Here is a 121,896-nt window from a genome sequence, read left to right on the forward strand (position 1 = left end):
TCGGGTCAACTTTTGATCGACCGTTAGCAAACGCGGCAGCCAGAGCTTCCCCATACTCAAATGTTCATGTAAAACATTGCGTACACGTTCAATTGATATCCTAGTAGCATCAACTATCTCACTTACTGTATCTCGCTTAATATGCGGCCCTCCATCTCCATTTTATTAATTTTTTCAATCATTTCGAGAATCGTGACCTCAAAGGGGCGTCTTGAACATGGTTCGTCAAAAGTACTCGTTTGACCTTTCTTAAATTCAGAAACCTACTGTTTCACTATTGAATATGACGGCGAAGAGCCTTTCAATCCAGCTCTTCTTTAATTTGAATCGTTGAAGTGGTTAGACCTTTTAAATAGAAGTATTTGATGACCACGCTTCTCTGATTTTAACATTTTCACGTAAGCAATCGAGGTGTCTTATTCAATCGCCTCTCAAATGTATACTAACAGAGCCATCGACCTGAAAATTTATATACACGCTAGTGAGATATAGTACTGTAGAATACAAATCAAAAATTATACCTGCTAGCGCAATCTCTAGGTCAAGCCGAAAACTTTTCACCCCGCCCTCGTATTTTATAAATATGTAATTCGTATTTAAATATGATTTCCAAAAAACACGATTTACTAAAAATACCGAGCTAAGCTCGGTCACCCAGGTACTTAAATAATAATAATAATAATAATAAAGACGTTTAATCACCAAGCATAAAAAAACAAATGATTTCTTAAAGTCTAATTTACAGAGATTTTAGAAAAAATACTGGTGAAAATGTCGTAGACTCAGCTTATAGCTGCGTTACAGTCCGCACCTTTACAAATGCTGCCAGCACAGGACATTAGATTTACATTTAAAAACTAAATATAGTAAAATATAAAGCATTAACAAAGTATATGAAAATAATATTAAATAAAAACCAGGATTAATAAATGAAGTATGTTGCCGAAGGTACAAGTAGACAAAATGGCGAGCCACGTCAGACACACTATACGCTTATAATAAAGTCATAGTTACTACAAATCCAGCTCAGTAAGCGTTTCGTACCAAACTGACTGATGAAATTCTATAGTCGTCTAAATATCAATGTACTATATTGATAGATTCACCAATGATTGAAGATTTTGCCAATTTGATTCCAAATTTTTGCAACTCAGGGAGCCATTTCTTGTAAAGATTACGAAATTTCGAGTGAGTTGCAGCAAATCTAATGGGAGGCGGGATGTCGTTCCAACATTTGGAAGCTGCAAAGCGAATACTACCTCTAAATGCTACTAAACACGGCCGAGGCACGAGTTTAAAAAAAGCGTGTCGGTTACCGTAACGTAAGATTTCGTAATTATAACGTCAAATTCCCATTTCAAACACCCAATCAAGACACAAATTTACCTTGTATACTCGGAATATTCAAGAGGACAGTACCTAAGAACCGTACAAATATTTATTACACGCTACTGAAATAAATCCGCGTAAAGACGTAATACATACAATTTTACTTAAATTTAAAACTAAAGTAATGAACGAATATTATGCATTGACACACTTTGCGTATAAACATATAAATTTGATCGTGTATAACCACAATACGTTATTTTGTACTGGGTAGAGTTTTTTGAAGTAAATTTATCAAAAGATTTATTTAAATGTAACATTTTATATATATATATATTCTGTACATTTGTATTTTTAATATTTTACTTAATATCTATTTTTAGATAGCACCAGGCTGACATACATAGCTGCAAATTTATAAACATGCATATAAATAATAAATATATATTACATTCGAACCCAGGGCGGCAATCGGACCCATAGCTGCTCAGGCAGAAGCGGGGCACACTTCGACAACGGACTTGTCAAGTCAAGGTGTTACTTATTATATTTGAAAAATAGTAACTATCATAAGAATGAATTATTTTTGATTAACTAACAAATATTTAGGAATTTAGTCGATATTTTGTTATTTAGCGAAATCATCATCATTCTGTGGGATCACTAAAATATCAGTGAAACAAAACTTCGTCGGAAGAAAAAATCGTTTACAACATCTATAAAAATACATAAAGTTCAACACAGTGCTATTTTTGCAGTGTTTAAATTTTTAACGATTGGAATAATAGAAAATGTTTTATAAATATATAAAACAAAAATTTCATGGATTTTTCTAAGGATAAAAATTTCCAGTCCGTATAGATTTATGTAAATAACATTTATATTCGTAAATCGCGTGACGAGTATTTCAAAAGGAATTTTTTCAAGAGATTTATCAATAACTTAACATACGAATACTTTCACATACAAGTGAAATATTCTTTTACAAAATATCGTCAAATATTTCGATACCTTTGGGTAGAAAGGTCGTATAAACCAAAACCCGACTTTTCAGGAGAGCAGAAAAACGATTTTTTTTTTACATAAAAATTCATACTTTTTTTGTTTTTGAACTTATAAAAAAATGATATATGAGAAAGGTTCTTACAATTCTCGAATGAAAACGGTTAAATCATCAAAACCTATCTATCTTCTATAGTTTCAAAGTTAGCTTGGATTTACGTCTAAGAAAAAATCAATTCTTGGTTAATACACCCCATGAAAATGTACTTAAAAAAAACTATATAGGTCGTATATCCATTTTTGCTAAGCTTATGGTCACATTTACTGTCGTAAAAACCCATAGATGTAGTTTTTTTTTGTATTAAAAACCATTTATAATCATAGATCAATTGAATTCTGACTAATAAACAATCATGTTACTCCCAGAATTAGTAATAACTCAATTATTATTATTCTAATACTCAATAATGGTCGATTCAAATAAAATAAAACTACCTGAAATACGAAATCAACATTTATTAGGTATTATAATACCTTCTAAGCAACATTTACTATTAATTCAATAATGGTACAACATATCTAACAGGTTTAACATTTTTAAATTAAAAAAACAATTATAACAACACACTGAAAAGTGAAATAAAAAAATCTACTTAGCCATAAAAAAAACAAAAAATATTCAAACTTCTTCTAAATTAAAGTAATCAGGCATTTTAATCATTTTATGAATTATGACTTGATAGTTTTTTTTTAATTTTTGTACATAATTAACTGTAATTCAATAAATTATTGTATTAAGCCTTTGTTCTAAGGCTTACTTACTAAGTAATTTATTAAATTACAATTAATAAGAATAATTAAAAAACGATCAAGCACTAAACGTGACCAACTTATGTACTAAAAAGTAACTTATTTATTATATAAATTTGTATTCATAATTAGTTTAAAATAACTTATGAATTGTTACTATAAATTATTTTAATTATTATTATAAAATATTTTAAAATAAATTATGAATTGACAAACACATTTTCAAAAAATAAATTTAGGTGACAAAGAATACAATTATTTAACAGTCTTGTTTTTTTTACTAAATAATAATTATTTTGCTAACGAATGAAATGTGAAATTACGTAAATACGAAAAGTTATTATTCTTTTATAATAATAAATGTATTATTCAATTAGCTCTTCCTCGTCTTCTTCGTCGGTCAGCGTAAGAGAGTCAGCCACATTTCCATGGGGTAAGTTAAAATAATCATGGTGGTACCTTTTTGGTATAATTCCATTATCACATAGACGTTTTAAATCCTTATATTTTACGTCTGATATTTGCAATTTGTTTTTGTAAAGTGCAGTTGGGGACATAGTCATTACCTTTTCATGTGTATCATTGCTTACACCTTGTTCGGGTAGTATCGTACGGCTTTTCGATCTTCCTTTACCTACCTTAAGATTTTTCTTTATTGCCAGATTTTTTAAATAATATTACTTTATCAGGTGACGTCTCTTCTTTCATTGAGTATTTAACGTACATTTCATTTGGACTCTTTTTCTTCAACGTAATGATTCGGATGTTTCGCATTTTCAGTGTTTTAGAAGTTTCATTTGTAAATGTCGCAGCAGTTATTTCATTCTAATTGAGAAAATCAGAATACTCCATTACATTAACATTATAAGGCCTAGGATTTTTTCTTGCAGCCTCAATATATGATGGTTACGTTACGTTAGGGCGTATAAGCCATTTACAATTAACGACTATTTTTGCGCCCTGAGTTAATATAAATTATGGTCATTACATCATAACAAAACTACAAAAAAAAACATTCGGCTTTTACATTGAAAATTTACCTTTTTTTAGAGACTATGATCGAAAATTTCTGGGTCGTATTAACCATTTTTGTGCGAATTTCTGCATTTCGTATATACAGATCGATAGAGAAAAAAATTCTGAGAAAAATGGTATATATAACTCAATTTGGCCAAAATGGTTTATACGACCTTTCTACCCAAAGGTATCGATTTGCAATCTAGTAAATGGAATTTTGTTTCTCATATTTTTAACCAACTTCAAAAAGGAGGAGGTTTCTCAATTCGACCGTATATATATAATGTATGTTCGGGGATAACTTCGTCGTTTATGAACCAATTTTGATAATTCTTTTTTTGTTGGGAAGGAGATATCTTAAGTTTGGTACCATGATAAAGAAACTAGGATCTGATGATGGAATCCCGGAGAAATCGAGCGAATCCCTCGAAAATCCACATAACTTTTGGGTGTACCACTTTGACGATTTTTAATTTAATTGAAAGCCGATGTTTATCATGTGGTCACATTAAAATTTCATCAACATCTGATTACAACTTTTGGAGTAATCTTTGATATATGATAATGCGTATTTACTTGACTAGTTTTTAGTAGTTTCGTCTACCTACGTTGTATCACTTGTCGATGTAATTGAAGTCGGTTTTTTTTTTCGTTTGCCAGCAAACACAATTATTTTATAAATAGCACATATTTAGAAAATCATCATCAAAACAGTTTCCAAAGATTGAAACAATTTCTAAAGATTAAAACAGTTTCCAAAGACTGAAATAGTTTCCAAAGATTGACACATAGCACGATTAAAATTTCGAAACTCCGATATTTCGGCGTTACGCTGGCAACATTAGGAAGCTGCAAAGCGAAAACTACCTCTAAATACGTCTAAACACGGCTGAGGCACAATAAGGTTTGCAATACACGATGACCGATAATTATCGGTGTCAGATGCGTTTAGCCACTTCAGTTTCTGTGCCAAGTATGATGGTTTATTGTGCTTTCTCAGATCAAATACTATAGTATTCAATTTAAGAGCACGTCTATGTTTCTTATTTAGTACATTAAAACTATTAGATCCACAAGGAATATTATTGTAAAAACGCATACAGGAATTTTGTACTTTTTGGATCTTCGCTTCAGTTTCTTTTAAAAGACATGACCCATAAATTCATTCATTTTTTTTTTTCATTCATTACAGCCTATACAGTCCACTGCTGGACATAGGCCTCCACAAGTTTACGCCAAAAATAACGTGAACTCATGTGTTTTGCCCATAGTCACCCATAAATTACATCACAATAATCCAAGTAGGACAGTATTAGTGCGTACACAAGTTTCTTTCTAACAAAAGCACTCAAAAATGGTCTTAACTTATAAAGCATTTTAAGCGAAGCGTAACTATTGGCTATTTTTAGAAATCCTTCAAATTCAACATTAAGATATTATATCGATTTGTCTTTTTGTATCAAAAACTGTGAATTAACGTTTTTGTAGATTCAAAATAAGGTCATGTTTATGAGACTATTTACTAATGGATGCCAGATCTTCATTTAAGTCATTTAGGTTTTTGCTCAAATCTACATTAAAACCTGCATTTAATTTCATTAGGATCTGCGTATCATCTGTATACATATGTATGAAAGAAATATTTAATGCAATTGACCAAGTCTGATGTATAAACAGGATGAAGCTGACCCAAAATGGATCCCTGCACTGCACCTCTATTCACTGGAATCGGGTTCGACCTTACCAACTTACCACAATTATCCCAGCCTAAAGTAGCCTAAGTTACTCCTTATTACATCAACTATCTGCTTGTGAAAGTTCCGTCAAAATCGGTCCAGCCGTTTCATAAATTAGCCGGACACAGAGAGAAACAGACAGACAGACAGACAAAAATTATAAAAAATGTTATATTGGTATATGTGCCGTGTATAAATCCATATTCATTTAGTAAAAAGCAGTTATTTTAATATTACAAGCAGACACTCCAATTTTATTTATTTGTATAGATAAATTCAAGAGTTGTGTTAGATTATATTTAATATAAATTGGATTAAAGATCGTTTTATTTTGATAATGTAACGTTTAGCTAAGGGATAAAGTAAATATAGGAGTTTCTCGTAATATAGAAGGCTTCGTCGGCTATTTAGCAAATAAGTTATAATTGCTATAATCACTAAAGCTTAGATCCTAAGCGTAGAAATAAGGCTGTATATACTTACTTATCTTATTCCTGTAGCTCTTTAGAGTACTCATTGTTTAACATAATGGAAAAATGTGTTAATTTTTGTTTAACTCCAAATTAAACCATAATATTAGCATTGTATATTATTATTAACTTACCAATTATATGTATACTAATATTATAAAGCTGAAAAGTTGGTTTGTTTGTTTACTTGAACGTGACCTCTTCTCAGGAATACAGGTCCAATTTGAAAAGTTATTTCAGTGTTAGATAGCCCATTATCAAGGAAGGCTATATAATATTTTAGGACCCCTTTTCTCTTAAATTAACCTGGGTGAAACCGCGGGCCACATCTAGTGAAGAATATATTTAATAATAGCTTTTTAAGATGCTTCGGTTGTAGACCATCATAAGTTCCAATACTTACATTATTAAATTCAATCAAGAGTGGAGTAACCATACTATACACGCACATGTACCACTGCTAAAATTACACCACTATTAAAATACAAAACACGAGTAAAATTGTGAATATTGGGTAGGAATAAAAGATGACGCTGAAATTTTGAGTCCTAGATATATTCTAACAACAATGACGTCGAAATCATTTATCGGTAATGTCGTTTGAGAGTCTAAGACTTAATGTGACGCTGTCCTACCGGTCGGTCCTTGACTTACCTGTTTAATATGCAAAAAGAACCCTCTTCAATTTTTCAAGTATAATTTACCTATTTATTCCAGTAAATTAATAAGGGCATCTTAAATTCACCGCTAGAGTGACCAAGATTAATAATAATAATAATAATAATAATAATAATACTTTTTTATTTGCAACATCCACACAAATCAATAATACATATCCATTAAGTTAAACATTTAAAATTATACAATAAGGATATTGCAAACCCGGTCTCAAGCTCGGCATATGCTGGCAGAGCTGTCAGCGCCGATCTTCCGCTTGAGCCGTCGGGTGACAACACGGTCGCACCAACACCACATACCATACAGAATCGGAATACAGAAAAAGAAACATGAAAATTAAATGGATATAGTGAAGTATACATGGGACTAATATATTATACGGCAAAGTGAAATGCTCTGGACATTGAAAGGAATTTCGTTCTTATTCCGACACATTAGAGTATAATTCAGCTTTGTTTATATTTGAGTTCTAAAGTAAGTAATAAAAATATTCTTTCAACATAAATAACGCTTGCTAGGTAAAATAAATAATAGGTTATCCATAATCCATTTCACATAGGATAGGTACGGTGACATTTGATATGTTCCAATACACGCTTACTAATTTCAACAAATCGGATAAATATACGTTTTTTTAAAAATCACCAATTAGTTTCCAAAGCAAACAGTAATACTTGATTAGATTGAAATTGTATTTAAATATGCATTTTTACGTTTTAAACAAAATGAAAAAGGTACAGAAAAAAAATAAATAAAAATAAAAATAATAACCTAAAATTACAGGCATGAAACGAAACGTTTAACGATAGGGATTGACACGTAGTAATCGGCTAAAATAAATACCTAATCGTAACGGCCATCTTGTAAATCGCGTCAACTCACTGACTCGAGATATCTCAATCAGTACAAACTACAAAGCAATTTATATACGAGTCCGCCATGTAGTACCGATCGGATCAATCACAATTCAATAAGCCTTGATAATGTACAGTACAACAAAAATCAAATTACACTCACATCGTGCACAAAATTTTCCTGGCTTTGCTGGCAATGTAAAATATATTCTTTCAGTTTTAATTTATATTTGAGAAAACTTTGTGTATTCCTAATTGGTGGGGGTATGTTGTTCCAGCACCTGGAGGCAGCATAGCGGAAGCTGCCCCTGAAAGAGGCTGTCTTGTGCTTTTGTACAACAAGTTGTATGGAACATTGTCGTGATTCACAAGTCCTATGGCTTGACATCCAAGTGAGCTTTTCATACAAATATGACGGCTCCTTACGCCTTAAAAGATCGAAAAGAAGACAAGCTAAGTGAAATTTGCGACGGTGTTTCATTTTTAAAATTGAATGTACATTTAAGTAAGGAGTAACGTGTTCTCTAAAGGGTATATCGAAGCAGAAGCGAGCACAGGCATTCTGGATTCTCTGTACAAGTCTCTGTGTTTTGGCGGTCAAACGAGGTCCATATACAATATCTGTGTAATTCAACTTGGACAATATCAGTGACTCAGTAAGGCGAATACGTAAATCTACTCCCAGGTGATCTCTCACATTGTAAAGAATTTTTAAGCGGTAAAAACAATCTCTCACTAGTCCAATGATGTGATTCTCAAATCTAAGATTACAGTCCATCTGTAAGCCAAGGTTACGTGCTTCCCACACCCTTTCAATAGGTTGACCCATTAATAATATTTTATTTGTATGTTTTAGCCTTGATATTTGAGATTTTGTGCCACAAATCATATATTTGGATTTATTTGGATTTAAAACTAAGCTATTCCTCTTGGACCATAGCACAATCCGATTCAGATCTTCATTTAGTCTATCAATTGCAATGTCAATATCAGATGGTTTGCAAGAGATATATATTTGGGTGTCATCAGCATAAAAATGATATCTACAGTGCATTATATGATCTTTCATGTCTGCTGAGTACAATAAAAATAATATGGGTCCCAAAATAGAGCCCTGCGGCACGCCTTTGGATATTGCCATTCTATCTGAGATGAGCGAGGTACCATCATGCTTAGTTATTTTGACATACTGATAGCGTTCACTGAGATAACTGTGAAACCATTGTATGGCATTACTGTCAAAACCGTAATAACTCAATTTGGACAGGAGGAGATTTATGTTCAAGGAATCGAAAGCCCGTGAGAAGTCAAGCAGTACGAGGAGAGTGCACATCCCCTGATCCTGTGATTGTAAAATATTATCAGTCACATCAAGCAGTGCTGTGACAGTACTGCGACCCCTTCTAAAACCTGACTGGACCTCTGGTAACATATGGTTTTTTTCTAAGTAAACTGTTATTTGCTTCGATACTGACTTTTCAAGTATCTTCGATAGGCATGGCAGAATACTTATTGGCCTCAGATCCTTAAGATCTGTGGGGTTTGAAATTTTCGGGAGCGGTCGCACCACTGCCGTTTTCCAAACATCTGGATAGGTTGAGGTTACAATAGATGCATTCACTATAGAAGTGATGGTTTCCAATGTATCAGGCATCGTTAGCAAAAGCATCTCCAGATTTATTGAGTCACATCCCTCTGCTTTAGATCTCAATGATTTTATAATATTAATAATTTCGCTTACTGTAACCGTCTTCAAATGAAATGTGGCTTCGCTAAATTTATGGAATTCAAAGTAAGTTATATAGGAAAATAGAGTGTAAGGCAAGCCTGGAACATTTATGAAGTGGTTGTTTATTACATTGGGATCGTTGAAGTGGGGGGGCAGATCTATATTTTTTTTAGGTAAAATGCTTGTTTTTATATTTTTCCATAATAATTTAGGGTTGTTAATTTTGTTATTAATATTATGTTTGTAATATGCTGATTTTTCATTAAATAGTGCCTTATTTACTGTAGATTTTAAACATTTATAATATTCTTTTTTACTATCAGATTTTGTTTTATGATATTCTGCAGAGGCTTTATCACGCAGTTTCATCATCAATTTTATGGTATCTGTGATCCACGGATAGGAGTGAGTCTTTATAACAGTGGAGAGTAATGGTGCATGTGTATCAAATAGAGTCAAGACACTGTGATTGAATATGTTAACCATCTCGTTAACATCATCAAGTGTCGAAATCTGACTCCATTGTATAGCTTCTAAGTCTAAGTTAAAGTTATCTGTATCAATGTGTTTTATAGGTCTATAAGTCATAGAATATGGTTTTATTTTCTCAGATTTAATATTAAACTCACATGTCACAAAACAATGACCATACAGTGACCCCACATGCTCCACAAAAATATTTTTAGCTGGTAGATTTGAACAAATAACATCAATCAGAGTCTGTGAAGTTTCAGTAAAATGAGTTGGTGCTGACACCAACTGGCTCAGTCCTAGACATGTTAAAAATGTTGACAGCTTATTTGTTTTTATTTCTTCAGGACTAAGCATATTAATGTTAAAATCACCAACCAAGACCAAATAGTCATGACCGGGGATTGCATTAATGGTGTCTGTGAGAGCGTCTAAAAAAACATCCACATCTAACCAAGGGGGACGATATGCTGTACCTAATGCTATTTTTCTCCCACAAATTGTTAAGGTCAACCACATCTGTTCTACTGCTTTATGTAGTGGGTCTACAGGATGGTCCCAAGTACGCGCATTAATTCCACGTTTAATATAATAACCTACACCACCACCCCGCGAGCGTACCTCTTGTGCTCTGGGTCTATGGCGTAGATAATATCCCGCCACACTTGGGGCACGTCCTTCCTCGCCTACTCTTAGCCATGTTTCATTAATCGCTAAAACGTCTACACAGTGCCGGCTTACTGTAGCTACAAGGTTATCGTGGTTTGTGCCAAGGGAGCCTGCATTAAACAGCCCAACCCTAAGAAGTTTGTTCGCCATTTTTCAATAATATTAATGTAATAATTTTGTATAATATTTGTCTATGTATATAAGTAATAATAGTGTGCATAACTGATGTAAATATGTAGATAAAAACACGGTTATTAAGAAATTGTAAATAAATATAATTAAAATTACTGAAATATAAATATGTAGTATATAAACCTGTAGTATTAATACCAAGAAACTTTAAATAAATATAGCTAAAATTATTGAAATGTAAATATGTTTTATATAATCCGATCAACCCTTCATGCTTTGTAGACAATATTGACAGACACGCAATGGTATATTGATGTAGCGTATAATTAATTAATGGTTTTATACTATGGCTAATAGATGGCGTTAAACTGAATTGACTATATGTATAAGTAATAATAGTGTGAATAAGTGATTTAAATATGCAGATAAAAACACGATTATTGTGAAATTGTAAATAAATATAGCTAGAACCATTGAAATGCAAATATGTGTTATATAATCCGATCGGCACTCCATGCTTAATAGACAGAATTGACAGATACGTAATGATATATTGATATAATGTATAATTAATTAATGATTTTATACTATGGCTAATATACGGCGTTAAATTGATTAATACAACATACATGGGAGAAGCATACAATCTAGCAAACAGTAGCAGCCCCAAAAACCCGAAGCATGTCCGCTTCCGTTCGTATAGAGAAGGCCTGTTTCCCATCGCTTTGTCGCGCAAAAATACGCCCCTTTTTTGTCCACGAGTATCGCCAATGCAGCCTCCGACACTCTTCACGAACTCTGTAGTATAGTTGGCGATTAATGCGCGTCAGCCTCTCGTTGACGTATATACGACGTGGCGATCCGCCAGCGCCCAGGTCGACGCTAGTAAGAGTGCGACGCACCCGGGCCGCACGGAGAAACTCGTCGCGCAGATGTCGGCGCGTCAGGCGTACTACGATGCGACGCGCTCGTCCACTCTCCGCAATCTCTCCACCTTCTAAGGTGCGTTCAAGCACCCCCACGCGCTCGGCAAAAACAATATCAGCTGGCACTAGCGTCACCCCTAGCTTTGATGCTAAAACGGTGACGGTATGGATGACACTTTCACCTTTTACCTCCGGTATGTTGCTTATTTCCAAGTCCATCAGCAGTGCTTCCTGATCTTTGTCATTTAGTTCACTTTTGAGCCGCTCCACTGTCTTTTCCAGTTCAGTAACTTTAGCCGGCGATTCTGACCTCTGTTCCACCGCTTCAAGTCTGCGTTCGATATGATCTACGCGCTCATTAAAATTTGTTAGGGCGTTTCGGAGCTCGGTCATCTCTTTGCGATATTCCCGAAGCTCGGCCATATACTCGGCGAGTTCCCGGCGCATCTCCTGAATGTCGGTAGTAAAGTCGACGGGAGAAGAAGAATTTGGTTCGAGGGCACGCATGGTGACCTCGGTACCGCAAATAGCTCTGACGGGGGTTGTGCTGTTGTCGCCCTTTCTTGTTTTTTTCTTGCACTCTGGGCAGGACCAATCTTTAATAACATGTGTAGCGTCAGAGATTCCAATGCAAGCTTTATGGAATAAACTCGGACATGTACTACAGGTGGCGGCCCCTGCCGACGAGAGGAACTTGCCACACGCTGCACATTTACCCATTGTGTTGGCTTGCTGAATATTAGTAGACCTCGCAGTACACGAATAATCACACAGATGGCAGAAGCAGCAGATACGATGACTCGCCGCTAGATGTCGTAGTCTATTGTATTGATTAGTGTGATTTATTCTAATAACTTAACTTGTAGGTATGCTTTACCGGCACTCTTATACCTTCTTTTTATAACAACCAACAGTAACAATTTATTTGATTTTGATAAAAAACTCACTAGATTGGAGATGTACAGGTTTGCAAACAATCACTGAACTCCCGCTGACTGCGAAACACTTTCTTATAATAAACTTATTACGAAATTAGCCCGTTCTTTATTTATTTTCAAAACTATTGAGCGAACGTATAGTCGTGTTAGAACGTCCGTGACGACACTCACGTCCGTGACGAGATTCGGATCTCAAGTAAATTTCAAATATAACGATAAAACATATATAGCTATTCATTATATTCTATCTATTTAACTATTTGTGTGCTTGGATATTTAATGTGTTTTAAATTTTGATACCGCTCAAATTCAGATTGATAAGTTATTTTTGTTGAGTGGAGCCTGAAATGCAATTATACGTTATATTATTGCCTGTATATACCTTTCGACGTCTCGCTACTGACATCTCTCTATATAGGATAGATTGGATTATAATTCACTTCAATATTTTACTGCATTGTGGCGGACACATTTATGTGTAGAAATGCCTAACTTTTTATTTCATTATCTTATTTGTAATAAATAAAATATATATTTGTAATAAATTATTGTATAATTTGTGGTGGTTTATTTATAAGAACAGTTTATTAGTTATACAGAAACAATATCATTATATAAGCGACATCTCTTCTTTAACAGATTTTTGTAAATATGTACATTGTACATAGTATGTTTTTTGAACAATAAATTAATTGCTTTGACATGTTTTGTTTGTTCTCGAGTAAATTAAAAACTTATAAATGAATATAAAGGAAGGGAACGAACGCTACGGTATAATATTTTAAAACATAAAACGAATGTTCTTTTATATTTCGCGCAAACCCATTTGGACCAGAGTATAGATAGGTGCAGAATATTTGAATTTTTAACGACCTTTTTGTTCCAAAACTAGCTATGGATTATTTTTTCGAATATTTTCGCAATACAATTTGCATGCACAACCAATGTAACAACTTTGTTTTTTGTTTCGTACAATAACAAAATTTAATGGTGCAATAGTTTTATTAACTATCTAATCTAATATAAAAGATACATTTCAGTTCCTACGTCATAAAATACCTATGTCTTTAAAATTCTTGTTACAATTGGTGGAGAATACAATCGAGAAAATGTTAAAAATATTCTGACATACGCATATTTGCTAACATGTAACTTTTTGTAACTAGAGCTTAAAAGCTATTACTAATCTAGAAGCTAAATATACCAATATTAAAAATGAATTTAACAAGAAATACATAACATTTTGCTGTGCTAGTACAAATGTTTAAATGTCCAGTTTGAAAAATCCATAAAAAAATAACATTCTTACCTACAAGAGTCATCGTAGTCATACTAGCAGTCAATCGCATTATGGGACCTCATTAAAACGCCTCAGCGTTGTTGATACGTGACTAATTTGTTTACGACCGTTCGAACAAAGATCCGGAGAACGGCTTAAAAGATTTTTACGTTCAATTACTTTAGACTATAGTGAAAAATTAAAGCCAATGTACGTAATATACGCAGTACATACTATAGTATGTACTACTCAACTATACTCTATACTTTTAGTGTAAACTTGACAGATTTAACCGAAATCTTGTTATTATTATCTCTTATTTTTTTGTGTTGTTTTAATGTTTGTTGCCTATAGATACAAATAAATAAATAAATAAATAAAATGTATATAGTACCAGTAATAGTAGGCAATATTATAAATCCCTATGAGGTTTTACAGCTAAAGTTCTAGTGATGCATCAGTTGCTTTAATAGAAATATTTGAGTATTTATTTCTCTGAGTATCTAGCGTACATTATCCTTCGTCCTGGTCCATCTCTCAGAGAGCACACCTTTGAATCAGTTTGTTAACATAAGCTTATCATTATTTACTCTTGACAGAAATTTTGTATCCGACATCTAACCTGCAATAAAGTAGTTTGGTTTATTAAGCTCTTACTTTTCTATTTTAATAATTCAGTCAATTTGTACGCTTAAGGGCCGCTAGTAGGAAAGTTTTGGGGTAGTTCTGGTTAGTTTCATTGTTAATATCGTGCTATGTATCGATATATGGTATCGTATTTGTTATCTCTGGATTGATATATACGATACAATAAAACTCTAATCTAAGATTAAAAGTTTTAAACAATTTTTAATATCATAATCATTTCTGACATAAAAATAAATCGTACGAATTAAAAGTGTTATCAAAGATTGGGTATGGAGGAGAAAGCTTACTTATATAAAAGTGTATAAATAATATGTTAATAATAAATTAAGGGAGAATAAAAAATCTTTCATTTTTGTCCAATTGTCTTGGAATCTTAATGATTACACGAAAAATTATGTCAAAAGTTCGTGAAATAAATTTCTATCGTAATGGAAGAGAATTCCTATTTCAACATTCGTCCTATAGGGACGATCAAATTAATTGCTTTCCTTTTGAGATAATGATTAAAATTTTTGTAAGTACGAAGGGAAATGGGACTTACGGATAGATATTTACAAATCACTTCACTTTGTCTTTTTTTCTTTCAGCAAGTATTTGAGAGACAAACTTTAACTGTTTTAACATTCATAGGGTAAATTCTTTTGAAAAGAGTTACAAATATTTGGTCCGTATGTTACGCTAAGAAGACATTAAACGACAATCTCCTCATAAAATTTTTTGATTCTCGTATATTATTAAAACTTTCAAAACACAAAAAATATATATGTCATCTATGTAAATATTGTTGATTCAATTTCATATAAATATCGGTTGGTGCATTGATGGTAGTGGCTCTTTATTCTACTAGCGGTTGCTTTCTTTGCTTTCGTTGCTTGCTTTTTTCTTTTTTTGCAATATGTGTGTTGTGATCTAGGCGTATACGTTTGTCTTGGTTCTATCCAGACCTCCGTCACACAATCTGAAACCTACTGGAGGCTGTTAAAAAAAGCTAAGGAATGATAAATTAAAAGAAAACAACGAATTGATTGTGATCACTGCTACAATAGGTTGCGAAAAATGATTAAATTATAAAACTAGAAAAAAAGTATTCTAATGACAAACATACATCTTGCTTTAGCTCCGTTTGTTAGATATTATTCGTCTCCTTATACTCACTAAAGTATTTTACATCTATATAATATTATAAAGTTAAAAGTTTGTTATTTGTTAATTTGTTAGTTTGTTTAAATGCGCTAATGTTAAGTCATTCATTTCCTGAGAAAGACTATGAGCTAAATATATTATTTTCATACTTGTAAAGAGGTGAAACGCGGGGCACAGCCAGTGAATGTATAAAACCAATCATACAATAGTTAACGTTTTAAATTAATTCTCAAGACGATATATCAATGAAATAATATAAAACATAACTAGCTGACCTGGCAAACTTCGTATCGCCTTATTTTTTTTTCTGAAATATAATAATAACATAATATATCAAAATAAAATATAGCCTATCTTTTAAGTTGGATCAAACTGCACACGGTGTGCAAATTTGACTAAAATCGGTTAAGTAGTTTAGGAGTCCATTGAGGACAAACATTGTGACACGAGATTTATATATATTAAGATAAAAATAACAGATTAACGTTAATCATACCCATCGTGAGTTAACGAATGGAACAAAGCAATATGACATCTAAAACAATTAAAGAACTTCCACAATCTTGTTACGCATCCCGTCATGCTGATTTAAATTCTCTCGCGAGAGTGTGTAAATTGGATTACTCTAATTGCGAACCGAGATACTGTCGAATACTTTACCGTTTCAGTCCCGATATTAACGAGGTAGGGCACTGCAGGAAATTTCCTGCCTAGAATATGGAGCAGCTCAACTGGAGTACCATCATCATCATCATTTCCCTAGTGTAACAAGCCGTATACCAAAAATGATCAGAGCATAATCAATCCATCATACGAAACGAACACGTGTCATGTCGCGATTCATCGTCGCATGCATATATTTTCCTACGATGCTCTACGATAAATATTATTTTTTATAAGTATATTATACAAAGAAATTTCATCTCATGTTAAGTGCATGAAGAGTCTAATGTAACGAACTGAGGTAGGGTACAGCAGGAAATATCCTTCTCAAAATATGGAGCAGCCCGACTGGGGTAGTACCTCGACCTTACAGAAGATTACAGCTAAATAATACTGTTTTCATGCAGTGTTGTGTTCCTGTTGGTGAGTAAGATGACCAGAGCTCCTGGGTGAATTGAGGATAGGGTCGGAAACGCGCTTGCGATGCTTTTGATGTTGCAGACGTCTATTAGCTACGGTAATAGCTTACCATCAGATGAGCCGTACGCTTGTTTGCCGACCTAGTAATATAAAAAAATATTTAAAAAATGTGATACTTCTAGGAGAGTATTTCACGAAATTAAGAGAGGAAAAATTCTCGTTCGGTACAACGAGAATTTTTTTATCTGCTCGGCTTTTCCTATATGGTCGGCAACACACTTGCGATGTTTCTGGTATTACAGACGTCTAGAAGCTACGGTAATCGTTTACCATCAGGCGAGCCGTACACGTGTTTGCCGACCTAGTTGTATTAAAAAAAATGTAAACAAAGAAATAATTCCGAACACCTTAACTGCATTATTATTAGTAAAATCGAATCTTGCTGTTACTTTCCTTTTAGTTACATTAATATTTTCCTTTTATATACCACTATGGTGGCACATAATCGTAAAATCTGCCAGATGGTAAGCAATGGATACGTGCAACACCAAGACAGCGATGCCGACTTTAGCTCCGCTGACAATAATATCTTCGAACATTTTTTAACTAAAACTTTTTTACGCCCGCTTGACTTGAGAGTAAGCTGGTGAATGCGCGACTAGAGCATTACGAACGTGTTATCGGGTGAGGTGAACGGAGCAAGAGAGAGAGGTGCGAGCACAAATTTTCTTTCTCTCTTTCTCTCACTGCCAGTTAGGTTCCGTATATCTAAGACACTGTGCAGACCTATTGTGCAGGCCTATTGCTAAGAAGTTTTACTTCAGTCGTGTGGTCTAAAGAACACTTTTTTTATTCGTCTAGTCTTAATGATTATTTTTAGTACATTTCTAATGAGTGTAATAAAATTTCATTGAAACTAAATTATTATTACAAAGGATATAAAATAATATTGAATCGAAGTAATAATGTAACTCAAATAGAAGAAATCTATTTTTGTGTTTATCTTCGAAGAATGTTACATTATTCTCATGAATATTTTTCATTTTCAATTATCAATGTACAACTTTATTTTAACTATCTACCTCAATTTTTTCACAATTTCTCTTTTATAATTATTATCATTCATTATGTATTATTATTACAATCATTTACTCTATTATAATTATTATATTACTGTCTTTTTATTCTTTAATTAATTTTCAAATACAATAACAATCGAATCCTAGAAGATCCTCATTCGAAGATCGAAACAATGGGTTTATTCAATCAACATGGTTCAATCAACATAATTAATGAAGCTATGTGTGTCTTGATATACGAGTATATTCAGCGCGTGTAAGTACGACGTAGTATTTACGAATAGTTTGACGAACCTGAAAGCGATGAAGATTTGTTTTTACCCTTAATTTAAATAACTTAGTATTGTAGTAAAATATTTCATACATGTAATTATTTAATATATAGGTAATCTTAATTAATTGTGTTTGCAAATGAAGAAAAACCGACTTCAATTATATCGACAAATAATACAACGTAGGTAGACGAAAAAATAGTCAAGTAAGTACGCATTATTAAAGATTACTCCAAAAGTTGAAATCAGATCTCGATCAAATTTAAATGTAACCACATGATAAACATCGGCTTTCGATTAAATTAAAAATCATCAAAATCGGAACAGCCAGTAAGTTATGCGGATTTTCAAGAGTTTCCCTCGATTTCTCCGGGATCCCATCATTAGATCCTGGTTTCCTTATCATGGTACCAAACTAGGGATATCTCCTTTCTAACAAAAAACGAATTATCAAAATCGGTTCATAAACGACGGAGTTATCCCCGAACATAATAAAAAAATATATAAATATACGGTCGAATTGAGTAACCTCCTCCTTTTTTGGAAGTCGGTAAAAAAAAATATCACAAATTTTTTTCTCGCTTCAGCATATAATATCCCACTACTGGGCATAGCCTCTTTTCCCATGCAGGAGAAGGATTAGAGCTTAATCCACCACGCTGCTCTAATGCGGGTTAAGGGAAATATTTCCTACTATGAGTAACGATCGCTAGCAGGTGTGCATGATAACATCCGGGATCGACGGCTTAACATGCTCTTCGAGGCACGGTGGGGATACCCACAAAGACTGCACAAATACCCAGACCACGGCGAACACCTGTATGGCTAATACAAATGTTTGTCATGTGCGGGGATCGAACCCGCAACCATCAGCGCAACGGGCACAATCCATGGCTGTAACCGTTGCGCCAACGCGATGTCAAATTTTCTCTATTTAAGAATATTTAAGAATATATAAATGTATACAATACAGTATACTATCTCTATCAGGTATACATGATAACAACCGGGACCAACGGCTTAACGTGCTCTCCGAGGCACGGTGTGTAGACCCACAAAGGTCTACACAAATGACCAGGGCAAACACCTGCACGGCTATTACAAATGTTTGTCATGAGCGGAGATCGAACCCGCAACCGCCAGCGCAACAGCCCCAACCAGCTGTGACTGTTGCGCCAACGCGTTGTCAAGGAAGAAACCTAATAAAATATTATATAACTGGTAATGTTTTTGAATATCATATCAAAAATTGACCCTTCCAGCGGGGATCGAACCTAACCGACCTAATGTGTGACACTAATGCGACACTAATGTGACTCTAATGTGACACTAATGTGACACTAATGTGACACTAATTTGTGGGTAACACAAAAATAAAATCGTACATAGCTGGTAATGGTCTATCTAACAAACAAACTCTTGAACTTTATAATATTAATTCCGACACGCGGGCGATAAACGAACCCACAACCCCTGAAAGCAGAAACACAGCGAATGGGCTGACAACAGTACAGTCAAAATATTATATTAGTCACATTTAGCTAGCCAGACCCTCGTCAGCAATCTTATGTGTTTCATTCGTTTTTTGGTTCAATAATATAAAACGGTCACGCTAAACATACAAATGACTCGAATGAAAATCGTTGCGACTAAACGTCTAAGAAAATACGGCGTTTTCAACAAAGCTCGAATTTTTCGTAAAATATTTTTATGAGAGGGAACAAACGATCTCAATGATAGCCTATAAACGGGTCCGGGACGAAAATATCACGTAAAGTCTGAGTCGAAACAGCTTCGATGTTGGAACGGATTTTAACAAGGATTTTTTGTCCTTGAATAAAGTTTTAGGGCGACTTTCATTAGCGGATGTCGCAAAATATTTGACAAGACAAGAAATGAAAGTATTACAACTTCAAACTAATTTGAAACATATTTCACGCGACTGCTCACACGTGGTGGTTTTTTAGTCAGTACCAGTAAGAATATAGCCACCCCCTCTCTTGGTGGGTGTCGTAACAGGCGACTAAGGGATAACACAGTTCCACTACCACTTTGGAACTTATAAAGCCAACTGATGGTGGGATAGCCATCCAACTGCTGGCTTTGAAATATACAGGCTGAAGACGGACAGCAGCGTCTTCGGTGTGACAAAGCCAGCCCTGCGGTCACCAACCCGCCTGCCCAGCGTGGTGACTATGGGCAAAACACATGAATTTAGTCCATTTTTGGCGCAAACTTCTGGAGGCCTATGTCCAGCCGTGGACTGTATTAGGCTGAAGTGATGAAGTGACGAGGCATCTGACATAACCCTCTGGCGCCCCCGTAGCGGAGGGTATCCATGATGGATTTTCCCCACGTAAAAAAGTCTTTCCCACCTAGAATATTAGAATACAGCTTTAGTTTTCTTACTTTACTCATTTATTTTAACTTTCAGCGTGATAACTATAAGCAACAACTAGCTGTAAGAACTAACGTCTAGATTCGCAATACAAAATTATCAATGTAAAATATTAAATAAAAATTTCCACCATCAAAATGTCATAAGCTGTTATTAACACATCACTCTCGTGTGAGGGAAATAGCGTTTTATGCGTCGATACGTTCAACAATTACAGCGAAAACGACAAAAGTGTAACATAAAATATATTAAATTTCTCATTTCACCTAATAATGGGAGGTCTTGTAAATAATTTCTGTTTTCGTGCAGAAATCTCGACACATTTGCCACTCGGTTTACTTTCTTCACATCAAGAAATTTATTTCTTGTCAAGGCGTGAGGTACAGGCTTTTTGATTCCTTTTTTTATTGACTTAATTTATTGCGTCGTCCCATGATAAAATGTAAGCAAAGACACAAATTATTGTTATTCAATAAAATATTATAATCCGCCAGACCCGGCGAACGTTGTACGGACGTATTTTTCTTATGAATATACATATATGCACATTTATATTTTTTTATACAAACCGTGTCCTGAGAAAAAAGAACGAAAAAAAAGAATTATTCAATTATGTGCAGTCGTTCAGAGGTTATGCGTGTACATTTATTTCAACAGTTATATAGTATTTATATATATATTAGAGATGCCACATATATATATATTATAAATTACATATAAACATATATAAATTAAAATGAATAGGATATAAGATGCAAATCGTAACGATAACGCCAATAGATCTCATCGTTAAATGTAAGTAAATTAATTCAAAGTGATTCAACTTAAGTGCTTAAAGCGTCGTGATCTTCATTGCTAAGCAGTGGGTGCGGCTGTTTATGACCCGGAAGTAAAAAAATATTAAAGCCTAGAAACAGCTTTGGCACAAAAAGTGAATGGATAAGTTATCAAACTATTATCGCCTACTGTTAGATAGTGTTCTCTAATAGCTCACCCCTAATGTTTATCCTTGACTTTAAATTTCAAGCTGCTTCTTCCACGTTGTGCTCACATGTATGCACATATTTTTACTGGTAAAAGTATAATATTATCACTGATTAACAAGGTTTAGGGTAAAGCTTTAGATTAGGTAAAACCGAATTTCGGGACCGTGGGGGGATGGGGGGGAGAGGGTGGGGAACGCTACCCCTGGTACCACTGTCACACCTCGGAACCCCATGGTTATGGAGATATCCATGGTTAAAGTTTTGAGGTTAGAAGAAGAATTTCGAAAGTTAGAGGGAACGCTTGGCTCCGGCGCTGCGGGAAGTGCAGCCCTTCCGCCCTTGCGTGCGAAAGCACGCTCACTCATGCTCCGTTCTCTACGCATTCGTTCGCGCGCTTTCGCACGGCGGGCGAGGGCTGCCCTCCCTCCGCGCCTCCGCGGCACAAAAAAAACACTCTAGGGGTAGGACAGACCAAGACCACGTGGACAGTGGGGTGCTCCGATTCGGTTTTGGGTATTTTTCGAATTTCTAAACCTATATTCTAGCACGCAATGTTACTAATTTTATTAGAATATTATGTCTGACGCGTTATTTTGTTTAAAAATGTCGATTTGTCAGTCGTTAAGCGTCAGTTCGTATCGTTTGTTGATCTTGCAATCGAGATCCTTTTTACGTAAATTTGTTCGAAAATAAAATGTGAAAGTTGGTGAATGGAGCATATGAGTGCACTTCCCGCTGCACCGGAGTTAAGGTGGAGTCAGACACGGAGCTCTAAGGTATTGTAATATCTCTGAATCACGTAAAGTTAACCCTTAAACTTCAAACACGATATCTTCGAAACCACGGGGTTTACGCGAAACGCACACTACGGGGGGCTAAAAAACCCACCCTCCCCACCACCCTTTACCCTCCCACCCCCATTTCACCCCATAAATTGGAGGCCACTTAACTAACAAATGACCAATTCTTCTTCTAACCTCAAAACTTTAACCATCGATATCTCCATAACCATGGGGTTCCGAGGTGTGATAGTGGTACCAGGGGTAGTGTTCCCCACCCTCCCCTCCCCCATCCCCCTACGGTCCCGAAATTCGGTTTTACCTAATCTAGATCTTAGCCAGGTTTAGTTTATATAATTTGTAATCGCAGAGCACAAAGGAAAGAAACTACCTCGGTATCTTCTAAATCAATAATGCGAAAACCTTGAGCTGAAGGTTCTAAAGTTTAGACCTTCGATCGAGTCGAGCTATCATTATCTTTGTATAAATAAAATTCTTGTACAATGTTCATTCTATGTTATATTAAATTAATTCCCAATCTAAATGCATATGAAACAAATTTTAAAATATTCTCCTTTTTGAACTTTTACAGCAGTCGTGTTTTTACTCAAATTTAGTACAAGTTATTTCAAATCCTTATAGGGTAAAAGATAACAATTTTTAGATAAAGCTCAGCAAAGGCTGTATAACCTAACTGGCGTACTTGATTCCACTGTTGCAGTAATTACCTGAATCCTTATTTATAGGGTAGGTGTCTATTTTATACTGTGAAACTTAATTACTTTCTTACGATTATTTTTCTTATTACTAAAGTAGTAAACAAGCTTATGGTCCGCTCATGGTAAACAGTAACCGCAACATGTGGACGCATGCACTTTGCCGACTTAGCTGTCGACATGGCGCGAGTAGGAGTTTCAGCTACCTTACTGTAAAAGTACAACTTTTTAACAAAATTTGTAAGATTGATGTAATTCTCTAGTAGGGCTGCATTGTATTTTTCTTCAGTTTTTTTGAAACAAAATATTTCTTATTGTGCCATACAACATTAATCATAGCAGAAGCATGATATAATGAGTGTTATTTATCCTAATCTAAAATAAAAGAAAAAAGAAGGATGCAGGCTTTGTTATTGTAACTAAAACTTGACATGACTAACACAAAAATTTGACATAAATTTTACAAACATTGCATTTTGAAGACGACAGATTGTCTATCTCTGGTATTTATTTTAATAACTTTAGTTTTATTTTTATTTTGCGTAAAAATAAAATCATTATGCTATAATCTTTAATTCTTAATGAACGCTTTTTGCATAATTATGCACTTTTTATTCTAAATCTATGACTTGTAAGCTACATTTATTTTAATAAATTTTAAAAATTCGTTAATGCGATAACGAGCATTAATTTTTTGCCTTTTGCACAACAAAGAATTCGCTGAAATCCTTTAAATTAGGCCAACGAATCATCCACGGCTTGCCGGCTGCTAGATTACCCATTGTGGGCTAAAAGAGCAGTTTTTCGGGCAGATTTTAATAAGTGCTGCCCGAGTAAGATTTAATTTTGCGCTGTCACTGCCAGCGAATGCGCTCGAAATGAAAATATAAGACCATTTCGCAACAAACACTAGCTTTTAAAGATCACGTTTTGTAACATTGATATTTTTAATTTACACTTTTTGTATTTTTCTCTTAATACTTTTTTTTTTTTGCGTGTTTTTGCGGTTAGTAATGTGGTGACAGCACCATGTCTGTATTTTCAGCGAGTGTTGACGCTGCGGACAGGGGTCAATCTGTGGTAAAAGTTTTCTAGAAGGATTTTGAATCTAAATGTAAATAATAAAATAATATAAAATTAATTTTAAAAATTAAATATTGAAGTTCTTTTAGTTATTTATTCTTTGTAACACCATGATGACAGTTTTACTATATAAGATTCTCGTGTCACCGTGTTAGTTACTATACTTCCGAAATGGCTGGGCCGATTTTTATGAAATTTTGTGTGCATATCGGGTAATCTGAGAATCGTACAACATCTATTTTTCACACCCCTAAGTTACAAGGAGGAGGGGGATTAAGGGGATTAATAACATATATGGCAAAACAGCATTTGCAGAGTCAGCTACTTTTATTTGGTGAGTTTAATTGGCAGTCATTCCTATTGCAACTTCGAGATAAAACAATATTTCAAATGAAATAAGCACAAACTCTAGTCATTTACTAGAAAAAAATATCCAACATTTATTTGATTATATATTACATCAATAAAAGTAAAACTACGTGTATACAAAAATTCAAAATAGTAAGGTTTTATTATGATAAAGTTTATGAAGTCTCGTTCGATCCCGCTGTAGCGAAGAGCGATCGAGCTCAGAAACGACATTAAGGAAATGACACATGTTTTATACCTCGCATATAAAATTGGTACGTCCCAAACAAGTACAGAGCTCGCAATTCACGATATTGATGCAATAAAAATTTTAATACTATTTCAGTCGTAGTCACATTAATTTTAACATGACTATTTTATAAGTATGAGTTTACCTCAGCATATATTATTAATCTTTTTATGTTTGTATTTGTCTAATTAAATTGATTATCATAGAAATAGTTTTTGAAAATAAAATTGTCTTTAACACTACTTGCAGAACCGCTTACATAGAATATAGTTGATAATATTTAATTTAACTGTTTGCGAGATCATCATAAGTAACTAAATTGCCCATATACATACTTTTAGTAATTTGATACTACCATTTTGTTATAAAAAACATCGTTAATATAATTCGTGAGGAACGAAATCCATTCAACTTTAGGTACGAGAAATAATATGTCTTATTTGACATATGAAAGTAAAAGGTAAAATTCATGTAAATTAAATATACTAGAAAATATTGAACAAAATAATTCGAAATCGAAAAAACAGATTGACAGTTATGAGCTTTTTTATGAAAAAGTCAACAAACAATCATGTAGGCAGTTCACCTAATATTAAGGCGAATTTCCACTTTATATATGTATACTTTGTAGAATTATTATATTGTCTTATTATAAAGCCAGAGAAGCAAAACGCGTTCTTAACTTTAAAAAAAACGTAATAGAAAGGGTTAAGAATAAGTTGAGTTATTTACCTCTGCCTTATCTTACGTATTATAACCTCTGTTAGTGTGGTATTACCCTAGTCAATTAACTGTAGGTACATCTATAAAGTATAAACAAGTTAATCACATATCTACACACTAGCAAATCAATTATTTACTTTTAGAGTTTGTCAGTTTGGAAATTAATAACTTTAATAATCAAATTTCATCATCATTTATCTAGACCACACTAGTCTACACACAAAAGCCTATGCTAAAATAAAATAAAAAATTTACACTAAACATTATGATCGCTCTCCCGTACAATGTGAGCTGTAAAAAGTTAGTAGGATATGGAAAACCGATGGCAACACTTCATTCCACCGGTATGGATCGAGCTAAATAAAATGGATTGAGTCTACGCTGGAAATGATCTGTACATAGTTAACCTGAAACTGCTATGGTTTTATATTCGAGCTTTCATAGTAATATTTTTATGTCATTCTAAATGTGACATGGGTTTATATGAAATAGGAATATATATGCGTCTTAAAGGGGGCTTTGTTCTTGTGAATTTATAGGCGTGACAGTAAGAAATTTTTAAGATTAATTATGTAAGACTTATTCAAATGTATACATTATTCAATTTCTGTAGGCGTAACAAAACGTGAAGATGAAGACTTGTAGTTGTATTTAGAGCGTTTGCTCAGACAATTATCTTTAAGTGTTTTGAAAATAACTTACGCCTTTTTAATTTAAGCCTTATGTATAATTCTTTACCAATATTATGAAAAGTATTTCGGATTTTGAAAAGAATTTTGAATTATTCCACTATTTTGGGTTGTATTCAACTATGTTGTTTGAAAGATTGTTTATGGGATAAAAAATTTGTAGTCTTTCGACTGATTGGAAGCTGCTTTTCTATATTCGCAGGGCGCGGGCGTAGGTTATACTCGCACTCTTTACAATACTGTGTAGGTAGTACTTAAAATGATTATAACAAAATTGTAATGCGATCCGATCCAATCTATCGTGTGGCATAGGGAGTAACTCAGAGCAGTGCCTAGGACTTGCGACCCAGGTGTAGGTTTAAGGAGATCTCCTTTGTGATACGTATCAACGCTCACCTTCACTGCTCGAGTTATACGTCCCGCCTAGCCAAATTAATCGTAATATATAACAATTAATTCGTTTGCACAAATTAATTATTGAATGAGTCCAGGTTAAGCTACTAGCAGGATACAACAAGTGTATCGTGCCAAGCCAGAGCCAAGACTGCCTTAGCCGAGGTGACACCTTTCGTTTTATACATGTCAGAACAATTCGAGTAATATAATAAATGAGGGTAGGTGACTATCGAACGATGTGCTAGGTGGCGCGATCGTTGCATCTGTTGTTTAATAATTCCTTTCTAATTGCGTAAGACAGCGCTAATGCCGACAAATTTATATAAACGTAAACAAAACAGTTTGAAGCATCTCATATTAAATAAAATCATAATATTATTTATTACTTAGGAAACACATTTAAATATACAAGCATAAGAGCTATTTTTAAGCAAAATATAGTTTTATTAACTGTCCTGTTTCTTCAAATCTACCTACGAGTATATTAACAAGTATATTTTAATATGATATATAGCACAGTTTTAGAACTTTAGACGCTATAAAAAGTATGTTAACTAAAGAAGATTAAGTATGGTACACATATCGTCATCAATGAAATATGCACTCCACCAGCGTGACTTAATCATAGCTTTAAACACAAACTTCTAACAGGAACTTCGGTTCGTCTAAAGGAAGTTGAAGTTTAGCGTACATCAACAACTGTGTTATAACAACATGCAATGCTGTTGTTATAACACGGTTGTTTGCAAAGTAGTTAATATGAAACCTCTACTCTCTTATAACAAGGTTTTAAATACAAGGATTGTATAATAACATCAAAAATAAAATTTGGTCGATATATACGTAAAAGGCTTAGTACGTATATTATTAGACACAAATTATACTGAATTGACTGATTGACTGACTACCACGCTGGACAGGCGGGTTGGTGACCGCAGGGCTGGCTTTGTCGCACCGAAGACGTTGCTGCCCGTTTTCGGCCTATGTATTTCAAAGCCAGCAGTCGGATGGTTATCTCGCCATCGGTCGGCTTTATAAGTTGTTCCAAGATGGTAGTGGAACTATGTTGTCCCTAAGTCGCCTCTTACAACACCTAGGGGAAGAGAGAGGGTGGCAATATTCTTTACTGTTATTGCCACACAGCTGACTATACTTTTGGGTTACGACATTAAAATTGTAAGCTTTTTTAAAAAATCAAGATAAAATCGTATCATACACACGTATTATAAAAGTTTGGTAAAAACTCTACGCAAATAAATTCATTCTTGGACTTAAAAAAAGACGGGCACCCATTATCCTCGTTCCATAATAAATAAAAAAAGATAAATCATACTTTAAGATTTTAAGCTGCAACTAAAATTAAACCATGTTTTATGGCCAGTTAAGCGAACGTTCAACGTCAATTTATCCTTTGCGGTTTTGTTATTAAATAAATAGACGTATTTATTTATATAATGTATACTTATTAACGTTCTTTCAAATTCCTTACAAGTTCGGTTTCTGATTTGGCCTGACTTGAGTTTTTTGACCACTGCCCTGGTTATTAAGTATATAGCATGATAGTGTTTTTCGTATATTTAGATTTCTAATGGAAGAACGATTATAATTGTTATCGGTAATGAACAAAGAAATAGCTTTTAAAATTTTTGATAATAAGCACAAACAATGTGTGAAAAATGTTCAGTCCGTATTAGAAAATTCCTAAAAGTAATATCTGAAAGTGTGCGGCGTAGCTAAGTTAACTATAAGTTCACGTCAAGTTTATAAAATTGGTTATGTTCGTGTTTCTCACTCTCGATAGCGTTGAGTTTTATTTCTCCCGAGTATCATATTTTTATACGAACTTGGAAGTCAATTTTGATTTGGCGATGAGTCCTCAGAGTGAGATCGAGGTGTTATTGAAGTTGTAATCTTAGCTTCTGTCTAGTAATTTAAATCGGACCGGAGAGAGTTAATCGGAATTTTAAGTCTTTATACATAATATTATATTTTTATTAGATTATCAGCTCAGGCTATTGCAGTCCACTGCTGGACATAGGCTTCCTGAAGTTCGCGTCAGACATCCCGGTTTACTGCAATCCTCATCCAGCCTACACCGGCAATATTACGTAGATCGTAAGTGCAATGGACCGGAGGACGTCCCACACTGCGTTTGCAAAGACGCGGTCTCCACTCCAGGACACGTCTACTCCAACAGCTATCGATCCTGCGACACAGATGACCAGACCATTGCCACTTCAACTTGCTGATTTTGTAGGCTATGTCGGTTGCTTTCGTTCTCTCTCATGAATAGTCTAATTTCTAATCCTATCTTTGAGAGAAACCCCAAGCATAGCCCGTTCCATTGCAAGTTGAGCGACTTTAGACTTGTGGACCAGTCCCTTCGTCAGTGTCTACGTCTCAGCTCCGTATTTTAACACAGGCAGGACGCATTGTTCGAAGACTTTTGTCTTCAATCATTGCGGAATTTTCGAAGTGATGACTCGACGAAGCCTGCAAAACGCCGCCCAGCCCAACCGAATTTCTTCCTCTCTCTTCTTGCTGGCCAGCATTTATCCTAACTCATCCAAAGTCTCCGCAAAGATGACAATATCGTCGGTGAAACGAAGGTGAGAGGTGAATTCACCGTTGACGCTGATGCCTCGTTCTCCCCAATCCAAGGTCTTAAAGACATCCTCCAGCGGAGTAGTAAACAGTTTCGGTGATATTACATCTCCCTGTGTTACTCCACGCCGGAGAGAAATCGGTCTTGTTCTCTGGTCCTGGACATGAACGGTCATCGTCAACGCGTCGTACATACATTTTAGTATCTCGATATATCGTCAGTCCATATGATATCTCTGCGGAGAGTCCAGGACAACCCAGGTCTCGACAGAGTCGAAAGCTTTCTCGCAGTCCACAAATGCCATACACAGCGGTTAATTATATTCTTCTGTATTTTGAATAATCTGCCGAACAGTATGGATGTGGTCTACGGTGCTGTAGCCATTTCGAAACCCAGCCTGCTCCAGTAGTTGAAATTCGTCGAGTCTTCTGGCGAGACGATTCGTAACAACCCTCGAAAACAGCTTATAGACGTGGCTAAGAAGTGAGATCGGTCTGTAATTCTTTAACAGAAACTTATCGCCTCTCTTAAAGAATAGCACCACCACACTCCTGGACCACGCCTTCGGCGTGGTACCTCGGTGGATGATGGTGTTAAATAGTCTTGCCAAGGCTTTCAGGACAGGTCGCCCTGCGGCTTTAAGGAGTTCAGTGGTAACTCAGTCATCCCCCGGGGCCCTCCCGTTTTTAAGCTGCCCGAGCGCTGCACCAATCTCATCCTCTTCGAAGTCCGGGATACACTCCGAATAATGGCGTCATAATGGTGCCCGTGGATCTTCGGTGTCCCAAATCGCAGGCTTGCATGCGTTCGACGGGTACAGCTGTCCATAAAAATTCTCTACCTCTTCTCGGATCTGAGGGCGAGAGCAGACAGTTCTGCCATCCGCTGTTTTGAGCTTCGCAAGAAGACTTCTCCCCAATGGTCTTTAAAAAACTTTGGACCCCCTATTCTGCTCAATCAGAGTAGCAATCTCTCTCGCATTTGAGCAGTGGAGATCACGGCGTACAAGTTTCCGTATCCTCTTGGAAAGAGCCCTCTGTTCTGGCGAAGCAGCCGGCAACTCGCGCCTCTGCCGCATCAGATCCAAGGCTTCGGGAGAAAGTTTGGTCTGCTTCGTTGACTTTATTGGTGGAAAGTGTCTGCGACCCAGTGTACACACCGTCTTCACCACGTTGTCGGTTATCTCGTCCACGTCGCCAGTAGTTTCCAGCGAATCGAATCGGTTTATTACATTCTGGCATTACTTAAATAATGTGATAATATCTATTTATTTAAAAAATATTTAAAATAATAATCAAAATATGTATATATTTGATGTTGAAAATTTTCCAAAATAATATTTGTTACAATTTAAGCTGAGCTATCATTATAACCAATTATTGTTTTTTTTAGCTGTTTTTGTCTAAACACCACCTATTAACTTTAAATATAAATGCCCGTTGACTCCAGTACTGTGGTGACCCTGCTTTCTGCTCATACACATTATATATTACAGAAAATATTATTAATTACTTTATTGAAATCCTAAATGGAAATCTCCCAGAACTATTATTACTGGAACCAGAGGTAAAAACTAGTATGTAGGAACATATAACTGTTACATCATTTAGTACAAATGTTCCAAATTGTTACATGACAGAAATGACAAGTTTAGAATTTTGAATTATGTCGCTTCGTTACAGCCTCGTTCGAGACATGCTCTTTAATTTCATGTACCTCTAATATTGTAACATAATAATCCTGTATGTTTAACACGTAAAATGAAATATGTGTATGTAAAACGTTTGCAGATCATATATATAGGTTTAGTTCACATATAGAAAACGAGAAAAAAATTCTTCCACTATACTGATTGGATTTTTTTTTACTTACAGTAAGCCCGGAAACTATTTTTTTATTTTGTCAGTTATTTTCAAATTTGTCAGTACGACTGTATCTTAATTATCATAATTTGAGTCCATATTACGAATTAGTTCAGTGGGTACTTTTAGTCTCGAGAATCAACACGGTTACCATTGAAAAAGACATGAACGTTAAAGCGTATATATCGACGGGTGCAAAGTAAAAAAAGTTAACTACAATTTTGAGATTTTTTTTTATTGCAGTAACTAACTAAAAACTTTATATTCTATAACATGGCAAAATGAAAAATACAAATATCGCCTCATTTCTTGTACTTTTGTCAAGTAAAAGAAGACAACTACTGCTGTTTTGTAAAATTACACGACGTACATGCGTTCAACTACCGCCTGGCCGCTTTTACGCAGTCCGCGCGTGGGACGCACGTTCATTCCTATTGTGTCATCAGTCAGATGTCATGTGCTTCGCCGGCCGGCAACAATGTTAGTTTGTTTTGGCTTTTTACGTATTATGGTTTGTTGAAAGTGTTATCATAATAATAAACCATTTGAATACATCACAATAGACATGGAAAGACGTTTTTGGAAATTTTTGGAATTGGAAAAGTCATACTTATAAATATATGAAACATCTTTATTAAAGCCAGATTTATTAATTCCTATGTAGAAACGACCAAGTGGTAGTTAACTCAGTTGTCATATTTTTAAGCACAATGTAGAGGCAGACAACTGCAATATCTCGTAAATTAAACATAATTAGAAGAAATGAAATATGCAATTGTTTGTCTTTCTAAAAAATATAGCAGTGATGAAAATTTCAACAAATTTGGTTTGAAATTGATAAAATGGGAGCACTTTTTCCTATTTTGCGCTCTCCTGAAAAGTTGCTGTTTTGTATATAACTCTTTTTACTTTGCACCCGTCGATATATTTTTTTTTTATATACAATGATAGGCTTGCGTTTAACCACTATTTCACCTGATGATAAGTGAAAATGCGGTCTAAGATGGAGCACGCTTACATAGAAGTAACCTATTCACTCGCGACTCTAGATCCCCAGGTTATAATTTTCCGGAAACACAGACGCTGGTAGAGAGTTACATTCTTTGGTCGTACGGATCAAGAATGTACTAGCGAATCGCTTAGTGCGTTTAGGGGGAATGTCAACCATATAAGAGTGGCGTAACGCAGAGCATCTGGTTGTACGATGATGGAAGGGGGAGGGGGGAATCATGTCGTGGAGTTCCTGTGCACACTCTCCGAAGTGTATCCGATAAAAAACCGACAGTTAATTGTATTTAATTAATGCGCAGTCCCATTTCGTTACTCTTATCTTTTATTTGGAAAAGAAATAACTTAAAGACTATCCCAAAAACATTTCAAAATCTATCCGTCCAGCTAGGAAAGGCCCCTTACTTCATAGTAGGTACCTAAAAACATCACAGCCAAGTAACAATGCTCTCAAGAAAATTTGTACGGAAATAGAGTATAGCGATCTTTAAAAAAAAGTACCGCCCTTTATCCTTAAAAGAATATTGAAAAAAAAACGTAATGTTTACACATAACTGAGATATAAATACCGAAATCTTCATTCAAGCGTTTTAAATTTGTCAATATCACAAGCTTTAAAAAGATTGCTCACGCCAGTAATCCGGTTTCCCGAATTGCTAGCGGATACAGAATTACGTTAGATCGAATTTCTGATTTAGACATTTGTTTTAAATTTTTATATTTTTAACCGACTTCCAAAAAAGAAGGAAGTTCTCAATTCGTCTGTATTTTTTATGTATGTTACCTCAGAACTTTTTACTGAGTAAACCGATTTCGGTGAATTTTATTTAAATCGAAAGGTGGTGCGTGTCACTTGGTCCCATTTAAATTTATTTGAGATCTAACAACTACTTTTCGAGTTATATCTAATAATGCGTTTTTACTTGACTATTTTTTCGTCGACCTACGTTGTATTATACCCCATAACTTTTAACTGGATGTACCGATTTTGATGATTTTTAATTTAATCGAAAGCTGATGTGTATCATGTGGTCACATTTAAATTTCAACTTTACAATAAACAACAACTTTAATGTTTAAATACTAATTACAAATTGTTGAGTAATCTTTGATAACGTGGATTTACTTGACTATTTTACGTCTACTCACGTTGTTTCACTTGTCGATGTAATTGAAGTTAGTTTTTTTTTTGTTTGTAAGCAAACACAATTATTTTCTCCGCGATCAGCTGATACTGCGACGTGTGTATGCGTGTATTGTATAAATGTACAGTAATTGTATGTAATTTTGTTTCTTGTGATTATTTCGTAACATTTAGCATATATATAGATATATTATATATATACTAGCTAACCCCCCAAACGTTCTTTTGCCATAATATGTTAGTAACCCCTTAATCCCCCCGTTATAACTTAGGGGTATGAAAAATAAACGTTGGCCGATTTTCAGACCTTCCCGATATGCATACAAAATTTCATAATAATCGGTCCAGCCGTTTCGGAGGAGTATTGTAACTAACATTGTGACACTAGAATTTATATATATATATATATATATATATATATATATATATATATATATATATATATATATATATATATACGTGTGTGTGTGTGTATATCTTAAATTTTATATATTTTATAAATGGAGAAGTATATAAATATTGTGTAGTATAAAAATATAATATATCTATAAATATGTGCCTACAAAGTATATTATTCTCATGTCTCATTCGTCATTCTCATATCTTAAATAATTGTGGTTTAAGATTATCTTTTGATCATTTTACACAAGATAATTAATCAATAATAGTACAGAAACTGTAGTAATATCTGGGTAAGACCGCATGGGTTAACTAGTCTTACCTGCTCTTTCATTCTAATAATGCTAAAGATTACAAAAATGGGTGTAAGTTTATTTATTCTTAATGTACACCGAAATTCAGACACATATAAAGAAAGATACAATACAAGATGTACAAAGGCGATCTTATCGCTAAATAGCGATTTGTTCCAGATAACCTTTGGGTACTGCACACGATACAGTAGCAGCGGTTAGTAGAAGTGTGCACAAATTAAGGAGGAAAAATCAATAATAAATATTTAAAAAATACGATATGATAGACTTACATAATTAATAAAGAAAAAAAAACATATAAATAAGTAAATAATGTACATATGTATACACACACATATACATACATACACACACATAAATATATACATATATGTACACATAAAGTAAACTGCAAATCACGACAGTTATGACTTAATGAGTGACATATAATGCTTTTTAAGGCGTTGCTTGAAGCAAGCTTGCGTTGGAGCTTGTTTCATTGAAAGCGGAAGAGAGTTCCAAAGACGGACAGCATTAACAGTAAATGAATTGGAGTAGAAGGAGGTAGAATGGGGAGGAATTTTCAGAAGCAAATTGGATTCAGATCTAAGGGAGCATTAATGGGAATTGCAAAGAAACGTAAACCGTTCTTTAAGGTAATGGGGCATTAGGATTAAAAAGAACACAGTAGAGTAGAGTAAGTACGTGAGTATTCCTGCGACGGCAAATTGGGAGCCACTTGAGCTTACTGCGAAAATCGGAGACGTGGTCATATTTGCGAAGACCAAATATGAACCTTATCCAGAGATTTTGAAGGCGCTCAACCTTGTTTAGTTGCTCCTCTTTGAGATCCAGAAAACACGTATCTGCATAGTCAAGGATTGGTAAAGGTAGTGATTGTGCCAGTGCATTTTTGGTAGGCAAGGGGCGAAAGTACTGGAGTCGACGAAGTGAAACGACAGCTACAAACAATTTCCGGCTTAGCTCAGTTAATTAAGGTGACCAAGAGAGATGACGATCGAAAGTTACTCCTAGATTTTTCACTTTATCGCTAACATTCAAAACAACTCTGTTGAAGAGTACAGGAGGAAAAAGTAACTAATCAATGCTACTGACTAGTTTTTGACTACCCACGATAATCACTTGAGACTTAGAAGGATTAACTTTTAACCCGTACGCGTTACTCCATTTAAAAATAAGGTCCAAGTCATTATTTAGTTGGAAAATACTCGTGGGTAGATCATCCAGCTTAGAGTGCATACAGGTGATAGAGAGAAGATAAGTTTATAGTTACTGAATTTATAAATAAAGAAAAAAGAAGAGGAGACAACACGCCACCTTGCGGTACGCCAGCAAATACGTTAGCCCAGTCAGAGAAAGTGTCTTGAACTTGCAAACGCTGCCGACGCCCATATTTTGAAACCAGTCAATTACTGGTGGAGATATGTTAAAGGAACTTAACACAGACAACAGTATATCGAAGTCCATAGTATTAGAGGCATTTCTAAAGTCAAGTAAAGCCAGAACCGTAAGTCTTCGATGGTCCATAGCATGTCTGATGTCGTCAGAGATTTTGACAAGTGCTGTTACCGTGCTATGACTCCTCCGGAAGCCGGATTGAAATGGATTTAGAAGATTGTTTAAGGAAAGGAATGATGTTAGCTGTTGGTTAACAAGACGCTCTAGAACCTTGAACTAGAAAGGTAGGATAGATATATAAGTTTGTTTGTACAAATCTAGCAGTTGATATTTTACATTTGTTGAGGAAATGTAATGTAATACAAGTGACAAGTAGGATTGTGGATTTTTATGTTAAAAAAATACCCGTTTATCTTAGGAAGTTTCGGAAAGAACGTCTTGACGTATAAAAGAAGTGGAATAAAATCGATTCCAAGAGAAAGAAAATACATGTACAGTACAACGAATGTTGTACTGGATACACATACTTTTTTTCTTATACAATTTTCATAATACAAAAACGAAAAAAAAACTGACTTCAATTACATCGACAAGTAATACAACGTAGATCGACGAAAAAATAGTCAAGTAACTACGCGTTATCAAGGATTACTTAAAAAAATAGTAATCAGATCTCGATAAAATTTAAATATGACCACATGGTCAACATCTTTTGATTAAATTAAAAATTATCAAAATCGGTACACCCAGTCATAAGCTATGCGGATTTTCGAGAGTTTCCCTCGATTTCTCTCGGATCCCATCATCGAATCCTAGTTTCCATATCATGGTACAAAACTAGGGATATCTCCTTTCCAACAAAAAAAGAATTATCATAATCGGTACATCCAGTAAAAAGTTATGTGGTATAATACAACGTAGGTCGACGAAAAACGTCAAGTAAAAACGCATTATTAGATATAACTCGAAAAGTAGTTGTTAGATCTCAAATAAATTTAAATGGGACCAATTAACACATACTACCTTTCGATTAAAAATTTTTTTGTCGAAATCGGTCCATCCGGTCAAAAGTTCTGATGTAACATACATTAAAAAGAAATACAGTCGAATTGAGAACCTCCTCCTTTTTTGGAAGTCGGTTAAAAACAGCATTAAAAGTAAATAATACGCATACATAAAAACGTTAAATGACTAGGAACATTAGACAACAAAGAAGCTTATTTTAACTTATTTTTTTAATATAAAAAGTCAAAGACAATTGGAACAAACGTTTGCTTTCTAAGCGAAGTCAAGTAAAGAGAGCGAAGTCAAAGTCTTAAAGCGAATGTTTCTTTAATTAGTGCTGAGGGTCGACTTGGATTTTATTTTTAATGAAACTCGACGATTAGCGTATTTCTTTTTACTTCATTGATAATTACATGTTAAAATATATAAAGTTAATCGTTAGATTTTTTCATCAATTCTCGATTTGAATTTAATAAATATGATTATTCTTTTATGATTTTTTTTAATAACATAATCTGTTTTTCTACAGAACTACGCTACATACTAGTTGCTAGGATTATTAAAAATACATACACAATTACAATTAAAACTCTTGTAAAACGCGACAAAAAATAAGGATCTTTTTTTTAATCTGTGAACAAATTTTCCTTGATTGCAAGGCTCAAAAAATGTCACGATTAAATATTAAAATTAAATACATAAGTTACTAATTAATTGTAAGACATTTAAAATGGTACGTAAAATAACCGTTGATTCTTTTGAAAATAAATAACGTTTAAAAAGAAATATGTTTAAAAAAATGATAAGGAAAATAAGAGTCTCTCTAATTAGGAACGTTTCACCGCCCTTCTCGATTCAAAATACCGTAATTGTTGTCGCGGCAGTTAATTTCTTCGCGAATTAAGCTTTGTTCTTTACGATAGGTAAACTAAAGTAGAAAAAAGAAGATTGAAGACTTACGTGCTTTTAAATTGTTATGTTCAGATAAAAGTTCTTTAATTTTTTATAATTATTTTATAATGACAATACTTTAAAAAATTCTAAGAAACTGGAGAAATATTTTATTCCTGAAACAATTCTACAAACCAAAAGAAAAGGTTATGCGTCAGTTGTGCATTCCTTACTTACTCGTAAATTTCATTTCACATTTTTGTGCCCACTGCAGTAATTTTATTAGTCTTAAAATTTGTTGTGAAGGCAGCCGTTGAAAATTTATATGAAGGTCTTCAAAATGTATCGATTGTACATTCGTAATGTTATTATATTCAAAAATGTTTAGAATTCGTAATGTTTTAGGATTTCAGGATTACAGCACTTTTAATAAGACAAGACAATGGCATTAGTACTAGAGAAAACTCTTTGGCAAAATGGGCTCTGGACTTCGGACCCCGAGAACGTTGTAAGTTTACTCTCTGGGCAACTGCTTTATTCTCATCAAGATCACGGTTGATGTTATAGACACCATGTGTTTTTATTCACCACAAGTGTATCTAGAACTCCAACATATTAAAACTAAAGTCCTCATTGAAAAATGTTGAATTTACATTTTTATTCGATTACGCTTATACACGAACCATATTTTCTACTTTCAACTAAAAAAATATTATTTACCTGCAGTTTATCACGTTCAAACATAAAGATACCTTGTTCCTTTATAATAAGAATGAAAATCGCGTTCACATTTTTTTCTATAACCAAAAACGTGTATTAAAAAGCTTGTATTCATACTATACTATTATAGTTTAAATCCAAATTCGCCTTGAATAAAAAGGAAAATTTATTATTCAATGCTTTTATGTAGTTATGACAATGTGCTACATTTTTATTCGTTTTGTTTAGAAAATGTATTTGGTAACACATGTATTATAATCTCCGTAACGCGAAAATTCTCTAATATTGTCTTTGCATTTTCTGTTTTGAAATAAGCTTATTATGAATATAAAAGAATATAAATGTAGAAAACTTAAAAATAAAGTAAAATTACCTTACGGCTTTCGTATATGGTAGACGTAATAATTATTTTTATACCATAGTATTTGTTGCCTGCAACTTGTGTATTCAACCAAAAAAACTTTTAAGCTTTATAATAAATAGTATCTAAGTGTACAGTTTACGTTCACAATTAATAGTAATCAAACTCCTTCAAATAACCTTTATGTAGGTACGAGTATCTACGCACACGTGTGAATAACTTTTTTTTTAAATTTAATACAAAGAAGTTTCAACATCATTTTGTTGTAAGCAGAAAAGATCAAGTGACCCAATATTTCGATTTATTCCTCTTTATTGTCATATTGCAAAGCAGTCGTTAAAGACAAAGTATGAATCAAGGCTTAATTACCTCTTGCTATGAAAACTTTCAAATGTATCTTTAAAAGTTTATTTAACGTGAAAATCTGTGTGGTGCAGTGTACGTCGCGGTTTTAATTTCGTTGAAAGCGTCACGCAGCTCGCTTTATTATATTTTCAAAGCCGCATTTAACTGTTTCCTCGAAATCCTGTTACGTTATACTTTTCTAATAGTGTGCTTTGCTTTTTCGGCTTGTAGAGTATGCGAAGAAATAAATTAAATTAAAAATTAATACCTACATACCGTAGTGGCACCAATGACCGACAAGAACCAATAACCGACACTTTATATTTTGATTCAATAAAATAAGAGTAGGAAAACGATTTCTTAATATAGCAAAACTGTACCATAGATAGCACACTTTTGATTGGCTCCCAGTGACTTTTGAGCGATATCCGTCTTTTTTTTTGAAAATGACGGTGTAACAACTGATTGCGCCTGGAGTACCGGTGAAAATTACAACATTTCTTAGTGAAATCCTTAAGGAAGTGAGTACATTTTTTTTATTAATTATACTAATGTAGTCTAACATATTTGGATTTTATGTTTTTCACGGGTTATTATAAGAACTATACGATCGATTTTTGTTCTAACGAAAGTTTAAGGTTATTTTGATATTAGTATAATGTTGGTGTCGATCACTGGTTTTCATAAACTGACTTTTACCAATAATCGACACGGGTCGATAATAATTTTTTGAAAACATTTTTCATTTGACAAGCGAATATAGTTCTTCTTACTTTGCGTATTTGGTAGATATTTGAAGTAAACTAAACAAAGTCGAGAGACCAGTAATCGACAAGTGTCGATTATTGGGAAACAATGTGTCGATGATTGGTTCTTACAGATGGTTCCGAGAAAAAATTATACTCCCAACCAGTTAGAAAAAACCTTAGAAGCTGTAAAAAAAATGGCGAAAAGATTGCAGTCGCATACCATTTTTGGTGGACACTGACGAAGGGACTGGTCCACAAGTTTAGGGTCGCTCAACGTGCAATGGAACGGGCTATGCTTGGGGTTTCTCTTAAAGATAGGATTAGAAATGAGACTATCCGCGAGAGGACGAAAGTAACCGACGTAGCCTACAGAATTAGCAAGTTGAAGTGGCAGTGGGCTGGTCATTTGTGTCGCAGGACCGATGGCCGTTGGAGTAGACGGGTCCTAGAGTGGAGACCACGTCTTGGCAAACGCAGTGTGGGACGTCCTCCGCTTTCATCTGAGATATTAGCTTGAATTAAAACCCGTGACCGTCTTATGTCGATTAACGTAATGTATGTATTAGTCTCCGTATCGCACGGCAAAGTCTTGGCTGTTAATCTTTATCATTCCGATCCGATCAGCTGATTGACGTTTTAGAATATTACAGTAAATAAGTACAGTACGTTATAATTGTGTTTGCAAGCAAACGAAAAAAAGCCGACTTCAATTATATCGACAAGTAATACAACGTAGGTAGACGAAAAATTAGTCAAGTAAATACGCATTATCAAAGATTACTCAAAAAGTTGCAATCAGATCTCGATGAAATTTAAATGTGACCACATGATAAACATCGGCTTTCGATTAAATTAAAAATCATTAAAATCGGTACACCCAGTAAAAGTTATGCGGATTTTCGAGAGTTTCCCTCGATTTTTCTGGGATCTCATCATCAGATCCTGCTTTCCTTATCATGGCACCAAACTAGGGATATCTCCTTTCATAAACGACGGAGTTATCCCCGAACATACATAAAAAAAAAAAAAAAAAATATATATATATATATATATATATATATATATATATATATATATATATATATATATATACGGTCGAATTGAGTAACCTCCTCCTTTTTTTGAAGTCGGTTAAAAATATGGATATTATACTATGGACAATAAATGAATACTTATTAAACTGTTAATTTAATTTTAACGACCCACTAAGGAGGCCGCGATTTGGCAGATACACATTATAGGTAATAGTCGATAACTGGGAGTCGGTAATTGGTAACTGTCGATTACTGGAGATTCGGTGTCGATGATTGGAGATTTATACACTTTTTCCATTTTTAGGATTTTTTTCTAATCCGGATATAGTTAATAAAAATATTACATCCTATTCTTATATCAAGAATATACCTTACCATACTCAATCGTTACTTTTGGTTTAAAGATGACTAAATGACCTTTAATTTTATAAAGAAGTCGACTATCTCCTTAAAGTGTCGACGATTGGTGCCACTACGTTACTACAAAAGAGCTTTTAAGAGTTTACAAGTCCGATTTCAAAAACTATTTTATAAATCATGACTTTGAACAAGTTTCATTAATGTAAAGTCTCACAGTAGTTTATAAGTCTAAAGAAATTCTAAGGAATTTCTTTAAAATATTTATTAAACTCAATAAGTACTGAAAATCTATACTATTACGTATCCTTTAAAACGAAAAGACAATTTTTATGTATACCTATGCTTAAGGGGTTTATTAAGCTAAAACCATAGAAATCAAGAAAATTACATGAATACCCAGTCAAATATATGGATGAAATTAAGTTTTCCAAGAACACTTTTGGAAAAATATTTTTACCCGCAAAAACTAATGACATTTTCATATACTGTTATATATTTTTTTCTGAGATGAAAAAACATGACAATTCACATATCGTCGGTGATATTGCAATTCCGCGTAACTAACACCTTGGTAATACTGAGATTTCGTGCGTAGAGGCTCTTTAAAGCATGAGGTCAGCTGAGTGCTTCGTCTAATAAAAATGCTTCAAACGAGAAAAGTAAAAAACCGAGGGAGCAACGATCAGCAAAAATATTTCCACAACCGCGTATCTACGTATCATATCACAGGAAGACTGGCTGTTTTGTTTGTTGCTCGTTAATATAAAGGACTTTTTAAAGAAATATTGTACTTCAAAATAAATCCCAGTAATTGAATTGCTATTATTGTAGTTACTCACTGAAAATGCTAATAAATATAAGCCCACATAGTACATATATTACAAAAGCGTGTGTAAAATTTAAATAAAAGTAGTGCGTAATCATGATGTCATAAGTTTTGTTTTTACATTCGTATAGCAAAACGTTAAAAAATCAGGACTAAAATTTAAAATTTAGTCATATTTTTTTTATATCACTACAAACAAGCGTACGGTTCACCTGATGGTAAGAGATTACCGTAGCCTATAGACGCCTGCAACACCAGAAGCATCGCAAGCGCGTTGCCGACCCAATCCTCAATCCTCAAGAAGCTCTGGTTACCTTACTCACCAACAGAAACACAATACTGCTTGAAAACAGTATTATTTAGCTGTGATCTTCTGTAAGGTCGAGGTATCCCAGTCGGGCTGCTCCAGATTTTGAGCAGGAAATTCCTGCTGTGCCCTAACTCATTTAATGAAACAACTTTTTTCGGATTTTATCGCGGTTTATTATTAACTTTTGATTCCCGACGTTTCGGATACTTTACAGCAACCATGGTCACGGGAGGACTGAGGTGTCAGACGTCCCAACGTTACAAAGTTATTCGAAACTACCCGACATACATCAATATCTTATATAGTCCTATCTACGCAGAATGTGCTAATTGAGTCTTTAATCTGTGGTGAATTATGCTTGGTTTTTGATTTTATTATATTAATAATGGAGTCCCAAGCAGGTGGTAATTGCCAGCCATCTTCTCTATTGAAATTTGGATGTTTTTTAATTTCAATAGCCTCACGGATCATCCTTGGTTGGAATCGGTGTTCTTTTGCGAGGATCTGTGGTTTATCGAATCTAATATAATGGCTAGCTGTGTCTAGACTGTGTTCACAGATTGCGGACTTAGTATAGCGACGATGTTTTAAGTCAGCTATATGTTCCTTAACGCGAGTTTTGATCGATCGTTTTGTTTGTCCTATATAAGAGAGACCACAGTCACAATCAAGCTTGTATACTCCTGCATCTTGTAAGGGTATATGACACTTGACAGATGGTAAAAATTGACTTATCGTTTTTGGCGGCTTGAAAAAAGTTTTTATAGAAGCTCGCTTTAAGATGAAGCCAATCTTGTCAGTGACCCCTTTCATAAAAGGTAGCACAGCAGGTACTCGTTCGACGGTGGCTGGTTTCACATGTTCACGAAAAAAGTTGTTTCATTAAATGAGTAAAATTCGCGTAAACATTAGAAAACAATATGTGCCCTAACTCAGTTAAATACATATTAATGTTTATTTATTATTCATATTTAATGTTTAATAAAAAAACTTTAATTAGGTGTTTGTAATAAGTTGTAGTAGTTGTTGTTATAAGTAAGATAGATAAGTTTTATTTCAGTTCAGTTATATAAGAGAAAGGAGGCAAAAGTGAAACAAAGTTATTAAATCGTGACATGGACGAAAAAAGTCTTGGTCAAAAAATCTAATCGAGCAATTTCAACGCTGATTTTTAGTCATTTTTTATTAAATTCTGTAAAAAATACGTGACGTTCTTGTTCAAATTGTTATAGTCCATTTAAGCTCAAAACAATACGAAGAATTGGTAATAGAATCAAAGTTGCAATCGTAAAATTTTTAAATCAAACATGCATCGTTAGCAAGTAAGAAGTCTTTTATTTAACATTAGCTGCCCGGACAGATTTCTTTCTGTCAAAAGTTAATGGTAAAAATTAAATAAATGTAACGTTTTCCGAGTGATTACTTTATTTATATGTCACCAATTTTTTTTTAATTATTTTTTTTTAGCATTAAAACCATCAGTGAGCCTTAAGGCACATATTAAAAAAAATCCGAATTGTTCGAGCCATTCTCGAGTTGTGCGCTTAACAACATTCATTTTTATTTATATAGATTTTAAAGGAAGGTAGAGTAAAACCCTTTTTTTCAACCTTGAGATGAAGATGAGAAGAAGATGCTTATTAAATTACCAGCATCAGATGTTAACAGTTACAAGATTTTGCTAGACTTTTTAATTTTCTAAGTTGTAACAAATAATAATATGTGTATGTATATGTGTTTCTGCAGCTACATTATGATGTCAGAATGAAAAAAATATTAGTAAGATTTATATACTATAGTATCGAATGATACATCAAAAGAACAGGCAAAAATATATATAACAATTGTACAAACTAACATTGTACATCAAAGACGTAAAAGAAAATTTCAATAGCTCTCTGATCTGTAGATCCACTTCACGAGAATTTCTTTCAATTCACCGAAGATTGTCTCAATAAACCTTCAATTCACCTTTGATACAGAAATATAAAATGAAAGTATTGAAGCACGTGCTCGAGTTAGTATTTTTTTAGTTAAATTCAATATGAAGTATAAAACATTCTATTTTAAAAACTAGTTTTTTGTTTATAAATTACAACTAAAATTTTAGTCTGCTTATTTTCTAGCGAAACTTTGAAAGCACTATTTGTAAATTTTTGGGCACAACTTTTCACCTAATATTTTCATTATATAGTATTTTAACGTGACCTACAAACTGGATAATTACCAATTTCCTGCAGGTGATTATGGCACTAATTAACTACATTTACTTCGTTTATGTTGTGAATAGGGCTGTCATTACGATTCTACTAAATATTCTTATTTTATATAAAATTTAGACTATCTCTAAATATTTAATAGTAAAAAAAATCACTGGGCAAAGGCTCCCGCAAAATATGAAGAGTTAAAGTATACTGTCACGAGTAATCTTCCTGAAGCTTTGTAGAGATACCTACCGAAAACATAAATGTAAATTTTGCCCTGAACGGAAATCAAAGACAAAACTAACTTCTCGCACCAGAACGATTATCAAAACAAAATTTAACTATCATTCTAATTATCACATACATGCTATTTACACAAAAAGAAACATATTTTTTAAATATATAAACAAAGTTGACAGCCCTACTAAAAGCTAGTCTTCCGTTGAGATTCCAGACATTGCATTAACACAACATACTGTATTCGTCTATTAAAATTTCTGCTTTTCTCTCCAATTTTAGCGAAACTAATTTCATTTATTTTATTTTAAGCTTCATTTGAAAATTACTTGCGATTACGGTCATTTAAATACTTACTAAAATTATGAATATAATTGTGCCTCGTAGAGCACGTTAAGCTGTCGGTCCTGGTAGTTATCAAGCACCTAATAGCGGTCGTTACTCATAGTAAGGAATTTATCCGCCAACCCCTAGTTAATTAAACATCCAAACAAAATGTATTTATATAATAGGGTAGCCGATGTCTGATATTTTTTTTACTGCGAATATTTAATTTTACGAAGTTTAAACAAGTACTGAAGACATACCTACTGTTGATAACTTTTTAATGAGCAAAAGTTATGTTGTTTTTATTTATAAAAATCATAATGAACTCTTATTATAAATGGAATTGTTATTAGAAAACATTGTTCATTTTGTTTTTAATTGATAAATTCTTAAAGAACCAGTTCAATGTTATTTTCTTTTCTTTAAAGAATCATTATATTATATTGAGTGTAAAACTACAATGTTTATATACATACAACTTCTTATATATGTATATCGCATATGCCGAAAGAGAACGTTTGGAGAGGCATAGTGAAGTAAAAGTGTTGGTAGTGACTACGTAAGTTTAAAAACGTATACTGATTGCTGTCGTCTATAATGCTGAGCAATAGTCTCAATTTATGTTGGAGAAAGATTAGATCTTAATTCGTCAGGCTATTCCACAATACGGTGATGTATTTGTCGATGATGATATGTATTTATCACAGCTAAAGTCTAGATTAGAAAAAAATAAGAATGTATATAAGTTAAATCTGCCTACAAAAAGATGAGAATGAATATTTATTTACAAACAAAAACGCAAAACGTAAATAAGCACTTCGCTCAAAATACAATTCTGTTAACGAATAAATATCGGATTAAACAACATTATATCTGGATTATCTGCGTTTTTCGCGGTATAATCCTCATCGTACTGAAAAAAGGATTTGCTAACCGACTTCCATAAAAGGAGGTGGTTTTCGTTTCGGCTGTATATTTTTTATGTATACTAACCTCAAAACTTTTGACTAGGTAGACCAAATTCGATATTTTTTTTAATCGTAGGGTATGTGTCATGTGGTCCCATATAAATTTAATTGAACTCTGACAAGTACTTTTCGAGCTATATCTAATAATACTTATTAACTTGACTATTTTTCCGTCGACCTTCTATTATACCGCATCACTTTTCACTGGATTTAACGATTTTGATAATTCTTATTTTAATCGAAACCTGATGCTTTTTTTGGTCTCATTTAAATTTAATCGATATCTGATGAGTACTTTTTGAGTAATCTTTGATAACTAACTACTTATACTATTTTTTCGTCTATCTACACTGTATTACTTGTCGGTGTAATTGAAGTAGTTTTTTTTTTTCGTTTGCAAGCAAATAATTATACAATCTTAGTAAGCGTTTATTATAACCTAATATAGAGAAGGAGTGCAGACTGCTAATCCATTAAATGAATTAAAAAAAAACATTACACACATTACCATGTACTTGACACATATATATGCATATACTATTTTGTTTATTATTATAAAAATATAGCCTTTGACAACAGAAACTTAATAATGTTCAAACTTATAATTAATTAATTATGGTCGAATTTCGACCACAGGGTGACTAGTCTGTAGGTAAGGAATAAATGGATAAATGGAAAAAAACACAAGTTAGTATATTCAATTTATTTTAATTCACAATTCCTTAATTTCATCGCCATTATAAAGGCCCCAGACGAAATATCTAGCACAATATGAGGTATATAGATTTTCTTCTATAATATATGTATATCAAGGTAGCGCATTTATTCAAATTAATTTTATTTTATAATTTTAATTATTAAACGAATATTTTATAATTTAATCCCATTTTTCTTAAATAACGGATATCATAAGAAGACAATAAAATATATAAGATTTAAGGACGCGTTGGCGCATTATCATAGAACTAGTTTATGACGGTAGCGGGTTCGATCCCCGCACATGACAAACCTTTTTATTGGCCTTAAAGACGTTTGCCTAGGTCTGGGCATTTTTGCCTGTGTATCGTTTGTGATTCCGGACCCTCGACACAGGAATGAATCCTAGTGGGAGCCGTTGAGTGTGAGGCCTTTATTTATTTATTTACTTATCAATGCATGTTAGAACAAAAACTTCTTACCAAAACTTATTATTAACGCATTATATCAACACAAGCAATACAAATTGTACATATAATTATTTATTTGCTAATACAATGCGAGCATTTTATTATTATTTACCTAAAAATCATTAGTTATAAATGTACCTAATTGATAAATTTTATTTTTTCCTTTTTCATAAAGGTAAACATGGTAAAGGTAACGGAAAGCGTCGAGTCACCTTCCGATTTACACAAGTAATGACCGGTCATGGTTGTTTTGGCGAATACCTGTGTAAAATCGGACGTGAAGCGATGCCAGTTTGCCACCTCTGTGGCGCGGATTAGGATACTGCACAGCACATGCTAGAGTTGTGCCCGGCTTGGTACTCTGAGCGTCAACTCCTGATCCGAGAGAACGGGCAAGATCTTTCGTTGCGAGCTGTTGTGTCAACGATGCTTCAAAAGGAATCAGCGTGGAAAGCCATGATCTCCTTCTGTGAGACTGTCATATTCCAGGAGTCATCTGAGAGAGATCGGGAGAAGACCGATCTATCTCGACGTTGAGGACGAAGGTGTCGTCGCTTATTTGACCCTTCAATGCCCGGGGCATAATAAATTAGGCCTTCCTAAGATTTCCTTTGCGTAAAAAAAAAGGTAACGGTAACGACGCGTTGGGGCAACGGTCACAGCACCGGTTTTTGCCTGTTGCGCTGACGGTTGCGAGCTCGATCCCCACACATGACAAACATTTGTATTGGCCATGCAGATGTTTGCCATGGTCTGGGTGTTTGTGCATTCCTTGTGGGTGTCTCCACCACGCCTCGGAGAGCACGTTAAGTCGTCGGTCTCGGTTGTTGTCATGTACATCTGATAGCGTTGGTTACTCATAGTAGGGAATATGGATATAATGCTAACCCGCATTAGGGCAGTGCATGGTGGATTTCGCTCTGATCCTTCTCCTAAATGGAGGAAGAGGCCTATGCCCAGCAGGGGGATATTATTTATTATAATGATTTTCAAATAAAGAAACTTCAAAAAAATTCTTAGAAATCTCGTGTCAGAAATTTTAATTTTAAATTTTAAAATCAATAAAACAGACTAAGACTACTAATTTATCGGTAAACATAAACCTCACGAAAGCTTTACACAAATTTTGCATAACAGGACAAAAAAGTTGCAAAATAAAATTTATTAAGTTACGTAAAAGCGCACTTGCATGCAGACCATTTTTCGAAATATGATGCAGCAGATTGGTCAGTGATAATGATGTCATAATCAATAATATTTATATAATTTGATGGTCAAAGAAACTGGCCAGTATGCTGTATTAAAAGGAAAACTACCGAGAAAGTCAAAGAAATAAAACACATATTATTTTTGGATAAATTTACTAAACGCACACACAATATTTAAGTGCAACAATATACATAATACATTCATATACCCGTTACGTATTGGCATCGCCATAGCGCTTGTTAAATTATACAAACAAAATATACAACATGTATACATGCATCATGCATCATCGGAATTAGTTTTAAAATACGATTAAAAAAAATACATTAATACGTCGATACTAAGCTTTTACGCAATAAAACGAACTATCACTTGCGCGATTAAGCAAAGCAAGTTTCATAAAATTTGAGTTATACTGTGTAAGCAGGGAGTCACAGTTTTAACCAAAACTAAACGGTGTGTACATTTATTTCTAATAAATCTAAAACCTTAAAACTTATATATAAAAAACTTGTCACTTTACGTGAATCATATAGTAATTGTCAGAAACGATCGGTTTATAGATTAAAAACACAATTCTATGGAGAACACAATTGCATAACTTAAACGTAAGCACCACTGCATGCTAAATACTTCATAGCAACAGAATTGTCGCCAGAATACATGTATAACAGTATATATTATGTAGTAGTTTACCATACCGCACAAATATAAAAAAATACAAGGAAAAGCATTGAAGATAGTTTAAGCTTAATTATAAATTTATAGTTACGTGAATACACTACAAGTTGTAGAAGTGGTGTTCTTAAGGGTATTGATAATGATTAACACACAAATATTACATAAATATATCATGGCTTGAAATGTTATACTTTCGTCTGGTTAAAAAAAGAAATTCTACCTACAATTAAATTTTATATTATTATTGAACAAAATATTCACAAAAATACGTACACTTTCTTATATTTTCAAGATTTAACTCTAGTAACGGATGCATGTTACGAAACAGCTCCATAGTTCACACATTTAGATATTTTGCGTTTGCGTGCGCAAGAATATATCATCATGCACGCAAAAAGTATGATTTGCGCAAACAAATACGAATTTTTCATAGCGCATGAAAATAGACGGCTAAAAGCTGTCTGAAATACGTAAATCAATATTTTACCATACACATAAATTCCCTAATAATGTAAAGAAACAATACGGCTATTAATAACAATTATTTCTTAAGATAAATTTGGTATAATATAATACACTTGATAAATATGAAAATTACATGGATTACATTAAGCTTTAAGAATTATTAGAAAATAAAGATATATTTTAAGGTTATAAATGCGATTACTTACTAAAATGCCAAGTAAAAGACGTGTTACCTATGATGGTTAAGTCAATGAGAATAACTTTTTCTAACTTTCACAATAGTATTAATAAAGATAACAAAGTTGTGTATGTGTATGTTACATGACATTAAAATATGTTTATTAAGCTATTAAATATTTACGCCATACAATATTTTATTCAAAGTTTTTTCATTAAAATAAGTAATACGGTAAACTATAAATTTATTTGCATATAATAAAAAAGTTTGCGTTTAAAATCTATTTAGATGCCGATATATTCAGAATTTCTGAACTTAAGATTTTTCGATGACTACACTTTCGAATTTTACTGGTCACGTAATTCATCACGAAAAGTAGAACATAAAGCAACACAGCTTAACTGTAGCCTAAGCCAGGAAGTCCAGATACAGTTATTGGTTAAAATCTTTGCTAAAGTTTATCTTTAATAAGAAAGTTGGATTAGTGTAGGCCAATTTGGTGTTATATATAAAACATGCATATAATAACTTTTAATATTGAAATTAAATTAGGAAAAAGTTTAATAAATAATTTAAAAATAGCTTTAAATTAATTCAAATTCTTTCTGAATCGCACATGTCATATGTTGCTCGATTCATATTAATTTTTTTTTAGAAAAACAAGAATGCAGCTTTTTCAAGTTTATACTATGAATAATAATTATACGTTAAAATGACTGAGCTAATAAAAACGAGCGACAATTTGTAAAATATTTTAGTTTTCTATCACCTAATTTTATACTTAAATCAAAAAGAATATTATATGTTTTCGATAACCGATTTGCGTTCCTAATATTATAATGATTACGATTAATCAATTATGTATAATAAGAAAAGACTTTCAAGATAATTATCACTTTTTAACATAGTTTTAAAATACAATTAGACCTAAACCTAACCTATTACTGCCATAGATAGTAACATGAACAATTCTAAAAATAGGTGTTAAAATTTTACACAAAAGAATTATAAAAGAAACACATTAATAAAACCTTTTCTAGCATTTTGACAAAGCGTTATTTTTATTTTTATTTCCTGTTATTATCTATGGCACATGGCGTATTACCTATGGCATAGATAATAACAGGAACATACATGGGAAGATCTTTGTCACCAATATTTGAAACGGGCAGTCTTTGGTTAGTTTAGAAATTATCTAACAGTTTTAATCATCAATATCGTTCATATATTCAATATTTATCATCAATATTTTATATATCAAAAAACTCTTAACTATATTGCTTATAATTGTTAATCGAACTTAATACACCAAAACGCTATTGAAAATATTATCATTAAACGGAAACTAAGTATATGTATATATCTCTATTACTTGTTATAACATATCTATGGGTTATTATCACACTTATTACTTTTTTGTTATTTATCTATAAGTTATAAAATAGCGTTCTTTATATTATCAGATCGTTTTTAGCTGTTACTTTCACACACTATCCTTTGAAATGGCTAGCATCTATTAAAAAAATTAAAACAAGTACATTATTACACATAAACAATTTAAATAGTAGTTGATACATTAATAATGTAAAAAATATTAACTGTTTCTTTCATTGTTGTTTCATCTTATTTAAACCCTCTCTTTTTTTATACCCATTTAATCTGTAACTCGAATACGATCGAATTATTTATTTTAATCTTTTAAATTTATTTTCAAATAGAAAACTGTTTTAAAGTATAACGTGAGTAAATTATACGCTTCATGCACGTGTATCGTTTTAAACAATTATTTTAAGATTAAAATATTTACGTCTTAGACACAGATTGAGACATTACTGGCATGTCAAACCAATGCAGTTTTATAATTAAATGCCTTTAAAAACGAAAATGTACCTAAAAAAAACATCAGAATAACGGCCAGACTACTTTCGTTATGTGAAAACAAAATATTAACCATCTCTGTCACACTTGTAAAACCTACACGTACGAAAGATAGATTGATTTCTTAATATTTAATATGCAATATATCGCACACCAACTATAGGAAAACAATATGTAATGGTACGTACCAGCTTTTGTTAATACATTTGTAATATATACATTTAAAATAATAAAAGTAAAACGAAGCAGAGATAAATATGTTATTATAACAAAGTTTTAAGCCACACAAATAATAGTACAAGACATAACAAATCCTACTTCTAACATTTCAAACATTTTTATAAACTTTTCAAATACTTTCGATCACCTACATTTCTACTCGACATTTCAAATTTCTACAAATTCCTATAAACTTCTATAATAATATATTTCAAGTCCACTTGTTTATTATTTAAAATACTCTGAATTGATTTTATCTGTTACCTTACTTATGGGCACGGATCTAGGTTTATTACTGACAAAAATATTAAAGAAGAATTACACGAAAATTTGTGAAATATGTTTTTGAAACTACTATTGTAATTTTTATGAATATAATTTTAATTACTTTGTAGTAATACTCAAGTTATCTTACGCGGTAAGATACTAGTAGTCCTTTATCACTTCAAGATATGTTTGTTCTCCTAGACCCGCGCTCCTCCCATAAACCTAATTAGTAATAAGTGTTAGCCTAAGCATTTACCATTCGTCTTATTGCTATCTCGTCAAACTAGTCTTTGCCTATATTTATGTAACTAGAAAAAACACTAGCCTCTTACTATTTGAAATAAAATTTGAATTACATCTATAATCTACTTACAATTTTTAAAAAAAAAAGATTATTCAATGTTATTTAAATAAACGTTTTACATTGAGTTGAAATTGGTGAAAATTATTACGTAAAACCGTCTAAGGACGACGAGTCGAGTATGCGTTATTTCTGCTTGTATTACGCATGGGGGATCAGAAAGTTCACGCAGCTCAAGCGATGTGTCATTAATGTTACTAGTTTTTATACCAAGCTTTTCATGTTCTTCGTAAACTTTTTAATCTACCCTCAAAACTTGTGATTTTTTTTTTATTTATTTGCACGTGATACTGTGTGCGTCTAGCTGATGTACAAACAATAACAGAATGTGTGTGTCAATATGCTTTTTACTCAAGTACTTTTTTTCTAAATCTATAATTTAATTTAATACCATTATTTTTTAAAACAGTACCTACTAACGCAAATAAATTTACATGTGTATCGCTCATCTCGTCACTGACTCACCGAAAATGCAAATTAAGACGCACACAGCCTCAAGCGCCAATCAGAGCAATGATCTCTATGTATGTTATTACTGTCACATTACGCATACACAGATACTCATAGACCGTACTAGGATTAACTTACGACCAAATTTATTTGATAAAGCGACGACTACATAAAATACAATTCAATTTACGGTGTGATCGATTTTAGCGAGAAATTCGAAAATTTTTATTGTATTAATTACGTGTATTAAGGATAAAACGTTTAAATGTACGTTATATATTTTTTTAATTTTATTATGGCATAAGTTTATGTATTACGGTTTATATAATAAATATCATGTTTGTATAAAATGTGAATTAAATTTAAAGGGCTTGTGAAACTTTTACCTAATTTAAATAACATAGAACTAAAAAGACGTCATATTTTGTTCCTTACCATTTCGTCGTATATTATTAAGTCATATACATACATATTTTAAAGAAAATATCCTTACTCAAATCTTTATAAAAATCCCCTACAGTCAACCTGTAAAACATTCTACCCTAAAATCTAGCTATGAAATTTATCATTCACAATCACATATTCTCCTAATAACGTTTGTTTATAATATGAAATGACAATGCCCCCCCGAACCAAAACAGTAGTATTCGAAGACAAAAAGCTAAAATACTTTCAAGTATTGTTTTTTAAAAAAAGGACCACATATACAAACATGGCATCCCACAATAAAATAGCGGTTCGGTTGACAATAAAAATAATAATAATACATAAGAAAACCATTGTCATTTCATTCATCATTGCCAATAATAATTTATAGATATTTTTTTGCTAGAACCTACAAAACGATTTTGCCATTCTGTATCGCGTCGCCGTTCACTTGCAGCTCATTATTTGTTGGTTTCCTCTTCCGGCGCGTATTATACTTCTTTATTCCACTGCAAATGGGTAATATAAATAGTATTATGCCGGATATGCCGATGAAAACACCAGACAAGTAGAAGGACAGATCGTAAGAATCCGTCATGTCGTAGACCCATCCTGGAACCATACAAAAAATACTAATATAATATTATTTAACCACTTACGTATACAGAGAAACTTAACATATTAAGTATTATAAGTTGGTATTGCTGAGTTGATGAAAGATATAGCATCAGCACAAAGATGTAACAGCAATATTAAGCCTTATGTCTATGAGAACAAACGGCCTTTAAACAGCAATGGGACATTATAAAAAAGGAAAACTCAAAAATTTATACCGTCAACATATAATACAAATTTTACGCAATGACATATTATAATTTCAAGTACCGTAAACAAAATCAAGACAAAAAATAAACTAAAATATCTCTTGGAACAAATGAACATTCCAATTTAAACCTTATAACGTAGGTATATAAGTTTTATTATTTATTAACGTAGGTATAATAAACCATTCTTACCGGCCAATGGTGGTCCAATGAGATTCGCCAATCCCTGCATAAGAAGCAACAACCCATACGCATTTGTGAACTTTTCTAACGTTATCTGTTCAACTAAAATAATGCTTGTTAGCGAATAATTGGCTGCTATGAAACCACCGAATGATCCAGCCGCAGCCGCGAGTCCAGAGTAACTTGTGAGGAGCGGCATCACCAGCGTTACTACACCGCACATTATCATACAGCCCGCGTATACTAGGCTAGGGTTCACGCACTGCCAATCACCTACCCAGCCTAGAAGAATCTGGAAAAAAAACAACATAATACTAAGCAATTTGGCAATAAACACTCGCCACGGGCACAAACACTGGCGGTTTGCGGGTTCAATTTTGCTCAGGATCAAGTATTTTGAGGTTGGATCTCTGTCCTTGTGTGTCTCCCCATCATGCCTCGGATAGCACTTAAGCAGACAGTCCCGGTTGTTATCGTATACACCAAATAGCTTTACTCATATCAGGGAATATAGCCCCCAATTCGCAGTGGACTACGTGGTGAATTAAGCTCCTATCCTACATAATCCTACATAGAATAAGAAGCCTATACAATCGGATGTTACGGTATAAATTGTAAAGCTATTTGGGTTCAATGATGTAAAAAGTGCATGCTAGATATTTTGGCCAAGTTTTGGGTGTGTAAATCTTGTGCGCAAGCAATATAAATAAAAATTAAGATATTATGTCTTTCCGAGAAATAGATAGTAGAGTGTAGAGATTATTCATATAAACAGCAATTTATTATAATAAACACAGTTATATTTACGTAAAAACAATTATTTTCGTATCAACTAACAAACTAACAATTTTATCTAAAGCTAACGTCTAAAACTTAACGTTTATCTTTATTTTAATTGAGGGTCATAAGTCACTGCATTCTATTTATACCCTTAAGTATATTGTTTATTTATTCTATAATTTCATATCAGAGATTAAAGAAATGTTACGATCTAACGAGACTAGTGTCGCGCGTGTAGGTACTACATAAACATCATTGTAGTGCTGTAATCATGAGTCTTACAATTAGATTAAAGTGGGTCAAGCTAGCTAGATAGTCGTATCGACGATAACATTGTTCGTACGAAGTATCGCATACTTAAACGGTTATTTACCGTAAAACTTATTTTCATCCAGAATACAAACGATAATATGAATAATGACAACGCGTTGGCGCAACAGACACAGCACTGGTTTGGGGCTATTGCGCTGGCGGTTGCGGGTTCGATCTCCGCACTTGACTAACATTTTTACTGGCCATACTAATGTCTGCCGTGGTCTGGGTGTTTGCGTAGTCTTTGTGGGTATCCCCACCGTGCCTCGGAGAGCATTTTAAGCCGTCGGTCCAGGTTGTTATCATGTACTGATAGCGATCCGCCAACCCGCATTGGAGCAGCGTGGTGGATAGAGTTCTGATCCTTCTCCTACATGGGGAAAGAGGCCTATACCCAGCAGTGGGATACTACAGGCTGAAGCAACAAATGATAATAATAACAATAATAACTGTTAATGTACACCAATAAGGTGCAATATAACAAAAAAACAAGAGATAAGTACAAAAGGCGGCCTCTTCCAGGCAACCTTTGGGCAGAGGAAATGGTATAAAAGTATGATATAGGTGTATATTTTTCATCTAAATAGATACGATACATTTGGACAAAGAAAATAATGCACAAATTAAAAAAGTTGATGTACGTAAATAGCATATATAAATGGTGTTTACATTTTATTATAAATTCGGCATATTCTTTTATCTTAAAATCTAAAAGCATTTAAAATGATTAATTTTTTATGACAATTATCGTATCGTAATTATCGCAATCGGTTCCTACTTTCATTTGGCAAATAAAAATTTTATTTTCGCTTATCAGCACAACAATAGTTACTGGCAGATAACGCATAATGTAATCCAATCAACAATATAGGGGTTTTTGTGACAGTAATTCAACAGTTTTGTATGGCTTAATATATCTTCCAATTCTAAGACAAGATTAGTATTTAAAGAGAACGTACAAACTCATCAAAATGCAGTACAAATTTAAAAAAAAATATACTAAAACATTTTGAAACAATACCTACATCTACAATATTAATAATATATAAAACTGAAGAGTTTGTTCATTTGTTTGAACGCGCTTATCTCAGGATCTACTAGTTTGAATTGAAAAGATTTTTTTTAGTGTTGAATAAGTCCATTTACTAAGGAAGGCTGTATACATTTTAACATGATTTTTCCTCAAATAACGCGGGTGAAACCGCGGGACAAAGCTAAAATATTAAAATATAAAAGTATTAAAATTAATCCAGCTGTACATATTGTGCACATAATGCAATAAACTACTTTAGGGTTATTTCTAAAGTACTTAAGCTTGTCTCTGAAGTTCTTTAAGCTTATAAGAGCCAGTTGTTGAGTCTCTACATAAATTAATGATGCTAATTACTTATACGCGAATTTTTGATACCTACCTGAACGACCTTACGAAAGTGCCTAAATCACAAAATGTGAAGGTTTTATATTAAAGAGGGCTTATAAACTTTGTCGAAACATACAAAAAAACTATATTCCAACAAAGTGAGTTCTTAACAACGTTGATATTTTCTTTATTGCAATTATTATATAGCAAAAAGTTTTTGACTTCAAACAACTTTAATTTTTTTTAAAGTCAAACCAAGGAAAAATAGTAAGGTATAAATAGTTGTACGTATAACCATAAAAAATAACATTAAAATGCCAATATCGTCGAGAAAAAGAGATTTTTCACAAGATAAACATCACATTTATAAAGTTTTGAGTAATTATTAAAATATGATTATTTACTCACCTCTCCAAACATATTGACAATACCAATGATAGATATCAACATTGAAGCCTGAGACTCATTGAAGCCCATATTGAGTCCATTGTCTGCGATATAGACGTAGGGTACATCGTACCACATATAAAGTAGGAAATTAGACAGAGCGAACACGAGGAAGGCAGGATTGCGAAAATGTGAGAAATCTAGTACATCTACAACCAGATCCCAAAAGTCCCAAAGTCCTGCGTACCATTGCACCTGAAATAAGTACAAATATTTAAATTCTTCTTTAATGCTAATATATTTATGTATAATTCAAACCAGCAGAAAAGTCTAAATCTAGCTGATATTTTTGACCGACTTCAAAAAAGAGGAGGTTACTCAATTCGATCGTGTATATGTGATATATACATTTTTTTAATGTATGTTCGGGGATAACTTCGTCATTTCTGAACCGATCGCTTTGACCGAATATAAAATCATCATATCAAAAATTTCGATCTAGCGGTTACATCATTCCATAGCTTAATTGGCTAAAGCACCGACAGGGTAAGTCGGAGATGCAGGTTCGATCCCCGCTGGAACGGTAGATTTTTGATATGATATTAAAAATTGTTTAGAATCTCCTAATGTGTGGGTAACACAAAAATAAATCATACGATTTTGATAATTTCGTTTTTTTGTTGGAAAGGAGATATCCCAAGTGTGGTACGATAATAAGGAAACCAGGATCTGATGATGGAATCCCAGAGAAATCAAGGGAAACTCGCTAAAATCGTAGTGACGACTAGTCTGTTTGTTAATTTTTTCGTCTACTTACGTTGTATTACTTGTCGATGCAATTGAAGTCGGTTTTTCCGTTAGCGAGCAAACACAATTATTAAATGTTTTATTAAACGTTTATTAACAAAGAAAAAAAATATTATTCTCACCTTCTCTTTAGCAATGGTTGTCATGGAATTCCTAAAAATATTTGGGCACGATGACGCACGAAGCCTATATCGGTTGATGTTAAGCATAGCACCTCTGTAAGTTAAAGAATGTCTATGTATCCTAAGATCTTTTAAGAAAGCTGGCGGTTTTTTCGTCGATCCCGATGCTTGTCGCTTTAACCAAAGAGACATAGCTGCCTTTTCATTAATAGGCGTTCTTGCGCTGTTCGATTCCGGAGCACTTGGTACAGATGTAGGTGACATAGTCCCGGGAGAAACAGTTCCTGGTGACATTAATGCTTTAGGCGGCGATAGCTCATGTAACCGTCCACTGTCACTAAAACTTCTTGAAGGTAACATTACTCCTGGATAATTTTGTGCTAAGAGAGCATAAGCTCTTCCTCTGTTGGACATTAATTCGAATACTTCTAAAGACACGCCTTCGCCTCCCGTCATGAACGTAGGCAAATCTACTAAAGAACTAAATTGAGGTACTACTGATGAAGTAACAGCTTCAATGTCTACTGTATCAGTTACTTTAGTTGAACCGGCTGCACTACTTTTGGTGTCTGAAATACTGTCAACCGATGAGCCAAAACGTTTATTTCGTTTCCTTTCTCTTCTTCTTTTTCTTTCTTTTGCCCTCTCCTCATTCATAGTGGCCGTCCATGGCAAATCTCGGAATAGCAGACCACATACAGCCATGTTTAAGAATAATCCAGCGAGAATTAATGTTGTTCCACGCCACCCATACTCATCTAGTAAAATATACGTTAACGGCGCAAATATAAACGTCCCTATTCCACTTCCACAGACAGAAATTCCGGTGGCAAGGGATCGTTTCTTCTCGAAATAGTAAGCGACGATAACAACTGCCGCCACGTAACACAAACTCAATCCGAATCCGGCCATAATACCGAATGTAAGAAATAGTGTTTCCATGTTATCTACGAAGGCAGATATGATGAATCCTAGAGCCGCCAGAATGGAACCTAATATAGTCATGCGTCTGCAACCATATCTGTCTGTCAGGAAACTGGCAATAGGTCCAGACAGCAACGGCATCGCCATAAATATTCCGGCGATCCAGGCGGTTTTGCCCTTTCCCTCGCCAAAGTACTCCAGAAAATGCGGGAAGAAAACGCCAAAACTGAACGTGATGCCATCTGCGATGAGGTTGACCAAGAACGAGGCAAAAACGACGACCCAACCCCAGCCACCGTCGGGGGGCCGTGCTTCAGTGATCGATACATCTTCATCATCGGAGCTAGAGCTGGAACTGGAGCCGGTGACGGAGACCGGCGCGGGCGGCGACTGCGCGTCGAACTGCACGTGTAGCGGGCGAGCGGGTTTACGCGGCACATCACTGACACTGAGCGGGTCGCGGAGCAAGGGCTCGCTCTCGGGGATAGAGGGGAGCGCGCGCGGCGCAGGCCGCGGAGTCTCTGGGTCGTTTAGGGTCTCCGCGGGAGAGGAGTCAAGGGTTCCGCGGGGTCCTCCTTGGAGCGACCGATGGTTCGCGCGATCCGACGGCGGCGAGAGGCACGCGCGGTCCATGCCGACAACGCTCGGCGAAACTGCGCGCGCAATGAATGCAGCGCGGGGTCACCAGTCCGCCAGGCTTCCATGCGTATACCGCACCGCCGTCGTGCCCTCATGCTGGAAACAAATAACGAACATTTATTTATCACACGAATAACAAAATCAGAATGCCTTATACTAATTAGAGAGCACCACTTTACTACAATCGAACTAACCCATTATAAAGATATCTATCTAGTCGTTAAGAAATCAATCTGCTAAAAACTATTTCAGCAGTATTTACGTAGATATTTTAATAAGTAACTTAAGTTATTACAAAACATTTCCTCGAGTAGGTAAATTAAATCTGAAACCGATACAGAAATACTACACCTGGCTACTACTCTACTCGATAACAGATTGCGGTGGACAAAATAGAATACGATAACGATTACTATAGTCTTTATTGTATTATGTATTAATCATCATCTATTCTTTATACGTTGCAAGCGTGTGATTTCAAAGCAATAATATTAACAACTTTTTTGTTCTCAAGAGACTTTTCAAGAGAGAAGTCTTGTACGTAATAGCAGTAAGATTAGATGACGCCTTATCTTTTTTATCTTTAGAGCCACCGTAACTTCTTCACCCAGGAAACCCAAAAATTTGAAAAGAGTATAAATTTGTCGGACACGGGATTCCGAATATGGTAAATCTTTTACTATATTATTTTATCAAGACAGAAGTTTCCTTATAGTTCAAAGGCTTACAGCTGCTTAACTACAAAAGAGGTCAAAGGATGTGTGATGAACTACATCGGACGCGGCGATTGGCAGACAAAGGTAGACGTCGCGTCGCATCCAATCTTTCGCTAATTTTAAGTCACTTATATACTCGTAGATACGGAGTATTTGTAATTTAAAAGATAAGAACTGTCACGCTATCATCTACACCTAGGGTACTATCAATCTGTGATATTGTATTTATACGAATTACACTATCACCCCCAAACATAATTCTTTATTTCAATTATTATCTAATACTTTTTCTCTTCTACTTCTTAAGTTATTATCAATGTCAAGCAATCTGACAAAGTTGAAGTATAATACCTACTAGCGTAGCGTTAGATAAACCTAGTTACAAATAATAAAACTGCTATGGACAATACATTATAAGTATTATATCAAAGAGACTAAAGCTTTAATAATGTACAGTAAAATGGACGTAAACAATGGAAATGAATTCTTAAGAACGTATTACCTGACAGTTTCTTTAAAAGCTACTAAGCTAAAAGCAATATATACTTTTAGTTATATTTATTTCTGACGCATGCTTGCTAAAGCGGGAACTAAGTAGATGATACTACGAAAGTAGAACAAAGTATAAATATACTACATAATACATTATTTTTCAAATGAATTAATAAATCATTTTGTTTATTTACTATAATTTATATAATAATATCGTAATAGCATATTATAATTTGTAAAAAATCGTCACGTACAAATTCGAAAGCTATTTAGACGGATACAGTATTCATCAGTATTAATTAAAATAGATAAGTTATTTTAAGCATTTCCTGTACATTACAATACTTCCTAACACTGCATTATTTTAACAATTTTTTTTGGAGTTATCCTCGAATGAAAAAAAAATTAAAATATTATTCAATCGCGGGTCTAACATAGATAGATACTAGCCGAACAGATACTACTAGTTAAATATATAGATCAACATACATAATGACTAGATGGTACCCGCGACTTCGTCTGCGCAGGATTAGTAAGTACTTCGAGTAGCTTATTATATTTTCAATATCTATCTTTATACCAAAATTCCTCAAAATTGGTTCTGCGTCATAAGGAACTGCGTGAAAGAGGAACAAACATCCATACATCCATACATACAAACTTTCGCGTTTTTTAATATTAGTAGGATTATGTTGTATATTGGTGCAACAATCACATTCACTTTATTAAGATACTAGCTGTGCCCGCGATTTGATCCGCGTGGATTTCAACAAAATAGCTTTTGTTCAGTTCGCAGTTATAAAAAAAATTCAAATTAAAGTAGCCAAGTTACTCCTTTTACATCGGCTATCTGCCAGTGAGTACCGTCAAAACCGGTCCAGTCGTTTCAAAGATTAACCGGAACAAACAGATAAACAGACAGATAAATTTTTAAAAAATGTCATTTTGGTATATGTACCGTGTAAACATACATATGAATTTAGTAAAAAGCGGTTATTTTAATATGACAAACGTGTTTATGGCGCGTGAGTCATTCTTGCTCGACTAAACCAACATTACGGGGCTTTCTTTGATAAAAAAAAATGCAGCATACGCATTGGATTAAGATTTTGTGAAAGAAATCTGTCTGTCTGTCTGTAATAATTTCCCTAAAAAGAATAAACAATCGTTATCACGGTGTAATAACAACTATGACGCAATAAACACTCCATTCATGTAGAAATATAATTCAGTCAACCACCAATAAATATTTTATTACTCTACAATTTTGCCATACATGGTGAAAATCAAGGCCTTCTCTATCGCTTTCCAATTTCATTTATCCGAAATCTATGTATTTGTTCGTTTAAATAGTTGTAAAAGAACCAATAAGATAACAAAAAATCATAAATTTTATGACTGCATTACCATGTTCAATTACAAAGAGATAACACATATTAAAATAAAACAAACTACTAACACGTAATTATCATATACTAGCCGACCCGTGCCCACTTCGTTGGACGTTAATTACCTATTATTTTTGTGATGCAAATATATAGGTACTAAAGTTATCATCTCGCTCGCATTTCCCCGACTTGATTTACATATAATATTATTTTTAACTGAATTTTTTGTTCAATAAATATAAAATATAACCTATATCACTCCCGAATATTGTAGCTTTCTGTTGGTGAAAGAATTTCCATAATCGGATCAAGCGAAGATTACGCCCATAAAAACATACAAAGTTAGAAACTTTACCTCTTTATAATATTAGTATAGAAAAATATATACAAATAATTTTAAGTACAGATCGCTAATTATAGGTGCAATCGCCGAACACGGATTTGTTACGGGGAGTGTCACTACTTTAACTAGCACATCTTTCGAAACCATTAGTAGATTATAATATTAAACGTTGAGTCGTTTTAGGTAACAGCCGATTGTATACATTTTTGTGTACTTAATGTACCTACGTGTTGGATTCGCTAAATATTACGACAGTTCTTCTTAGGCTTAACATTCAAAAACATGCCGACACCGAAGCCTGTCTGTAAATAATTCTAATACGAATATATTAAACATTCAGAATCGAAGTGGCAATTGAACAACTCTGAAGACGAAACTAGGCTCATATCCAATTGCACCAGAGAACCATTCAAATAGAAAAAACTCTTAGTAAACTGGAAATTTAAAAATTCGTTACCTAATATTATTTTAAAAAGGGGGCAAAAAAGAAATAAGGAACTGGTATTTAAAATTAAATATAGATACAACTTGGCAACATTAAAAGCTGAATTTAAAATGACGCAATTAGCATAATTCGAAACGAGTATTTGCCAAAAATTTGGATAGAATAAATAATTTCTGGATTTACGACAAAAATACACATATGTATGTGAGACTATGAAGAGAGTAATGACGTCATGTCTGTGGCACACGTCCAATTTTCAAGTTTACTATCAATGATTTATCATGTTTGTCTACAATATTTAATTACCGCAGACATAATGGCTGCCAAATTTACGCGAGTTGGATCTTATGAAGATAAAATGTACAATAACAAATCCTTTCTTATTTACCTTATTTCAATATTTATACCTATACTTATTTGAACGGAACTTCTTATTCAATCTTTTTAATATACGACATAAAAGAAGAGTGTTAAGAGTTCGATGGGTATTGTATGTGTTATCTTTCTGTATGTATCTATGCTATAAACATTTTGAGCTGACGAGTCGAATTAATTTCTTTACACAAGATTTTCCTGTCAAGATAATTATTTCGTAGTAGATGTTAAAAAATAGGTGGATGAACCCATTTATTTGTTCAAAGATTCAACTCTTAATAATAATAGAAGAATTAATCTTAATAAGAATAGATAGAAGAAATCAACATTCGCAAGTCTGATTGATACGAAAACAAAACTTAATAGCCTATTAGTACAGGTTTTGTAGCAAAAGAAATACTGGCATTATTTAATACAACTTCGTCTTCAGAAACCTGCAGTTTCAAAAGTTCTTAGAAAATCTCGGTTTCAATTTTAGATAAACCGTGATAATTGTCTGATCGCATAAAAAAAGAACAAGAAATAAAATTTAAATTAGGAATTAGGACTATCCCACGACATATTAAATACGAAATAAATAACTCTTAAAAGTAAAAAAGAAATATGAAAATAAATAACAATATCAGCCCAGTTTTACGCTTAATCGGTTGGGGTCTGTCAATCCCCGACATAACGGCGGCGCCTGGCTCGACATACGAGTACACTACGACAAACACCATATTTTAAAATTTAGTTATATATTATTATTATGTGACAAATACATTTATTCGAGGGATTTCTCTAAAAATAACAACGATAGCTATTTCTTTTTAGTGAAAACTAATCTCTAATGAACACATTTTTCAAGTCATCGTCATTAATTTTAATATGATATAAAAAAGTACCGTTTCCATTTATTTGATAACATAATAAAAAAAAAATTATACTAGCAAATAGCAAAGTATGGGCAAGTGTGCGACCTATAGAGTATAAGTATATAAAATGAAAGCAACATTGTATTGCATCGGACGGTTTATATATATGTTATTGTTTGGTGCTAAAAATGAAGACAAGGTGAACAAAGACTAGATAAATAACGAACAATTCAACTTGACAATAAATTGGTCATCCTCGTACAAACGGACGTAATGAGCCATCCGTCATATCAGACCACGGCTAAATTACGACGAATACCCATCCATTAAATTCACCAATTATTTGAACCTACAATAATGTCAAAAGTAAAATATTGATGCTGTATATTGCCAACTAAATATACCCATTTTGTGAAAAACATATTAATTTGGAAGAACAGTATGGAAGACCTAATCACAGAAACATACCAAAAGTAAAGTTTCTAAATATTAAAAACAATATTAGAGAGAAGAGAATTGCGATAGAAGAATAAATAAAGTAAATAACAATATCGTATATATATATATATACATATACATATATATATATCAAATGTACGTGCATAAATATGAACCGGACTTTCTGAACTACCTATATGGTCACAATCTTGAGTAACGCCGGCGTTAGGCGCGTGTCGTGTCGGGGACGTTGTCTCAATTGCCATTATCCATTTATGCTGTAACAACACCTCGTTACGGCGTGTTAGCTTGTTTATTGGATAGAGTAGGAAATATTCTCAATTATTTGATTATTGTTTCGTGATACAGTTATTTAATAAAAATTGTTTCTTTCGTCAAAAATATTTACCATAAAAAATAGGGATATTAAAAGTAATCAGAAGGCTCAAGTTTATTTTTTACAATTCTCATTATTTGAAATTACAATTAATTAATTAGTTTGTTTTTTTTTTTAATTTATATATTTACAGGGCCAACCGTTTATTTCTTAGAAATTCACAATACTATACATAACATTTGTTTTGAAATAAATTAAATCAATCCTCTGTTAGAATGAAATGGAAAATTGTGCTAAAAAATTTAAAATGAGGTGATAACTTTTGGAAAACACCTTCTGAGTTATGGTTGATAACTAATATCAATGTTATTATTTATTATTATAGTTACGTTGGCATAGTTGTCACAGAAAATTCAATTTTATTTATGGAAACAAAATTGAAAGACCCAGACACTAAAGCGCATTGCCTCTACAGGTACTATTACAGATGAACAAAACAGAATAGAATATGTAAGTATTGGATTTATTTCATTCTTCAACCATAATAATAATAACTAGTGGTCGCCCAGTGGTTGAGATTCGATCGTAATTAATTTAAATTATAAGTTAATTATATTATTAGGGTTATGTTGTCAAAGGCTACTTCTATAATCTATAATAAAAAATAAAAGTGTATATATCATTTCCAATACTCGACTGAGGTCACTCAGTTTACAAAATTTAAAACTTTGCGTCAGCAAAGATGAAAAAAAGAGGAAAAAACAAATAAATTACGGTTTTCGAAAAGCAAATGCATGAGTAAATAGATGTATAAATTTGAATTTGGAATTTTTAACCAAAGAGGAAATATTTGAGATCAAAGTGGCAAGTACGACAAAACGCCAATTTCATATGTAAGGACCTAATATATAGATTATGTATTATTTGTATAAGATAAATCGCATGCAGCAACTTTTATCCGCAAAGAACTAAAGTAACCGCATAAATTTTAAAACCTTCTGGCGGCCAAGGAAGATATCATCCGTGCCAAACGCTATTAAACTTAACTGACACCAGCACATTTTCTAAAAGATATTTCCTGTAAAAACATAAAAGAGGTGGCGAAGAGTCAGCCTTAAAACCTTACGACTCGAAATGTACCGTATTACCAAAAGCTTAAGCTTTAACGAGGAAAGTAACTTTTTGATATTAAAGGAAATGAAACTTTAATACACCGACGATTAGGTATAGGTTCCGACAAGGATTTTAGAATACTTTTGGCATCAAGCCAATAACTGCGAAACGGTGACGCAATTGAGTTACGTAGGCTCATTTTTTTTATTAAGATCTTGAAGATTTTCTTTAATGGTAACATTGATCTAAATAACTAATTGTTTTAGTAAAACATTGCCATTAAATATACTAACATTATGGTATTTTATTAGATAGAGCAACATTTTGTATTTTGAACCTTGAAATTATTGTGAAATAATTAATAAGGTAATAATAATACTTACGATCACTTTTAGTCGTTCTAAAATGTTTGTTCTAAGATTTACGTGAAACCAAAATTACTTTAATCAATTTATGTTTAGCGTCTTTTAAAGATAACTCAGAAGCACTTAATAGCTAATATATCTATACCTACTAGTTTATTGGGATACCAATCCAACTACCTACTAACGTTCAAATACACGGGCCGAAAACGAGTAGCAGGGTCTTCGGCGCGACAAAGCTAACCCTGCGGTCACCAACGCGCCTGCCTGGTGAGGTGATTATGGGCAATATACGTAAGTACGCGTTAAAATTTTCGGCCCTCAGCTCCGACCGATCACCGCTGGAGCAGTCATGTCCTAAAATGGAGACCGCGTGCTAGCAAACGCAGTGTGGGACGCCTTCCGCCGCCCGCTGGACCGACGATCTACGTAAGATTGCAGGCGGTGTTGGATGAGGATTGCGGAAAACCGGGATGTTAGGCGCGAACTTGGAAAGGCCTATGTCCAGCATTGGACTACGATAAGCCGAAGTGTGTGGATCGCACTTTGGTTTTCTACGGTAGCGGTATAAAAAATAGTTGGCATCACGAATCAAAAAAAAAAAACGTATAGGTGAGGACCTACTGCTTCCCTTAACCATGAAATAAGATGCATGAAGGCTTTTCTGTTAGTTTTAAGTTTTTTTATACATGAAATAAATAAATAAACAATTATGTACATAATGTTATGGCACTTTTTTATCTGTAAACTTAATAATAATTCAATGAAACACAAGAATTTATATTATACTGATATAAATTCTTGTGTTTAATTAATATTTTTGATAAATTAAAGATAAAAGTTCAACTTACAACAACTTTAATACTACATGAGATAAAAATAAAAATTGATAACAAAATTTATTTAAAACATCATTTCGATAGTAATTTTAGAATATAACATGATTAAATTTATATAATTAACGATACTACGATATCAGAAGTAGGACAAAAAGTATAACATATTCAACTGATTCTACAAACGTATGTGTGCTTGAAATAACGCATCTAATGCGTTTGTGAATAGTAAAAAACAAGAACAACGCATTAATAAACAAAACTAAATACTTGAGTCATAAACATACATATAAAGAGAATCGTTATATAAAGTAACTCACGAGGACGCGATAGCGACGAAAATTATCTTCAAGACATTGACACTTTATCATTGTGTTAAAACAAAGTTCTAAAATTCGAATATAAAAAATACATTTCTTGACCACCACGTGCACTAGCTTCTTGCTTTTTGCGTACAAAATGTCGAAGTTCATCCAATTCATATCATTATTCCTAATGATGTTTAAATTACCCGAAAAAATGTTTCAAATTACCCTCATTTCAAAATAAATTCCTTAACCATAATTAAACCGAGATAATAATACAATTTTATCAATGAAAAGACTTATTAATTATAATAACAATACTAATAATTCATTTATAATGCAATCGAAATCATTAAACTTAAAGTAATAATAAAGAAATTTATTTATTTTAAGAACATTAGAACTAATAGTGTTTGTTAGCAATTAGAATAATTATAACTATAGAACAAATATTTGTATGAGGCCGTGTTGAGCGACAACAATGGGAAGAAACCACAATAAGTTTAATATAATAAGAATTTTTTTAATAATTAGTAATGACTGATTGATTGATTGAGTTGATGAAAAAATTGTAGTATGTGTACAACACCAAACTTAATAACTTCGAACCGTTTACAAAATGTCAAAATAAACAGTCTAACAAAATTGTCTAAATACGAACGAATAAGCGTTACATGAAACATTACATAAAATTTTCGGACCACGTTTATTAGCTTTTTATCAATCAAAAAATCTATAATACTTGGCGTAACTTTAATATCTAATAACTTGTTAACTAATATAATATGTAAACAAAAACAAAATAACCTTTAATTGAACCGTCATGTTGGCACGATCACTGATGACCGCCTGCTTGCCAAAATATACTATCTTCATTGAATACCACCGCAATCCAATAGTCACTACAAATAGAAACACCTTAATGCCGTCACTATAGACAATGTGATCATTATTCAAATATTTTAGTCACTTCGACACTTTCTATTCACAAAATTAATGTAAATGACATAAACGAGAATATTCTAAATATTATAGACACGAACGAGGCGCGTTAAAGTAAACGTAATAATGAACGAATAAAATGTAGTACTAATGTAATAAGTGTGACAGGCGATATTGTAAAGAACGCGGTTCTGACAACACTGAGAAAAATGACCGACGGCGGCGCGCGCGCTCCAGACTCATTATTTAATAGTCAGATAAAAGATTATCTATTGTGTCGCCTCGGTCAATACGATACTAAATTACAAACTTGCGACTGAATGGCGAACTTTAAGATGACAGAAGCGACAAATGCCTTTGACGCGAATAAGGAGTAAGTATTGAGATAATAATGAATAATGGCCCCATTCTTTCCTTGACATAAAAATGGCAAATTATTTTTAATTGTTCACGTTCGTCGATTATTGTTATTAGTAACAATTGAAAGTGATTTTTTATATGACTAGGTCGACAAACAAGCGTATAACTCACCTGATGATAAGCGATTACCGTAGCTTATAAGATATATATACCGTAGCTAGCCTGTAACACCAGAAGCATCGCAAACGCGTTACCAACCCCACGACGCTCCCCAAGAGCTCTGGTCATCTTACTCACCACAGGAACAGAACACTACCTGAGAGTAGTGTTATTTATCTATGATTTAAGTACGAGTACATACACATTTATACGTGTATAAAAAAATTCAATATTTTTTTGTATCTATCTATCGTTACATATATTAAGAACTACCGATCAATCACCTTCGTGTATAAGTTTTATTGGCGGAAACATCTGATCATCAATCATTATCAGAATGAATGAAAGTATCAAAAAGTAACAGGAGCCACGAGAAATTATTATTTTTTTATTTATGTTTTAATTAAAAGTACAAATTTATGATTAGGTTGTAAAGTAGTGTTGCAATTTTTATAAACATGATAAAAATATTGTAGTATTCCAGTTTAAATGTATATATATAATGTATAAATTTATTAGTAGCAATTATTTCCTGTGCGGTCTAACTTTAGTATAAATAATTTAAGACTGATGACTTGTGTATTTTTCCTGACTCCCTTATAGAAAAATCATTCATCCTTGGAACGTTGACTTTGATACGTTTATTTTATCATTAATTTCATCAAAATACACACAAATTACTTTAAGATTGAAGTTGACTTATCACATACCTTTTATTATTAAAAACCTAATTAATACCAAAGTACTATCGCAAAGAACATTCTGGCAATAGCAAAACTCATAATGTTTTTAATTCTAGATGATTAATCGTTTGTACAAGTATCTCTAAATAAACATATAACAAAGTTACATGACGGGGTTCCGTAACTGGCACATATTCTTAAGATAAATGTCACCAACCGAGATAACGACTCCGTTATTAAAATAAACTAATCAATGAAGTTGGAGACTACGGTAATTAGGCTGCTAAAAGTGTGCTAGAATGATATGCATCGGATATTAATAGAAAATCTAAATATATGTATGGAATTTACAAATTAATAGAAAAAACATACTTAACAATTTTAAATAAACAAAATGGCGTAAAATTTTTGATTTTGGCATAATAAAATTTAAAATGTAAAATGTAAATGTTAAATAAATAATAAAATAGTAGGAAAGTCAAAACTGTACATTGAATATTTTTTTAAAAGAATACTTGGAATGTGATCTACAATCGATACCGAAGCCAAAAATATAGTTTTTAGAATTTTTGTCTGTTTGTCTGTATGTATATCCGGGATAAACTCAAAAAGTACCGCATGGATTTACTTCAAATTTCGCACGAATATTATTAAGAAGTCGGGTCAACATATAGGCTACATATTATCATGCTATCACCTACCGGGAACGAGCAGTGAACCTTTATTTCCTCAACGCATTCTGTAACAACGTGTAATCTAACGACGCATATTTGAATGTTGTTGTTATTTTGTTAATAACCATACTAGATAAGCTAGCTTCACACTATAAAAATCACGCAATATCAGTAACTAAGCCGATAAACATAATTAAATGAATATAAGTAGACAAGACAATTTTAAAGCTGCGCCATCTATGAGATTTTTCTGTAGATATGTAATGTAAAGAAGAAACGGGTAAATGAATGTTATTTTAAAAGGTATAATAGTAGGTATTTTTGATGCTGTATAGCGTTCACGCAGACGACGTCGCGGGCAGCAGCTAGTGTAAAATAAATGTAGTAATAGACAAAAGTAATTAGAATAAAAAATATGAAACTGGCAATAATTCCTTGAGGAAAAGTTCAAGTTCCTCAGTTTAAGTTCTACAAAAGTTCCCGGAGTCCTTCCGAGGCGTGCCGGTCAGAAGACCTCGGAAACGTTTTGGTTTTGAGATATTGTTTTTTTTTTTTACTTATTTACGATATACAGTGGCATGCAAAAGGGGCCAGCAAAGACAATTTCAAGTTAAAGTAATGTTTAAATAGTGCAAAATGAAAACATAAACTTTGAATCAATTCCGAGGGTTCTTCTTCTTCTTTGCCTGGCTCTTTCCCATTTCATTTGGGGTCGGCCCTCCGTATCATGTGCCTCCAGACAGCACGGTCCTGGGTCTTCTCTTTGGTGACTTGGGCTTGTTTGAGGTTCTTATTTACTACAGCGATCCATGTGATTCGGGGTCTTCCTCGTCCTCGGGGCTTAGTTTTAATATCCAGCACTTTTCTGGTGATGTGGTCAGATGGTCGCCTCATAATGTGTCCGTACCACCGCAGGCGGCTCTCCTGTAGTTTTTCTGGGATAGGTCTTACTTTGAAGGTTCCTCGTATATGTGTGTTTCTGACATGGTCCAGCCTAGTCACCCCACCTGCCCACCTGAGCATCTTCATCTCTGCGCAGTGCAGTTGGTTTTCGTGCTGCTTTTTGAGAGGCCAGCATTCAGCTCCGTATGTCATGGCTGGTCTGACGGCTGTTTTGTATACTCGTCCCTTTATGCGAACGGGCATTCGGCTGTCACATAGCACGCCGGACAGTTCTCTCCATTTCATCCACCCAGTATTTATACGGTGGGTGACATCGGTGTCTATTGACCCATCCCTACTGATGATTGATCCAAGGTACTTGAAATGGTCCACTTCTTTTAGCTGGGTATGCTGAAGAAAGATGGTGTGTTTGCTGTTGAAGCCGCTAAAGTTACAATGCATGTACTCGGTCTTCTCTCTGCTTATTCGCAGGCCTGATGTTTCCAGAGCTTCCCTCCACTTTTCCAAAATCTGCTGCAGGCTATTTGCATCTTCACTGATGAGGACGACGTCGTCCGCATATAGAATGTCCCATGGTGGCGCTCGTTGCAGATGTGAGGTGAGATGGTCCATTACAATATTAAATAGCAGAGGGCTGAGTGCGGAACCCTGATGCACACCAACCTTCACACTAAACTCATCGCCGGTTCCCGCTGGAGTTCGCACTTTGGCTGATACTTGGTGGTACATATCTTTTATAAGCATTATGTAATGCTCGGGCACACTCTGAGCCCTTAAAGCACGCCAAATTAGTTCTCTCGGTACCCGATCGAAAGCTTTTTCTAGGTCGATGAATATCATGTGCAAGTCCGTTTTGTTGTCTCTGTACTTTTCCATCAAGGTTCTGACCGAGTGTATAGCATCAATTGTGGACTTACCGGCAGTGAATCCGCATTGGTTTTCAGTGACGCTAGTTATTTCAAGTAGCCTTTGACTGATGACTCTTTCCCATATTTTGAAGGAATGTGAGATCAGCTTTATAGCTCTGTAGTTGTCGCAGAGTCTTATATCACCTTTATGTTTATAAAAAGGGATGAGAAAGCTTTTCCGCCATTCGTCGGGAATTTCATCAGCTAGGAACTTGTTGAAAAGTTTAGTCAGAAACAGTACGCCAGTATCTCCCATTCGCTTCCAGAATTCAACAGGGATATCGTCAGGACCACAGGCTTTATTATTTGTCATTCGTTTGATTGCCAGAGTTATCTCTTCCGGCTTTATACAAGGGATAGGGCCTTCTGTAGCAGGAATATCTTGTGGTGCCTCACTGGGGGATACCTCATTTAGCAACTTCGTGTAGTATTCTGTCCAGCGGTCTCTGATGTCTTTATTTGATGTTAGTAGTTTACCTTGTTTATTTTTAATAAATCTGTTTGTGGTAATATCCCTACTACTTTGGTGTTTGCGTTTTGCCAACTTAAAAATTTCTTTATCATTTAAGGCAGTTTCAAGTTTAGCGTAGAAATCATCCCTGGTGGTTGCCTTGGCCTGTGCGACAGCTCGTTTTGCGATTTTCTTAGCAATTTTGTAAGCCTGGTGATCAGCAACGTCTGTTGTCTGTTGCCATAATTTGAAGAGTGTTTTCTTAGTCTCTAATTTTTCTCTTATTTCATCATTCCACCAGCTAGTATCCTTGTTATTATTGTTGGCACCTTTAGATACTCCTAAATATTGTTTAGCCTTTTCATTGCAGTATGATTGAAAATCTCTCCACATTGCGTCGGCTGTACCATCCTGCTGCTCCTGAAGATGTTGTGCGATGTCTTCACATAGTCTGAAACCTTCTTCACCCTCCAGTTTATGCCACCGTGTTCTTATGATTTTCACCTTCTTCACCCTATGTGGTTTTGGTATTTTAAACTCTGCTACTAGTATTCTATGCTGCGTAGTAAGAGGTTCTCCGGGTATGACTTTGCAGTCTTTGCATGTCTTTAGTTTTTTTCTATCAGTTAGAATGTAGTCTATCTGAGTGCATACTCCGCCACTTTTATAGGTTATCAGATGTTCTGCAGGTTTAGTGAAGAAAGTGTTAACAATCGCAAGGTCGTGTGCCAGTGCCATTCGAAGGATGCTTTCACCTTCTTGGTTGATTTTGCCATAACCGAAGTTGCCATGTATTCTCTGGTAAGTGGTAGTTTTCTGACCAACGTGACCGTTCAAGTCGCCGCCAATGAACTTCGGCTCACAGTTCGGTAAAGACTGAAGTAGATTGCCAATTTCGTCCCAGAAAGCTTCCTTTTCCTAGCTTGGGGTTCCGGACTGGGGAGCGTATGCGCTTATGATGTTCATGCACGGTTGATCGTCCAGGGCAAGCTTAATTGACATTAGTCTTTCACTTACCCTGTTTACTTCGACTACGCGATCTTGAAAGTGTTTGTCCACTACAATGCCAACCCCATTCTGCGTCCTTGTTCCATGATATATCAGCTTGTAGTTATACCCGATATTACGCGATTTGGACCCCTTCCACTTCGTCTCCTGAATGCAACAAATGTTGATGCGTCTTCGATGTAATACTTCGCTAAGTTCTAAGCTGCGTCCTGTCATCGAGCCCACATTCCAGCTTGCTATGCGCATTTTGGATGATATCCAGGGTGCTCTGATGACATTTGCGTCGCTTTGGGGGTACGCCCTAGCATTTGTTGCGTTTCCATCACTATTGTCGTCGCTTGAGGGGGACGCCCTAGCATTGATTGCCCTTTTCTTATCTGTGCCTTTCATGATTTGGAGTTGTAATGATTGGCTTTGTTTTTTACGGCCGGTTGCCACCTGACGCCAAGACTATCACCCGCTGCGGAGTGTGAGCGCCGCCGTTGGCCCCGAGAGGTTCTTCCGCCGTCATCTCTTCTGTGAGCCCTAGCCCAGACTCACAGCACTGCTACGGCCTCTGCTCCGAAAATGTCGGAGAAGCCCGCAACAGGGGTTTAAAATCGCAGTGTCCTTCTGCGGCCTTTTGGTCCGCGGGAGCTATTTTATTTCACTCCTACCCTTCTGGTTCTGCTCACGCAGCACCAGACGAGCACTCCCTTATCCGCCACCTTGGGGACGCGTTCCCATAGGGGTTAAAGGCTCCCCCGGGAACAATTCCGAGGGTATATTAAGGTAAATAATTGCAACAAAGAAACACAGTCCCTTGGTCACAAAACTGACTGTAGCTTTACAGATGATTTCACATAGCTCACACTCCGCTTGATCACAGAATAATTTACAATCGTTTATACAAATGTCTCGGAGACAGAGCTTGGAAACAAATCAGTTATTGAATTTAATGTCTTTTACTTGTGCCAGAACTGGGAATAAAACCTATGTATATAAAAAACTGACTACTACACGTTACTTGATAACTAAAGACAGTGATAAATTTTAGAAATTTCTGCTAAGCTTTTAAGCTAAAAGGTGTTAAGACCAATGTCTATAAAAGACTCGATTCTCCTTTTTTAAACAGCTGAGTAAGCAGTCGTATCGTAAGCAGTTTCTGTAGCCTATGAACGGCTGTAAAAATCTGTATAATACATCTCTGATTTTAATTACTGACCCTAGAAACAGAGTTTTGATATTAAATATTTTGATATCAAATATATCCTTGACTAGTTTGTATAAATCTGTTTATACAGCCGCTTTTGCCGCCGAACTCTATTGTCTACGTTCACGGTCTGCTGAGCGAGCTAGAAAGGTTACACATATCTTTTGTCATTATAATAGATCTGGCATTTTGTACGTTTTTATTTTTTCTATCTACATGCTTTATTATTTATTCAATTTGTTTTGAAAATATTTGCATATTATTATTTAAAATAATTTTTATTAAAAACAAGTTGTGCCCCGTGGTTTCAGGCGCGGTAATTTGAAGAAAAAATAGCCTTGATCGGTAAATGACCTTCCAACACAAAAATAAGTTTTTAATTGGAAACACTATTTCGTGAGATTGACGCGTGTAATCAAAAAAAAAAAAGCGTTTCAGCTTTATAATATTTGTATAGATGTATAGATTTGCTCGCAAAAATTGTCGTACTTAATAGAAAACGTTTGGTTATTTCATTTCTATCTGGGAGGTATTCGACGGCGGTAAACTCAGTTTTTGCCGCGTAAATTCCGATTTCGCGAAAATTGTAGGATTTAAAGTAGCCTATATGTTGCTCTACAACCTCCTCTATCTTCTAGTGAAAGTCCCCCCGGATAAACAGATAGAAAGACAAACAGAAAAAATTTTAAAATCGCTTATTTGTTTTAGTATCGTGTAAATTATATACAGTCGAAAAACACAGTTAGTTTGAAATCAACGACAGATAATTCAATTTTATTTCTAAGTATAGATGTATATTAGATATATGTATACTTATATTACAACGAAAATAGAACTATGATCATGTGAATGAATGAATCAGCTTATAAACGTTCCACTGCGGAGCAAAAACTTTTTCCTCATATGGAAGTTTGGAGCCGACTCCAAAACAGTGCTTCACTGCAAGATGACGAATAAATTCCCTATTATCAGAACAATCTCTCATAATTTTCACGTAAAATTTAAAATAATAATAACTGTTTCAAATCATCACGCATACATAAAAAAGTCAGACATGAAGTAGATTTTTGAATCAAAGGTTATCTTCTGATTTCGAACCGAGCGAATAACTTCTCGTTACTCCCTTATCGATTTGTTTTATCACTTAATGTGCTATGTTTAACCGGTGATTTCTTCCATCGTCAGAAATAGACGTGTATATGTATATGTATATGTGTGTGTATATATATATATATACTAATATTATAAAGAGGTAAAGTTTATAACTTTGTTTGTATGTAGAGAGTAATCTTCGCAAATACTGATCCGATCATAAAATTTTTTTGACTAACAGAAAGCTGCACTATTCAGGAGTGACATAGGCTATATTTTATTGTAATTGAAAAAAAAAATCAGTAAATAGGAAAAAAAATTAAAATATAATATCAAAATGGCAAATAAACTAGCGCCATCTATCGCTATTAGAAAACAATTTATTAGTCTTTCGACGTTATTAATTTAGTCTAGTTCTCGATTTTTGATAGATGGCGTTGGAGCAACTTATTATTTATTTAAGTGATATAAAATTTGTTCTTTAAAGTATGTTATTTGGTTAACATAGTAATAATTAATGCCCAACGAAGTGGGCACGGGTCGGCTATTATGTATGTATGTATGTATATATATATATATATATATATACCCTTTGGCGCAGTTATTACTAACCCTAATTTTGACCACTGATTTGAAGTCGATGCGCGCCTCAAGTTTGGAGGCAATTTTGAACCAGCCCAACCAAAATTATACTCATTATCTTCGGCTGCTTTTCTATTCATAATAATCCACAAACTCATTACACGTTCAGTTGCTTTTAATATTGTTTAATTTTCATATGGATCTAATATTCTTGCTGGAACGAGTAATGTATGTGAGTCATGAAATGTGGTCATGAAAAGCTTCGGTAAGGCTTACTACTAAATTGGGCATTTTAGTAATTAGAATTAAGTATATTCATGTTAAGTAGAACGTAATAAAACATATTAAAAGTATTTTCTTGTAATATTTTCTGTATCAGATTCGGTGGCCATCCGTTGTAAAGGATATAAATTTAACAGATTTTAAATACGTACGTTGTACGCAGGCAAGAAACGTATTTTTCAGTAGATTTTGAGCTTATCTCAAACTATCCGGTATCTGTCCAGGTATAGTCGTTATTATACTAAACTGAACTTAATCAGCAAATGAATATCCCACTTCAGTTTCAGAGTTTTAGTTTCACCCACTACGCTACTTCGTGTGATGGTCACTAACACGTGTCTATGATACCAAACGGGACCGAAGGCTTAACGCGCTTTCCTAGGCACAGTGGTGGAGATTTGTAGGACACATACATAAATCCAGACCATCAAAAATATTTGTACAAATACAACTGTCTATCATGAGCGAGAATCGAGCCACCGACGACTTCTCGCACCACTAAACAAGAAAATCATACGCGCTCATATCTTGCAAAAAGTTTAATTATTCAATGTGATAATTACGCACAAGGTTTAAATATGACGATATAAAACATTGTCGAGAAAAAGATAAAATACTACTACGTCACGAGCCACTGATAAAAAGAATTCAAGAACAAAACTAAAATTATAACCAAATTCCAACATTTTATGTGATTACAAACTACTTCCTTGTACGAAGTAAATAAGACACAGTTTTTTTTAAGTACGAAGTAATTAAGACATAGTTTTTTTGTATGAAATTTATCTATCTAGCTGCTATAATCCTCAAGGATAAAATTTATTACAAGAAAAAGGTATTACAATTATCTACATATTATTAAGGTAGCATTAGGTAGAGATTACCTGATACATTTTAAATAAACTGTACCCGCGACTTCGCCCTCCTTTTCATTAGGCCTATAAATTTGTACGTCGAGACAAGACGTACGTTCAAAGCTGTCTGTACGTTTCACTTGATTACTTCTGTTATTTCTTGACCTTCAAACCGAAGACTGAAAATTTTACGGTATTATCTGTGAAAAATCTCCCTTCTGACAAAAAAAAAGAATAAATTAAAACAGACTATTCAATGACTCAGATAAAGAGACAAAAATGAAAAACAATAAATTATTGGCTCTTTGTTGCTTGTGAAACAATAGGGTAAAAGCCGGATAGTTGCCCCACTTTTCGAAAAAGCTTAATTTTTTAAAAATATGAACTTGCTGAAAATTATTTAGTATGTATCTCAAAACATAGGCCTTTTATCTTCTATAATAGCCTATTTTTGTGTACATAATTAACAATGGTTTTGAATAAATATTGTTTTATTTCACCTCTCAGAAAAGGGATAGTTGCCTACTATGGCGGATAGTAGCCTAGCGTGGAAAATGCTTCGAGGGATACTTGCCTCGTGCGGGGATAGTAGCCTCGGTAAATTTTTTATTTTAGATAGAAACAAATTGATATCAATTAAATTAGTCTTTATTATTTATTTAACAGTCCTTATAATTTACTGAGATCTTTTATTAAGTATAATGTGAAATAATAATCATAACATTATTAAATAGTTTTCATTTTTAAATATTTTAATTATAAAAATATTATTCAAACTTAAAGTTATATACCTTATTATGAAATATTAGCATTTATCTTAAAGATATAATAATTTAGTAATTAACTTTGGTGTTAACTTTAATTTTTGCCAGCAGCTAAGGTTTCCAACTTTCCACATCTTTGACAATAGTTCTTGAATGTGGTGCATGTTTCATGCAACCACATCTGACATGTATCACATAGAATCCAATCTGACTTTGATTTCGTTAAATTGTAATTCTCATGACATTCTACGCAATAATTATCAATTTTTTTAGTAGAAACTTTTTTATTCGTATTTACTATTAAATTATCATTTTTGACTTTTAATATCTTTTGAGTGTCTCTTATCGATTTTTCGTCCTTGCTTCTTTTGATTAGGAGTCCTATGGTGGCTTTTCCTTTAAGCGTTTTTGAACTGAATATATTGTCTTCACTTTCACTACTGTCGGAACTGTCAGAACTGTAAATTTGTAATCTTCTCTTCCTTAATGTTTTTACTTTTTCCTGTTTCATAATATCTGTGTTATCAGATTTAATTTCACTGCCTTCCTTAGCTAAAATTTTACCAATTTTATTATTTAGTTGGACACCGGTTTCATCCATATTAAATATTCTATCTGGCTTATTCAGCAAATTATTCTTAGTTAAAGTAGTTATTAAGAGTTTGAAAAAATTTGCAACTTCTGTTCTGTTGAGACCCTTCGCTCTTTCAATTGATAAGCCCTCAGCTTGTCTCAAAGCTATTTCAGGATTTCTTTCAAGAAAGCTTTTTAGCCATTGCGGTCCAGCCATTTTATTCTCATTGTTAAAGCTGTGCTTTAAATTCAACTTTTCGGCAAACTGATAAGCTAATTGACGAATCACAATTCTGTCAGGAGGTAAACCGACGTCTCCGAGCTTCAATATGTGAGCTACCAGTCTTTTTTCATTTTCGAAGCCAAGAACAGGATATTTTCCTAGAAGTGACAAAAAATACAATTGCGTCAGCTAAGAAGGTGTGTAGATAGAATTTTGTATTTATACTGCAGGGCATACACCTTTGAATCGAAAATATACCTTGAGTTAGTAGTTGCTGGTTACTTGTTTCGTAGCGTCTTCTTAAGGTTCGAGAGGATATTCCGTATGTTCGAGAAATTTCATTGATACCTTTTTTTTCTCTCAATTCTTCCAAGGCAATTTTAAGGTATCTTCTGTCCAGTTGATGTTGCGTGGCACCACGCCTGATTTTCGCTTATATTTACGAGGCATTTTGCTTATCTAGAATAAATATATAAAACAGTTGAGTAGATATTTATTTTAATTACAACAAGTTAGAGTCACAGTAATTTCGAAAAAACAACAAAAAAATGAAATTCGTCTTTACTTGTTAAAAAATGTTTAGTTTCTCTAGGGGCAACTATCCGCGAAAGTAAGTAGGGCGACTATCCTTTTTGATGCGGATACTTGCCCTTTACATTTGCAAAATAAATAAAAATTATTTTGCAATAAAACATAACAAACAATGTAATTTAAACTCTAATGCACGCGAACAAACAAAAAGTTGACTGAAACCACGATCAGTAATAAAAATATTCAATAAAAATTACTTACCAATATAAGTATAACGCCCGTAAAAGTTTCGCCGCGGAAGATATTTGTTCACACGGACAAAACACGTGCGCCTATTCCGATGGCTTACATCGCACTAAGGCCTGTGGGGGGTCACTACTTATTGTAGTAAAGCGCTAACACAACTTATTTTCCTAACATAGTGTATTAAAAACCGGGGCATGTATCCGTCCGAGGCAACTATCCGGCTTTTACCCTAGTCTCCGATGTATTAAGAATACTAGTTGCGCCCAGCGGTTTCACTCGCGTTAATTTGAGGAAAAAACGTACTAAAATATGATATAGTCAATAGCCTTCCTTGCTAAATTATCTATCCGACACAAAAATAATTTTTCAATATGAACCAATGTTCTTATAATATTGGTATATATATTATCATAATATTATTCGCTAACTTTATTTAATATCGGTCAAGGCAAATCGGTATACCTATGATTAATAGCTTCTAAATTCAGATGAGTGCGCTCTTCTCGACTATTTGTGGTTTAAAAGAAAAGTATCGATAACAGATTCTATATAACGTAAAAGTCATTATAAAAATTGATATGTTAAGTTTAAAGGTGTTTTGTACGTGATTTTGGTACGAATTTCTATTTTCCAATTTTCGAATACGTGATTTGAATACAAAAGCGTATATTTTGATTAAAAGTTCATTGCCTAGCTATTAGAAACCAGTGTATGGCTAAAAGCGATTTTAGTCGTCCAATAAGGTTCTTGTACTTTTTAAACGTAAATTAAAATAATTTATTATAGCTTTATAACTCTTACTTAATAAACGATTATTTTCTTGAGATTGCTACATATTTGTTTTCAGTAATTCATTTATTTGAATGAAGTATACACGAAGGAGAGTGATCGATGCGACACAATAACAATCTTTTCATAAGAACTAATTCATTTATGAACAACATTATGCACTCAAAGAAAAACAATATTTTTGGTGATATTACGTAATTATAAATAGAAAATGCAATTAATAATAAAATACTTTTTAGAATGAAATAAATAAAAACATCTAAAAGAATATAAAAAACCAATTAAGAATACTTAAATTTCTTTAATAAAAAGTTTGGCAAATCCAAATGTGCACGCCTCATAATCTCATTTCTTACAATTAAATTGATTGTGATTGCTTTATTGCTTACTTATACAAAAAAAAATGTTTGTTTATTGCGAATAATAAATAAACTACATGGAATTAGATCGTAATTTTCGAAAGGACTTAGTTTAATCGTAGCTACTGAAGTGTATAAAAAATAAATGGACTTGATCGATTAAGTTTTTCGGCAGTTATCGTGACCACGCCAGTTTTCATTTTTACTTCACGTATTAGACAGCCGGACGTACACGGAATATATTTTATTTATTTAAAAAGCAAAATGTCTTTTAAAAATGTCATAAGTGTTGAAACTAGTGTTTTTCCAAAACATTTATATGTAAATTTTGTTCTACAAGAGCGATAGAAAATTAATAGAGACAATTTTAGATCAAGAAATCGCTTGATTTTTGTGAAGCGAGTGTAGAGCACAACCTCGTCCGCTTCGCTTATGTGGCGTGCAATAGGAATTTAAAAAAGTTGTTATATTCCATTAATCTAGAATTTCAACTGTAAATATTTATACAAAATCAAATTAAAGAGACGTGATGAATTAAACATGGGAAATTTCTACTCATAGCAAGTTTTTCTCCCATAATGTTTGGTACTTTTAAAAATTTAACTTGTTGGCCTTTACTATATCTGGACTACATTGTATGGTGAACTGTCTGCCTGTAAGGGTCATTTTCGAGGCGGTTACGTAAGGCTGTCGTGGAAACTTACCCAGAAAATGTCAAGGTCAGGAAAATGGTTAAGAGCTTAAGATAATTTAATTCTTTGAGTTTTATTTAAAAAAAATGTATAGGGCAACGTTATAGTGAAAATTACTTTTACAATTTAATGTACAATACATAAATTGTTGTACAATTATTTTAATTACAATTTACATCCCACAGCTTGGCATAGACTAATTCTCCTAGGAAGGAAAATATGAGGATGATTTGAATAGGTAATAAAGATGTGTTTCCGTACCTCCGACACAAAATTATTATCCTAGGGTCATTGAGTATCGATTATTTGTTGTTATTGTAAAACTTCGTATGTTTTAGTGTCATTTTTTTCTATTGTTACAAGCCTTTTTTTAAGTCTTGGAAATGCTTTTAAGCACTCCGCGATCGAAGGCAGAAGAAGTATGGGACTCGCTGGCACGGACAAAATGGGCCGGCTAAAACTCACCGGTGCCCTTATCGTCATAATGGGAGCCACCTACGAGATAGCTTGCGCATGCTACCGTCACGCCCCAATGATTGGCCCATCTATGCTGGCCGTTAGTTATGGGCGCCATAAACGCCCTATTACATCGGGGGAAGGAGTTATATGGTCGTCTCCTGCAGAGGGTTCAGCGTGGGCGTTATCTAAGAGTTTTGTAATCTCGTTTAGAGCCATAAACTCCTCGCAGAAGGCCACGACTGACAAGCGGCTCTCGCTATCAAGCAAATAACAGGCCACGTTATAAACATCAGGTTTCCGCCCATTACGACTACCAGAGCATTGCTTGGATCCCCAAGCGGCGCAGTCACCGAGGTCTCATGACAGGCAGGGGTGGTGTCCCTACTCACACTTTTATACAGGTATTAACCGAAGCAGCCATGCCCGGTAAGCACCTGAGTCAGTCTAAAGGACAGCACCCTGTGAGGCTTTTTGACCCAGCGACGAAGGAGACGTGCGACGTCCATCGTCGGTGAGCCCGCCGCTTGTGTATTGTTATAAGTATTTGTCATGCCTTTGTAATGTTATATCATCTGTAATTAAGGTACGATTTATCTGTGTGGCTACGGCAGTAAGGAATATAGCCACCCCTATCTTCCCGTGGGAGTCGTAAGACGCGACTAAGGGATAACACAGTTCCACTACCACCTTGGAACTTAAAAAGTCGGCCGGTGGCGAGATAACCATCCAACTGCTGGCTTTGAAATACACAGACCGAAGACGGGCAGCAGCATCTTCGGTGCCCCAAAGCCAGCCCTGCGGTCACTAACCCGCCTTGCCCAGCGCCTTGACTATGGACAACACACACGCGTTCATGCCATTTTTGGCCTATGTCCAGCAATGGACTGCGATAGACGATTTATATAAGTACCAAATTTTTATTATTTTTCATTTATAATTGTATAATTGTGTGATTTGTTGGTAACTGTAGTAATGAAATAAAATGTCGAAATTTTAATCAATTTCGTGGAAAAATAAAGAAGACTTAAAAAATTGTCAGGTACTTGCGGATAATCAAAATCATTTAGATTTATTACATCCACAAAAGTAAGTTAGATTACTTTACTTTGTACGACTTCCCGACGATAAATAGAAGGTTTAACAAGTCCTCGTGAACTTTAATCAAGAGAGGGGGTGGCTATATTCTTTACTGCCGTAACCACAAAGGCAGGAGTTGTTTAACATAGCTTTCGTTTTGTGCAAATTCATACCGAGACCAACTCGGCGGGAGGACTCATTTAGGCCGCCCAGCATTTGGTTCAACTCCTCCAACGTCTTCGCAAAGATGACAATATCGTCGGCGAAACGAAAGTGAGATATGTATTCACCGTTAACTTTTATGACTCGTCCACCCTAATCCAAAGCCTTAAAGACATCCTCGAGCGCATTGGTAAATAGTTTTAGAGAAAATACATCTCCCGTCTTACTCCGCGACGAAGCAAAATGGGTCTTGTTTGCTGGTCTTGGTTATTGACGGTCATCGCCGCGTCGCCAATCGATATGACATCTCCGCAGAGAGTCCAGGACAGCCCAGGTCTCGACAGATTCCAAGATTTTCTCGTATTCCACAAATGCCTTACCACAGCGGCTAATTGTCTTTTGTACCTATAATCTGCCGAACAGTATGAATGTGGTCTATTGTCTACGGTGCTGTAGCCATTTCGAAACCCAACCTGTTCCGGTAGTTGGAATTCGTCGATTCTTGTGGCGAGACGATTCGTCCCCCGGGACCCATTTTTAAGGTGTTCGAGCGCCGCATAATTTCGTCAACGTCGACATCCGAAATGTTTTCTGTAAAATGACGCAACTGTGGTCCATGTGGGTCTTCGGTGTCCCTTATCTCAGGCTTGTATATGCTCGACGCGTATATCTGTCCATAAAAAGTGAGGAATACGTGTTGGCATAAGCAATGTGGGACGTTCTCCGTCCTCTATCTACGTAAGATTGCCGGAGGACGCTAGATGAGGATTGCGGAGGACCGTGATATTTATCGCTAACTAACGACATGTCCAGCAGTGAACTTCGATAGGCTGAAGTGAATTATATTACTAGACGTTTCCCCGCAATTCCGCCCGCAACTCTATTACGATTTCGCAACAATTATTTATGGAGCAATAACTCCACTTCTAGATAGAGTACCTATATCAATTTAAACTGTGAAAACTGCTTTTTAATTCCGTGCAGTAGATTTAGGTATAGATTTATTACTTTCGCGTACACAAACAAAGAGGCAGTATCATTATGTTTATTCCCCCATTAGGCACCGACACAAAAATATTTTTAGGGTGTTTTAATAAAATCTTACTAATACTGCGCTAGCGGTAGTGAGTATGTAGTAGTAGTGACGGTAATCTTTCATCGGAGGTATATTTCTGAACTTCTGGAACAAATTATGAATTTAAAACTTTACGATTATTTACAAACGCAACTCTTACAACTTAAACCTGGCTCCTACGACGAACCTAAGGCACTTTCAATTACATACTTTCAATACCTTTCTATGCTATTTTTTTTATTTTACAAAACTCTTGGTTTTACTAACAATAAACCTTTTAAATAAAAACCTAGCAATTATTCTTGTGTGTCTTATTTTTGGTAGGTGGTACGTCAATACCCTGCTTCGTATCCTGTAAACATTGTAAAGATAATATTGTAAACATTATTTCGTTAATATAGTAAAGTCAGTCAAGGTTTACCGCCACAATCTTGACAACTGACATAGACAGAAAAGGTAGGGTATAATTCGATTCTTAAACAGTCAAACGCAACCGACCATAAACTAGTCAATAGAAACACTACAAATACTTAAAATTATAAATAAGTTGGTTTTATACTTAATAAAATATTAACTACCTAACGGTAGGTAGATCTACTGTTTTTTTTTTTATATATCTTTTTCTATTTATTTCTGAGAAGTTATCAACTGAAAATCAAGGTGTGGTTTTTTTTTATAAAAAAAAAATATTAAATAACGTTTTGCGGTCAAGGAAGCACTAACAACTCAACTACTTACGAAGCAAGTTGAATAATATATATATATATATATATATATATATATATATATATATATATATATATATATATATATATATATATATATACGCGTTGAAATCAGTGTGTCACACAGTTTTCCCGGCACACTTCCAGTTATACTCTCATTATAATCGGCTTAGCCGTTCCGTAAACCTCTTGAACCGCATGAAAATCCGTTCGGTAGATTTTGAGGAAATCGATCACATACACTTTTGGGGACTTTGTTTTATAATACACTAACTGTTGCCCGCGACTACATCCGCGTGGTTATGAAGATATGCATTACTATTAAGATGCTTAACGCAAATTATTTTTTTATTTCAGTCACTTGAAATGCTTATTTACACTAAGTAACTTTTTAAAAGGCACAATTTAGTATAATTTAATAGTTATTTTTATAAAACCTCTCTATACACCACATTTTTAGTTTTATTTTTAGGCTGCAGTATAATAATACGCATATATAATAACCTATCAGGCGAACTTGTTGCTACTGTATATGTTTCATACAAACTATCAACCCCAATTAAACCCCCTTAGCGATGGAATATCGCAAAATCCGTTCTTAGCGGACGTCTACTAACTATAATCTACCTCCCTGCCAAATTTCATCTTTGTCCATCTTGGATGGATGGACCATCCAGCGGTTTTTGAGTTCGTGATGAGTGAGTCAGTGACCTTTCTCTTTTATATATATAGATTACGATGTATTATTTGGACACTTCCTCGCCATCTATAGAGCATACATTTTAAATTTCAAGTCTCTTACTTCAAAAACATAGGACTTTCACACAAACTTTTAACCCCCCATTTTACCCCTTAGGAGTCGAGTTTCGTAAAATACGCCTTATAAGGAACCTACCTGCCAAATTTCAAGTTTGTAGCTGTTATAGTTTCGGACATTTCGTGATGAGTGAGTCAACCTACCATCCCCCGTTTTAACCCCAAAAGGGATTGTTTTCTAAAGATACATTATTTGGACACCTTCTCTCCATCTATAAAGCATATATTTTAAATTTCAACTCTCTTACTTCAAAAACATAGGACTTTCATACAATCTTCCAACCCTCATTTTATCCCCTTACGGGTCGAGTTTCGTAAAATCCGTACTTAGCGGATGTCTACGCCTTATAAGGAACCTACCTGCCAAATTTCAAGTTTATAGCTGTTATAGTTTCGGAGATTTCGTGATGAGTAAGTCAACCTACCATCCCCCGTTTTAACCCCAAGAGGGAGTTGATTTCTAAAGATACATTATTTGAACACCTTCTCACTATCTATAGAGCATACATTTTAAATTTCAAGTCTCTTCCTCCAAAAACATAGGACTTTCATACAAACTTCCAACCCCCGTTTTATCCCCTTAGGGGTAGAGTTTCATAAAATTCGTTCTTAGCAAATGTATACGCCCTATAAGAAAAGTACCTGCCAAATTTCAAGTTTGTAGGTATTATAGTTTCGGAGATTTCGTGATGAGTGAATCAACCTACCATCCCCCGTTTTAACCCCAAAACGGAGTTGATTTCTAAATATACATTATTTGGACACCTTTTCACCACCTATAGAGCATACATTTTAAATTTCAAGTCTCTTACTTGAAAAACATAGGACTTTCATACAAACTTCCAAACCCCGTTTTACCCCCTTAGGGGTCGAGTTTTGTAAAACCCGTTCTTAGCGAATGTCTACGCTTTATAAGAAGCCTATCTGCCAAATTTCAAGTTTGTAGGTGTTATAGTTTCGGAGCTTTCGTGATCAGTGAGTCAACCTACCATTCCCCGTTTTAACCCCAAAAAGGAGTTGATTTCTAAAGATACATTATTTGGACACCTTTTCACCCTCTATTAAGCTTACATTTTAAATTTCAAGTCTCTTAGTTCAAAAACATGGGACTTTCATACAAACTTCCAACCCCCTTTTTACCCCCTTAAAGGTCGAATTTCGTAAAATTCGTTCTTAGCGGATGTCTACGCCCTATAAGGAGCCTTTCTGCCAAATTTCAAGTTTGTAACTGTTATAGTTTCGGAGATTTCGTGATCAGTGAGCCGACCTACTATTCCCCGTTTTAACCCAAAAAGGGGTTGATTTCTAAAGATACATTATTTGGACACCTTTTCACCATCTATCTATAGAGCTTACATTTTAAATTTCAAGTCTCTTACGTCAAAAACATGGGACTCTCATACAAACTTCCAACCCCCATTTTACCCCCTTAGGGGTTGAGTTTCGTAAAATCCGTTCTTAGCGGATGTCTACGTCCTATAAGGAGCCTACTTGCCAAATTTAAAGTTTGTGGATGTTATAGTTTCGGAGATTTCGTGATGAATGACCTTTCGCGTTTATATATATTATAGATATATATATATGTGTGTGTGTGTTTACTCGCAAACGAAAAAAAACGACTTCAATTACATCGACGAGTAATACAACGTAGATCGACGAAAAAATAGTCAAGTAACTGCGCGTTATCAAAGATTACTCAAAAAGTAGTTATCAAATCTCAATAAAATTTATATGTGACCACATGACAAACATCAGCTTTCGATTAAATTAAAAATTATTAAAATCGGTACACCCAGTAAAAAGTTATTGCGGATTTTCAAGAGGTTCCCTCGATTTCTCTGGGATCCCATCATCAGATCCTGGTTTCCTTATCATGGTACTAAACTAAGGATATCTTCTTTCCAACAAAAAAAGAATTATCAAAATCGGTACACCCAGTAAAAAGTTATTGCGGATTTTCAAGAAGTTCCCTCGATTTCTCTGGGATCCCATCATCAGATTCTGGTTTCCTTATCATGGTACTAAACTAAGGATATCTTCTTTCGAAAAAAAAAGAATTATCAAAATCGGTACATCCAGTATAAAGTTATGCGGTATAATACAACGTATGTCGACGAAAAAAGCGTCAAGTAAAAACGCATTATTAGATATAGCTCGAAAAGTAGTTGTTAGATCTCAAATAAATTTAAATGGGACCAATTGGCACACACCACCTTTCGATTAAAAGAAAATTTGTCGAAATCGCTCCACCCAGCCAAAAGTTCTGATGTAACATAAAAAAAAATACAGTCGAATTGAGAACCTCCTTCTTTTTTGGAAGTCGGTTAAAAAGTAATTAAGTTGACTTTATTGATGGTACTTAAACATCTATTTGAAAACTAGCTGCCCGGACAGACTTCGTTCTGTCAAAAGTTAATAGTAATTTTTTTTTTAGTATTAAAACCTTCCGTAGGCCTTAAGGAACATCCAAAAAAATAGCCAAATTGGTCGAGCCATTCTAGAGTTATGCATTATATAGAAGATGTCCATTTTTGTACTGAAAATAAGATAGTACACCATTCACGATTTTCAAGGCTGTATTATTTAAAAGACAAAATTTTATTTCTTAACAAGAAAATGGTGAAAGATATATAAGATAAACTAGACATAAGTTACTAACCGTAGCTTTAAAAGATTTGGATTTTGGGCATGCAGTGAATAAGTAGTCAGTTTCATTTTAATTAATGAATAATTGTTTGCTCGCAAACGAAAAAAAAACCGACTTCAATTACATCGACAAGTAATAAACGTAGATCGACGAAAAAATAGTCAAGCAACTACGCGTTATCAAAGATTACTTAAAAAGTAATTATCATTAAAATATATATAGTATTATAAATAATGTATATATATATATATGTATAAAGTATATACATGATAAACATCAGCTTTCGATTATTTTAAAAATTATTAAAATCGGTACACCCAGTATAAAGTTATTGCGGATTTTCGAGAGTTTCCCTCGATTTCTCTGAGATCCCATCATCAGATCCTGGTTATCTTATCATGGTACCAAACTAGGGATATCCCCTTTCTAACAAAAAAAGAATTATCAAAATCGATACATCCAGTAGAAAGTTATGCGGTATAATACAACGTAGGTCGACGAAAAAAGCGTCAAGTAAAAACGCATTATTAGATATAACTCGAGTAGTAGTTGTTAGATCTCAAATAAATTTAAATTGGGACCAATTGGCACACACCACCTTTCGATTAACACAAAATTTGTCGAAATCGGTCTACCCGGTCAAAAGTTCTGATGTAACATACATAAAAAAAAAAAAAAAAAAATACAGTCGAATTGAGAACCTCCTCCTTTTTTGGAAGTCGGTTAAAAATAACAGATTCACCCAAATGCCCTCCTATTTTAAAGTCAATTAAAAGAAAGAGACACTCTTTTGTCTCAATAGTAAAGCTGTAACAACAAACTGAAATAATCTCACAACACAAACTATATCACTAACGGCGTCGTATTACCTTCGCCGCAAGGAATGTGTCGACAAAACAATACATTACTACTGGTGTAAATTATGACATCCTATATGCACCAGGTTGTAGTACAACAAAATGTTGGTTAAACTCAAGCCAATTGATATAATGACGATAAAACTTATGTTTTGAAACAAATAATTATCTACTTATGAATACTAAAGCTTGAGTTTACCAACTTCAGGTCATAACCATACGAAGTTAAAAATATAAAACTAATAAAATACCTGTATTTCAATTAATCGAAAAATTCTTAGCTTAGTCCGATGTAAAAAATTAAATTATTTGAAAGCAGGTTGAACTTTTACAGACAGTGCAACAAACTCATTAATAATAGTAAATGAAAAACTGTCTGAACCCACGGATCTATATATATATTAGCTGTGCCCGCGGCTTCGCCCGCATTGAAATCAGTGTGCCACAAAGTTTTCCCGGCAAACTTCCAGCCAGCGGCTTAGCCGTTCCGTAAGCCTTCCTATTGAAGCCCTCTCTCCATTGGTGAAACCGCATGAAAATCCGTTCAGTAGATTTTGAGGGAATCGATCACATACACTTTTGGGGACTTTGTTTTATAATAACTAACTGTTGCCCGCGACTACGTCCTCGTGGTTATGAAGATATGCATTACTTATCAAGATGTTTAACGCATTTTTTTTTTTTATTTCAGTCACTTGAAATGCTTATGACATTGAGTAACTATTTAAAAGGCACAATTTAGTACAATTTAATAGTTATTTTTATAAAACCTCGCTATACACCACATTTTTAGTTTTATTTTCAGGCTGCACTATAAATAACCTATCAGGCGTTCTTAGCGGACGTCTACTAACTATAATCTACCTCCCTGCTAAATTTCATCTTTGTCCATCCTGGATGGATGGACCATCCAGCAGTTTTTGAGTTCTCGTGATGAGTGAGTCAGTGACCTTTCTCTTTATATATATATATATATATATATATATATATATATATATATATATATATATATATATATATATATATATATACGGTCCAATTGAGTAACCTTCTCCTTTTTTGAAGTCGGTTAAAAATAAGACTAGCCTTAGAAAAGCTGAATTGAACTACAAGAAAAATCTCCGTCTGGAAAAACGAACTCAACCTGATTATAGTTCGCGTCATGTAAAAAGAACGCTGGCCTTGAAGCTGCGCAGAAGCGATTTATCGGTCTATTTGGTGGTAAGGGGTAGGGGGACGGGAGTGTTTATCACGTGTCGCATGCTTGCCGGTGTGCTATTGGTTGACAGCGGTTGACAGTTCGACGTCGACTCAAATTATTATCTCGCACAAAAGTTTTAAATTACGAAATAGTTTTACATAGAGAAGTGAGAAAAATTATTTATAATATATAATTCGTGTCATGTAAAAAGAACGCTAGTTGTCAAAATGCGCAAAAGGCGATTTACAGTGCTGCCAACTCTTGAAAAAACTTTTTCGTACTGTCCATTTTTTGAAACAATCTTATTTGGTAAACAAACCACTGTCAATCGTAATTCACGTTTTTTCCGCATTTATCACTTACTTTCACAACACATTAGCATACGGACACTTGTAAAGTTCCATTTACTATTTATATAACTAAATATCAATTTATCATTTTAAATACATAAAAACTATTAAGATACGAATATCGAGAGTACAGATAATTAATATTTTTGAATACGACATTTCAATAACTAAAAAATTTGTTAATGCTTTTGTTTGAAAAAAAAAATGTAATTTTGTAAAGTGATAATTATTATACTTATTTAGTCCGAAGTATTCGCACCGGTATTTTTATTATTTTTAATGTATCTATCAATAACCATTATAGGAAGCCGCGAGTGAAAGCCTAATTAAAAAATAAAACAATAGTACTTTTGTGCGCGAGTATACGCATGCGCAAACGCACCCCCTCCATTTTCCTTCAGCGTTCTTTTTACATGACGCGAACTATACCTACACCATGCTGTGGTGATAGTTAACATTATGAATACCTATCTTTATTAAAGAGAATTTCTAAGACAGTTGTACCACATAAATAAAACAAAATATATATAGATAACGTTTCTAACTCTTAATTTTATTCATTTTACGTTTTCTTGTATTACGCAGCATTTGATGTTGGCATTTTGCAATCATTGTTTACGAAATGATTAATATACCAGTGGTCGCCCAATGGTCGACATTCGACCATAATTTATTTAAATTATAAGTCTGAACATTATTAAGGTTCTGTTGTCAAAGACTATACTGCTTTAATAATAAACAAAAGAGTATAGATGTGTGTGTGTCAAATACTTGGTAATGTGTGTAATTTTTAAATTGATTTAATGTGTTTTTAACCGCTTTCCAAAAAGGAGGAGGTTCGCAATTTTATTGTTTTTTTTTTGTATGACACATCAGAACTTTTGACTGGGCCGACCGATTTCGATGAATTTTGTTTTAATTGAAAGGTGTTGCGTGTCATTTGGTCCCATTTAAATTTAATTGACAATGTACAAGTACATTTAGATGTGACAAGTACTTTTAGAGTTATATCTAATAATGCGTATTTACTTGACTATTTTTTCGTCGATCTACGTTGTATTAAACCGCATAACTTTTCACTGGGTTTATCGATTTTGATGATATTTACTTTAATTGATAGCTAATGATTGTCATGTAGTCTCTAATCTTTGGTAGCGCGTATTTACTTGACTATTTTTTGTGTACAGCTTACGTTGTATTCCTTATCGATGTAATTGATGTCCGTTTTTTTTTTTTTTTTTTCGTTTGCGAGCAAACATAATTATTATGCATAATTTAAAAAAAAATATTAGCATTCTGCAATCCTTCTCTATATAAACTGAAACTGTGTAAAATTTCATACTCCTCCGTCAGCGCAATTTTCGCGAAAATCTTATTTAATATGTAGATTAATACTATTGCTACACGCAGCTTTACATACACACATTTCTAAGTAAAAATAATTTGTCTGCCAATTATTATTAGCAAAATAACATTAATATATGAAGATGATATTAACATATGAACACGGTCAAATGCTAATTTGACTGACATTCGAAGGTCCGTCTCACGTTAAAGCATTTAACATTACCTGTTGTTGGGGTATGAAACCAACCCAGACAGAGAATCCGTCTCATTATAAGAGAACGCTTGAGTCATTCGGCCTGATACGTATGTGTTCTATGTGGGCTATATTTAGAATGATAGAAAATTGGCACTTCATAGATTCTAGCATGAAATAGTGTGTCGCAATTATATGCGATATGGAACAATTACAATTCATGAAGACCACATCGCTGTGTCCTGTAACGATGGTACGCTTCCGATGTATCTTCACACGTGGTAACGCGGTCAAGCTCTTAGGTATATAATAATATATATGCAGAATAGATAGAAAAACGAACATTTTAGTAGCGCGACGCAATTCTCGGTGGCATTGACTTCACACTCTGTAATTTAGTCAACTGAGCTGTTTTACGTTTTTAAATATGAATCTACTCGTAAATATAGTTCATATATACATATATACCACGTGCGTTCGCTAGTCTTGTGATGATTATATGCGTCCGATTTTTCACATCTAAATATGTTGCGAGTTGAAATTAGCGCTGTAGATACTGGGAACAACAGCTTAACCCAATATTTATGACGTCAACGATCATATTTCTCTTTTGTTTATAAAATTTACTTGATATGTTCATAACCAATTAAAAATTAGAATCTACTGTTACATAAAATATACAGGGTGTGTCGTAAATAGTGGATAATCCGTTAACTGGAGGTAGCCCTGATGTCGATCTTCAAGAAAATGTACTTTTTATGTCAGGGTTGCCAACACTGTGAAAATTATGAATATTTTTGTGTTTTTTCAAAAAATTCCTACCGCGACTGGTAATTTGGTCATAATTTTTACAAATTAAGGTATTTTAGTGTACTTTTTATTTTATTTTACTCGGGAATACTTGTACTATCTAATGAAATTACTATTTCTGGCATAATAATTTCTAAACTTATAAAAATTAGCGTTAGAAGTTATTTTTATTTTTCTTCGTTACTTTTTGTCAAAATTTAACCATTGATTGTGAAAAAAAAAATGTACTGCACTAGAATTGCCCAGTATTTAAAAAAAATACTTAGTTTGTGTAGTTTCTAAAAAGGTATAACAATTAGTACTTGAGAAGCAAAATAACTTTGTATGAGCGAAAGAGCTTATGACGGTCGGTAAGTTCGTTTTGTGTCATTAGCATTCGTGTTACTTAAATGTGCAAAAAGAAAAAAAAGAAAGGTTTTTATAATAAAAACGCATTTATTACATTACAGTAAATGTTCAAAATGCCCTCCATTAGCAGCAATGCAGGCTCGGCATCGCCTTATAAATGACTTTTTGATACGGCGTGCATAGCCTGATGCTTTAATTTCACCAGCGGCTAATTGCACACGTGTACGCAATTCTTCGACTGTGGACACTGCTTTATTGTACACTTTTTCCTTAATGCATCCCCAATAAAAAAAGTCCAGGGGGTTCAAGTCAGGCGATCGTGGCGGCCATAAAATTGGACCCAAGCGCCCAATCCACCTATCTGGGTATGCTTCATTTAAATATTCCCGCACCCGAACAGCAAAATGCGCGGGACACCCGTCATTTTGCAGCCACATTCCTTCTCTTGTCTCAAGTGATAAGTTTTGCAGCAGCTCAGGTAAATTATTTTGTAAAAAAATTAAATACCCTTCAGCATTTAATGTCGCTGGCAACTCATATGGGCCTATTATTTTCCCACCAACAATTCCCGTCCACAAATTTATTTTAAATTGTTGCTGTGCTCTGTCTGCACGTATCAGCTTCGGATTTTCAAGTTGCCAACTGTGTAAATTATGTAAGTTTAAAAATCCATCTCGCCGGCACGTCGACTCATCTGTCCATAAAATTTTGTCGAAAAAATTTGGATCTTCTCTTATTTTTCGTAACATTATTTGACAAAATGTTACTCTGAATGCACCATCTCTTGGCATCAAAGTTTAAACCTTTTGGTAATGGTACGGATAAAGTTGGTGTCTTTTTAAAATCCTATGTACAGATTTCTTCGGTATACCGGTACGTCTTGCTATTTGACTTAAGGATGTAGAAGGGTCTTCTTCAACCAATTCTAGCACTTCGACTTCACTGTGTCGTTGAGGCCGTCCTTCGCTAGCTCTGCTTAAGCCAGTCCCGGGGAATCTTCCTTCACAAAGTGAATTGTGCACTCGAATAAAGACACGGTAATCAGGATGCCGAACATTAGGATATCTTTCCCGGTAGAGTGCAGCAGCTCTACTGGCGTTGCCGTTGCATAAGCCGTAAATGAAATGCATGTTTGCATATTCAGTCGGTGTGTACCGAGACATGTTTCAGTTAAATTACAGAAAAAAGTTTCCAGCACAATTCATAAGTCCGTAAGAAAAGCCAAGTTGTCAAGATCATCGAATCCAATTCGTCCAAATCACAAAGCAAAACAGAGTCCAATATCAAAAAGTTATAGGCGTTGAAAATACACAGTAAAGAAGAGCGCATGCGACGTATTAAATCACACTGACAAAGAGCAATATGAGCGTCGTATTAATTCGCGGCTGTCTTTTTCACAATTGGTGAGTGTGATAGGGATGGAGCATTTTATTAGATGAACAATAGTCAAATAGTCCCTTGCGCACGCGGGGCGAGTGTGTATTGCTTTCTTTGTCCTTCTTTCACGTGTGTTTTAACCTTGAAATAACTGGTATGAAGTTAGTCGCAAGTCTTTAATTAAAATTAATTTTATAATTTTGAACAATTCTATGAGCTAGATTACGTTACACAATAGTATTTTTTATTGAATAAATGATATTAATAAGATAAGGTGCCTAAATTCGGACATAGACGCATTACATGAAAAATCAACTTTCTGACCGTCTTAAGCTCTTTCGCTCATACAAAGTAATTTTGCTTCTCAAGTACTAATTGTTATACCTTTTTAGAAACTACACAGACTAAGTATTTTTTTAAAATACTGGGCAATTCTAGTGCAGTACATTTTTTTTTCACAATCAATGGTTAAATTTTGACAAAAAGTAACGAAGAAAAATAAAAATAACTTCTAACGCTAATTTTTATAAGTTTAGAAATTATTATGCCAGAAATAGTAATTTCATTAGATAGTACAAGTATTCCCGAGTAAAATAAAATAAAAAGTACACTAAAATACCTTAATTTGTAAAAATTATGACCAAATTACCAGTCGCGGTAGGAATTTTTTGAAAAAACACAAAAATATTCATAATTTTCACAGTGTTGGCAACACTGACATAAAAAGTACATTTTCTTGAAGATCGACATCAGGGCTACCTCCAGTTAACGGATTATCCACTATTTACGACACACCCTGTATTGGGATCTTATGACCATTTATTTTTAACTAATAAAATAGACTTCGGGTACCTAATTTACGTTGCTAGTACAAATAGCTTTATCTTCCGACTATACTTCTTTATTAGTTCGTACACATATGAATTGGCAAACAGTAACACATAGGTAAACAAGAAAATTTAATATGGTATATCAGGACAATATCTTAGTGTTATTGACTTTGCAAATTTCAATCTTACTATAGCTTTAATATATATTCAGTCCGATAAGCAATTATAATTATATTTTTTTAACAAACTCTTAGCACTGAAACAGATATAGAACTGAGGTTGTCGTGCCCACAAGAAATTTCCTGCTCAAAATGTGGAGTAGCCCGACTGAGGTACCTCGACCTCAAAGAAGATCACAGCTAAATAAAACTACTTTCAAGCAGTGTTGTGTTCCTGTTAGTAAGTAAGGTGACCAGAGCACTAGGATGAAAATTGGGGATATGGTCGGCAACGCGCTTGCAAAGCTTCTGGTGTTGCAGAAGTCTATAAGCTATGGTAATCGCTCACCTTTCCGACCAAGTTATATATAAAAAAGATGTTTTAAATAAGAAAATGTTTAAGTTACTTTCTATAATACTTTAACCACAGATCGTCATTTGAATAGAGTTGGGCTGGCACATAAATACTTGACCAAGGTTCTGCTACACCACGACATTAAAAAATGGAAACTTTCAGGTTGCCAGACCGTTTTTTTATCATTTGCCTAATATGAAAAAAGTTATAAAATCCATTTTGTACTTACGTTAGGTTCCCACCTATTATGACGGTCGCCGCTTAGACTTTAAAATTAGCTGTCTAGGAATGAGTGTCATTAAATCAGATGAGCCGATCTGGACATCAAAACAATAAAAGTTTACTTATCAAACCGTAAAACTTTATTAAACAAGGAAACCTCCTACTCGTATCACCGATTTTGCTTAATTTAATTCACATGCAGAGCTTGATAAGGTCATCTGGACTTGCTACTTCGGATACTTTCATTTATTACGAAAACCTAGATATGAGTCTTATTTCGACCTTACACACACTTTCGTTTTATTTTTGTAGGAGCAAAAACTGATTTTAGTCTTAAAGTATAATTTTAAAATAATCAATATAGGCCTCAGAACGTGGGTTTGTACAAATATAAAATTAGATTGTAGTTGTTCTAAACACTCCGACGGCATAAATAAGTTAACACTGCTATAAATATTCAGTTTTGTGCTACATTTAAGTATTTTAGCCATATTATTATAAATTTTCCTATAATCTATAATTGTATAATAACTCATATATTCTGTATTTTTTTCATCAAAATTTAACACCAAGTAGTTAGTTTCGGAGATAAAGGAGGTGAAGATTTTTTTTGTATAAATAAAGTTGAAATAAGTACATGCTAAAATTAACTATTTTTAACTTCTTCTTAAATTCCTTCATCACATAATAAATAAACTTTTAATATTTTATTAATTTCGGTTCCAAGCCTTTAATTTCAGTCACAAACTTTATAAATCGAATAAAACTCCTACAGAAGTCCCCTTTTACTACATTTAATATAAAACCCTAAAAATCAGCAGACAAGAAATAAGTTTATAGACACAGACACTTTTCAGAGAACAGTTATTGAACGGACCGATGTTACAGGTCACGGGCGACTCTAAAACAGTACGACAGAAACATCATTTTCATTACCCAGGAGATCACTTAGGTAGATTGAAAGTGTGTTCATCTGTTTTCGGTAACTACGTTGCGACAGTGAACTAGCGTCTTGAACGAGTTTAATATAACTCGACCTTAATTGATGAGTGTTCCAGATTCTTCCCCTTTACAGTAAATATATAAATTTAGTACGCTTAAAGCCGAGGCCACTTTTTGACATTTTTAAGAATAACCAACCGCTCTGTTTTTATCGTAACATATTAAGTGGATAAATAATAATAATTCCTCTGCCCGCTTATTTTTATATATGAAAGTATAAGTAAATTTACTATATTATTTATAAAAGTATTCATTATAATATATGTATCTAGTATATATTAAGCGGGTGGAGTGACATCCAGTCACATAATAATAATAATGTAATGTGTTTAGTTATTTGAATTTTGAACGCAGTAATTACCAAACATATACATAAATACGACTCATTTCTAAAAACGTTTATAGATCATTTTATAAGCTTTTCATTTTGTCATTACTATACCACAACGTTGACTATCTAATGAAAATAAGAAGAATTAACAATATAGCTATAAATGAACTCGGAACAACAAAAAAGTAATATTAATGATAAATCCACAAGAACGGAAAAAATTAATATCCGTATACGGAAATAGCTCTGACCTGAATTGGTACGGGACGTTGACTATGGTGAACGCTCCAGCCAAAGAACACCTGAGTAATGTTGTTGTTATTTATTGAAACCAATTTTCGTGCTGAATCCGTGAAAAACCAATTTTCGTGCTGAATCCGTGAAAACCCAATATGTAACTACACGTCGTAAATGCAAGAACTCAGGTCAACTTGACTTCTGAATTCATTTGAAACTTATAAATGTTTAAAAACTTCAATAAGCAATATACGAAATTCAGTTTGCTTCAACATATATATTATATTTTATAAATAAGATTTGTAATCTCTTTAAATATAAATTCCAGTATTTAATACTTTCAAAATACCTAATTGATACTGTCATTTCCTTTGTGAATAAAATAATTTAGTTCATTCGTTCGTTTTGTAATCTAAGTCTTTGTAATTTTCAACTCATCAAAACCTTTTTTTTTTTCAAATCATAATAAAAAATATTAATAAAAATACTACATATGATATATATATTTCATATATGAATAGCTCGACATTTGGATATGTGATATCCTATTAGCTATATAAGATATCACATATAGATAATATATCAATAAAAAAAAATAATCCTATTCACGTTGCAACTCAAAAAAAAGAAACATTATTTTTCCGCTTTTCATTAGACGTGAGTTCACAAATGCGCCACAAGGTACTACAAGGTACGTCCTTTTGTTGAGAACGTCCATCAATTGATCTTTTGTACCAATTGGCCCTAATTACTTGTGACGTTTGACGACACATCTCGCAATCGAACCGATCAATATAACTTTAGTCTACGTATCATGTCTGTTTGTTACATTAGAGCAATATTCGATTCATTTTTATTCTATGAATATTCACTTATACGAGATATTCGTAAATAAAATAAATATGTTTTAATACTTTTTCTGTTTAAGTAGTCTGTAAGAAATGACTACTTAGCCATAAATCCGCCTATTTTACTACATAGTCTGTAACTATCTTTAAGCCTAAAATAAGTAAATAAATAAAATAGAATAAAGTAACTTATATATACTATATATGAATAATTATATAACATTTAAATTGTTCGTGTAGTAATAATTCAAAAAGTTAGTGAATACGAGTAAATCTCAAGTCAAAAGCGACTGAGGCTGAGGGCTTACGCGTAAGCAATTTCAGTCAATGTCAAGTCTCGTTTTACGATCACTAAAAATCCCCTTAGAAACATAATTAAGAAGGAAACCTAAAAAAACCATTTGGAAAATTTTACACTCCAAATGTTGAAATAACTGTCGTAAGGTTTATTTTAAGAATTGGCTTTTCACCAATTTTAATGTAAGGGTTAAAAATAATTTTCTTACGTCCATCGTTTTCTTTTCTTAAGACTATGTTAGTTTAATTTACTATATTTACTTTTATAATAAAAATAGTACCTAGGTGACCGAGCTTAGCTCGATATTTTTAGTAAATTATGTTTTTTGGAAATCATATTTAAATACGAATTACATATTTATAAAATATGAATAATATTTTTTTACCGACAATAATAAAAAATATAAGTAAATAAATATAAAAAATAAAAAAATTATTAAAAAATTATAATGATAAAATATGAAAAATGTTTTTCGATTTTACCGACATAATAATAAAAAATAAGAACTGGCTATTTAAATAAAAAATAACGAGTGCAATTAGAAAAAAATAATAATCGATCTGGAAATTTAAGGATTTGAACCGTAGTCTTTTCGGTCGATCGCAACCGGCTGATTTCCCACCTGAGCTTTTACAACTTAATCGACAAGTCCGAAATTTACCTTCGTATTCTAACGATATTGTAGCCATTTTTTCATTGTCTAAAAACTGGGATAAAACGATATTTTCTAAAAATAAATCCTAGCTAGATTTATTTATCTCCCCAAAAATCCCCTGCATACTAATACATAATGTCATGAAAATCGTTGGAGCCGTCTACGAGATTCAGATTATATATATATATATATATATATATATATATATATATATATATATATATATATATATATATATATATATACAAGTATCACAATAATTGTGACTAGTTATTAACACATTTGCTGAATTTTTTTCCAATTCTTCTCAAAAGGATCTACATTTTAATTCAGTGGCATCTTCACAAGAACTGTTATTAATTTATTTGTGTGTTAATTGAATAAAGAAATTTTTAATTCGACTTGATATAAGGCCAAAGATTTATATACTTTTCAAAGATTAGAATCAAGATACCTCAACAGAAAGATCACATGAATTTCCCACCTGCCCTCTTGTCTAACGTCATGAGCTAAAATCGTCTTTAAAACAAATCTCGCGCTGAGCGGTAGGTGTAAACATCTCGGTATACGGCCTACCGAAACATTGCCGACGAAGTGCACCAGCGTGGCTGACAAAATAAGTCGTCTCCTCCATATAAGAACAAACTTATTCCCATAGATGGGACATACATTGAAGATATTTTAAAAATACTTTTGGAGGACACCCTATAATTTATATTAAATCAAAAAAAGTATTATTATTTATTTATTTTTGTTCTGCCTGCCCATTTGTTAGGCTGCGCGCCTCACCAAAAGCATACTAAATTGTTGAATGAAACTTGTTAAATTCATACTGTGGGATAGGGTGTACTTGTGAACCCGGAATTGATTAGGTTCCATTAGTAGGGGACGTAAATACATTGTTTGTATCGCAAACGAAGTTACTGATACAATTAGTTTTATAAAAAAATGGCTTTACATAAGAACTCGTCTATAAAACGCTTTAATAATAATAATAATAATATATTCATTTATTTAAGACATTTACAGTCTACTTGTTAGTTAACCTTACAACTATGTTAGTTTAAGACAATTTAATAGTTTAAAAAAAATTAAATTCGAATATAGAGCCCATTAAAGATTGTTTATAACCGAAGCCATGCAATATTCGAAATCCTATTACGATATTCAATCAGAAACACCTTACTTCAATGACAATATTTATGTACCAGATAATTTTTAAATATCTATTATAACGAGTTTGAAAGAAAAGTTTACTAAAGGCTATAAAAAAATTAATTTTAATTAATATCCTTTAAAAAGTATACAAAAATTTACCAAAAATCTTATGGACGTATAATGTATAAATAAGTGGAAATAAATATTTTACCCTGGAGAGGCATCTCGTAAAAATAATATAAATCACTACATAGTATAAAACAAAGTCGCTTTCCCTGTCCCTATGTATGCTTAAATCTTTAAAACTACGCAACGGATATTGATGCGGTTTTTTTTTAATAGATAGAGTGATTGAAGAGGAGGGTTTATATGTATAATACATGCATAATATAATAGAGGAATACTGGTAGTTTTTGCAACCGTGCGAAGCCGGAGCGGGTCACTAGTAGTGCAGCGCTGTGGGCAGAGCAACTAGCAGTGTTAGCTAACTAAGACAAAATATGATTCATATAGCCTTACCTATATAGTGTATGTATTTTCGAGCCCCGGACACAGAATTTCATCTTTAATCCAAACAATTAAAATTTAACTACTTGTTATTTCTTCATTATCAAATTATTAGCACAAAATAATTAAAGCTACTTTTAAATACTTATGTAATTTTATTGTAATATATTCATCGTTTAATGTTTTTAGAATATAATAGTTTTGTAAAAAATCTAACTAGACAAAATTTAGGACATTTGATAATTTTAGTACCACATTTATATTTTTATTCTTAAATTTTTTAAAAATTAACAATTTATTCATACATATCAATGAAATTGCTTTAATTCGATAATGTTTACAAAGGGTAAAACAAAATAAGGTAAAAACGAAGTAAACGAAATTCAGCAACGTGCATGAGCTTCTTCTTCTTCTTCTTTAGGGTTAATGGCTTTCAAATGGTGCCAAATGAACACAGATGATTTCGCCAATGTCACGTAGAAATGAATGAACTATAGTGTGACACTCGAAGCTGTCCTATAAACTATAATTATGTCATATAACCGACACCGGCACCATTATAAAAGTAAGTACTAAAGAAAGCCTGAGTAGAATTAAGTGTTACCTTCGGCCTAGTTTATTTAGTAATATAGTATATTTTTGATTCATGGTAAGGACTTAAGGAGCAGGTTGCGAGATCAACCGCAGTGCGGATGCCGCATCGATCCTAGCCCGTATGCGTATCTATCCCGGGAATAGGCTCGGTTTGACGTTACGTCTACAACTTAATGTTTGATTTCTGACTTAATTTAAATTTGTAACTATGATACATCGTTGTAGGTACCTGTAACAATTCCTAAAAAAAAATATTTATTGAATACGAATAAAATAACTTAAAGATTTTTGTAAGATTTTTTCTGTTAACTAAAAATTAATTTACTCTAAAATATCAAAAACTTAAACGAAGAAATATCTACGCTGCAAGGTCGGAGGCAATACTTAATAATAATATTACAATTTATAACAAAACTGAATTTCACTTGGAAGTTTAAATTAAGTTATTTAGAAAATTGCAACATAATTCGCGTAGCTAGTTTTTTTTTTTTTTTTTTTTTTTATTATTAAAGCAGCACAAAAAAGTATTACAATATGATAATTGTAGTAGAAGTTTAAATCGTCAACTATAACCATTATAGTTTTAAGTATACCAGTACTGTAACTTCTAGAAAAATCAAATTTTAGAACAATTATCACTCGACTTTGGTTAATTTAAAGAATAAAATCAACCACTAAGTAAATTACGAAATCTTACAATAATAAATTACAGAAAACATTTCAATACTCGAATGAGGCTGTTTATTTGAGGAACTACGTAAACAGCACACGATACACGGTAAAAGTAACAGAACTTACTTTGAAATTATTTTAAAAATATTATTCATTACAAATAGTTACGTGAAAGGAATACCAAGTCAAATGTTTCATTGAACTCGAGACGATAGCATGATGTTATGTAAACAGTCGCTTATGTATTCTAACATCCTATTATTCAGCAAAAAATCCATTCTAGAAACTTCAATTATTATAGTATCAACTAGTCTCTTCTTTGAAGGACTAAATGTAAATAAAAAGGCAGCTAAATGTCCAATCAAAAACTTGTCTTAAAAATGATACTTCAACATTTTGCTCTTTTAGCTTTTATGAGATGCAGAGCTCGATTTATTTTTAGTAACGAAACAGGTTATCGAGTAAAGTCTAGTTCTGTCTTAAAATCTGTAACAAACTATGTTTAAGAAACGTTGTATTTGTATATCTAATGTCCGACTCAACTTTCAAATTGTACGAGTAAAAACGAAATAAAATTTGTTTTGTGCACTATGGCCAATATGTTTGTCACGTGCGGGATCGAACCCTAATAATAAAAATAATTTGTCATCAAATCATCGCCATGTTTCTTTTGCCATATGCTTCTCTATACAAAAAATACGCAAACTGGTTTAGAAACCTTAAAAGAACTATAAAAACGACTAAGAACACACCGGTTATTTACTGAATTCTATCGATTTCTTGAAAATTCCGTTATTTAATTTGGAGAACATGGAGTACAGTTTTTAAAATGGAAAAAATGTTAACTAAATGCCAACGATTTCCATCTATCAGAAAATATGTGAGACTTGATTATGGTGCCTTTGATAATGAAATGTTCTGCGGTGTATTTACTCGTCTAACATCTACGGAGCAATACTCTTTTCAGATTTACAAGTCTCATTCGAGTGTTTTGTTTGAATAAGTTACGAAAGAACTGACATGTACTCTTGTATAAATCTCTAAATTAATTTAAAAAAAAAAGAAACTGACAGAGACGTCACAAAACGAAACACACAACGCACAAACGCACACACATAAAGATTCGAAAACAGAACTCTCCTTTTAAAGTCTATTAAAAATAATCACTTCTGTTACATCTGAATTACAATCATTGATTGTTTTTTTATTATTTCAGTATTCATTTTAATCGGTAAAATAACTTCGAAATAAATAAGTTAAAACCGCAATTGTTTTTGAAATTTAGCTAATACTGCCCTACAGGCCCAACAGTCTCATACTAATAGATGCGCAAATAAGCACTGATATAGAATGATATCTTTATATGAAATCTCAATTTTTGACTTGTAAAATATAAATGATTAAATAAGTCAATCATCATCATCATCATCATTACCAGCTCAAGGACGCCCACTGCTGAGCATAAGCCTCCCCTAAAGCGAAGCGAAAGTGTATCGATCGGTTCTGCGCAGCACGCATACAGCAGCTTCCCGCGACCCTGACCAGATCGTCGGTCCATCTCGTGGGAGGGCCTGCCAACGCTGCAGCGCCCGGTACTCGGTCGCCACTCGAGAACCCTTCCGCCCCATCGGCCATCGGTTCGTCGAGCTATGTGTCCTGCCCATTGCCACTTCAGCTGTGCGATCCTTCGAGCAATGTCGGTTACCTTGGTTCACCTACGGATCTCTTCATTTCTGACTTTGTCACGTAGGGAAATACCGAGTATTGCCCTCTCCATCGCCATCGCCCGCTGAGCGACTATAAGCCTTCTTATAAGGGCCCATATTTAGCGACCAGCCACGTCTCGGGTCCATATGTCATCATTGGCAACATACACTGAAGACGTGTTCCATACCTTATTTTACACTTCTGATCCATACATATCAAGTTTGAGAAACACCTCAGAAACAATATCGAAAGAACTTTTAGATGAAGCCAAGGCCCTTCTTGCTATCAACGAAAATCTGTAGGAGCTTCCTGAATTTTGTACATATAAACTGGTCATCAAAAAAATCGGCCCACCTGCGTTTTTACCGATAATCACGTTTTTTTTAAACAAATCACAACAAAACTTTTTAGTACTGAATAATGTTTTATTGAACTTGTTTATTTACAACAATTTAATCACAATTAAAACATCAAAATGTTTTTTTTTTTAAGATTTTGATTTAAAAATCAGAATCTTTAATTTTACACGATTTTTTGATTAATTTTTAATACGCTCTAGTTTTTTAGTCTTAAATGGTATGCATACAATTGTTGCAATTTAATATTGCGTATTCCCTCCTCTTGCTCGAATGACGGCCTGCATCCGCCGTTTTAATGACCTTATCAAGATTTTAATGGTCTCTTGAGGGATTCGGTTCCATTCTTCCCTAATGGCGGTTTCCAGGTCTCCTAATGTTGTAGGGACTGGATTACGGGCTCTAACCTTTTGTTTTAGGGTGTCCCACATATGCTCTATAGGATTGAGATCGGGGCTTCTTGCTGGCCAGGACATTACCCGAATGCCAACCTCTTGAAGGTAATCGGTGGTGATGCGCGCTACGTGTGGTCGTGCATTATCATGCATTAATTCAAAGTTTTCTCCAATATAGCCGGCATAAGGCATCACATGGTCTTCTAAGATCTCTGTGATATAGCGTGCAGCAGTTAAAGCACCTCTTCGTATGAAAACCAGCTCCGTCCGTCCAGTCAAAGATATTCCACCCCAAAACATTACAGAGCCCCCACCATAACTGACAGTTTCCCTTATGCAACACTGGGTATAACGTTCACCTGGCCGTCGCATGACATTACGGTGTCCATCAGAACCGTGTAAAGTCATTCGACTCTCATCACTAAAAAGAACTGACTCCCATTGGCCTATGGTCCAGTTGATATGATTACGTGCGAATTGAAGTCTGGCTTGTCGATGAGCTGTGGTCAATTGTGGTCCTGTTGCTGGCTTATGTGGTCTTAAATTCTGCTCACGAAGTCTCCTTCTTACAGTACTGTCACTTATAGCCACCCCCCGATCTTCGCGTAAGCGTCGCTGGAGATCAACACCAGATAGGTGTCGATTCCGTAGAGCTGATAACACTATAAAGCGGTCATCTCTTTGAGTTGTCACTCTATGTCTTCCAGATCCAGACCTTCTTCGATACTGCCCAGTCTCCAGAAACCTTTGGTAAACTCGCCGAACTGCAGAACGGCTCAGATTTAACCTCCTGGCCACGATACGTTGACTTATGCCTTGTTGCAGCAAAGCCACAACTTGGGCCGCCTCAGCTTCTGTAGTGTTCATTATTTTTAGTCAAAATGAATCAAAATACAGCCACAGTAAATAAACTTAACGTTATTAACAAGTAATCCCTACAAAGGGCTCTTCCGGACTCAAAGAACGATTCGAATTTGTTACGATGTAAAACCATCAAATCAGTACTCAACAGTGTTTCTGTATAAGAAATGGTTAAGTACCTTCAAGTTCAATAAGATTTACGACAAATAAGATGCCAAACATCGTAACCGACCCTCAAAATAAAAAACAAACGTGTGAAACAGCTTATCTGTGAAACAATCGATAAATATTAAACAAAAAGTGGGTGGGTCGATTTTTTTGATGACCTGTGTATTTTTTCTCGATTGCTACTATTATTCCATTTTATGTAAATTACAAAAAAAAGACAAATTTTGTTTTTTTTTTCAATATGAATGAATGAATATGATATGAATGCATGTATTTTTTTAAGTTTTATTTCTTAAATTAATTAATAAACAGAATTTTCAAAATCAAAATTATTTCCATTAAACTTTGTACATACAAGTATATGTGTGCAAAATTACAGCTCATTTAGTTTTGAAACAACTGAGATACGGAGTTTTGAGACGAAACATACGCGATTTTCCCATAGTGCGTCGTAGTGTTATATGTTGCTAGGGCCAATTTTCGTCGTTGGGTGTGGTGGTCTGGCTTCTGCCGGAGATTATGGCCCCCTGACCCGCCGTTACCGTGGCCGCCACCGTAGCCAGGACTAGCGGGGCCGCCGGGGAATGGGGGACAATTTTTAGTCGTGTGTGTCATTAGGGGGATTTGATTTAATCGCCACGCTTGCCAGGCAGGCGGGTTGGCCCTATATAATAAGTCAATAGCTATTACAAAAATTAACCATCAACAAAATATTAAATTTTTAAAATACAAATCGTAAAACATTTTAGTTTAAATAACACAATAACCAGTATCAATTTACTTGAGTTTTGACGTATCCACTATTTTGAATTCAATTTTAGGGTTTTTGCTTCATATGTATGATTTTTTTATATTCGATAGAAATGTGTCTACTTTACGAATAGCTATTTGCATATATAAATATTCAGACTTGAAAGACGACATCAAAAAAGGTAATTAAACTTGAAAAAAATTACGAAACTATTATTTAATGGTGATGCAATCTTAAAACTACAATTATCTTTTTCACGTTTTACTAAAATATGTAAATTACACATAAATAGCACCACCAATAAATAGCATTGAACCATAAGTTTATCGCATAAAGGTATTAAATTTCATTCATTCAAAATAAAAATAAAATTAAATTAATTCAAAACATTTTGCAGTTCTATTAGTTTAAGTCGCTTTTAATATCTTATATATAAAATTCTCGTGTCACAATGTTAGTTACCATACATACTCCTCTGAAACGGCTGGACCGATTTTTACGAAATTTTGTGTGCATATCAAGTAAGCCTGTGAATCGGCCAACGTCTATTTTTCATACCACTTTCGTTATATTTGGGGGGGGGGGATGTTAAGGGGATTAATAACATAATTATATGGCAAAACAACATCTGCTGGGTCGGCTAGTTTCAGTATAAAAATCAAGCCGTCAAGTCCAGTGTACAAATTCTAATGTATGCTCTTTTCATTAAAATTTCTTTAGTTGTTTCTTTTGTTATTGAAGTAAAACTTCCTTACGCACGCTTGACTTGCAAGTAAGCCGGTGAATGCGTGACGAGGGCGTTACGAAGAGTGTGATCGAGCGAGGCGAACGGAAATTGAGACGGAGATACAAGTTAGGGAAGATAGGTAGAAAGAAAGAGACTTAAATTTCGTAAGTTTTACTTCAGTCGTGTGGTCTAAATCACACTGTTTTTTTTTTTCTCTTTTTACCACTGATTAAAAAACAAAAACACGTTATTAAACGTTTGTATGGATAAAATTGTTTGATTGGTAGTTACGGTATATTTCAAGTACTTTCAAATTGTAATTTAATTTCCACATTTGTTATCATAGTTACTAATTGCGCTAGTAGTTGAACTGGACCACTTTCGAGGTTGACGACGCGTATACTCTTTATTCATTCTATTCTATTTCAGTACGGTTCCTAAGTATTTTCATGGAAATATACTAACTGCACATCAAGCAGAACAAAAAACTAACGGGTTACTAAAAGTGTATCGAACATTTTACATTTTTTTAACAAAAATATACCTACGTGTTGTACGAACTATAAACTTTTCTCCTGCACTACTGCTGTGCAATTCTCTAAGCGTAAATATCGTTACAGCCTAGATGACAGCCGCTGTTACAGCGACGAGGGCTATAAGGGTATTCCCTAAGATTAATTTCTACGCTGTTCGACACTAGCGCCGCATGGCTGTAGACGGCGTGATTTGAAAACAAATATTTGTATGTTCTTATTATGAAATCGGTATTCTCCAAGCAAAACAGCCACAAATTTCAACCGCAGCCTCGGCGTACGCTTACAACTTTTAGTGTCAAACGAAAAGCTACAATTCCGTGGCTGTAGCCAAGGATTTTCAGTCCATTTATATTGTGTTTAGTTTGTTTTAGTGATATTTTAAGTTGGATTACTCTATAAAAATGTAAGTATTTAGTACCTACATAATATGTTTCTTTTAAATCTATTTAGAACTAAGAACACATGAAGCAGTAAAATAAAAAAATATAGGTACATACTTATACTTATTTTTTTTTTGTGATAACAGGGCCGCAAGAGTATTGTGTATGTTGTACCTTCTAGAAGAAGCTAAAAGGCTAGACGATTTACACAAAAGACGTCAAAGTCGCAGTATACGCAGTCTTTATAAAATATCATCAGACAGAGATTACATACGCAACTACAGACTCACCAGGGATCTTATAGAAATATTGGAAGACGATCTCATGCCTTTTTTGCCCCAACAAGTACGGCGTGGTGGGCTCAGTCATCACACTAAGGTGATACTACCGGAACTACCTTATTTGTCTACTTATTAATTGATCTTTGTAGTAAAATCTTTTGTGTTACAACATACATCTAGTTCACACTGGGTTTATGTAGAAGCCTCAGTGTAAGTATGTACATAATTATATTGAGAGTTATCCAATAACAATAGTTAAGCGAATAGTTATATATTAGTATAGTAATATACATATAAAAATATTACTATGTATTTATATAACATTGATAATTTATAGTGAAACCTTGTTTTTCTATTACTAATCTATTATTATCTACGACTATATGAAATGACAATAATCTTTTTTCTTCCAGATTCTATGCACCCTATCTTTTTTGGCCACTGGAAGCTACCATAATATAGTTGGAAAATCATTTTTTAATTATGTATCACAACCATCTGCCAGCCGAGCTATTAATACAATTGTCAATGCACTAAATCATCCTGACATAATTAAAAAGTATATAAGATTTCCACAAAATCGTAATGAAAGAGAAACTCTGAAACAAAGGTACTTAAAGTAAATATATTTAAGTCACCTTTGTCGACACTTCTGTTTGACCTTTATCTTTTGTTGCAGATTTTTTGAGAAATTTAAAATTCCTGGTGTGATTGGATGTGTTGATGGTACTTTGGTGGCCATGATTCGTCCCAAAATACAAGAAGAAAGATATTACTGCAGAAAAGGTTACCATGCTAGAAATGTTTTAATTGTGAGTGTTGTATTATAGAATATAAACACCCATTGGTTTATTAAAAGATAAAAATACATTACCTATAAATAAAAATATTTAATTTATCTTGAAAACTGATTTTTAACCGACTTCCAAAAAAGGAGGAGGTTCTCAATTTGACTGTATTTTTTTTTAAATGGATTATTCCGTTTGGTCTGTGCTTATGAGAATAGAGATTATATTATATTATAATTATGTATAGAGACTAGTATTGATCATTTCATAATTTAGAAATAATAAATATTATAATATATATTAATGTTTAAAAATGAATATTAGTATTAACTATTTAATGATGTTTGCATTGCAGATAAATGACTGTGATCTGAATATATTACATGTGGATGCTACATTTGGAGGGGCTACACACGACAGCTTCATTTTTAATAATTCAGTCATACAGCATCACCTGGAGCAACTAAACAATGCGGGAGAGACAGCATATTTGTTAGGTATGAAAAAAATAACATTGTTTACAGTTGACATTGAATAGTGGAAAGGCAGTTGGTAATTTATTTAATATAATATTAATTGTTCACAGGTGATTCTGCTTATGGGCAGAGATCCTACTTGATGACCCCATGTGCCAATCCTGAGCCTGGTTCTCCAGAGGAGCACTACAATACACTGCATAGTACAGCAAGGAATAGTGTTGAAAGGACAATCGGAATTTTAAAGGGCAGATTTAGATGTCTTCTGGTTCATAGAGTTTTACACTATGATCCAGAAATGGTGTCTAAAATCATTATTGCTTGCTGTATCTTGCACAATATTTGTAATCGCGCTGGATTACCAGTATTAGAGTTGCCACATAATTTGCAAGAAGAAGAAATTCGCGCAAATGAAGTGCTGCAAAGTGAGGGTCATCCCATAGAGTCGGCATCTCTAGGCGCCCTAGAACGTGGTCGGGCTTCCCGCCAGCAACTTATAAATATTTTATGGCGTGGGAGGCATTAAATAAAAGTGTAACCTGCTTTACTTATTATATATATATTATTATTTAAATATTATTACTTATAATTATTTAATTTTAACATTGTAATATTAGAGTACAAAATTAAATCATAGCTATTATTTTTTTTTTTATCAAAATAATGAAATAAAAATAATATGAAAATAAAATTGTATTATTAACTAACAAAAAAAAAAAACAAAAATCACTTAAATTTAATTCTACGTGTTAGAGCTAGGTATCAGGAGCTCTAAAATGTAGAATTACTTTAAGTGATTGCTTTGTGACGTCGCGTATAATGTCACCGAGGCGATCTATTGCTGCCGCCATTATGATGGGACCTTGTGCATCGGCTTCCCGCGCCCGTGCTAAGGCCTCCTGAGACCGAGCTGAGGTAAGCTCTGCCTCAACACGTTGCTCTTCGATGGCTATAAACCTTTGGATAAGGCTTGCCATCTCGGAGCGACGCTGTGACGGGGGAGACCGTCGCAGGAGACGTCGGCGTCCCGCAGATACCCCTCCGCGAGGTGACGTCATTGCTGTGCGGCGGCGTTGCTGCGAGCTAGAAGTGGGTCTTTGTGTCGGTGTAGGCACGGATGAGCCCCTGCGCTGACTGGGGGAATCGAACAAAATGCGCCTTCGCGCGCCACCGACACTATCGCTTGGTATTGATGGCATTTCCCCTGCCACTTCAACATTTCTGTCTCTTTCAGAGGGGGATACCTGTAAATAAAAAAAAACTGTTGAATATTGTCTAAATTTATAGATTTAATATAATATTAAATATAATTATAACCCTCTGCCTAATAAACATGTATAAATTTACCATTTCAACTTCATCCTGTATCCGTACACCTTCAGACTCATCTGGTGGAGTAGAAATCGTTGGTGTCTGTAGATTTTCTGCTACTGTGTCTCCAACAACAACAGCTACAGTTTCGTCCTAAAAATTAATCAATAGTTTTTAATACCGAAATACCCAGTTTTTAATACCCGAATACATTGAGTAGACAATTAAATATCTAAAATTATTATTGACTTATATTTTACATAAGAGGCAGTGAATAAGAATTTTTTTAAGTAATTGTGGACCTTCTACAAGTGTAAAAATTTTGATAATTACTGATAGATACTATTCCTACTATTCGTGGTGGATCAGGAATTTTCTAAAAACATAATTTAAGACACTGCTAGTATTTTAGATTATTAATTTTATAAATATTATATTAATTTTATAAATATTATATTAATTTTATGATATTAATTTAAATTAAATAAAAATATTACTCTCACATGAAACTGCCGCAAGATGCTTTCTGAGTGACTGCTAGTTTCAGAGCCTAGAGGGGGCTGAACAGCATTTCCTTGTTCCTACAAACAAAAAATAAAAATCAAATTAATTCTTACAATAAATTTTTATGATTAATAAACTATGGAAGCTGATGTTGTAAAAGCTTAAATTTTGTTTATCAAGACATGTCTTATATACATACATGAAATGGATTGATTGCTAAATTCCTATCACCAGAAGCAAAACTCAGACCACCAGAAATGGTCAGAATTCTTTTCTCCAGATCTGACAGCTCCACCACGTCTACATCGACCCCACCACCTGTCCTCTGCATAGCAGTCTGCGCAATATTTGCCTTCCTTTTTGTGGCAGCTTTTTTATCTTTCCAGTACTATAAACAAAAAAGATAATCACATAGAAAGTTGACATTTACACATCTAAACAAACTTAAACATTATGCATATTATTGTACTAACACTACTATTCATTAATTACATACCTTAGCCCACTGCTTCCACTCTTTTATACACCCGTTGCCAACACTGTTTAACACCGTAGCTATTTCGGTCCAGCCATTTTGCATACGGGTCCTAGCATTAGCTGTACGGGCATGTCCAGTGGCAAGGTCTGATCTCACTTCCATGAATTCAATCAATTTCTCCAATTGTACTGAGGACGGTCCAGCGTTACGAGCCACTGCAAGCAAGTGTTTAGATTGTAAACCAACTTACCTTAGAAAAAAATACTGCTACGTCGTACGAGAAACATAATATGTGATAGTAAAGTAATACTTACTTGTTCAATTTAGATTTTTTATGTTTACTATGCGATGCACAAATGGTTGGCACAACAGTATAACGTTTTGTTTAGGCAATACTGATTGACTGAACACATTATTAATGCACATGTTCCCAAGTTTCACAAAATATTTTAAGTGGTTTTCGTGGGTCGCTCGAATCGACCCCATATCCAATTTAAAGTGTATGCAAGTGTGGCACTTGACTTTCTAACATTCGATTTTATTTTATTTTTATTTCTTATGACTAAGTTTAATGTGTTTAACATGTTTTGTTTGTTTTTGTTTACTCAACTCTATTTTAGATTTCTATCTATCTCTTTCGATCCTAGATATGACATATATATTAATTCAATTGAACAAATTCAGAAAAGGTTTACGCGATTTTTAAATTTCAAATTCCGCATTCCCAATATGACATATAACGAGCGTTGTTCGAAATTTCACCTGTTGCCTCTCTTCTTAAGACGCAGTGTTTTAGATATTACTTTCCTTCTCAAAATAGTAAGAGCTGTAATCGACTGCCCTGATCTGCTGCATAGAGTGTTGTTCAGGATACCGTCACGTGCATCTCGTAACAATACTTATAAGCCGTTTATTATTCCATCCTCAGGTACAAACTACCGACAGAATAGTGTACTTAATAGAGCTTGTCGGGCATGCAATAATATTAATGTTGATATCGACTTATTCCATGGGAGTATCAGTACCATAAAAATGGCGATTGTTAAATCTATGATGGAATCTGTGCACACTGGTAACTAACTATTCTTATTAGCATTATATAGATTTTTTTAGTTTCTACATGTGATAGCTTGTTATTAGCTTTTTTTTTATTCATATTCTGTATGAGTTATAGTTATAATAAGCTGTAAGCTATCCAAATAAAATAAAATAAAATAAAAAAATTTGACGTCGATTTTGTTAAGTGTCGTTTTTCGATTTGACGTAGGGCTAACTTTTTTTATTAAGTGTCATTTTAATATGCAAAGACCACATTTACTAGAAACATTTTTACCCGTTTGTCGGCAATTTACTATTATTTTTAAGCAAATACACTCAAGTGATTCATAAATACAACTGTGTATTCAAAAATGCTAATAACATAATTGTTATCACAAAGAAATAGTCAATATTTACGAGACAAAAATATATCGATAGTGCAAATACGGCTACGCCCATCCCTCAAAAACAGCCTTGCGAACAGCCGTGCGCTCACGCAGCCGAGAGATCGTCGGCGAGATAACAGAGCTTAGAGAATACGAAAAATAACGCCTTGAACACAGCGAACGATGTGACGGCTGTGACATCCGTGATCACAGCGACGAGTACAGCCACAACACGTCGCTTAGAGAATTGCCTAGCTGTACCCGGCAGCTATACGCAACAGTTCAGTACAGTTTCTCACCGTCATGGGGAGACTGAAGGTCTCTGTTAAAGGTAATGTTGCCCTTGCCAACTTTCGTTCTACTGACATTCTAAAACATGTGAAAGTACAGTAAAGAATACTTAAAAAATAAACAAAACAGAAAACATTTATTAATTCAAATAGACTTCAAATACCTACTACTTAAGCTAATTTATAGCCAAGGAATAATAAATAAAAGATATAATCCATATTGCATCTATAAAAATTCGTTAATAATAATTTCTTGTGATTTATTTTGTATCAGTACTTAACGATTTAGTATCAAAATTATACACAATATTTAGTAATGCGGTCAAATGTGTTATCAATCAATAAATAACTTACATAACATTCCAAGTGATAATCATTAATGTGTAGGAAATTATTAAATGGTCGACCACTTTGATTTATACACAAAACTGAATTTACCTAGTTATTGTTAGTCAGTTTATGAAACAGTACTGAAATAGCGGAAACTCAAAATGACCAACCACAAATACGGTAAACATTAATAATTATTAAGTTTTTTAAAAATTTAATAAACCGCTATATAATCCGAAAAAGTTTTTTCATTATAATGAGTGAAGTTCGCATAAACATAAGAAAAAAATATATAGCTATAAAATGGATTAATTGATTAATTAGATTATTAAAAATATTAAACTCCCAGTTCTTCAAGCTAGTGACCTTCTCTAACATGCAAATATGAACCAATAATGTGAAAGTCAATCAATTGAGTTGCTATCGATAACATTTTATGATGGGTAAAATCGAATTACCCCATAAATAACTAACGATCGTTTCGCGCATGCTATCAAAAATATAGACAGGGTTGCCGAATTTTAAGATAATTTTATTTATTACAATTATGACTGTAAACAAATAACAGAATTCAAACAACATATACATTTATGTGTATTTCTCTATAAACTGGGTAATTGTGAGTTTTCAACTTCATATTGTTGAATTTCGCCAGGGAACCGTTTTGTGCCTTGTTGGGGACTATTTTATGAAATGCAGGGGGGATTATTTTTTGAGATATAAAAATGTTCTTGATATAAAAATGTTTTTGATATAATAAACTTGATATAAGTGCCCGATGTAGAGAAGCTCACAGAACTGAAATAGAATGAATAAAGAATAAACGCATTGTCAACCAAGCAAATGGTCTAGTTCAACTACTAGTGCAAGTATTACCTATCATAACAACTCAAATCAAACTCTGCTTAAAACATTTATTTTTAAAATTTTGTAAAATAATTGTGTTTTGCAATTTCATATGAACATACATACCAAAAAAACTATTGAATTTTTTATTTCCAAAAAATTTATTTGAAAAGTTTCACTTAATATCACAGGCAAACTACCACCCTTCGAAAATCACCCATAAACAAGGCATTAGACTAATTTTATTACCAGTCTAGCCTTGAATAGGTGGAGCGTTAAATAGAAATTAAGTAATTTAATGGAATATTTCATGTCCTTTTCTTTCAGGATTTACATTTAACACTGGCAACACTTAGAAAGAGAATCCGATAAAAGAAAACTACTTTAAAGAAATTCTTTTAAAGCCTACTGTGTTTCAATTACTGGCAATGTTTAAGCTTGTACAGAAAAACAAAATACAAAATTTAGTAAATATATAAATATAGCATATTTTGATATTTGAATTGCATTACTTAAAAATATTTATTGGATTGGCTTGTATTTTGTCGTTTACTCGTTATTAGAGGTATAAACTTAAAGTCCTAACTAAAAGCAAAGCAAAATCTATACCGTCATAAACCGTAATATATTAAATCATTAAATTAATTCTAGAACGAAAGCTTGGCATTGGCCGGCATAACTTTCTCTAATAGAATACGTTATATAGGAATAAGGACAGATGAGGTGTAGTCTAAATAAGAAATAATATTTGCATGAATAATAAAAAATAAAATGTAATATATAAAATTCTCGTGTCGCGGTGTTTGTAGTTAAACTCCTCCGAAACAGATTGACCGATTCTCATGAAATTTTGTGTGCATATCGGGTAGGCGTAAGAATCGAACAACATCTACTTTTCATACCCCTAAGTTATAGGGGGGAGGGGGGATTAAGAGGGTTAATAAAATATTATGAAATTTTGTGTATATCGGGTAATGTCTGAGAATCGGCCAACATCTATTTTTATTCCACTAAGTTATAAGAGGGGAGGGGGGATTGAGAAGGTTAATAAAATATATGGCAAAACAACGTTTGCGGGGTCAGCTAGTCTTAAAATGAAATAATGAAATAAAATCTTTCGACGAATGGAAAAGACATGAATAATGGTGTTTGCTTGCCAACGAAAAAAAAAACCGACTGCAATTACATCGGCAAGTAATACAACGTAAGTAGACGAAAAATAATCAAGTAAATACGCGCTATCAAAGATTACTCAAAAAGTAGAAGAAGTAATAAATATAATAATAATGTGCTGTGTGGCTACGGCACTAAAGAATTTAGCCACCCCCTCTCTTCCCGTGGGTGTCGTAAGAGGCGACTAAGGGATAACAAGGTTCCACAACCACCTTGGAACTTAAGAAACCGACCGATGGCGGGACAACCATCCAACTGCTGGCTTTGAAATACACAGGCCGAAGACGGGCAGCAGCGTCTTCGGTGCGACAAAGCCAGTACTGCAGTCACCAACCCGCCTGCCCAGCGTGGTGACTATGGGCAAAACACATGAGTTCACGTTATTTTTGGCGTAAACTTGTGGAAGAAGTAATAGAAGTAATCAAATCTCAATAGAATTTAAATTGGAATACAAGACAAGTATTAGCTTTCGAATAAAACGAGAATCATTAAAATCGGTACTCAGTAAAAAGTTATGCGGCAAAATACAACATAGGTCGACGAAAAAATAGTCAAGTAAATACGCATTATAAGATCTAGCTCAAAAAGTACTTGTTAGATCGCAACTAAATTTAAATGGAACAACATGACACGCACCACCTTTCGCTTAAAACAAAAATCATTGAAATCGGTCCACACAGTCAAACTTTTTAAAGGCAACATAAATTTTAAAAAATATCAATCGAATTGAGAACCTCCTCCTTTTTGCAGTTATACTTATACTACTTCTTTTTCACGTTAGGGAAAAATGATAAGAGTAAATTTTTACGATGCGTGCACAAACCGTCACAAATAACCGACACCCTGAAGTTAGCTAGTCAACGAAGAAGAAGTTAGCAACGTGAAGTTAGCTAGTCAATAAAATATAACTTCTTACGTGCGTACATATGTACACAGACTTTTTTTTAAAGATAAATCGGTGCTGTCGATATTACAACCCTTATAAAATTTAGAAGACACTAAAAATAGTATTTTTAGTTAACCTTTAGCCTAGGATTAACACACATTTAAAATACTATAAATATAAATAAATATTGTTCGCAATCTATTATTAATAAATTCAGCCTGTAACATAACACTACTGGGCATATGACTTATAACGAATAGTATAATTAATAATAATTGAAAATATAATACCAGATGTCACTGACAAAATATATATTACGTTTTTGAAGTTAAATTTTATTAGGTTCGTTGTGATTGCGTCACGATAAATAAACATAAATGTATAGGAGAGAATGAGATAGAACATATTACACAGTAATTTATATTCTCAGTGAAAAAAATCTCTCGAAGGCTACTTTTCAGAAGTTTCACTAGTGCCGTATGTTAATTGCACAAACACACTTTTTTTATTTATTTATTCAGTCTGTAATATCCCACTGCTGAGCTCTTTGTCCATGCAGGACTTCTGGAAATCCTTCGATGGGAGCTAAATCCACCACTCTACTCTTCTGCAGATGACGAATAGGCTGGATAAAATTAGTCACGTATTACGTCATATTTTTTTGCATACAACATTACACGAATTACAAATTCATCGGTCGTTAAATATTACGTCTAAGCGCCCTAGAGAAAATAAATAAATTGTTTACAAAGTTACCTATTCTTCATCAACGACCAGTTTTATTGCTTTCGACGAGTCAAACAAAGCTCTACGTTATAGAGCTCTATTAACTTTCATACTAACAGGATTACCGCTTGACGTTAATCCGAAGTTAGTCCATTTCCTTTTATACTGAATATTTAATAATGTTAAATCGATTTCGCATATGATTAGGTGTAGGTAGATATTAGTTTTTTTTTTTTCGAATTATACTGATACTTTCGAATAGTTCCAGTTACGGACACCCGAATTTTTAAGAATAGCTAAAATAAAAGGAACATACAATTTGAACTTTCAAATCTTCTGGATAGCCTTATCCTTCTTCTTATACCTTACTATTTATTACTATTTCAAATAAAAATAATGCCCAATATATCAACATACTTATTCACTTTATGCTCACAAAAAAAATCTAAGAAAAATGTGCAGCAAGAAATATATGTTTAAGGTTTTTCTGCAGTTACAAATGTTTTTTGTTTGATGATAAGACTAAAATATGCTTTTACATTAAAAATAAACATTGTAGTTATAACTCTACATAGTCTATTTATTTTAACATTAGCATTATGCCAATGCACAAAAACGTTGTGACACAAGGAACATCCCAGATCTGTTAAAAGATTTATTTCTAAATTGGCTTATTATATGCAATAAGCATAAACCATTATGGTTTATGCTTATTGCATACTTTTTTTTTAATCAGATACATACTTTTTACAAAAGATATTTTTTTTTTCAGATGAACATGGGTGGATTAATTAGGGTTTTATTAATTAACGATTGAGAATTTCAGCAAGATATATGAACACTGTTCATAAATATATACAATATACGAACAGTATAAGCAAACTCAAAAAGGAGCAGATTCTGCAGAGAAGAACTGGCAAGAATCTCCACAGTTATTCTTTAATAAATATATATATATATATATATATGCCAGCTATCGCAGCAAAAGACCTGATATGCACACAAAATTTCATAAAAATAGGTCCAGCCGTTTCGGAAGAGTATTTTAACTAACATTGTGACACGAGAATTTTATATATAGGATAAACTCTGTTCTTATACAAATTTGGTAAAATCTTGCATAAAATACAGCATCATTAAGTCCACACATAATTATCATCTATATAACCCGGTACCGAATAATAAGTTTTAGATTAATTTCTTTATAATACTAACTTTAAATTTATTCTCAGTACATTTCAATATTGTTTGTGGAATCAAAATAACATAACATATTCTTTCTTATAATAATAATTGCAATATGTATTAACTTTTAACTTTTTTTTTTTTTTTTTTTAATTAACATAACAAACAAAAACAAAATGTAAAATCAACCTCTTTATATGACACTTCGATAATGTTTCATATGACTTCAGAAATGGGAATGGTATGTTCTCTAAAAATCTTTTTTAATACACAAATTGCAGTTAATGTTAGATTTATCTATTGTTTTTTGAATGACACACTGTATATCATAATGTAGACATTTGCGAATGTGGATCTCTTGGAGGATGGAGGCCTCTTCCTCCTTCTTCCTTGTTAGTCTAAAGCAATAAAACCGATAAGTAGAATACTAAAAATAATAAGACACTAAAATTCACTACCAAGTAAAAAATACCCATATGCATTTAAAACGTCTATGGTCAACTATTAAAACTGGAACAGACCATTGCACGTTACTCGAAAGGTACTTAAAGCGGCGCGTCAGAAAATTAAGCAGAAACCCTAAATATTTTTAAATTTATACATGTGCTAAAACTATGTTGTTGTTTGTAGACTGTAATAAAAATCAATTGATGGAAAAATAAAATAACAAATAATAATGATAATAACATCACTTTTTCTAATATATTTTAGAAAAATTAAAATATAATATAACACAAGCACTCGGATGTTTATTTTACCTTTATTTTAAAAAAAGGCTATTATGTACAATACGGGTAGATTTTTTATCAGAGGTTAAATTTTTGTGATTTCTGACTCTACCTTAATTCCGGTGCTGCGGTATGTGTACTCATGCTCCGTACTGCGACTATCACGCCTTATTTTCGAACAAGTTTATGTAAAAACGATCTTTACTGCAAGATCAAAATACGATACAAACTGACCTTTAACAACTGACAAATAGACAAAATAACGCGTCAGACATAATATTCTAATAAAATTAGTAACATTGCGTGCAAATTCGAAAAATACCCAAAACCGAATCGAAGCACCCCAGTATCCACGTGGTCTTGGTCTGCCCTACCCCGAGTGTTTTTTTAAGCCGGAGTCGCAGAGGGAGGACAGTCCTCGCACGCAAGGGCGGAAGGGCTGCACTTCCCGCAGCGCCGGAGCCAAGCGTTACTCTAACCTTAAAGGTGGTAGGTTAATTTCAACCTCAAAACTTCAACCACGATATCTCTGTAACAGCGGGGTTTCACGAAAATAGTTGTCCGGGGGGATGAAAAACCCGCACTAACTCCCAACCCCCCCCCCCCTTTCCCCCAACCCCATTAATTGCTCGCCGGGATTGTACATTATTACCAAAAAAATTTACAAAAGTATTTATCTTTTTATAATATGCACGAAGACTATGTTGTCATGAACTTACTGAAAGTTATATTATTTTACATACATGGAGAAAAAATAATTAAAATAATTTATGAATTTATTTTTCGAATCAAAATCGAAGTTTTAGCATGCATTCAAAAAGTATAAGTAAATTAAATGTCAAACTATAACGATACTAAAATAGGTAAACATATGACTTACCAAAATATTGTACACTACTAGACGATGCTAGAAAACAGCTCGGACCATTGCAAAACTCGTGGAAAACATTAAACGCTCGACGAACACAATTCAATGACAATATATCGTAAAATAACAAGACTTAGAAAATGTTAGGCACTTCTTTCGATTACTTCGGAAGATTATATTAAGATTGCTTTGCTATTTTGTACCTTAATTGTATTTAATAATGACTCTTCAGTGTTCTGAAGCTATCGTTATGATTTGTTTTGTCAGTTGATCTATGTTTCAGACACAAACAGAAAATTACTTTATAGATCAACAGAGTAACAGAACTTAGAGTGTGGCCCAGTGTGGCCGATCACGATCACGGACTTTGACTTTCCTGGAATTCGATTGGCTACGACCACGACATTAATGACAGCGAGTGAAATGGATAGAGAATACTGTGAAAAAAAAAACCTTTGTCTATAGTAAATACCGTAAAATCGTAATACGGGGTTAACGGGAACGATTGCAAAGCTTGCACGATAAATTTTTATATGTTATCGTTGAAATATATATCGAATAAGCAAAAATTTAGTACTTAACTTTTCCGACTGCTATTACTATTGTAACAAAAAAATATAAAATATATTCTGGTAGAAAAATATTACAGATTAGTGTACAGTTTTACACACCGTCTTCACCACTTTGTCGGTCATCTGGTCCACGTCGCTAGTTGGAACTGCTCGGAGCCACAAATCTATCTCGTTCCTCGTCACAGTATACGTGCTCTGCCATATCCACCGCGTTTTTCTTATCGAAAAA

The 121,896-nt window shown here is 33.7% G+C and overlaps 3 protein-coding genes and 1 long non-coding RNA gene across 4 annotated transcripts; 2 read left to right on the plus strand and 2 right to left on the minus strand.

Annotated features, from left to right (window-relative positions):
* Nucleotides 1-3,506: 3,506 nt before the first annotated feature.
* LOC123657224 lies at nt 3,507-10,915 on the minus strand. The gene is made up of 4 exons (XM_045592800.1): nt 9,943-10,915; nt 8,060-9,723; nt 3,823-3,966; nt 3,507-3,707 (listed from the first exon to the last, which is right to left on the minus strand). Exons 1-4 carry the CDS (start codon nt 10,913-10,915, stop codon nt 3,507-3,509), a joined length of 2,982 nt encoding a protein of 993 aa, XP_045448756.1.
* Nucleotides 10,916-52,996: 42,081 nt separating this feature from the next.
* LOC123657277 lies at nt 52,997-121,474 on the minus strand. Its single transcript, XM_045592853.1, has 5 exons — nt 121,108-121,474; nt 57,776-59,434; nt 56,868-57,101; nt 54,017-54,299; nt 52,997-53,612 (listed from the first exon to the last, which is right to left on the minus strand). The coding sequence occupies exons 2-5, from the start codon at nt 59,330-59,332 to the stop codon at nt 53,410-53,412; spliced, it is 2,277 nt and encodes a 758-aa protein (XP_045448809.1). The 5' UTR covers nt 59,333-59,434; nt 121,108-121,474; the 3' UTR covers nt 52,997-53,409.
* Nucleotides 108,739-109,035, plus strand: LOC123657278. The gene is made up of 2 exons (XR_006743675.1): nt 108,739-108,824; nt 108,948-109,035. It is a non-coding gene; the product is annotated as an uncharacterized LOC123657278 (long non-coding RNA).
* LOC123657276 (putative nuclease HARBI1) lies at nt 109,079-110,909 on the plus strand. The gene is made up of 5 exons (XM_045592852.1): nt 109,079-109,179; nt 109,496-109,692; nt 109,762-109,894; nt 110,226-110,367; nt 110,457-110,909. Exons 1-5 carry the CDS (start codon nt 109,126-109,128, stop codon nt 110,870-110,872), a joined length of 942 nt encoding a protein of 313 aa, XP_045448808.1. The 5' UTR covers nt 109,079-109,125; the 3' UTR covers nt 110,873-110,909.
* Nucleotides 121,475-121,896: the final 422 nt, after the last annotated feature.

The sequence above is a fragment of the Melitaea cinxia genome, chromosome 10, assembly GCF_905220565.1.
Source record: "Melitaea cinxia chromosome 10, ilMelCinx1.1, whole genome shotgun sequence".
NCBI classification, from domain to species: domain Eukaryota; kingdom Metazoa; phylum Arthropoda; class Insecta; order Lepidoptera; family Nymphalidae; genus Melitaea; species Melitaea cinxia.

Bases quoted from the DNA above. Each gene is read 5' to 3' on its own strand.
- LOC123657224 (XM_045592800.1), bottom strand. From the start codon at position 10,915: ATGGCGAACAAACTTCTTAGGGTTGGGCTGTTTAATGCAGGCTCCCTT. The intron at 3,967-8,059 runs GTGAGTGTAATT...TTTCTCAATTAG, and splicing joins AGGAAAATTTTGTGCACGAT to AATGAAATAACTGCTGCGAC. The intron at 3,708-3,822 runs GTAATATTATTT...ACACATGAAAAG, and splicing joins AAGAGACGTCACCTGATAAA to GTAATGACTATGTCCCCAAC.
- LOC123657277 (XM_045592853.1), bottom strand. From the start codon at position 59,332: ATGGACCGCGCGTGCCTCTCGCCGCCGTCGGATCGCGCGAACCATCGG. The intron at 54,300-56,867 runs GTGAGTAAATAA...TTTTTTTTCCAG, and splicing joins TTGTCAATATGTTTGGAGAG to ATTCTTCTAGGCTGGGTAGG. The intron at 53,613-54,016 runs GTAAGAATGGTT...GTATGGTTCCAG, and splicing joins CATTGGACCACCATTGGCCG to GATGGGTCTACGACATGACG.
- LOC123657276 (XM_045592852.1), top strand. From the start codon at position 109,126: ATGCCTTTTTTGCCCCAACAAGTACGGCGTGGTGGGCTCAGTCATCAC. The intron at 109,180-109,495 runs GTGATACTACCG...TTTTTCTTCCAG, and splicing joins GGCTCAGTCATCACACTAAG to ATTCTATGCACCCTATCTTT. The intron at 109,895-110,225 runs GTGAGTGTTGTA...TTTGCATTGCAG, and splicing joins ATGCTAGAAATGTTTTAATT to ATAAATGACTGTGATCTGAA.